Source organism: Halichoerus grypus, chromosome 3 (genome assembly GCF_964656455.1).
Source record: "Halichoerus grypus chromosome 3, mHalGry1.hap1.1, whole genome shotgun sequence".
In the NCBI taxonomy this organism is placed as follows: domain Eukaryota; kingdom Metazoa; phylum Chordata; class Mammalia; order Carnivora; family Phocidae; genus Halichoerus; species Halichoerus grypus.
Genome location: NC_135714.1, coordinates 42803658 through 42947836, shown reverse-complemented (window position 1 = coordinate 42947836; position 144179 = coordinate 42803658). Strand labels below are relative to the sequence as shown.

The 144179-nt window shown below is 43.5% G+C and overlaps 1 protein-coding gene across 5 annotated transcripts; it reads right to left on the bottom strand.

Moving 5' to 3' along the window:
• Positions 1-23683: 23683 nt before the first annotated feature.
• On the bottom strand, positions 23684-106677 carry KIT (KIT proto-oncogene, receptor tyrosine kinase). 5 transcript variants are annotated; one of them, XM_036090664.2, is made up of 21 exons: positions 106526-106677; positions 71701-71970; positions 68851-69132; positions 67391-67527; positions 62768-62939; positions 58250-58439; positions 55493-55608; positions 40789-40903; positions 38965-39158; positions 37658-37764; positions 37435-37561; positions 37042-37146; positions 36845-36955; positions 35479-35629; positions 33499-33590; positions 32902-33029; positions 31704-31826; positions 27888-27999; positions 27682-27781; positions 27212-27317; positions 23684-26072 (listed from the first exon to the last, which is right to left on the bottom strand). In XM_036090664.2, the coding sequence occupies exons 1-21, from the start codon at positions 106590-106592 to the stop codon at positions 25944-25946; spliced, it is 2934 nt and encodes a 977-aa protein (XP_035946557.1). In that variant the 5' UTR covers positions 106593-106677; the 3' UTR covers positions 23684-25943. The 5 variants fall into 5 exon arrangements, with proteins under 5 accessions (XP_035946557.1, XP_077924760.1, XP_035946559.1 ...); XM_078068634.1 differs by having other exon boundaries at positions 23684-25849; XM_036090666.2 differs by having other exon boundaries at positions 38977-39158.
• Between the last annotated feature and the right edge of the window lie 37502 nt (positions 106678-144179).

Genomic DNA, 144179 nt, shown 5'->3' with positions numbered 1-144179 from the left:
GGAGCTCCAGGAAGGGTAGCACCGACTTCCTCATGCTCCCTCCACCCAGGCTGCTGCTTTGGGATCTACTGTGAATGCAAAACACTTCCCTCCTTAAACACCAGGTTGGGCCTCTCCCTGCTACTCTGACTAGCCGTTATAGGAGCTGGAGGGATGCATCAAAGAAACAGCAGAGCTGGGGATCCATTCAGCAAACTTTAATTGCTCCAAAGGAACGGTTATGGTGTGTCTACATAAAAGCCCCTTATCTGTTAACCCAATAAAAAAATTTCAAAGGGCCCACAAAGACCTATTAACCAAATCTGTTAATTACAAATCATCCATCGGGCAATCAATAGATGTTTTAAGCAATTACTTGAAAGTTTATGCACTTCCGTGGGAGATGGTTTTCCTGAAGTCTTTTATGTTCACTTTTAAACTGAAATATACATAAAAATTTGGTCCTCGGTATAAGCCACCTACTGTTAAGGGAACTCCCACATCAAGATGGAATATCTGAACTCTGATGAGTTTACAGATGCAGACTATGATGTTGAGAACCGTTCCTAAATTGTACTGAAGGCAATGAATTTGGGCCTTGAAGAAACTTGAAATGGGGTCTACACGAATAAAATGCTGGTCTTAATTTAAGAACTAGCAGCTTTTCGTGTGTGTCAGCCATGAAACTAGAGCATCCTGGCTCTTGGGCTGAATGAGACCCTTGTGAGGTGGTTTCACCCACGTATATATTCATTCAGCCAGCAAATACTCATACTGCATTCCTACTCTATGCCAGACAATTTGCTACACAAGGAGGATTAGATTGACAAGGTCCTGCTCCCACTGAGCTTGTATTTGGATGTCAGCAAGAAATAAGGAAATGGATAAGATAATTTCAGAGAATGGGTTGCTATTGAGAAACTAAAAAGAGATGAGGGGATAGTGATGATCCAGTGGGAGGCTGGAGAGGGGCTGATCTAGATTGAATAGAAGACCTCTTGGGGAATAGGATTCTTCAGCTGAAGACTGCTGAGAAGGATCCAGGGAAAAAAAGATCAGCAGTGAGCATGCCATGTGTGAGAAACAAAGAGAAGGCCAACACGGCTGGAGCACAGTGAGCAAAGTGGTTACAAAACAGTTATCAAAGAGGTAGGCAAGGGACCAGCTCATCTGGGGGGTTGTCATGGTAAGTATTCTGTGTTTCATTTTAAGTGCAATGGAAAAACTATACGAGTGTTCAAGTAGAGGGATGCCTTTCACTCTATTTCTCAAAGGTGCAGAGCTCCTTCCTTCCCGGGGCCTTATACCCCATCTGCCTTTTGCCTGGACGTTTTTCTAGTTTTCAGTCTGCTTAGCATCCAGCACAAAGTCATTTCTCAGAAAGGCTTTTTCTGACCCCCTGAGATAGATCGTGTATATCTCTGCAATATGCATTCACAGTTCCTTTTATGCATTACATGTCATAATCAAATTTGAATATGTGTGATTGATTATCTGATTAACTTCTGCTCATCTCCTAGAAGAGAAGCTTCATGAATGGTCTCTTACATATCCAGGACCTGGGTGATCAGGAAATCAGGAAATATACACTGAAATTGGCAATTGATATATAGTGGTAATCTATAAATACATGTCAATATCTGTTGAAAGAATGAATAAATTTTTAAAATTTTAAGATTTTCTTATTGAATTTTAAAAATTGATGACTAGATAGGTAGATGGATGGTTTTATTACATGAATGATGTCAGGGAAGTTATTTAGCTTTCCTTCATCTTCTACTAGATGTATACAATTAAAGTGAAAACATCTTCTTTATCCTTCGGGGGATATTAAAAGGCTAAAGATAAAGTGCTTTGTTAGTTTAAAGCTAAGACCTATATAAGTACATAAGGGTATTTCTAAACACAGAGAAAATATCCAAACATCATTTAGTTAATAGTCCACTTTACCAAACCTTTTCTTAGAAGAAAAAAAAATTCATTTGAACAGATTCTCATTTTTCCTCCTTCTCATCCTTTGCTCACTCTTTTAGAAAATGGAAATATTTATAGAAAATGTTTCAGTTGAGAAGGACCAGGAACATCCCTGGTAATCTTCTAATAACTCCAGAATTAATCCCCAGAGGTTAGAAAAGCTGACTGTATTTTTCTCTCCTGTTGCCTTCTTCATTGATGGCCAAAAGACTTGGGACCCAATAAAGCCGTCAGAGGGCATCTGTGGGCCATGGGAAAGAAAGTGCCCTTTGCACTTGAGCCAAATGTTAAGAAGTCCAGCTACCCTGCTGGGAAGACCATGTGCAGAGGGAGAAGTCCTGGGATTACATGGAGCATGAGAGAATAGCCCAGTGATTCCAACATCTCAGTGGAGCCCAATCTCCCTGCCATCCCCACTAAGGTCCCAGAAATGTGAGTGAACCACATTTGGAGATTTTAGTCCATCCACCCCCACCGTGACTATAGGCACAGCTGACACAGTATGTGAAGCAGAAAACTCATTGCCAAGTTAGTCCACAGAATCACGGGAAATAATACATTGTTGTTGCTTTAACTTTCTAAAGCATGTAGTGATTTCTTAAGCATCAACATAAAAGATTATTTGTATTTTTATATACCAGGCACAATTAATAAATAGCATTTTTTCAAATATCATTTATGCATCAAAACAATCAAATATCTAGGACTAAATATGATAAAAGTTGTTAAGATCTACGCACTGAAAATTATAAAATGTTACTGAGAGAAATTAAAGAAATCCTAGATAGGAACTACTTGCTAAAGTGGATGCTGCCTGATTCAGAAACCTCTTAATAGAGCCAATTAGATCAAAGAAGAAGGAAGAGGAGGAGGAGGAGAAGAAGAAGGAGAAGAAAGAAAGAAAGAAAGAAAGAAAGAAAGAAAGAAAGAAAGAAAGAAAAGAGGGAAAGGAAGAAAGAAAAGATGGAAAGAAAGGAAGAAAAGAGGGAAAGGAAGGAGAAAAAGGAAGGAAGAAAGAGAAAAAGAAAAAGGAAATCCTAAATAAATTGAAGGATATGCCAATTTTCATGACCCAGAGAGCAATAGCATAAAGATGGCAATCTCCTCAAATTAATCTACAGATTTAATGCAATGCTAATCAAAATTCCAACAGGTAATTTTGTTAAAAATTGACAAGGAAATTCTAAATTTTATATGGAAGTACAAAGGGCCAAAAATAGCCTCTCCACCTCCCAAATTGTGAAGAAGTTCTAATTTAGAGAATTTAGATTACTAGACATCCAGTCTTTTTTATAAAGCCCTGGTAATAGAGACAGTGTGATGTTTGTGCAAGGATATACAAATAAACCAAAGGAACATAACAGAGAGCGTGGAATAGACCTACGCACAGATGGACACTTTTATTGACAATAAAAGTGGCAAAGGAAAGCCGAGAAGAAGGTATGCTCTTTTCAGTAAATGGAGTCATTTACTTGTGCACTTATCTGTATGTATATTACATTCAGTAAAAATGTTTATTAAATAATTACTTTGCCAACGTGAGACAGATGGTCCTCCTTGGCCTTCAGAGACAGGTGAGTCTTGAGAAGAGCACATTGCTGGTGTAAGGGTCCAGCCTGGAAAGCAAAATCTGAATCTACCTGTGGGGAACATCACTCAAACCCCAGATGAGGAACAATCTATTTTAAAAGTGTCTATGTCATGCAAGACAAAAAAGGGCTGTGGAAACATTCCAGATCAAAGGAAATTAAGGAGACACAGTAGCGAAACACAATGCCTAATTCTGTGCAAAAGGAGTAGGATAGATCAAGACGTCTAACTGGAAGATGGTAGTATTTTTATGAAATCCACTATTTAGGCATAAAGGGCCATGATGAATGAAAATTACTCTGAGATGGTTCAGAAAAAATATTTTACATATATACATAAATATATACACACAACAGGTAAATCTGGGTGAAGGAGAGTCGCTGTGTTTTATGTGCTATTTTGATTCTGGAATAATTTCTCCAAGTTTGCAGTTATTTCAACATAAAAAGATTTCAAAATTGCACTGGCTTATTGGATACTTCCACTGAGCTTACACCAGTTGACATGGTTTCTGAGGTTATTAAGTGTTACAAATAAGTGAATAAATGGTCAAATAGCCTGCCACAGCCCGTTCTGAGTGGTTACTGAAAAGTACTCCAGTCCCAGCCGCCCAGCTAGGTTTAAGGAAAAGGGTGTCCCCAGTAACCCTACAAGTGGAATTAGCAATCAGATTCCTCTAAGTGGAATTTGCAATGACTTACAAGTCATTTTTAATATCCCTCAAATGTGGGAAAATATAAGGTCTGTGACACTTGTGTAACTTTTCTTGTCATTTATCAATTCAGTCATTGAGCACCTACTATGGGCCAGGCCCTGTTTTAGGCACTGAGGGTAGGGCTAAAAAGTAGAGAACATATATACTACCTGAACCCCAAAAGGGAACATAAGAAGGTAGCAATATAAGAACAATATAGTTCAGGGCGCCTGAGTGGCTCAGTCAATTAAGCCACTGCCTTTAGCTCAGGTCATGATCCCAGGGTCCTGGGATCAAGCCCTGCACCAGATTCCCTGCTCAGCGAGGAGAAGTCTGCTTCTCTCTCTCCCTCTGCCGCTCCCCCTGCTTGTGTGTGCGCACACTCTCTCTCAAATAAATAAATAAAATCTTAAAAATACACACACACACACACACACATATAAATCAAGCAATATTTATCTTATAAATGCTTATTGACTGGATTGCAATACAATGCAAACGTTTTCATATGCCAATTAAATACAAAAACAATAGAGCTATAAAAAGCTGTCTACTGAATGCTCAAGGACCCAGAATTACCATGCTAAGGAAACGTGTATTGTCATTGCCTCCCACCAATGTATTCAGAGCCACCCACACAACAACTTCCCATGGGGTCCATACCAAAGAGAAGAAAAAGAATAAAAGCAATCATCTATGGAGAGATTATTGCATACCAGACAATGAAAATGGTATGCTTTGTTGTGAGTTAAGTTATGCCCCCCAAAAGATACGTGGAATTACTAGCCCCTGTACCTGTGATTGTGGCCTTATTTGGAACATAGGATCTTTGCAGATGTAATCATATTAAAATGAAGTCATGCTGAATGAGGGTGGCCTCTGACCCAGTGACTGGTGTCTTTATAAGAGAAAGGAGAGGGAGATCGAACACAGGGACACAGAGACGTGAAGACATACAGAAAGCAGGGAAGACAATACACTTGACGTTAGAGGCAGAGCCTGGAGTGATGCAGCTGCAGGACTGAGAATGCCCAAGGATTGCCTGCAACCACAAGAAACTGGGAAGAGGCAAGGAAGAATTCTTCCCTAGAGCCTTCAGAGGGAGCCTTGCCTACATCTTGATTTTTAGCTTCTAGGCTCCAGGAGTTTCCAGCCACCCAGTTTGTGGTACTTCGTGATAGCAGCCCTTGGAAACTCACGTAGCTCAGTTTGATAATTGAGGACACTGGAGCTCAAAGACATTACACAACTTGCTCGAGTTCACACAGCTAGTTATTAGCAGAACCAAAAGTCAAGGCAAAGCTGAGTGGCTCCAAAGCCTGTCTTGCCAACTTCTCTCTACCTTAGAGTGTGACTGGATGATGCGTAGGCATCTTTTCCATGTCAAAATTAACATGGCAGAAATGAACTCTTGATCCCCCTCTTTTCCTTCCAGACTCCCCATCCCAATAACTTATATCACCATTCACCCAATTTTTTCATTGAAAAACTAGAGTCACCCCAGCTTATTCCCATTTCCCAATCCTATGTCTAATCTGTCAGCAAGTGCTGCTCATTTCATCTCCAAACTGAATCCTCAATCTAGCCATGTCTTGGGGCCTTCACTGCGACCACGCTGATCAGGGCTACGTGAGCCCTGCAGTAGCCCTCCCATTTTCCCTCTTGCCCCTCACGATCCATCTCCACCTGGCAGCCAGGGTGAACTTTGACAAATATAAATCAGATCCCACCACTTTCCCGGTTAAGGACCTCCAAGGACTTCTGACCGCACTCCAATAAAAAGCTAACCCTTGTCATGATAGAGTGGACATCTGTCATTTCTTTGGTTATTTGGGATCCTAACCTGCTTGCTACATTTGGGAAATTCCCTGATTTTTGAGTTTTGATAGGTGGTAGAGTCTACTTCCCACTCCAGAATACTTCAGATACTCATTTTCCAGGCTTTTTATGTCCCCATTCGATCATTGAAGGCCTGAATAGAACAAAAGGCGGAGTGAGGCAGAATTAGCTCTCTCTGCCTGAGTGTCTTTGAGCTGGGATGTAGGGTTTTTTTTTCCCCTGCCTTCAAACTGGGACTCGGGGACTGGAACTTACACCATTGGCTCTCCTGGGTCTCTCGGATGCCAACTGCAGATCTTGGCACTTCTCAATCTCCATAATCATGTAAGCCAATTCCTTATAATAAATCTCTTTATCTATCTATACACACATATGCGTACATGTCCTCCATCCTATCGGTTCTGGTTCTGTGAAAGACCCTAATAGACCCACCATGCGCAAGCTTCGGTGACCTCGAGGAATTGTCCTGATGGTGGGTTGCAGCAGCTTGGTCGCCATCCAGTGAAGGGTCCAGTGACCAGGGCCGGCAGGGGAGGTAGCATTGTCCGTGTCCAGCTGCCACCCCCCTTCTCTTGTCATGCTTCCATATCTGTCCCTGGCAATCCTACCTAAACGCCTTTCAATAAATTCCTTTTCTGATATAATCTTCCAGTCGGTCTCTGTGACTTGCAAAGGGACTTGTAAATGTGCCTCATAAGCCTTACAAGTCCTACCTCCTTGCCCGGTGTCATCATATCCCACCCTTCCCACGGGGTCCCTACGCTCCCTCTCTTTGGACCCTTTTCCTCCAAACTCCTGCCGCCTGGGTCTTTGGCACTCGGCCTTCCCCAGGGCTTTACATGGTGGCTCCTTCTTGTCATTGAGGATTCAGCTCAAAGAGCTCCTCTCAGGGATGACTTTTCTGACTGTGTGACCGAAAGCAATCCCTTCCCCACCAAGATAGCCTCATGAATGATTTTATTTTCTTTATAGCCCTTGCAAATACCTAGAAGTGTCTTGTTCATGGTTTTACATGTTTATGGTCTACCTCTCCCATTAGAAGTGATCCCAGGAGGGGCGCCTCGGTGGCTCTATTGTTAGGCGTCTGCCTTCGGCTCAGGTCATGAACCCAGGGTCCTGGGTCGAGGTCAGCATTGGGCTCCCTGCTCCGCGGGAAGCCTGCTTCTCCCTCTCCCACTCCCCCTGCTTGTGTTCCCTCTCTCGCTGTGTCTCTCTCTGTCAAATAAATAAATAATATCTTAAAAAAAAAAAAAAAAAAGAAGTGATCCCAGGAGAGCAGAGACCTTTTCTGCCTTGTCACTGCTGCATCCCCAGGACCTCGAATGGTGTCTGGCCCAGGCCAGACTTCTCGGGGGTCCCGTGCCCTGCTCCAGGGCTCACTCTTCATGCCTGAGCATTAATTTGTGACTGTAGTAAACTCTCAAATTTGTTCTTTCTGAGGATCTAGGCTTTATTCCCCTCAGGGCGCCAGCAGGGGTGTTGCTGTCCATGTCGATTATTGCCGTTTAAACTCTGAAAACTGCTAGAGTGTGTGACAGGAAAAAGTTAGAAGGCCAAAAGCCCCGACCACCCCAAGCTACAAATGTCATCAAGAGAGGCCTGGCTGGGCTGGCAACAAAGGGCGCCCACTGGGACTTTTCACAGAGAAGCAATAGTAACGAAAAAAAATTTATTTCTTTGTTCTGGTCTGTCCTAATCCTATTAGCATGCTTCTTACTGGAGAAGGGGGGCCCAGGGAGGAAGAGGATTTGGGTTTTCAGGCTTTTGGAGGAATATTTAGAGAGCCAGGCTGTTTGGGGTGGGCATGGGGAGGAGGACCCAGATACAGGGAAATCAGGAGGGTAGTCGGAGGGGAGGAAAAGAGCTGATCTCAGGGAGCAGAAGTGAGCTGGAGGGAAGGGGTGAATGCAGCAGAAAGATGAAGGATGGAGGGAGGGAAAGGAGAAGGAAGGAAGGAGAAGGGCAGAAGGGAAAGGGAAGGAAGGGATAGAGGAAGAAGAGAGCGTGAGACCAAGGGGTGGGACAGGCACAGAAAACTATGGATCCCATGCCACTTTTTTTTTTTTTTTTAATTCCAGTAAGAGTGATTTCCCTCAGTGAGTTACTGGAAGGAACTCCTGTGTGGTTAATTTGGATCCTGTGCACTATCTTTCCCTCCTCTCTCTACCCAACGGACTCCAGTCCGACATCCACAGTGATGAGCAAGCCCAGACAGTGCATTTACAGAGTGCCCAACACAGCTCAAAAGACCTTCCCTGTATTGGCCCTTAATCCTTGCAACGACCCTATGATGGAAGGCCAGTGCTTGTGGCCCCATTATTCAGATGGGAAAACTGAGACCCAGAGAGCTGAGTTAACTTGCCCGAAGTCACACATCTGATGAAGTGGGGAACTGGGGTTCGATTCCAAGCAGTCGAGCTCCAGAGTCCGTCTTTCTCAAACATCCCCTCATTCAGTAGATAGTGAGGAGCTGCTCTATTCCAGGCCCCCTAACGTCTTTTCTACCTCCCCAGGCAAAGCCGATCCCTGCCTTCTCTGTGCTCCCAAGGTGTTGTGTATTCCCGTGGTCCCGGCGTAATAAATTGTGCTTGTATGATCTGCCTCCCCCAGAGCCCTTCCATTGCCTGAGGCCCTAGCTCTGCCTTCACTATCACTGTGTGCCTGGCACCCAGTCCTGCGCCTCATACAGAGCAGGTCCCCAGAAAACATTTGCTGGGTAATAGAGAGCGAATGATTGATTTATTACTATTATCTGCTGTGAATTTGGAGCTAGTGCCTCAGATTCTAGCGCTGTCGGCTTCACTGGGCTAGTATGGGAAATGCCAAAGCTGCAGCTGAGGCAGCCGAAAGGCAGTGTGCAATTGCCTATCTGTGTCCTGTTTCATTCACCTCAAGCTTGTGCCACCCAAGGCAAGACCCGGGCGGGGTCTGGGGAAGCAAGGGAGAGCAATCAGCAGCACTAGGCTAGGAGGCATTGCATCGGCAACTCAAGTCCCCCAAGGAGCTGTGCACACCCCAGGAGGGTCCGGGGCTGACGTGGCATCTCTGGGATGCGAGCCGATGGCGGGGGCCGAAGCTGTCATCGCTCGCGTCTAAGAGAGGGCCTAGGTAGGACAGCATGAGAGGGAAAGGTCATCGGCCGTTCTCAGCAGATTCTGCTGCATTCACAGAATCACAGACCCCAGCGATCGACCAGTTCAGTGGTTTGTAAAACCTCTCTCTTGCTCTGAGTAGCAGGACTCTCTCTTCTAACCAGATATACCCGGCAGATAAATGTCAGGCCGCTCTGGGTAAAGCAGGGGTGAAGACTCAAAGTCCCACCCTCCACCATCTTCACGCTCCCTGAGTATTTTGAAAACCACTGATGTTTCAAAGGTGGTGAATTCAACCCCCACAGAGCTTAGATGACCCATAGGAAGTGACCTAGGTGCTAAGTAGCAGTTAGGTGGGATTTACCAGATCTGAAGAAGTTTCCCCCGTTATGTCCCTCTACTTCTTTTAGAATAAATACAGATCCACTAAACACAGAGATGAAAATGGTGCTCTGTATTTGCTAGGGTGTCGTTTTCAGGGTGCTCCCCGAAGCCTGGCGCACTGCTGCTTGTTAGAACCTGCCTACAGCCAGACTGGACAAACGGGGGAGCCCTGAGTTGTACTCTGTGCGCTTATGCAACACTTGACAGGCAGAAAAAACTCTTTTTCGGATGTGGTGGTGTAATTTGTGGAAAGATTAATTTGCGTGACAGGCAGATGTTGCCAGAAGAGGACATCCTCTCCCTTCTGTCGCCTTCACTTTCTAAGGGCTGTTCACGGAAGGCGTTATGCGGGTTTGCCCAGTGTGGGGAAGACGGCAACTGGCACCTGTAGGGGACGCTAGCGGGGTATCTGGGGAGGCTGCTGAGACTCCCAGGGCCTAGGAGCTGTGTGGGACAGCAAGTAGCTAGGACTCGTGCTCCACACCACCACACATGCCCGCGGGAGGCAAGTCCTCAACCGACATAGAGAGCCAGACCCAAGGCAAAGGTCAGGTCCCCTAGACCGCACCAAAGCCGCGAGCGCGCCTGGCTTCCAGGGGTGCGTGCGTGACTTGTCTTTCCCCAGCTTTATTGAGGTATAATTTACAAATAAAACTGTGATATATTTAAAGTGTACAACGCGATGATTTGATATATGCGTATGTTGTGGAAGGATTCTCACTATTGAGTGAATTCACACATCTATCACTGAACATTGTTCCTTTTCCTTTCCTTTTTTTTTTTCTTTTTGGGCGAACACTTGAGATTAATGTCTTGCCAACTTAGTAGGATGCGGGGTGTGGAGCAGATAAAATCTGATTTGGAAAAAGAAATGTGACTTGCCTTTTCGAGACAAAAATGCTGAGATCCTCGTCATAGACAAGGTTGAGGAAGCCAAATATGCTTCACGCATTATCTTTTTTGATCTCCACACTATCACGTGAGGTAGTTAGGGCAGGCGATATTGTTCCGCTCATTTTCTCAATGGGCAAACTGGGTCCTCAAGTGGTTTAGTGTCCCACAGCTACTAAGAGGTGGAACTTAGAGTCTTCTCCTTTTTCCTTCAACTATCACTTCCAAGATTTGTCTCGGAAAGAGAAGGTATACTGGATATGATGTCATGGGAGAACGTGCTACTCTTAAGAAAGTAAAGGGAGGGGCGCCTGGGTGGTTCAGTCAGCTGGGAGCCTGCCTTCAGCTCAGGTCGTGATCTCGGGGTCCTGGGATCGAGCCCCATGTTGGGCTCCCCACTCAGTGGGGAATCTGCTCCTCCCTCTCCCTCTGCCCCTCCCACTGCTCATGCTCACTCTCAATCTTGCTCTCTCAAATAAATAAACACAATCTTAAAAAAAAAAAAGACAATAAAGGGATGGGAGTATTTTTCTAATTAGATTCCCCCAAGCTTGTACCAGAGGGGTTGCATGATGACTCGCAAAAATACTTAGAGTGTAGTGTAGGGAATTGGCCCTCGGCATTCATTGCGACCTTCTTCTGTGATTTGCAGCCCTGCGGAGTACTTGGCTAAAAGGATTTCCTAAGCCCTCTTGACGTGAGTGTTCTGGCTGTGAATCAGATTCCACCTGTTCAAAGTGCTTATGGGAGGTGGAGCGGGTGACAGTGAGGCAGGGCCATCTTTTCCCTCCAGCCCCAGCTGCTGCCGTTGGCCAACAGGGGCCAACATGGGCACGGGGACATGTTTTCCTGCAGTGGTGTCCTTGCCTGGCCCCCAGCTTCCCAGGTGTGAAAGGCAGTAGCCGCAACTCAGCAACAGCCGGGTCCTCATCCCTGCACTGCAGCTCTGAGGGGGGCTTTGGAAGTCAACAATTCCTGCTCTTCATTTCCTGGCTGTGCTGGAGACAGCAGCTCCTTTGGTGGGTCAGTTCGGCAGTGTTTGCAGGAGGCATACTTGTAGGACTAGTCTAGAGCCCACCTTCTAGCTCCTTAAACCCTGCATAAGCACCGAATCCCCTGTATTAAATCCCTCTCTGCCTGAAATAGAACAGCGATGGGTTTTGTATAAGTACCTTGAATGATACATAAATTCCATAAAAGAACATAAACCTTAGAAAAATATCCTGGAAAATGAAATAAGGGGGAAGCAAGCCATGTGATCAGTACAAAGTGTATATCATCAAACTGTCTCCATTTGCAAGTGGTAGATCACTAATTTGGTTCTAGAGAAAAAAGAAGTATTTGCTTTACAAAATTCATTAAGCCAAAACATTCCATTTCATGGAAAAGCACCATTTGTTCCAGGACCAGAAAGAGATTTCTCTCATGGGTCTTAAAAATGCCGTTAATGGGGCACCTGGGTGGCTCAGTTGGTTAAGCGACTGCCTTCGGCTCAGGTCATGATCCTGGAGTCCCGGGATCGAGTCCCGCATCGGGCTACCTGCTCAGCAGGGAGTCTGCTTCTCCCTCTCCCGCTCCCCCCTCTTGTGCTCTTTCTCTCTCACTCTCTCTCTCAAATAAATAAATAAAATCTTTAAAAATAAATAAATAAATAAATAAAAATAAAAATGCCGTTAATGATAATAATATAGTAGAAGTGATCTGGGCACAGTAATTCACTAAGTGATTTAAAAACAAAACAAAAAAACCCAACACTGTCTAAAGTGGGGGCAATTATTTACAAAAACATCATGGTACAGGCACATCTTACTCCTTTTATTTAAATCAATCCTATGAATACACGTTTGTTTCCCAATCTTTTTGTAGGGCCATGCCCTTTCTTTGATTCTGAATCCTCTGATTTGAGTTATGGTGTCATCTTTCCTCTGTAAGCCAAATCCACAATACATCATGTAGGATTTGAAGTTAAATTGGGAGTGCGACATTAAACAAATTGTGAAGCATTTTGAGTGTGTATTTCTTCTGGGTTTTTTATAGTTTTTTCCCCATTTTTAAGAGTTGTTATACCCGTATCTACTTGGAGAGCGATTTTTCTTGGTCACAGCTTTATGAAGTTTTTCCAAATATTTTCCTTGATTTTTATTGAAATAAATGGCAGTCATACTTTTTGGAGTATTTTAATATAAATATCAAAATATATTATTATGATAAGTTCAACTGACATAAATATGTTTGGAACAAAACAACTTGGCTGGTGTGAGCACAAGTGGGTGGGCAGACTGGGGAATAACCCTATTGGCCCAGAGTGTCCAGTGGGTCTGGACATCAGTCTTTATGATTCACAGAGGGTCCAGAGGGCTCTGGTGAAAATCATGCTCAAGTAAGACCGTGAATTGAGTACTGTATTGCCAGCACTTAACACAGATGATCTCATTTAATTCGACAAACAGCCTATGAGCTAGGAGCTATTCTATTTCGATTTAACAGATGAGGCAGCTGAGACTCAGAAAAATGATAGGACTGGCCTAAAGTCTTATAGTTAACAGATGGCAGGGCTGGGATTAAAACTCAGGTCTTCTCGGGGCACCTGGGTGGTACAGTCGGTTAAGCATTCAACTCTTGGTTTCGGCTCAGGTCGTGATCTCGGGGTGGTGAGATTGAGCCCCGAGATGGGCTCTACACTCAGCGGGGAGTCTGCTTGAGTTTCTCTCTCCCTCTCCTTTTGCTCCTACCCCTGCTCTCTCTCTCTCTCAAATAAATAAATCTTAAAAAAAAACAAAAACAAAAACCCTCAGGTCTTCTCAACTCCAAACATTAACCACAATAATGTTCTTTTTACAATATCCTTAATATAAGGTGAAAGCTGATGGAATACCCCAAAGTCCAATTCAGCAAAAGCATTTCTGGGGGTTACGGTGCAATATAAACCTAGTCTGTGCACATAGCTTTCTTCTGTTCATGGATAGAACTTGACTTTCAAATGAGAGGGGAGATGAACTAATTATTCTTGAGACAATTGTGCATAAGCATCGTTTCTATTAATGAAGTTTTCAATGGATCCCAAATGTCAGGGGGTTGGAGGTTACTCTGCCTGACAAATACCTGGAGTGCAGCTATTTTCACTGTTGGGTAAGAGTGGGCTAATGCTTTACTAATGAGCCCAAAGTGGGGCAAGGATTGACATTCTTGGGGGTAGGGGAGTTGCGATCATTGGACTGCAGGTCAAAGACCAGGTGATAGCCTACTGTAGTCTGACCAGTTCATATCTAACGTAACCCTGGTGTGGTTTGGCTTTATTTTACTCATAGGCAACTGAGCTATAGAAGCATGTGTGTGATTGAGAAATAACTCCTTTCTTTCAACTTCCCTTAGACATCTAAGAAAAGCTAGTCATCTTACTTTTAAAATACACTGAATAAAAATCAATCCAAGCAAGCTAATATTCCTTCTACTTTCTTTGTCCTTTTGTACTTACCTAAAGGATATTATACTTTCAGACTTTGGTAATGAATGCATGCACCTGCCCAGCACTGCTCTGTACCCTCTCATATGGATCATCTTTATTTAATAAACGGACTAAAATCTATTATCACATACTTCCCCTTGATTTAGCTTTTAACCCAAACAAACAAATGCATGGCATCCTCTACATTTTGTTAGAGGTGGACCAAAAATATTAGGTCTTAGACTTCCAGTAGCCAGTGTGACAAGTTCTTATCTGAAAATATCAGGTTTTTGGCATGTCCGTCCTATGGGAAATCATAAGTTTAATTTATATGTGATGATCTGGAGTGATAATCACAATATATTGGAAGTTAAAAATGTAAGTCGTAGTACTAATAAAATTCCCATTTTTTAAAATTTTGTAAAGATTTATTTGAGGGGGGGAGAGGCAGAGGGAGTGAGAGAGAGAATCCCGAGCAGACTCCCCACTGAGCATGGAGCCCCACACGGGGCTCAATCCCCTGACCCTGAGATCATGACCTGAGCTGAAACCAAGAATTGGATGCTCAACCAAGAGAGCAACCCAGGTGCCTCTATTCCCATTTCTTTAAATAACAGGAATATGTGTCTGTGTGTGTGTGTGTGTGTGTGTGTGTGTGTGTGTGTGTAAAGGTATGGAAGGAACCATACCAAAGTTATCATGGATTACCTAAGGGGGAGTAACAGTTAAACAAGTCTTTTCAAAATAATAGTATATGACATACAAATTAAAACAAAATTTGCAAACAAATTGGTGCTGGAGAAGTTTGGGAAAATTGCAGACAAGGAAGATGTATTTCCTTCCCTATCTCCGTGTTAAGTCAAAAGGGGAGCCCGTGGTTAAGTGGCTGGGCCCCGCCCCCAAAGCGCTGCAGGCCTGCAAGTCTTCCAGCAAGAGGAGGCATGAGCTACAGTCAACCACAGCAGGTGGGATGGGATTTTAAGCTGCCGAACTGGGGGGGACTTTCAGTGGTTTCCCAAATGTGGTCTGTGTAAGAGGAGAGGGTCTGGGGGTAGCTGTGGGACGGGGAAGAAGAGCCTGGCAGGCGGACTTCCGGGACCCCATTGCCACTGTTCTGGGATTTTCACGCACCTTGGGCTGTAGCAGAGGCAGCAACAAAAGAAGTTGGAAATTTCTAATTCTGTTGAGAGGGACTTTGGAGTCAAATAAAATTTACTCAGTCTCCCTCTTACACTCCCTCTTAATCTTCCTTATCTGTGTAATGCAGATAAATTCACACTTTCTAGAACTGTTATGAGCATAAGGTGAAGCGATGCCGTTAGCATTTAATATATGGTCACGTAAAAGAGAAAAACAAGGGGTCACCTCCATGGTAGATAGAGCCACAGGCAGGGCAAGTGGTGGGCTTGGAATGCCCTACACTGTACCGCTGTCTTCACCTCTCCCTGTCACCTTTAGACATTGTGCATTTCAGAGACCTGGGTGAAATGGTCACCAACATGTGTTCTGAGCACCTGTTCATCCTGGGGACTTCCTCTTTCCCTGTCTGAAAAAGTCGTCTCATTTTGCAAGGTTCCTACCTAAAATGCTCATCAGCCTGGGAGGAAAGAAGGCCAATAGGACAGGAAGCTCCTATGTGGCGATCATGGTGGTGAGACCCCTTCTTGGATCATAGGCCAGGACAAAATGCAAGTCCCTTACTGACCCAGGTAGTCTGTCTTGATCAAAACAGGACAATAAATACACAGAGAGGCAGTTTGACATAGTGTTCAGAACGCAAACTCTGAAACTAGACGCCCTGGATTCAAATCCTGCCCCAGCCACTTCCCAGCTATGTGGCCTTGGTTAAGTTACCTGATCTCTCTGTGCCTTCGTGTGTTGCGAGGATCCGATTAGTTCGTGCATGGGCACTTAGGGCATAGTAAGAGCCATGTACGTGTGCGCTGAGAGTTAGCACATATGCTACATTTCTCATACCCGTGTCCACACAGACATAAATCAATGACAGCCTTCTTTTTCACTGAATCTCTTTGAGGTCTCTGTATCCTTCTGAACAAAGCCACTCCATGCAGTTGTTAACTGGGTAGATCACCAAATGAAAACTATTTTCACATCATCTTATAAAGCCAACTGGAATAGTTAGAGGTAAGCAGTAGAGAAAGTCAGTTCACCCATTCCAGTTTTCTATACCAAACATTGCACGAAAGTAAAAATGTATTCTTATTAGAGGCAAATGATGCCATACAAGGGAGATTTGGCAGTCAGGCCAGTCAGCCTGTTGTGTGGATACAAATGTGTTCAGCTGCCCTAGAATACTTATTCACATCCTGAGACAAGCAGCCATGAAAACGTCCCTTTTGCCTGTCCTCATTCTTCATTTGCTATAGAATAAGAGCGGCTGCTAAGCCACAGACCACAAAGAAAAAGGTCAGTTTCATGAAATACACCACAGTCCTGCTGATGTGCTTGAAAAAGCACGCACACTTCAAAGCCAACCATGGACGGAGACACATAGGCGAACCACTCGAGAACATTTATTTCAACTAGGAACATTTACCCCCGAGGACCCAGTCCTTGTGAGGTTAAACCCCTCATAGAAGAACCCACATCATAAAAGCTGCATTTAACCAACAAAAGTGGAATCAACAGCGAAGGAGACATAACAGCTTGTTAATTTATAACCCACAATAACAACTGTTTGAAACAAAGGCAAAGTGCTTTTTCACCCCCCACTCTCACTGAACCAAAATTCTTGATTTGCCCTCTCTCTAAGGCTCTTCTCTGCACTATAGACCCCACGCCCTCTGCAAACCCAACATTTTGTTTTTCTCAAGAGGCTCAAATGAACAAGACTGTTCTTTGAAACATAAAGGGGAAAATGTTCCTGGAGGATATGGGGACGTTCGCATGGTACATAAGGGAGTGGACAGATCATGAACCTGTGAGATCAACAGATAATTCTGGAACCTCACATTAATTTTTACTTCAACCACCATTCTCACCAACATTTAGAAGAGTTGGTATGAGTAGCAAAGTGGTTGATTTATCTTTTCTTACATTTTTGAAGGCGAATGAAATGCCTAAAAGATCATCCAAAACCCAGAAAAGGACAAGAAAGGGCTTGCCCATATACCAACTAGATTGGTGACATTACTGTTTAAAATCCTAGGATTCAGGGGTCAAACAGACTAGTGCTTGCCTCTCAGCTCCAGTGCTCTTAAATATGAGGTTTATGGCAAGACAGTGAGCCTTCCAGAGGCTAAGGTTTTTCATCTTTTTTTTTTTAAGATTTATTTATTTATTTATTTATTTGAGAAAGAGAGAGAGAGAGAGAGCATGAGCAGGGGGAGGAGGGACAGAGGGAGAAGGAGACAAGCAGATTCCTCCCTGAGCAGGGAGCCTGACGCGGGACTCCATCACAGGACCCTGGGATCATGACCTGAGCCAAAGGCAGACACTGAACTGAGCCACCCAGGCACCCCAGTTTTTTCATCTTTAAATGGAGATAAGTAGTAGCTACCTCCTGGTGGTAATGTGAGGCTTAAATAAAGAAATATGTGTAAAACAGCCAATATAGATCCAGGTACATGGTAGACATTCAATAGCTATCATCATCATTATCACCATCATCATCATCACTGGTAATGATCCAAACAAGGTAATCTATCAATTATCACTGTTAGTTATATGACCAAAACATCTAGAAAGATCCCAGAGACAATAAGTGAGACTCAATGAGCGTGTGTGTGCTGTAATAGAGAGTCAGGTGTGTGGTGTCATCTTACAAGGCAAGAATAGTTGAAAATTAATTCATTGAAATCAATTTAATATCTATTAACTACAAACAGGTATGAGAGTATTGTGGGGGATGATAGCAATGTTCTAAAACTGCATCATAGGGATGGATGAACAACTCTATAAATTTAATAAAATCACTGAATTACAATGAGTGGGTTTTATGGTATGTTAATTATACCTCAATAAAAATGCTAAAAAAAATTCTCCATGGACAGGAGCTGAAGGGGAATTCAGATGACAGAAAGAACAGAAACCGCCTTGCATGCAGTGCAGCATAAAAAGACAAAAAGAAGGAAAATATGAAAGTTGGATTAAGAGACACTGAGAACAAAGTTAAGAGTCTCTGTGGTGCACTGAACTGGAATTCCAGAAGGAGAAGAGAAACATGACACGACAGGTAGAGGTAACTTAAAAAGGGTAAGGACGTCCCAATATTGATGAAAGATACCAGTCCACAGATTCTAGAAACCAAAGAATCCCTAATAAGATAAATGGAAAGAAATTCGAGTTTAGACACACTATAGTGACACTACGAAGACCAAAGACAAAGAGACAATGTTAGAATCAACAAAGAAAGAAAGATAACTTCTTCAAAAGAATAAAACTGATCTGACTTCTCAACAGTGATGATGGAAATGAGAAAAGAGTGGAAATAACCGTGCTGAGATGAATGCACTGAATATAACTGCTGTTCTTGAATTCTATTTCCAGTGAAAATACTGTTCAAGAATGAGCGACACCTAGGTGGCTCAGTCGCTTGAGCTCCTGAATTGGTTTCGGCTCAGGTCATATCTCAGGGTCCTGAGATGGAGCCCCACACTGGGCTCTGCATTCAGCAGGAAGTCTGCTTCTCTCTCTCTCTCCCTCTGCCCTCCCCCTGCTCTCACACATTCTCTCTAAAATAAATAAATAAGATCTTTTAAAAAAAGAATGAAGGTGAGATAACACCTTTAGACTCCAAAAACTAAGGAGATTTGCCACCTACAGACCTTCATGAAAATTAAATTCCTCCTGTTTTTTTTTCCCCCCTATCACTGAAACTCTACATTCTTTCCATGGGTTGGGCCTTAAATAGTCAACAAGTAATTAGGTGCAGTCCCCAACTTCAAGATGTCCCAAATCTAGACAAGGGTTATTGGATTTAACAAACAAAATACAGGATACCTTGTTTAGTTTGCATTTCAGATAAATGATATTTAGTATCTGTGTGTCCCAAATAGCACACAGGACATTTAACTGGGAGTCGTATGTTTTACCTGGCAACCACAGTCTATCTGAGGGGAGGGATGTCAGAGATAGCACTGGAAATTGTCAGCTTGTAGGTGACACCCACATCCCAGGGTGGGGACTGGATGAGATAGACCAGAGCTTGGTGAGACCATGTCAGGTGAAAAGAAGACAGTGAAGAACCAGCCCCAGCATTCCAACCTTCAAAGGGTGATGACCAAAAACAGAAAAGAGGAGGACCAGGGAGGGCAGGCCAGAAGAAAAGTTCCAGTGAGGAGGGGTTTCCTGTCGCATGAGGCTGCATTCACTCAAGTACTGAGTGTCTGCTACAGACCAGGTAATGTTCTAGACACTATCCTAAAGAATAGAAAAATTGAAAAGGATGCCCTGAAATTTGCACTTTGGAGATCATAAAGTTTTTAGAGAGCCACAACATCGCTTGGCATCAGGGAAATCCAAATCAAAACCTCAATGAGATATCACCTCACACCAGTCAAAATGGCTAAAATTAACAAGTCAGGAAATGACAGATGTTGGTGAGGATGTGGAGAAAGGGGAACCCTCCTACACTGTTGGTGGGAATGCAAGCTGGTGCAGCCACTCTGGAAAACAGTATGGAGGTTCTTCAAAAAGTTGAAAATAGAGCTACCATACGATCCAGCAATTGCACTACTGGGTATTTACCCCAAAGATACAAATGTAGGGATCCGAAGGGGTACGTGCACCCTGATGTTTATAGCAGCAATGTCTGCAATAGCCAAACTGTGGAAAGAGCCAAGATGTCCATCGACAGATGAATGGATAAAGATGTGGTATATATATATACAATGGAATATTATGCAGCCATCAAAAAGAATGAAATCTTGCCATTTGCAATGACGTGGATGGAACTAGAGGGTATTATGCTGAGCGAAATAAGTCAATCAGAGAAAGACATGTATCATGTGATCTCACTGATATGAGGAATTCTTAATCTCAGGAAACAAACTGAGGGTTGCTGGAGTGGTGGGGGGTGGGAGGGATGGAGTGGCTGGGTGATAGACATTGGGAGGGTATGTGCTATGGTGAGCGCTGTGAATTGTGCAAGACTGCTGAATCACAGATCTGTACCTCTGAAACAAATAATACATTATATGTTAAAAGAAAAAAAAAAAAGAAGATGATAGCAGGAGGGGAAGAATGAAGTGGGGGGAAATCAGAGGGGGAGACGAACCATGAGAGACTATGGACTCTGAGAAACAAACTGAGGGTTCTAGAGGGGAGGGGGGTGGGAGGATGGGTTAGCCTGGTGATGGGTATTAAAGAGGGCACGTTCTGCATGGAGCACTGGGTGTTATATGCAAACAATGAATTATGGAACACTACATCAAAAACTAATGATGTAATGTATGGTGATTAACATAACATAATAAAAAAAAAAAGTTTTGAGAGAGCCAATTTTACTACTCTAGTGAGGACCAGGTCACCTGCTACAACATGGAGGGGTTCTGAGGCCCTTCTGTTATGGCTTGAATTATGTCTCACCAAATTCTTATGTTGAAGTCATAATGGTAACTAAGCCCCAGTACCTCAGAATGTGACCCTGCTTGGAAATCAAGTCATTGCAGATGCAATTAGTTAAGATGAGGTCTTACGGAGTAGGGTGGGCCTTTAATCCAACACGGCTGCTATCCTTATAAAAAGAGGAAATTAGGACACAGACATACACATGGAGGGAGAACACCACATGAAGAAGGCAGAGTCTACAAGCCAAGGGATGCCTAAGATGGCCAGCAAATCACCAGAAGCTAGGAGAGAGGCATGGGACAGATTCTCTCGCAGCGCTCAGAAGGAACCATCTCTGCCAACACCTTGTTCTTGGACATTGGCCTCCAGAACTGAAACAAGACATCTCTGTTGTTTACAGCCCCCAGCATGCAGTGCTTTGTTACAGCAGCCCCAGAAGACTAATACTTCCCTTCACAAAAACTCTCTCGAATGCAGACCAGCTGGTACTTCCTGCTACAGCCCCGCTGGCCCCAAGACCCCTCATGCAGACGCTGCCCCCACTGACCCTCTCCCAAGATCAAGCCTGGAATGGGGGAGGTCTCCCGCCTGCAGTCTCTGTCCTTCCAGTCCAGGGACTTGTTGGCAGCTTCAGTGCCTTTCCCCATTCCACCTAAGGAAAGAGAACTTCCGCCACTTTCCCTTCCTCCCCACCTTTCCCCATCCACCCAAGTCCCCCGTCTACTTCTCATCTCCTCGTTCCCACAAACCAGCTGTGCACGCCTCGACAAGCCTGCACAAAAGAACTTTGCTAGTTCCCCTTTCCCCTTCTCCCCAAAGCCTCACCCCTAGCGTGTGTAAAATGAAGCCGCCCTCCCAGGTCCCACTCTGGGTAAAAGTTGTGTTTTCTGCGATTTCCTGTTTTTCCTGGACCTGTCTTCCCAGATGGCTCTCCCTTACCCATGCTGATGTGATGTTTAATTATTCATTCAAAAGTATTAACTAATCACTCATGAAGCACTGTGCTAGAAGCTTCAGGAGTGTCTGAGACAGAGACCACCTGTGTCTCAAAAAAGCCAAAATGTGGTAATCATCTAAGGGGGACAGGTAAGTCTCTCCTTAGGCTAAGTCCAATAGATTTGTATGGGCTTCCTGGAGAAAACTGGGATTTCTAAGGCATCATCTTGGCTCCATGAGAAAGAGTGACAGATGAGTGATGTCTACACGGACATGCAGTGGGGAATGCCAGCATGGGAAGACCCATGATACTTGCCACCACCGAAGTATAGACTCTGATCTGGATCCAAATTCTGGCTCCATGTCTACTAAGTGAACTTAGGCAAGTCTTAACCTCTCACAGCCTCTTGAGCAATTTAACCTCTGAGCGTTTGGATAAATATTTTAACAAGTATATGATAACCAATAAAACTAGCAATCCTAGCACATATAGGTATTTTAGGTTACCTGATTTTAAGATAGGACAGAGTGGGGGTGGGGAGGAGATACAAGAACCAAAATTATTACAGTACAAGGCAGAAGAGATTTTAAGAGCAGTAAGAAGTATGGGTACAGAATGCCATGGGAATTGAAAGGCAACTTCCAGTTGAGATCATTTCCCTGGTCCTGAAAGGAGGGAGCAGAAAGAGTGGGGCATATTCATGGGTCTATGGTAATGTAAGAGAAGCCAGGAAGGAGGGCTTGGTCAACAGGGAGCCCTGAATTCCTGGCTAAAAAGTTGGGATTTTAATAAAACGACAGAAATCTCCATAGCAAAGTCAAGTTTCACAGCAAACTAGTGTGATATTATTTGCATTCAGGAGAGAAACAACTAGAAGCAAATTTTGACCGTACAGTTCCACATGGGATACCAACTGGGTTACGCTGGTACGGGAGCATCTTCTTTGTTCCTAGTAAGCCTAATAGCCACGTAAAAGTTACTGTTTGTGAGCACTATTCAGGTATTAGGCATAAGAATGTGGTCTTGACAGCTTCATATTAGTACACTGAGGCAGATTATGCTATTATGGAAACTAAGATTTCAAGAGCCAGTTGCCCAGTATCACACAGCAGTAAGTGGTCTCGAGACAAGGCTGGAACTAGGATTTGAACCCCGTCTGAGCCAGGACACCAAGCACCTGATGCTACTTTGTGACTAAAAGCTGGGCCAGCAAGGGAACTAACTACAGGCTAATAATACAGGGGCCATTGACTGCTTTTAACTCAAGATTTCACCACATGAAAAAGTCTCAGTGGCATTGAAAACCTTCAGCAAGAAAGGACTTCTTTGTTTTGTGGTCAATTGGCATTCATTCCTGTAATATAATAATGGAAAACGCTTGGCCGAAATATGGCTGTTTTTCACTGACTCTTGAAGTGTTCCTGGCCACAAGATTCCCTCCTGATTGCAAAAGGATTCCTCGTCCTTGTAGGCCACACCTTTCACCCCTCCTCCCCTTTCCTTTCTGGAGATACTACTTCGGCAGGTGTAGATGCCACATCAATAAAGACAATCAAAACTGACGGTGTTTTATGCGCCTAACTCATTTGTAATAGGATTCCGTGGTTCAGGGTTGCTGTTTCAAGCTGGGAGGTCTCTCAGGCCCTGGGCAGGTTCCGCTGGTCTGGACAGCACTTCCAAATCATGAAGGATGCTCCAGCCACAAGAAAGGACCCAACTAATGGGCACAAATCACCTTCCTCCAAGCAAGTGATAGAGCTCAACTGTTCCAGAAGCAAGCGAGAATAACGGCTGAAGGGCAGAGCATGAACATCTCACGATGGACTAATCTGTATCTCTTCGAAATCCGAGCGAACAAGAACACAAACCACTTTCCTGGGAGTCCTCATGTCAACCCCGTGGATTACTTTACAGTTCATGTTCATTTTTAGACAATCTCTTTTAGGAGGAAACATGCCAGTTATATTAGACTAAACCACATGAAATGGCTATTTAGCTATCATTTTGCCCACAAAAACGGTCATTTCACACAAATCAACCTAGTAATAATGATAGCAATGTGTAGTCTTCTCAAAATGTTTCCTATATTTCTTTTTCAGTTTAAATGGAGACCTTGGGTTGTAAAAATAAAATGAGGAAATACAGCACACACTAAATTCTTAATGAATATCTGCTGAATCTTCAAGTATATAAATCCTAGTGATCTGATGGTCTTACTTCTATCTTAGGCATACCAGGAGCAAACTTTCTAACGTCAGAGTGAATGCACTTTAACACTTCGAAGTTGAGTTTCACTAAAGCTTGAAGAAATAATCAAAAAATTCCACTTGATTTATATATGTACATTTTTATTAGAATTCTTCAGAACTGTCAATAATTGGACAACATAACAGGAAAAAACACATGGAACACCAACATCCTTTAAACTTGCACCGCTTACATATTTACACATAAAGTTACTGTATATATAAAAAATATTTTCAAGGACTCATGGGCCTGGGAATATTCAAAAGACATTATTGCTACATTTCAATATTTACAAAAAAAGCCATAAAATAATTTCAAACATTAAGCCACTGAAAAGAAACATCCGATGTAAAAAAAAAAATTATAAAAATATAAACTTTCAAGAATATCCAAGACAAACTCTCAGTGAAGTGCCCCTGAAGTACCTAGACAACTATAATTAACAACCACTTTTCTGACTATAATCAAAGGCAATAGAAACACAAAGGAAATGTTCCGACAAAGGATGGCAAACAGCGACGATCTCTCACGTGACAACAAAACCCCAAAACCTGTTACCTTTGGAAAGGTGCGAGAGTATAGAACTCCAGTGCAAATGGTTACTTCCAGATAAATGACCACAGTTCTCTAAATGTAGTCTAAGGGACCCAGGAGGGGGAACCGTGAAGGCAGCATACTTGAATCTCGCGAGACAACACACGAACCTTGCGGCACACACAGGGACCTCTTGACAGTTAGGCAGTGAGTTGGGGAAAAAAAAAAAGTGAACTCTTAAGAATAATATCCAGGCTACAGCCTAAAGGGTAAAATTTAAATATGCTTTAGCAGAAGAGTAGCCTTAGGTCTAAGGAGTGCGTGTAGTATGTTGAGTATAAACAACAGGGTGCTTGAGGTGTAGGTGGATTGCAAATAAATATTTAAGTACTCTGCTTCCTATGGGGATGCTATGTAAGCTTCTGGCAAGTTCCTCTAGACAGCTAGGTGAAGAGAAACAAGAGCAGTACTGATGATGAAGGCCAAGCTACTTCTTGAGCACTGAAGGGCCCTCTTGGGATCAAGGCAAGAATACCCCCCAAATATTTGTCTATAAGCACACGCACGCACACACGCGCGCGCGCGCGCACACACACACACACACACACACACACACACACACACACTCTCTCTCTCTCTCTCTCTCTCTCTCTCTCTCTCTCTCTCTCTCTCTCTTATATAGGTACTGGCCCGGCGTCCAGGACATGCCTGCAGAGGAGGCTGAATCTAAATTTAATTTCTGGCTACCGAAGAATCCAAACTAAAACAGCACTGTTTTGTCCCTCCCGCGGGAGTCATGCAGTGAATCAGTCACTTTTTCCAATGGCATCGAATCCATTGAGCACAATGCCATTCTGAAGCTGGTAGGCTTGTTCTGGAGAATCTGGGGAGCAAGTTCATAGGCTACAAAAGGAGATTTTTGTTAAGATTGTGCTTGGCAATTACGGTTTTCTTCTTTAAAAACAAAACAAAAAACACTGTTTCCTTCAAACTTGTCTGGCTCTTCATCTATTTCTACACACAGCAGACTTGAGCCAGGGTCATATCCAGAAACGACACCGTGTGGGTTTTCCCCCCTCAAATATATGAACATGTACGATGTATAGATGAGTATATACAAATGCTGGCTGGGGAGGCCTTCTCTCCAATTCAGCGTCCTAACAGCAAACGCTATTTACAAACCCGGTCAGTAGCACAAAGGCTCATGCACAGCAGCGTGTCTTTATTCATGCTCGGGGAGCATTTTTCCATGGCCTATGTCTCATTCCCAGCATGAAATAGTAGATTTCTTAAGCCCAGATATTCACAGACTTCTGCCCTTTGTTCTAATAACATTCCATGTTCCACATCGAGAGATCAGGTTTCAGCTTCTAATCTTGCGGCATCATCGTATCATTACGGATGGTTAGGAGGCCCGAAGGCGACTACTGCCATTTATTCAAATAAACTATCAGCGATGCTTTTCAAACAGAAATCGGAGAAGCCTTGGAAAGGACTCGGGTGTCCAGGCCATCCCACCCTCCCTTGCTCCCAAGTCTGTATTATTATTTTTTTTTTCATTAATGGGGGCTGCCTGGCTCTGGGGAGTAGAAGATGCAGTTTGAACTCTTACAACAGGATGGTGGCTGGTGACAAAAATCACTGGTCACTAAAGTGTGCGCATCAAGACAGGATTACAGCGGCGTGTCCACTACTCTGGAATAGGATGCAAGCTGAAGGAGAACAAAACAACCAGTATAGAAACCAAAAGAACAGGGATCGTTCCTGTTGGGGGAGGACCCCCCCTCCCCCGGCACGCCTCCTGCTTCAGACATCTTCGTGAACCAGCAGAGGCTGGGTAGAAGACGCACTGCTGCCCACAGAGTTGATCCGCACAGAATGGTCCACCACAGGACGCTCCTGGTGGGGGCTGCAGTTCGCTAGGTTGGAATAAATCTGAGGAAAACAAGTCCGCGGTTAATACGCCGGTCCCCGCAACGAACACAGCGACAGAGCACGGGCGCGTGTTTGCAGCTTCGGGATCACAAGTAACTTACAAAGCCTCTTTGAAAGAGAGGAGATTGGCAAGACTTTCACGGCCAAAACCCCAATCATATGGACAAAAGAAAACATAAGCTTTGTTTTATCCCTCATTTCCCCCAAACTCTGATACATAAGAAGTGATGGGGGGGGAGGGAGAAAGAAGTGCTTTTCTGCTGAGATATATCTGGGATCAAGCACTATCTAAATAAACTATTAAAAGCGTTTATCAACTGCTATGGACAACTATAACCCAATGGCCGATGTCATTTGCTGGGAAATCGGTGGCCCTTCCAGGGGTCTTCCACTGAGAATTAAACACATGGGTGGGAAATGCTGTTTAATTTGAAACATGGTCTGACACCCAGAAGAGCAAGCTTTAACTCAAAAATATCAGTGATATGCTCTTAGAAACGATAGTTCCAAGCACACAATCCATCCAAAAAGCAGCTTTAAAAAAAAAAAAAAAATCTGAGTTAAAGGATCACCAATTCTTCCTTAAGAGCAGAAGAAATAATGGATTTGAGTTTTGAATGCCCAGCACCCCCCACCTCCTCGAATCACTGGCAGGGATCTCCCAACCTCAAAAAGCTCTTCATTCTATATGGCTTGTGGGCATGACAGCTAGATGCCATTTTCTGGCTATGCCTGTTTGAGCAGAAGGCTTATTTCCCTGCCGTAACAAGTTGTCTCTTCTATGCTTTTATTCTAGTTCACATTACCCCAGCCATCCAGAGGCTGAATGGGCCAGACACATGAGACAGAGAACACGCTGATCCCATGACCAGCATCTGGGGTGGGGGAGGAAACATAGCAAATCCGTATGGAAGCTTCTGCCTCCACACTTTGTGTGCAAAGCCCTCCACTCTTTTTCCTCCTCATCTGACGTCTTTACGGCAGAACCGGGGTCGGGCAGAAAGAACCTGTTTCCATTGCTTTTCCTGCCTACCCGAAGCCCAGGCTGCCTAAGGCAAGGACAGAAGGGAGGGTCCCAGGGCCCCCAGAGCCTGAGAAGGAAGCACCTGGTCCGAGAGAGGGGGCCGGAATGTACTCACATGATTGGTGCTATCTGAAATCTGCTTCTCAATGAGCTGCACGATCTGCTTGAACGTTGGCCTTTTTAGGGGATCAGCATCCCAGCAAGTCTTCATGATGTCATACCTGCAAAGCAAGGGCCATTTCCAATCACCCCTCAACGCCCTTGTCCTGGCTTCTCAGAGTGTACTTCATGTGACCATCTCAAAAATCATTCCAGGGCCGTGCAACTGGGCATACGGAATGGCACGGGCATGAAATAAAACACTGTACCTATGAAAGGCTGCTGAAACTTTCTGCGTACTTAGTGACAAAAGATTATGAAAATAAGCTACAAAAATGGCATCTGACCAGGATGTCATAAAAAGGAACCAGGAGACGTTGATATTTCAGATGGTACTAGTGAAACCCCCCCACACCTGGGTTTCTGTCTTCGAAAAGGAAAATAAAAGGGGAAGCATGATCTGAAGGAAAACATCTCAGCCCTTACATTTCAGCAGGTGCATGCTCAGGGCTGAGCATTCGGAACCCTTCCTTGATCATCTTGTAGAACTTAGAATCAACCGGCATCCCGGGGTAGGGGCTGCTTCCTGAGGCACAAATGGTTCGCAAATCAGTGTTAATAAGCAGGACACTGATAAAACCTTAAAGAAGATGCTCAGAGTCTAACCAAGGTGCCTTTGCAAGGCGTTTTACCTAAAGAGAACAGCTCCCACAGAAAAATCCCATAGGACCAGACATCACTTTCAAATGTGTACACACAGTTGAAAATGCTTTCAGGGGCCATCCACTTCACGGGCAGCCGAGCCTGTAACACAAGCACAACATATTCGGCGATGTTAATTAAGAAGCTCAAAAAAAAAATTTGAATAGAAAATATTCCTACAGGTATCGCTCCCGCTGTGGGGGTGAGGGTGAGAAGGTGACTGCCATCTCACAAAGGCCTTTTACCCTATGACTCAGATGACTCTCCCCACCTCTGAAATAGGTGGTTCACACGGTACTATCCCCATTTTCAAGATGGGGACACTGAGGGGCGCCTAGGTGGCTCAGGCGGTTAAGCGTCTGCCTTCGGCTTAGGTCATGATCTCGGGGTCCTGGGATCGAGCCCTGCATGGGGCTCCCTGCTTGGTGGGGAGTCTGCTTCTCCCTCTGCTGCCCCCCATGTTCTCTATTTCTCTCTCACATAAATAAATAAAATCTTAAAAAAAAAAAAAAAAAGATGGTGACATTGAGTCAATACAGCGTGGTGGTTAAGAGCACAGATGTCAGGGACAGACACATGGGGTCTAATCTAGCTCCATCACTGGCCTTGAGTAACACAGAGATTTGTTAGTTACCACCGAATACGTTTTCCCCAACAAGAGAAACATGGCCTCCCACAATAAAAACTACATTTCCCAGCTCCTTTGTAGCTTAGCGTCGCCATGTGACTCAGGTTTGGCCACTAAGTAGTAAGTATAATATTGTAGCTGTAGGAAAGCCTTCTTAAAAACATGGCTGGCAGGTGCCCTTTGATCTTTTCCTTCTCGTCCCTCCTCCATCCTGCCTTCTGACTGTGGTGCCTGGCTATCCAGAGGCCATCTCGAGCCAAGAATGAGGGCTACACCAGCAACGGTGAGCAAATGGAAGAGTAGAAGGATCTGATCCTGGTGCTCTGCACCAGCCCTGGCCTACTGTTACTATACTTCCTTTACTTTTCTTTGGGGTTTTCTGTCATAATCACACCCAAACTATCTTTTACAAATACATTGGAAATGTCACTTAAGTATCTGTAATTAAGCCTCAATATGTTCTTCCGTAAAGCAAAAATAATGTTTCAAATTTCATGAGCTGTTTTGTGGGTTAAATGAGATCATGTGGGCAGAAGTGCTTAGCACAGTACTGCTGACTCACTAATCTCTGAACAGCTGCCTTGCCTAAGCAAGCACCCAATGGACAGTAGCGGCTTATGGTGACCATGATGATTCCAAGGTGGCGAGCAGCAGACCGGGCTTTAAATTCAACAGCTGAACTTCACATCCTGAACCCTTTCTGCTAAAATCCAGTTAAACTTGCTGTGACTATTCCTTTTACAGACATTCTGGATTCCTGGATCTTAGTCTACCATAAAAAACTAGATCAATCCTTCTCTTAATCCATTTAGGATTGAAAACTGGGAAGACAATTTTTTTTCTAGTGTTAAAGTTACTTTAGCCAGCAGAAAAAAAGCAAGCAAGCAAGCCAGCCTTCTAGTATCTCCTCCCAGAATTTATGCTAAAGCTCCAACAGGGGCTCCTAACCTGAGCTCTACTGAGCTCTGTGTCCTGGATTCAGGGGCCTGTGAACTTGGAAGGGAAAAACATGACATTCTTGTTTTCACCAACTTCTAAGTAAAGTTTAGCATTTCCTTAAGTTGTGAATAAAGGCAATAAAGCCCAGCAATCTTAGCAGTTCCTGTGACTTTGTAACCACAGACACCTTCATCGTTATTAGTGTTTACATCACCATCACTTCGAAATTACAGCAGTTTTTAGACCCACGGCTAGAATAGGTTACTCTGTGTAACAAAAAAGCACGGGTATCAACGTCAAATATTGACTTTTTAATAATGTGAGAACTATATTCCAACTGAACTGCATTTCTTGGTAATCCTATAGATTTTATTTTATGCATTTAAGACAACATTCTGACAAGGGCTCCAACTGGCCTCACCAGACATTGGAAGGGGCCACGGCAGAAAAATGACTAAGAACCCATGTGGAGTGGAAGAACTTTCTGAGAAGCTGACACAGGGAGATGTCACATGACGAGTAAATTTGGGGTGGTAACATGTTGTGTGAGCCTGGTGAAGAGAGATCTGTCATTGGTTAGCTCAACGGGCCTGAGCTGGAGCCCCCAATCTAGAAGCCTGGTGGGACCTAACCCATCCTTGTTCATTCCAACTAAGGTCCCTAACCAGTAACAAGCTATTAAGAAGCTGCAGCATAACCACTGTCATGATTATTTATATTCCAAATCAAGACATCTATAACAGTAAGAACAAGTGCTGTATTAGCCACAATGTGGCTGGCACTGTCCTAAGCACGTCACATAGATGAACTCATTTAATCCACACAACTTTATGAGGCAGGTGACAGGATCATTCCCAAGAGGAGGAAAGAAAGCAAGGCTGAGAGGCACTGGGTAATTCTTGCTAAATATTGTACCTCCACCAAATGATGGGATCAGGTTCGAACTCGGCAAGACTGGGTCCAGAACCTGCTGTCTTCCTCCTCATGCCCTTCTGTCAATATTCAAAGGCCTCGATAAGGAATCACCCCTCGTTCTTTCTTCCAATAGTGCATGCACCGGGATGGAGAGAACTTGGTTCTATTAACCCTCATAATGATGAAATCTAGTCTTAGAAGAGATTTATTAGAAATACATGCTTTGAGGGGACGCCTGGGTGGCTCAGTCTGTTAAGTGTCTGCCTTCTGCTCAGGTCATGATCCCAGGGTCCCGGGATCAAGCCCCCACATCGGGCTCCCTGCTCAGCGGGGAGTCTGCTTCTCCCTCTCCCTCTGTCCCTCCCCATTGCCCCTGCTCTCTCTCTCAAATAAATAAATGAATAAATAACCTTTAAAAAAAAGAAAAAGAAATACATGGTTTGATCAGGAAGGAAAGCCAGCAACATTTCTACAAAACCAAGTCAAGTACACCCTTCCCATAGAGATGCCATGGTGATAGAGAAAATATTACATTATCATAAGGCACATAAATAGCCACCTCCAGGAATAAATCCAGCCTGGGGAAATGGGCCTGGGCAAGAAGATATACACAGGACTGTATGGCTTCCCATAGTCATGGGATTCTGCTTTGGAGATCACGGGCTCTGATTTCAGCCTTTACTGACCTGCGTCATCTCTGAATGAGTGATGTTTATTACTAAAATACATAAAATATACTAAGCTTTAGTTTCTCCAACTCTGAAAATGTGAAGACATGGCAGGGGGTTGTTCTGATGATACAGTGAGAACTGGCAAGGAAATAAAGCACTGAAATAAAATCACTATGTTCTCTAACCCAATTATTACTTATGAACCTATTTCATATGCTCTCCTTTGATTGTAAGATCCAACATTCTACATACCGAATTCTGAACATCATCTTAGATTTTAATCTTTTTCACATGGCATGTCAATCTCCAAATAAAATTCCCCTGCTGTGACCTTCAGGCCCACATTTGTTTCACTTGAACAAAATAGAGTTCATTGCTATTCTCAGGCTATAATGAAAATTAAGGCTATTTCTGTTTCTTTCACATGCCCCATAATTACACAATTAGAATTAGGAATTCTATTATCGGAATGTTAGTTGTAGTAATGTTCAGCATACCATGCAAATTTTGCTGAAGTACCCTTAATTTGACTGCTAAAATGCATGCTATCTCAAAGGTAGGATTTGCATTAGGAAACTCATAAGAAGCAATTGTTAGGAAAACTTGAAACTAAAATCCTTCACTGGACTGTCAAGCAGAGAGTGGGTACTCACATTTCCTTTGACCACATAATTAGAATCATTCTTGATGTCTCTGGCTAGACCAAAATCACAAATCTTTGTGATTCGACCATGAGTAAGGAGGATATTTCTAGCAGCCAAGTCTCTGTGAATACACTATTAGGAGAGTGGGAGAGAAAAGAAAACCATTTACATTTATTTTAAACTCTTCAAGAATGAAAACTATGTTCAACACTAGAGTGCCGCTGTCACACAAATCCAGTACCTTGGCTTTGCTTTGAAACTATTTGGTGCACCAAAAATAAAGATCTAAATTATGCTTTGAATGATGTTCAAAATTTGTATTTCACATCGTTAGGACCATAATTACGATAATCATTTTCCAAACCAACTCGAATAAATGTTTTTTCCCTCCTTAGGACTGCTTTCATTCATAGGAAAATACATTATAAATAGTCATATCGTATCTTTTAAACCGAACACTCATTTTGCATGCTTCTCTTTGAATGTCCTTTTATAGAGTTTTTAGAATGTCTTTGCAACTCCAATTTGATGTCTCCCAAGGACACAGGGAAGAGGCTCTTTATTTCAGCCATCCTATACCATACTCTCTCGGTTTGGTAATTGTTTGGAAATGTCACCAATGACACTTAAGGGTAGGGTCTGTTATCTCCTGCTAGTCTGCTAGTCCTGTATGCTAGGGAATTCCTCTCACCCTTCCAGAGACTATGTTCCTTGCTTTGGTTCCATCATTCTCTTCCCATCCCTATCTTTTTTCCCAAATGCTTATTATTTTCTCTGATTCCTTATTCCTCCATACTTCATGAACCCGTACAATAACTTGAGGTCTAACTTCCAACAAAACCCAAATACGTGCTTCACCAAGCACTGCAACTGCATGAGGCACCCCCTCCTTTTGCTGATGAAATCATTCTCTATTTTCTAAGAGCAGCTCCTGTACCCTGAAAGCCAAAATTTTTAAATGAATTCACTGCATAAAAAAAAATATTCATAGAAAGCTCATTTAGACAGGCTTGCACTTTAAAGCTTATAAATGAGAACAGGAATTCCAAAGAGACAGCAGTTGGAACATGAAGAAACTCAATTTCCTCTGTTTTGGGTTACCACACTTCCAAATGAGACTGTGTACTCTAACTAGGGCTCTAAAATGCTCCATTGGGGTTGGGGTTGGGGGGTGGGGCATTCTGCTCCGAGAACCACACCCACTCACATTCTTTGAGGCGAGGAATGCCATGCCCTTGGCCACCTGGTAAGAAAAGCTCAGCAAGTCCTCCAGGTCCAGAGCCAACTCGTCATCTTCCATGATGGCGGGAGTCACATCTCTTTCTATGTATGAGCCTGTTAGGAGAAGGACTTTCTTAGCAATTAAACCTCAAAGCGCAGAAAAGAGAAGACAGTGACAAGGATACCAAAGGTTGGTAAGGAAGGAACTGATGTGACTATGCAGGCAAGTCACGTGCCCAGCACTGAGGAAAGGTAAATGCCCCAGCACAAAGCTAATATTCACCATCTGGGGCTTCTGGGGAGAAGGACGGGGGATAAATAAGAAAATCTCCTATTTTTTTAATATGCAAAATACATATCTGACACACATACATTTTTCATCTATGCAGTGAGATGCTCCTATACAATAAGCAAATGCTCTGATACCCACTTGGAACCCTTAACTGCCATTGACCAGTGGGCATTGCCATTGGTCCCTACTGGAAAGAAGAAACAGTCACTCTGGGGAACACTAGTATATTTCACAGCGGTATGAGAAATCCTCTGTAAATGAAGTTGTTTTTATAGTTTCATAGGTACCCACCTATTCTCGCAGATCTCCTTTTGTCTGCCTTGGTTGGCACAACATAAGAAACTCCAGGTTTCATGTCCATGTATTCATTAGTACTATCATTGCTGTGAGAGATGAAATATCCATCCATCAAATCAGGACTGAATAAAATGGGAAACAGGGGAGTACCCATGGGGCAGGCTCTATCTCCCCACTGCCTTTTTTACACAAGAGGCTGATTTTGTTCAAAGAAAGTATTGCCAAGTTTGAATGAAGAAAATCTTGTTCATAAGATAGGCGTTTTTAATATTCAACATTAGGGTCCAATGCCCAGGAATGAGACCATCTTTTTTGTGTTCAATCATTGATGGGACTCAGGTTAGAATTTCCCATTTCTTGACACCAGGGATTTAATGGGAAACAGAGAGCCAAAAACATTATCCCCCATTCCCTCAAACTCTCTAAATTAGCCCCAAGAGACAAGATGAAAGACACAAGAAAGACACAAAGAACAAGAGCTTCTGAGATGTGTGATGGGGGGGGAAGGCAGGGATCGTTAACATATAGCGACTGATGGAAGAAGGTTTGAAAAAACCAAGTTTAGTTCAGATAAACACCAATAATTTGGATGATTTTCTGAACCATCTGGACCTCTTGAATCTGCAACATTTGGCTGGAAAGTCTTCAAGATTTCTAGTACTTCCTGCTTCTGATTAGCATAGAAACACTATGACAACAATCTCCTTCGGAGTATGCTGGTGGTTCCAGTCCCATATGGGATCCCAAAGCACAAAGAACACCACATCGGATTGAACAACTTGGGACATTATTTCAGAAAGTTGAGAAAGAGATATGGGGCCAAGGTTTTAGAAATAAGGCAAAGTGGCTCATTTACTCATACAAAGAGCATATGCTCTGGAGAAACTAACAAAAGGTGGTTTGTTCTGTATTTTACTACCACTTGACACCACCCACATCTACAGGACTAGAAAAAAGTAAAATAAAAAGGCTTCACCTGGGGTTTAAAACTTTAGCCAGGGGTACAAAAAAGGGCTTTAAGAGGTAACTGCCCATCAGTAATAGTTGCAGAGGTCTTCCTGAGGGCCTGGAGCTAAGTTTAAGAAACAAAGTCCTGCCATCTCAAAATGTAGGGGAAAGAATGAATAAGAAGGAGAGGAGAAATCCAGCACACAGCTTCAGAAATATAAAGGATAAGGGACTGGGCATGATGAATATGATTTCTGTTGGGCTGGGTGAACCTAGAAAATCCTCATCAATGGTAGATCTCAACCTTTGGAAAGAACAGGCCAGGCATGGCAGAGAAGAATGCTTCTGGCTATAAGCCACACTAACTGTTCTTAAAGGAATCTGAAGCTCTTTATACACCATTCAAATTCAGAACGGTATTAAAGACGAAAGCGATGAAAATAAGGTACAGAATTTTAAAAAATGTGCTAGAGTCGTTGTGCCTTTTAATAGTGTGATGAGTTTAAAAAAAAAAAAGGGGCAAGGTATACAGGAATAATTCAGAGGTAGATGGTGAGAAACCTACGTGCAGAGATAAAGTTCAGAGCTCTTTTGTCATTCTGTTAAAGGTTTTCAAGAAATTTACAACTTGACAGGCTTTAGCATTTTCTCTATAAGCAGCGTCTTACTGTAGAGATGCATATAGTACCAAGCCCAACAGAATAAATGAAATGACACACAAGAATAGAGCCATGATAAGAGAAACAGGTATAGAATTCATTCCACTGAACAGAACTAACGCTTTGAAAAAAAACTAAAGATGCATTAAAAAAAAAAATCAATAAAAATCTAAGTTTAACACTACTTAAATCTTTACAAACACTATTCAAACTTTCTAAATTGTTGATGACATCTAAATGATTTAATAATTCTGATTTGGCGCCTCAAAGTACCTCTGTTCATTTGTTTAAAGAATCAGCCTTGATTGCAAACCCTTATGACCCCACGAACTGCCTGTCAACAGCTATTTATGTAAATCAGTCTTACCAGGAAGACTCCTTTGAATGCAGAAGGTTCTTATAAAGTGCCACTTCGGCGTGATCTTCCTGCTTTGAGCAAATAAATGAATCACGTTTTCTTCGCAAAAAATTCAAAAGATCACCATAGCAGCAGTATTCAGTAATGACCAGGGTGGGCCCTACAGGCATATAAGAGAAGGTTAAAAAGAGGTGAGCTATATAAACAATCCTGCCATAAATACACCTGTCAGGGGTGATCATGACCATTTTCATTCTGGTTCATTGCTAAGCCAACTAAAAGCCAGCATTTTGTAGAGTACAAGTCCCCAAGTTAGCCCCCTTGCACCTGACGTTCATTCTAAGTGACGTCCGTGCCCGGGGCCCCGCACGACTGCCCGTCTCACACACAAGAGTTACTGCTTTCGACGTTATACTCGTATCAAATTTCCTGCATGAATCCTTTGAGTCACTTCTGTTTGTAGCGGGGCTTCACGCCCTCTCAATGTCATTATGGAAATGATGAAGGGCACAAAGTGCGGCATAATAGGAAAACCAATGGCATGGAACGGCCAGCTGAGACGAGCCCGGAGAGCGGGTGAACACCTGAGTGGCAGGGCATCACCTGCCTCCTGAGTGCGACCGGTCGCCAGGGTTTCTCCGTATGGTGAATACGCCTCACGCTACCGCTCTGAAGTTCACAGGCAACGAACTGACTTGGGCAGAAACTTTCATGAACAAGTCATGATGTGGAAGCCACATGTATGGAGACTGTTTTAAGAAATTCTCTAAGCTGTCAACTTGACCGTGAATCCCTGTACATCTTGAGGAAGAGCTCGTGTTACACATCTTTGTTCCTTTAGACCAAAATGCTTTCTGGAAACATCACAGACATCCTTGATGGAAGGCTCTACTTCAGAACTGCTTTAAACTGGATATTTAGTTTTTTTTACAGAAGTGAAGTGTTTGCCTCATTTGGTGTGTATTTGAGAACTGGTAGGCTTCAAAGTCTATCTTTAATTACGGTATGCAAATGAATAGTAACCCTTTAGTGACTGACTATAATCCGGCAAAACATCAAGCTTGCAAGATAAAAGAAAAGCTTTCTGGATGAGAGGGAACGTTCTCAAGATACTCAAGAGGTCAGTGTCAATTCAACGTCCATGACAGTAACTAGGGTATGTCCTGGGCTGTCCCACCCCATGATGATAAAACTGAAATATACATTCTTAAGAACAACAGCTTTTCGGGGCAGGGGTGTGAAATCTAGCAAGAGGTTAACAACCCGTAAAAATCTGGCAAGAGGATATAATCAAGCACTGTCGAAAATGTATTAAAATCTCCCCTCTTCTGATAAATTTGAAAGATAATAAAAGTTAATTTGGTCATGGCTTTACCTCCAACGGTGCATGCTCCAAGAAGATTCACAATATTCATGTGATTACCGAGGTAACTCAAGACTTTGAGCTCAGACATCAGGGCCTCTCGTTCGGTTAAATGGGCACTTGCTAAAATTAGAAAAATGTTTCATCTTAGCGAAGAGCAAATTTGGCAAGTCAATGTTGAGGGCACGCAGGAGCCTGCAGAAACTTACGTTTGAGCATCTTAACGGCCACAGTCATGGCCGCATCTGACTTAATGAGGCCATATGCAGTAGCCTCAACGACTTTCCCGAAGGCACCAGCACCCAGAGTTTTCCCTGCAGAAAGGAGGAGAAGACAGTAAGTGATGGCGGTGGGACCGACGAACCACCTGGGTAATTTCAAAGTCAACAATTAAGGAATTGTTAAGGAATTAAGGCCAAGTCTGTCTAGAGACGTTTCTCTATAATGTGCTTTATGCGAAATCTATCAAAGGTGGTGAAATGTCACAGAAAATACTTATTGTCTCAGGTGGAACAGAACAAAGGAAGCTAATGGGGTTCCCTAAAGTCACTGTTATATGTGTACACAAAAAGGTTACATGGAAAGCCCGTTTTCATACTGACCAAAACTCAGCCTGTTTCTGGGAAACTCCCATTTATGATCATAAGGAAGTTGTGTTGGGTCTATGTAAACATAATTGTTTCCATTTATCTCCTCAACAACCTTCCACTGTACTTCATACATGGGTTTCTGGTCAGGGGAGAGAGGGAGAGATATACATCATCTTTTAATGATTAATGTTTCAATCATTACCGCCCTTAGGGTTGAGAACGAATGAATGATTACCTGTAAATATTTGTAGGTAAGAATCATCACGATAATGCACATCATACCAGCCGCGATCACAAAACCAATCAGCAAAGGTGTGAACAGGGTGTGGGGATGGATTTGTTCTAAAATGAAAGGAGAATGTGGAATCATAAGCTATCAGCAGGGATGGATCTTCACCACAACCACCTAACCCCAAACTCACCCATCCCCCATCTTACAGCCCAAGCAGGATTCAAAGCCCAGGGCATCTCATCAGCTCCTTGCCTTGCTAATATTACCTTACTCTGGTTATTCAAAGGAATCCTTTGAATTAACAACTTTAAACTAGACTACTGAGGAAGCAGAGACTTCTGCAGCACAAGAATAATCTTATGCTGTTTTGTCCATAAAAAGCAACATATGAATGAACTTCCTACTTCAACCAAATTCCTGCCTTGGACAACTTTAAGAAGTTTCCTAAATTTATGGATGGTTTATAGTTTTTTCTTTATGCTTTCCTGTATTTTCCAAATTTTCTACACTGAGCAAGAATTTCTTCTACAACCAAGAAAACATTTTTAAAGTGTTCTTTTCATTGCCTGTCTGAGAAAAAAAAAAACTGTGACAAAGAACAATGTAGGATTCTTCCCCTCATTACTCAAAAACTGAAAGTATACCGCTTATTGGCACACGTCTTTGCCAACTCGAGAAAACAAAAACTAAGCCCTACGCAGGTAGGTGCCCAGTTTCTTTGTCTTCTAACTTCATACCAATTCATCAATTTATCCACAAGGATCATTTAACTTATGTTAGGAGAGGTAAGTCCCTCATGAATCAAATTTTACAGACATTAAAGAAATAGCTCACTGACATAACTTCGTAAAAAGCAGCGTTAACTTTCTGATACGGTGTCTGGCAATGTGTTAAAATACATGATTTTCAATAACTAAAATTTTAAATTGAATTTAAGTTTTTAAATTGCCCTAATTCTGGTTATATTTGGCTACGAGGCAAATACACTTCCCTATTTTCTCATTCTACTCCCTTTTTAATGAGAACGACTGGAAATACACAATTCACTATATATACATACACACACACGTGCATGCATACATACATATGTGCACACACACGTAAATACATACGTATGTGGTTAAAATCACTGCATACATGTTATTAACGAACTAGTACAGAATGAAACGTAGTGAGTTCGATGACAGCATGGGACAATGAAGAAATTACCAGAAATGACATGGCCATTGATGGAATGGATTTAAAATCATGACTGATATGGCAGGCAGAGCCTAAACATCCCCTTAAAATTGGATTAAAAAGAAATATACCTTTGCTGTTACCTTTAAATGCAAAGTTAAAAAAGGCAGAACTCCTGCCCACATTGTTGTAAGCCCTACACTCGACCGTGCCGTTGTGCTTGAACGCACTGTAATCAATGGAGCTCTGAACCACGAGTTTTCCAGACGGTGAGACAGATGAGTTTTGCATCTGCACATCCATTGGCCCAACAGGAACGGAACATCTAGAGGGAAGAAAACAACAACCCGGATTTACTCTAAGAAAACCAATCACTCAATCAAACACACTGGATTTGGCATACTTTTACAACAAAGCTAGCGGGTCATTATCAGCAATTTCCTTCTACAACCAAGAACGTGAGGAGGGATGGGCACTTCCCTGGTGTGCCGCGAGCAAGAAGGGCATGGCGGCAAAGAAGAAAGAGGGAGTGAGATAGGAGTTTGACTCCTGATTCAAACACCTTTTCTGTGGACCAGATACTTAAAACTCTCCAGGACTCAGTTCCTGCAGCTAGAAAATGGGGATGGTAAGACCCACGTTAGAGAGTAACCGAAAGGGCTGGAAATGAATGAAAGAAAGGATGGCTGGCACACAGTAGCCCTTGATAAAAGTAACTGTGAAAGGGTACATGAGGGCTGAAGAAAAGAGCCTAGAGGAGGAAAGAGATCAGGTCTACAAGGATGAAGACAGGGCGGCCCCCAACACCCCGGTAGCTCCAGGTTTTACCGACGGAGACAGGCTGGACCACTGGCTTGTACTCCTGAAGGCAGAGCCCATCACGGGCTGGACCCAGAGGATCCCATTTTAAATTACGTCCCCCATATACCTAATACTTTCCTATTCCCTTACCTCGCTTTATTTTCCTCATTTGCACTTAACTGTTCATTTGGTCTTTAGTTCACCTCTACCCATGAGATAGAAACTCACAAAGCAGGGACTCAGGTGCATTTTGCTCCCCAGACCAGCATCTGGCATACAGCTGGTGCTCCTAAGGGTTTGCTGTATGAACAACAGCAACTGCGAGGGCTGCTTCCACGGTAGGGGCTTTTCCAGGGGTCTCGAGTCCTTCTTACCGTTCCCCAAAGAAAACATTCCAATAAAACCCCGCTGAAAACAACAATCCTACGTAACCTCTTCCAACTTGTTGTGATAAAAAGGACTATTCTGTGAAAAATAAGATTTCTATTATTATCCTATTCAATTGTGATGTTACACTGGGCTTTTAAAGCCTGAGCACAAAATAGCATTTGATGGATAAAAACAGCCATGGTGACCCCATTTTCATCTTCAGGTAATGTGAAAGGACAATTTAAGGCTTAAGTGCAGATTGGGAGGGAGAAGAAGCACAACGCCAGATGTGTTCTGCTCAGGGGCCGGGCGCCTAATCAAGGAGAAAACCTTTTAAAAACACGGAGCTTACAAATGCCGTATGTATGTTGTAACTGCACGATCATTACTTTTTGGTAACTTGGCAATTAACTTCTGAGGTAATTTTTTTTTTTCATGATAACTACAGCCACATTTCCCACACACATTGCCTCCTGTATATAGGATGGAAATCTAATTACCCTGTCCTGGAAAATTGCTTTATCTACCTGCAGGCTAGAAATTGCATGATAAATCCAAAAGATAACCACCAAAATAGAGAAGTCACTCAATAATCATTTTTCAGCAAACAAAATTAATGTCTACCACGAAAAATACAGCAATTATGCCCCCATAAAAAGCTACACAGAAAAAATATATAATCAAACAAAGCTTTAAAAAAAAAAATCTGACAACCTATCTGACATGCAACTACATTGCAGTCCTTCCCTCATTCGTGTCAGTAGTACCCCAAATAATCCTCTCACCTCTGCTCGGTTCCTGGACAAAAATACCAATCTACTGTGGGCTCTGGGAATCCTGCTACCACACACTGGAGCATGCCATTCACGAGACTTTCATGAGTCAGGATTTCTGGTTTTGCTGCAGGAAAAGAGAAACGGCCATACGTCAGACTGCTGGAAAACCTCAAGACTCCCCGCCTCCACTCTTTTCGAATCCTTAGAACTTTCCTTGAGGTTGAAAAGGACCCTGAAGGAACACGTTCAAAGGGGAGAACTGGAAGCATTGAGTGGCAGGCACAGGGAGACAGAGGCGAGGGTCAGACCAGGAAAGGCTTTCACAGAGCTGCCCGGCCCCAGTGTAGACTGTCCACACTGCAGATGTGGGGGGTCCCTGAGAACTTCCTGTTCAGGGAAGACTGAAGCAGGGTTCACAGGACCACTGGCCAGGTTTCTGTTTCCAGTGAGGGGGAATGTGAAAGACTGCTTCTAACCCAAACTTTACGATTCCAAACTGTTGTGAAGGTGGAAATCCTATTTAAGATTCCTGCCATCAGAATTTCAAATTACTGAATCTGCCATAGGAATTTCAAGTTATGGCGCAGACTTGAGTGGATAAAATTAAGAGCACTTACAGGAAAAGAGAAACTCTCCCTGCCCCCCCCCACAGGAATGTCTTTTTTTGGGGGGGGGCAGAAGGGAGTGGGTGGAAATAAAAGAAGTGAATCACCCTATTTACAGAGAAGCCAAAACATAAGAGTAAAATACAATATGGGCTTTTAACTCCAAATTTGTATTTCAAATGCAAAATATGGACAGAAAAATTATAACAGGAAACCAGCCCAAGAATTTTATTCATACATATATCTAAACCTGCGTACAATCAACTGAAAAAGTAAGTTGTATCAGCAGGAATGCTCTAATTTGACATTTCTGGGTAACGACAATAATCAACTGGTATTCAATCAAGAGTGCCCTAAAGCACTGCAAATTCTTGAGATTATTTTCTAATGTGAAAGGAAAATGAACTTGATATGTTCAGTTGTTCTTTTTTTTAAGATTTTATTTATTTATTTGATAGAGCACAAACAGGGGGAGGGGCAGAGGCAGAGGGAGAAGCAGACTCCCCGCTGAGCAAGGAGCCCGATGAGGGGCTTGATCCCAGGACCCTGGGATCATGACCTGAGCCGAAGGCAGATGCTTAACTGACTGAGACACCCAGGTGTCCCTATTATGTTCAGTTGTTCTATTGGAAATATATTTGAAGGATTCTAACCCTTTGAGAATGAGTAAGCTAAGCCGTAAGGATCTGATGGCATGGGTGGGGGATGCGCTCACCCCGAAACCTCAGTATGGCATCAGGACAGAACTCTGGGAGCCACACACAGGGTGGGTGGACCTGCACACCGGCTCCCACGCTCATCAATCCTCTGCCCTCCATCAAGTCTCCTCGGGTGTCACGTGGGAATAACAACAGTACCCATCCCATAACGATGCTATGACAATTAAATGAGATGGAGTACACAAAGAAGGAAAAAGGATTCACAGATAGGAAACAGATTATTAACTTATTAATGATTCAGCTATTATTTTCAATTCAGAGTACCTACCCTTAGTTAATCAAGTCTGCTACCAATTAAATTAACTGTATTTGCCACTCTGAACAGTCTCTTCAGTGATCGAGAAATTGCTTAAGATAGTGTGATAACTAATGTGCCTGTGTTTTAACCCGATGCATTGGGAATCTGACCTCGATTATGTTGCAACTGATAAGAAAAACGTACGTGGTGAGAAGGCGGCAGGACCAACAGATCAGAAGCTTAGGAGCTTATTTCTTCAAAGCAAGGGAACACTGTAGAACAACTTCTCAGCACCTCACCTCCTTGCAGGCAAAACGGCTTGGCGGGGAGCAGAGCCCACATGCATGGCACACCCACCTGTCACTCAGCCTGGTCCCGCGGATGGGCAGGCCATTTGGCTCATACATACAAAAGAGCGGCACTCCAAAGCAATCTCAAGGTAGGAGCATCCTTGAGAGTTTGGGTCCAATGCCAGCTTTCACAAATAGAGCAAGAAGACGAGCCATCGTCTTGTGAAAGCATCCATCTGGCAAGTCTCATTTAATTATCATGGGCAACTGTGTGATTGGGAGGAAAAGTAGGACAGAACACAAAAAAACAGTAGAACTTTAGGAGAATGCTATTTGCTGAAGACGGCAGGCGCCATAAGGCAGGTCTCTCTGGACTCTTTTCAAGTGTCATCTCCTTTTCCAAGCCATCCTCAACTCTCCAAAGCCAAGTTGGTCGGTCTCTCCTCCCTATTCCCGCAGCATGTTAGAGCACCTGACCCTCTTATACAACATCCTGGTCTGCCTCCTCCATCAGACTCTATGTTCTCAAGGGCAGAATCACATCTTACCAGTGGTACCTCTGACTTGGAGCAGAGTCTGACCTGTGGCAGACACACGGTAAGATCTGTCTGAACGATGAAGTCCCCTCCAAAGAACCAAGTTCCTCAGAGTCAAAGGAATTCGATTAGAATCACAAGAAGGGACCTGCTGGTTGATTTTGCTGGGTAGGGACACGATTTTCACTCTTTTATCATAGTGGGCCAATCAGATAGCCACATGTCTACCTGGTCTTATGACTTTTGCTTTAACACCGAGATTAAAGGGGAGAGGGTCCACACAGAGATGGCAAAGATAATTGGACAGGACTTAGACGGGAATCAAGGTCCTAAGACACATTCTCTCACATCGACATTCCTTCCTAATGCCACAGGACAGATTTTTCAGAGTGGAATTAACTAACTCAATAGAAAAAAAAAAAAAAAAAAGCTGAAAGGGTACCTTAAGATGTTAACAATGGTTATCTCTGGGTAGTCGGGTTATGGATAGTTTCTATTTTATTCTTTTGCCTTATTTTCTAATTTTTTTTTTTTTTTACAATGAATATGTACCTAGCTAATAATGAACCAATAAAACATTTTTTAATTAAAAAAATTGGAATAGCTCAAAATTACATAATCAGTTACATTTCGCTCTGGCTATACAAGTTCTCAAGATCCAAGCCTTCCAGCATGACACCTGGTGGCAGTTACACAACGGCCAGGGCTGGCAAGTGGCGCAGTCCGGCTGGCCTACTTGTTCCTATGTGCTGGTTAATTGGGCAGATTTTTAAGCTACTGTTTCAGGCCGGTTGTAACCCGAGGCTAGCATAGCAGCTTTTGTCCTGTTGGTCCTTAGCCTGGCCAACCAAGCTCAGAAGGTCTCTAAACTTTAATGTGCATTCAAAGCACTAAGAAAAAAAATTAGAACGGACATTCCTGTCCCCCGTATGCTGAGGATCTGCCCCAGCAATGTGCCTTTTTAACGTACCTACAAAAAACCCTGATCAGGGCCGGGACAAGGGTGAGGCAAGAGAAGCACGTAGGGTGTGGAATTTAAGAAGGCAACCACCTTCCTCAAGGTCTCGCAAATACAGGGCTGGCACCATGAGTGAGCACCTCCTTAAATTTTACACTCCAGGCGCCTCACCCTAATCCCAGACGTGTCCCTAACATTGGTGATGACAGACCTCATTTTGAAAAGGCTAAATTACACGAGTACAGTTTCAGCTCTACATGGCAAGTTGCACTATGAAAATGTTTAATGCATAAAGAATGAGCTAGGTATAAATCTGATTCCTAAAAATGAAAATCTGGGCTCATCTGCATTTTGTAAGTGCCTCAATGCACTGTGTAAGGCATTAAATATGCATTTTGCTTTTAAAGATACATAACTCTGCAATTCTCCAGGTTAAATCTGAGCTGTGGTTTCGGAGATATTCTGCAATCAGCACTATACCAAATGACACATTCCCTAATTCCTCCCAAGTTGGAGGTTTAGATAAGCCTAAGAGGTGCATGAGTTACGTATTTCCTGTGGAGATTAAGAAAATAGCCTTTTCTCCTTTCAAAGCATTGTGGACCTGAGTCATTCCAGGGTCTCCAACAACAATGATCAACTCGTAGGCTGATTTCAGAGTGCTTATGACTCTACTGAGAATTTATGGCTCATGCAATTAAAAATCCTAACCATTTGCAGATTTACCCCAAAGATATGTGATCTTGAAAAATATTCCTTTTTGCCACCATCAGGTCCATACGGAAGGCAAGAACAAAACAAATTTTTAAGAACACAGCACAGATAGTAAGAGCTGGTGTGGGGGTGGGAGGAGATGCACAAGTAATGGATGGGGAAGCATTTTTGAGTTGAGCTCCTCTCGTCCCTGACCACCTCGACCAGCTCCTGCTATAAACGCACATTTTCCCACAGCTATAATCAGCAAAGAACACAGACTGAAGTCTCCAAACAAAGGCTAATGAAGAGGGATCATAAGGATACATTTTGTTTTTATGACTGTGGGTCTGCTGGTATTTAATGGCCACAAAGCAATGCTCTGTAGCAATTTGGCACTATTTGGGCCTGGGTCAAATCTACATTCCTGCCACAACACTGCTGTGATAAAGGAACTTAAATCAGCTAAAACAGGAGTATAAAAATATTCAGGTTAACGTTTTATTATTGAGCATAAAAAGTAACATTTTATTGGACTGCATCTCTTAATAAGATGAATAGGGCTTTTTAAAAAGGCAGTTCAAAAGGAGGAAGTCACTTGTTACCGTAATGATGCAGAGTTCAACATTAATTCTGTTCTTCTTTTTTCATTTTTTTAACTATTTATTTATTTATTTATAATTATATTATGGTAGCCACCGTACAGTACGTCATTAGTTTTTGATGTCGTGTTCCATGATTCATTGTTCAGGTTAACTTTTACTTATATAAAAGTATACTTCAAAAAAAAAATCCCTGGAATAGATATTTTGAAAATATATTTTGTTTTTACACATTCTTAGAGATTGCCAGAGGAGTGCCTGGTGGCTCAGTCGGTCAAGCATCCGACTCTTGGTTCCGGCTCAGGTCATGAGCTCAGGGTCGTAAAATTCAGCCCCACGTCAGGCTCCATGCTGGGCGTGGAGCCTACCTAAGATTCTCTCCTCCTCCCTCTCCCCGACCCCCCCCCCAAAAAAATAAATAAATAAATAAATAAAAGTCGACAGAAATTGGCATATGGGCACTTTGATAGAAGTTTGTTTAACAAACGAAACAAAACTTCAACTATAGTCACCTGTATCCAGGTGTCTTGAACGGGAGTGTTTACCATTAAAAACAAAACAAAAAAAAACAAAAAAAACAGCCTCCTAGTGAAGTGATATTCTAAACTAGGGGTAAGCTAACTTTTATTGTAAAGGGTGAGGCAGTAAATAATGTAGGCTTTGTGGGCCTTAGGGTCTGTCTTGCAGATACTTTTTTTTTTTTTTTAAAGATTTTATTTATTTATTTGAGAGAGAGAATGAGAGAGAGCACATGAGAGGGGGGAGGGTCAGAGGGAGAAGCAGACTCCCTGCCGAGCAGGGAGCCCGATGCGGGACTCGATCCCGGGACTCCAGGATCATGACCTGAGCCGAAGGCAGTCGCCCAACCAACTGAGCCACCCAGGCGCCCTGTCTTGCAGATACTTGATTGTGTCACTGTGAACCAGAAATGTAGCCAGACATGCAAACCAATGTGCACAGCTGTGTTCCAATAAACTTTACTTATGGACACTGACATTTGAATTTTATTTTCATGTTTCACAAAATCTTCTGATTTCTTTTTTTTCCAACCATTCAAAAAAAAGGTCTTTGTTTATGCGCCCTTCAAGAATCGGCTGCAGGCACAATCTGGCCCCAGGGCTCCTCTGTCTCTAGAGCCATTAAAGATCTCCCAGTCCTGAGATTAGGGATACAAGTACCTGCAGAAAGCCTTCCTCGGCCAGAATCACCATGCTCAATGTCCAGGGGCGCCACGGAATGCATGCATGTGACCCAGACACGCAGAGGGTGGGTATGGACACACAAGTGGAGTGCAGCCATGGGTCCAATGCTAGTTTTCTACTCAGGAAAAGCAGTGAATTCATTTTGTTACGTAATTCAAAAGTGGAGGGTAAGAGTTATTGACATAATACCCATGGAAAAATTATGCATCTATTCTTGGGTTAATTTAAATTTACACTAAATTATAGGCGAACCTGTGTTCATGTATCCATGAAGGGGGCTAATTTGATGCAAAAACAGATCTGGCTCCACTGGAAAGGAAATTTCCATAGAGTCCAAATTCCACTAATAGAGAGTACTCGTACTGTTTTTAGAAAAAGATGCCCCCCAGTTCAGGGTCAATTTCTGGCAGAAGTTGACATGGTTATAGAACTTAAACCTATTTCTCCTGCTTTGCTACCATAACCATGAAACGTTGGCCAGACCACATCAACAAAGCGCTCACGACCTAGACAGGTTACCTGTTCTCAATAAGGTTCAGCGTTTTACTAGATCCCCCAAATTAGCAACACCAGACCAACTTTTCTCATGAGACGTGCGGGGAAAAGAATACTGACACATTTCCTAAATGTTTTTTCAGAATTAAGAGAATCCAATCCTACTTTAAAAGTAGGTTGCCACGGGGCACCTGGGTGGCTCAGTCGTTAAGCGTCTGCCTTCGGCTCAGGTCATGATCCCCGGGTCCTGGGATCGAGTCCCGCATCGGGCTCCCTGCTCCGCGGGAAGCCTGCTTCTCCCTCTCCCACTCCCCCTGCTTGTGTTCCCTCTCTCGCTGTGTCTCTCTCTATCAAATAAATAAATAAAAATCTTAAAAAATAAATAAATAAATAAAAAATAAAAGTAGGTTGCCATGATATCCCTTTTTTCTTTCAACTCACATGTCTCCGGCAATTCTTGCAGCCACAAAGATCTTTATTAGGAGAAGGAGATATTAAAGTGTCACATCAAAACAACACTCATAACTCCCAAGCAACTGAACAACAAAAACTCATTTCAAATTCAGTAACAGAGAATAAAAACAGAGCTCAGACCCTGTCAGGTATCACAAATGAACACACGCTACCTATAAAAATATTAATGTAAAAAGACAAGTGCCTATTTTTACACAGATTAGCAACCCCAATAAGAAGATCTGAAAATTATTCCTTAATTTAGAACTGTCCCAAAAGCCAGCACAGTGTATCTTCTGTGACATATGTTTAAGACACAGGAGCATGGAAGATAATGACAGATGATAACCTTATTTACTGCCAGGCACTTAGGCAAGGTCGCTCAGTTGAGATTAAACAAGATAATTATAAACCTTAAATAAGCATCTGATGGGTTTCTTTAAAACCCCAGTCACATCATTTGTGACCTAATCCGTACTCCACAGTGTTTCAAAACTGCACCAGACATGGGTTAAAAAAATTATGCACTATTCATGCAATGAGATACCAAAATGAGGTTGCAGAAGAGTCACGGAAAGGTGTGCACAATGCATTCATTGTTCAGCACCAAAACACGAGTTTATGAAGCGATAGGACCTCATTTTTGGGGAAAAAAAAAAAAAAAGTTTAAGGCTCAGGAAGAACATATACAATAAGGGGTATATCAGCAATGGTAATCCATAAAATGTGAATAAACTTTAAAAGGTAAAATTAAAACTTTCTTATTTTTGCTTATTTACATTTTCTAATTTTTCTACCCTTCACGTAACATTTTCATAGTAAGAAAAGATTGTTTTAATTTAAAAACACATGTATACAAATGTTTGCACAAACCAAGCTACATTTCTTTCTTTTTTTTTAAAGATGTATTTATTTATTTATTTGACAGAGACACAGCGAGAGACGGAACACAAGCAGGGGGAGTGGGAGAGGGAGAAGCAGGCTTTCCGCTGAGCAGAGAGCCCGATGCGGGGCTCGATCCCAGGACCCCGGGATCATGACCTAAGCCGAAGGCAGATGCTTAATGACTGAGCCACCCAGGCGCCCCACCAAGCTACATTTCTGGTTACTGTGATAGCCTTACAGCAAATTCTCAAAAGCAAGTAAATAAATCAGAAAGGAGTTCTATTTAGCACTGATTTTATTTAATGTTTAAGAATTCCAGTAATTTGGGGGCGCCTGGGTGGCTCAGTCAGTTGAGCATCCGACTCTTGATTTCAGCTCTGGTCATGATCTTGGGGTCGAGGGATCGAGCACGGAGCCTGTTTCCCTCTGCCCAATGCTTGCGCTCCCCACTGCTTGCGCGCGCTCTCTCTCTAAAAAAAAAAAAAAAAGAAAAGAAATTCTAATAATTTTAGAGTAGATCTAATAGAATCCATCTAGTAGGAAAAAAAACCCCACTAAAAAGCAAAGCCTCTCAAGCAAAACTCAATAGTCAAGTGTGTTAGTCGTAAGCCTTAAAATGTTTAGCCTCTAATGCAAGTACGGCTTGGACACCCAAATATTTGGAAGGTCCTATCAGCTCTGAAAAAAGGGAGACAGAAGGTAGAAAACATTTCTACTTTCCAAAGTTCTAGTAACTCTGCTCTCACGTAATAGGGATCGTGAAAGGCACAGACCTAAAGCCCCCAAACTAAGCAATCCTTGATGACCACCCCACATTACCATTTAAACCTGGGTGAAGGTCCCTGAGAACTCCAGCCAGGTGGGTGACCTACAGGGCTGGCTAATAGGCAGTCTAAGCTATTTACAGACGTGGCCGACTTGAGGTCTGCCCTCACCTTCGGCAAATGTGCTGCTTTCTTTGCAGGATGTTACCCTTCAGAGTGGCTTCTCCCTAGAAGGAGAGTTTAGCCACCCATAACTAGATTTAACTATGACCAAAAATGCATAAAAGGCAGCCCAGATCTTGCAAATGTGGTCAAAGAGAAACTTTCTCATCAGGAGGCCTCATTCTGGATGATTTATTACTTTGACTGATACGGGTACACTGTATGATCTATAAATAATTGCTCATACCAGACAGGATGTTAATTACATGATATGGTGATTTAGAAATAATGCATTATTTAGCATTTCCTCAAATCGTTTCAACCCCCTTTTAACACTGCTGTAAATGAAGTAGAGTCGGTGACTTTGAGAGTTAATTTTGTGCAGTTCAACGGTCATTTTGGATAGCCAATCTAGCTTAACATTACATGCGCTCCACGTAAGCCCAATGGTGAAGGCAAGCCCCCGGATTCTCTCTATCTTGCGTGTGCTCCCTGCCTTCCTGAGCACCACAGTCCTCTGACTCAACTGGCTAGGTTTGCCATTAAAAGGGTAGACCTTTAAGGCTGGAGAGAGGCCTATTTCTAGCCCCTAGAGACCATTTACCACAAATTTTAGATTCATAATGCTGATCAGGAAATGTTATCAGATAACGTTTTAAAAAGGCATTTTAAGGTTCATGGCAAATCAAAACCAAAATGAGCTATCACCCACACTGTTAGTGTGTCTATTACCAAAAAGATAAGAAAGAACAAATGTTGACAAGGGGATGGAGGAGGAGGAACCCTCCTACATTGTTGGTGGGAATGCAAACTGGTACAGCCGCTGTGGAAAAGAGCATGGTGGTTCCCCAAGAAATTAAAAATAGAACTACCCTATGATCCAGCAGTCCCACTTCTTGATATATATCCTAAGGAAACAAAACTACTACCTTGAAGAGAGATCTGCACTCCTATGTTCACTGCGGTATTATTTACAATAATCAAGGTATGGAAACAACCTAAATTTCCTTCGATGGATGAATAGAGAAAGAAAATGTGACACACACACACACACACACACACACACACAACACACACACACACACAGGAATATTATTCAACCTTAAAAAGAAGGAAATCCTGCCATTTGTGACAACATGAATAAACCTCGAAGGCAATATGTGACATGCAATAAGCCAGACAGAAAGACAAATACTGCATGGTATCACCAAATGGAGTATTGGGGAAAAAAAAAAAATCAAGTTCATCAAAAAAGAGCAGAAAAGTGGCTTTCAGGGCCTAAGGGGTGGGGGAAATAGGGAGAGGCATTAAAGGAATACAAACAGGTGTAAGATGGGTAAGGTCTGAGGATCTAATGAATTACATGGTGACTATAGCTGATAACACTGTATGATATAACCAAAATTTGCTAAGAAAGTAGAACTTAAGTGTTCCCACCAAAAAAAAAACCAAACACCCTGTTCACCCCCAAAAACCCAGAAAACCAAAAAGGGTAAACATGTAAGGTGACAAATGTGTTAATTAATTCAATGGGGGGGACAGGGGAGTCCTTTCAAAATGTTTACATATATCAAAGTCATCATGTATACACTTCAAATATCTTACAATTTTGTCAAGTGTACCCCAATAAAGCTGGAAAAAAAAGTTTATTGGATCTTCTTAAAATCATTCCCCATATTTGAAAAACAACTGCTTTTATCATATTAATCATACTTTCTTTCCACAATTATGTATATTACTTCAGGATTTACATGGGATTATTTGAAATTATATGCCAAAATAAACTTGTAAAATATGTACATTACTGATTAACACTTAAATCCGCTCTAACGTTTAAAATGTATTCAAGAAATATAGGGTGGAGAGGGAAAAGAGCAAGTGTATCATTTGGAGTTAAATGTACATTTGGCCTTTTATTTGTCCTGGATCTGGTAAAAAAAAAAAAAAAAAAAAAACCTTTATTGTAGGACAGTTATTGTAAGCAAAGAGTCCATAGATTTCTAACCGAGTATCACAGGCTCCCTATAGAATCTCGGTTGGTGTCACTTTTTCTAATACCTCCAAGAATCTTGAAAAGAGTAGGTCCTATCAGGAAAGCACTTTTATTGTATTATGTCATTGTAGCTAAATATATTTAAGAAAAAGAAAAAGGAAAGCACTTCTGGGTGGTTGTGTAGCTTTTAGAACTCTACTTTCCTCCAAATTTTGATCTGCAAAGGAAACAAATGGACATTTTCACCAAAGATCTCAAACTTCTTTTTAGAACTAAGAATCTGATTTCTGTATACATCTTCAATAAGCCTGGCAAGGCTTGCAGTAATGCAAATTCAGTGCGAAGAATCATTGGCTTTGTTGTTTGTTTTTTAATGGAAACTCTCCCCGGGACGTCCCCTTCCAAAAAAAAAAAGGGCATCTGGGTGGCTCAGTGGGTTAAGCATCCGACTCTCGATTTCAGCTCAGGTCATGATCTCAGGGTCGTGAGATCGAACCCCGCATCAGGCCCCATGCTGGATGTGGAGTCTGCTTTAGATTCTCTTCATCTCCCTCTCACTCTGCCCCTCCCCACTCCCACCCCACTCTCTCTCTCATTCTCTCTAAACAAAACCAAAAAACCCCCAAAAACTTCCACTGGAAGTTCTGCTCAAAAACAGCAAACATGTTATATAGCTGATGGCCTTTATAAATCACATTTAATGCCACGGAGCCAACCGAACAGACCCATGGAAATCATGGTTTGGTTAGAGAAGTTAAAAACAGACTTAAAACATTTTCAAGTTTAATATGCTACATATTTTTCACTAACACAAACTGACAGAATATGGTATTTTTTAAAGCCTCCCACATAAGCAATTAAAACACACACACACACACACACAACAGGCCCACACCCAATGTACTCTAATCTGCATGTGGAGTTTTTTAAACAAATGAATTTTTCAGCCATCAAACATTTAACCATTCAAAATCGTGGATTTTCATTAAGCATTTCTCAGCGCTGAATCTATTAAGCAATTATGCATCAATGTCACTGAGTAAAAGTCACTGAATTTCTGCACTAATATTATGCATTTATTATTCTGATTTTTTTCAATTCTAATTTTTGCACAGCCAAATTCCTTTCATCCTTGGGGCTAAGCTTATTTACAGAATAAATCACACAGCAGATCTACGTACCTATTTGGCTCAGCTAAAACGTTATGTCAAAATGGACAGACACAACTGCTCCAATTTTAAATTTCAAGACTATTTTCAGCTTTTGATTTTAAAATTTAACATTATAAAATCTTCAATTAAAAAAAAAATCAACAAAGTAATTAGCTACCTTTATCTGTAAAGAGTGATTGGACACACTTCACAAGAGGTAGATGTTTTTAAGTTTCGCACAAAAATACCACCTCTGTCAAAGCATTTGGAGCTCGAGAAATCCAACGTGTTAGGTAAGTGAAAGAAATGCCTTTTGTCGGTTAAGTGTTTGTAACAAACTGACATCAACGAAAGACTTCCTGAAAGACTTAAAACCTAAGTGGGGAGAGGGGCGCCTGGGTAGCTCGGTTAAGCTTCTGCCTTGGGCTCAGGTCATGATCTAAGGGTCACGAGATTGAGCCCCACATCGGGCTCCCTGCTCAGTGGGGAACCTGCTTCTCCTTCACCCTCTGCTGCTTCCCCTGCTTATGCTCTCTCGCTCATGCTCTCTCTCTCAAGTAAATAAATAAAATCTTAAAAAAAAAAAACAAAACCTAAGTGGGGAGACACTAGACCACCCTTATCTGTGTGCCTGGTGCCATGAAGCAGGACCTCAGTAAATGCTGGGTGGGTGTCTGAGACCCAAGCCCCAGAATAAACAAAAGGCCTTCTGCCCCGCTCCAACAGGGAATCCGAACGAAAAACAAAAACAAAAACATCATTTGGGAAGCTTAGTGCTGTTTCCTATCTAGTTTCAAATAGGCATGAGTTCACCAGCAGGTGACTAATGCTGATCCTGCTGGATGACAAACTGGCCTGCTAAGGAAAATGGCAGCAAATTCTGTCACCAGAGAAAAGGAACAGTGACTTTAGAGACATCTAAGGTCAGTGACTCACAGCCAACCGGCAGACCACATAGCAAATGGAAGCAGAAGGGGGAAAAGAGACAGATCTTCATGACTCCTTGACCTTGAAGCCAGGGAAAGAGAGATGCAAATGGCACTGAATTTTATAAAATTCCCAACTACTGAGCTTCTTGAAGTGAGGTCTGTGGAGTCGGCAAGGGCCATGATCTGCTCTTACTGGTCCGCAAGAGGTAAGTGCAACCAATTGACAATAAGCATTTACAAGGAGCAATTTGACAGAGTAATTTTTCTAGCTATTGAATCTCATAATAAAAAAAATTTAAACTTAGATTTTTGCATATGTCTGTTTTTACTCATTTCACCTTCCTAGGGATTGGTTCTTACTATATTTTGTAGCAAGTACTGATCTAGAATAAATTGGAAACTTAAAAAAAAAAAAAAAGGTCCTTTACCATAGATAGTTTGAGAAGCACTGCGCTAGAGCACCCAAAAATCCAGTTTTGTGTGGCCAGTATGCATATGATGCTTGTAAGGATATTGATTTACCCTGTAATTGTCTCTTAAGTTACTTGAATATTGAGATTTTTCAGAAGCAGATAATTTTGCCCATGTATAATATGCTAAGCATCTCTGATTAACATCTGAATTAATCTAGAGATATTTGAAATGCAGGCCAATGAGATACCATATAATCAACACTGCTCTGAGGAACTGCGATGTTAATTAACACGATTTCCTCCAAAAAGGTAAGTCCTGTGGTCAAAGCAGTTTGAGCTCTGTACCTCATCCCACACCCCCTTCCTGGGGAGGCATAATACACACCAGCACATTAGGGATCCTGACAAGGCCTGGAGTGAAGAAACTTGTTTAGCCCCATAGATGTGACCCTCTTTATCTCAACACTTAAGAACACCCTGTTCTTGGAAATGAGGGTGTAGTTAAAAGACTCCAGATTAGCGATCAAAAACCTGCCTTGAGTATCACCTTCCTGTCTTCATTTTAGTTGGATCACACTCCCCCACCCCACCCCACCCCACCCCACCGAGCGGCAGCATCAAGTAACCTGTACAACAACTTCACAGCAAATGAGCTCCTTGAGGACAAGAGATTGGCACCCATCCTTTGTTCCCACAGCCCTCCTGCAGCCCAACACACACAAAGCACTCAGCAAGGCTGTCTCCTCATCTCCCACCCCCCAACACACACCCAGGATAGCTAATTCCAATGGTCATCTTGTCGACCACTCCCCTGGAATTCTGTGTCTTTGGAGGCCTCCTGTCCCCTGGCCCCGACTGGTGTGGTGTGGCAGACACCTGTTGTCCTTTCCTGGACATGCAGATAGGCCCTAGAGTAGAGCCAGGAAGGAGCTTTGCACAGGGCAGAAGCCCCAGCTGGTGAAGGTGCTCCCTTGGCCTCAATCTCTGTGCAAAAACATTTCTCTAAGATGTTGTGGGGGCCACCGCAGGGCAGGACTCAGGTGTTCAAGTTCCCAGGCCCCAAGCTCTCCTCCCACCTAAAGCACCTGCCTCCTCTCCCACAGCACCCACATGCCATGCAGCAGGGTCCCGTCGAGCTGGATCGATATTACATTTGTCTTAGTGGGAGAACAATCTAAACACAAATAATATCACAACGCCGAAAGAGAAAGCACTGTGACAAAGAAATCATGTCAGAGCTTGATAGCATCTCTTTCCCAACTAACACCACACTCCAGGTTCTATTCAACCTCTGGCTCCCCATTTCAACAATCAATAATAATACATTTTCCCTCAAACGACTGTTATTTTTCACTTCTATGGCTCCTCTGTTTACTTCAAAGGTAGCACCCAGAATCTGAGTGACCTCTACAAGGTCGTGTGGTCAATGAAATGTAGGCCAAGGAACTGGTTTTCGTACACGTTCTTCCAACCACCAAACCGCGGGGTCTTTGTTAAGGTCAAAATTATCCTGAGACATTATTTACATAGTACACAATGAGCTCAGTTGTGCAGCTGTTACAAACACGAGCCACAACTTAAAATTATTAAGACTAAAAAGATAAGGAACCATTCGCTTTACTCACTGTTCACATAAACATTAAATGTCACGGAAGAATTGACATCGGAATTGGACACCTGAAATGTGTAAGTGCCTCCTTCGTTCCCTTTTAATCTGGTTAGATGAAGCTCACTCACATATCTACAAAAAGAGAAAGAAAAAAAGAAAAGAATCAATCACCTGGGAACGGTGTGCCTCGAGTGAGAGTCTTTTCCACAGTTTCTCTCTGGAAATACATGCCTGTTCGAGGAAGAACAAGACTCACTTTACTCAGTATTATTAACAAGACCCATGTTAACGAATCCAAACATACACACATGTATTTAATTTGGGACAAATGGCTGAGCGGGGAGCGGCTCTCTCAGCATAAAGGCAACCTCGTGGAGACTTCAGCCTCTACCCCCTCCCCAGCTGTCCTCATGCCCATGTCCCTTTCTGCCCAAGGTCGTTCACCAGGGTCCCGAACTCACGTACCCTGCTGCGCTTTAACACCAAGCACCTAGCCACACTGGCAGGCGTCCACATGGAGGTGTAGGACCCTCGCGGCAGGCCAACACTGTGGCCCTCAGCTTCCTTCTTGCAAGGACCAGTCTCCTGGTTCTCCCTTCACCCCCCACTACTTCTTCCTAGGGTCCTTTGCAGTATTTGCTCTTCGGGCTTCTCCTTTCCTGCAGGGACAGCAGATATGGCCGTGCGGACTGAGCACGCAGGCCTGCCAGGGGAGCTCTGACACGGGCGCTGGTGGGGATGGAGCGCCCGGGGCAGCCCTCGACCCGCCCGAGCTGTACAACTGTCTGACATACACAGCGGCCTATTCAGCCTCTCCTCTCACACTGCACCCACCCCTGAGCAATCTACTCTCTCCCACTGGACTACTTGCCGTTTGCTCACAACTTTCAAGTCTTTACCTCTAGTCCAGACTTCTCGGACCTACGCCTCATCTGCAGTTATTTTCATGCCCCCTCCCCCTGCCTGGTGGGGACAGCTGATGACGACTCACACCTGCAACGTCCTCCCCCCAAGTCTTGCCCTGGGACACCTGACCCCATTTGGAAGTTGACTGCCTATCCAGGTCTACAGCCAAAGAGTGACTGCCCATGGGGAGGGACAAAAGCCCAGCTCCAGAGGGCCCCTGCGGTCGGCCTGCTGCTCACCCACCCATCCTTTCTTTTCCCCTTTACCCTCCCTGCCCTGCTCTCCTACTCCCTGGCAGGTCTCTCTCTCCCTTAATGAAGCCCTTGGCCCAGAATCCCTCTGCTCTGCTTCTAGGGAACCTGACCTAGGATACTTCTTACCTGAACGTCTCCACTCGAGAGCCCATGGTCAGCCTCCAATTTAACAAACCCCAGCCGAACCCACTGTCTTTGCCCTCAACGACCTTCCCTCCTCCTTGAATGGCCTCACCGCTCACCATCCAATGTGGCTGACAGACACAGAATCCGAAGGGGCATCTTCAGCTCCTACCTCTTTCTCCCACCCCCCCAATCACTGAGTCTTACTCAAGAGGTAGCCTGGACGCCTCCCAAATCCATCCTCCTCCCTCCAGCCCTTGCACCTTGGCCCAGGACAGTGTCTTCTCTCACCCACATCCCTACAACAGCCCATAGCTCCTGAATGGAAAAAAATACAAAGTCTATCTAGGCATCTACCTCTGTTAGTCTTTTGATCTGGGTCAAGTTACCTAACTCATTTGTGTCTCAAGTTTCCTCTTCTATAGAAATGACAGAAAAAGAGTGCCTATCCATGGGGTTTGTGAGGACCAAAATTATTGACTTAATATATGGAAGGTCCTTAGAACAAGGGCCACACAGGCAACAGCACCCATAGAGAAAGCTACCTTTACGATTTTATTTTTCTATTTTTTTATTATTTTTATTTACTATTTTTATTTTACTTTTTACTATTTTAAGATTATTACTATTTTCATTATAAATGTCCTGAGGATCAAATGAGAGGTGTTGGGGCCCCTGGGAGGCACAGTCAGTGAGGCTTCCGACTCTTGATTTCCGCTCAGGTCATGATCTCGGGGTCTTGAGATCCAGCTCTGCATTGGCTCTGAGCTCATTGGGGAGTCTGCTAAAGGTTCTCTCTGCCCCTCCCTGTGTGCGCACGCGCGCTCTCTCTCTCAAAAATAAATAAATCTTAAAAAAAAAAAAAAGACAGGTGTGATGTGACAGAACTTGGGTCCACTGCCTGGCCCAAAGCTACTGAATGAGACTTAAGTTTTCTTTTAGGTTTTTTTTTTTTTTTTTAATTTAAGATTTATTTATTTATTTGAGAGCGAGAACATGCGAAATTTGGGGGAGGGGAGGAGGGGCAGAGGCAGAGACAGAAGGAGAGAAGCAGCCCCCTGCTGAGTGGGGAGCCCAACACAGGGCTCGATCCCAGGACCCTGAGATCATGACCTGAACTGAAATCAAGAGTCGGATGCTTAACTGAGCCACCCAGGTGCCCCTATTTTTCTTAGTTTTTAAAAAAGGATTCAAAGCACTAACTTTCCTCTTTCTCTGAAAAATTATTTAATGTGTCCCTAGTATATGCCTGTCCCTGCTTTGAACTATCCCCCGTGTCAGAAATGCAAAAACTGATGCACAGACTTCTGTGTGTGCTTTAAACACAAAGCAAAAGGAAATGCTGGTCTGAAGACTCAAGAAAGAGCCCCAAGCTTCCTTCTATCAGGTGTCCTCTCCCACATTTATGGGTCCCAGAAACAGGATCTGGTACGCCCAGGGAAGAGGGGGAAGATGTCTAATCCCCAGGTCAAGGCTCTTTCTTTTCTTACCTGATATTACTTTCATTGTCAGACTTGGGATAATCTTCCCATTTATCAGTGAAGGTTCTGTTCATATAGATCCACTGCTGGTGCTCAGGTTTGGGATATGCCTCATATTCAACAATCAAATCCACATTCTCTCCATCATTTACAAATATTGTAGTATTCATCATGGGGAAGATATTAATGAATCCTCTATCTAATTATAACAGGACAAAACAGGAAGAAACTATTACCTACAACTACGCAACAGAAAACACAACTACATCTTTGGATTACAAAGGTTACTGGTTTCAGGTATTAACTGGCAATAACAAGTAAGAATATTTTCAGTTGCCACTGTACCTATTTTTTTCTTTTTGCTCTTGTAGAATCACGGTCATAAAGTGAGAAAGGGCACACTTGAAATGTTTATTCTCCCATCTCTGTCTGTCAAGCAACTCTCTTAAAGGTCTAGCACCATGTCCTAAATCTTCTAGAATGACTAGTCCTGATGTTTCCTAGGTTAAAAAGCATTTGGACTAAATAGCTAGCCCCTACTCAGACCCAATATAAATGTATATGTGATAGGAAGCTGTCATAAATCAAGAAGGGGAGAGAGCCCTAATGGTCAATAAAGATGCTGAAAGAACACCATTTAGTATTTAAAGAAAAATAAACTTACATCTTCTCATCCCATATCACAGATGAAATCAAGGACAGCACTTTAATAACCACACCGTATTTTTAACTAAACAACAGATTTAACTCCTAGTAAACTTCTATAGAGGGGGCAGCAGTTTTCTAGGCTTTTTAGGAACAACAGAAGAGAAAAAAAAAATCATAAAATCATAAAAATCCTAAGAATCTGAATACATAAGCATTTTTAAATGTCTATACAGTAAAATTTAGTAGGAAAAAGAACATGAAAATATAGACGGAAAAATATTTAAACTAGTAATTAAAATAAGGCTTCACTTTTCACTTATTAAAAATAGCAAAACTTCAATAAAGCTGCTAAAAAATAAAGTATATCCATCCTATGGAAAAACAGCAAAACTAATTTGAAAGAAACTCAATAATTTTGCAAGTGTGGTAAAAGTGGAATGCTGAATTACACACTGTAAATTGGCACAACTCTTTCAGAAAGCATTTAGCAATATAGATTTTCTATAATTATCTATTCTCCCATTTAACCCTGTAATTCCCATTTGAGAACTCTTCTCAGTGGATAGCTACATACAAAAAGAATGGCTATCTACCCTCGACATACTAATTTTTTATTTTTTTTTTTTATTTTTTTTTATTTTTTAAAGATTTTATTTATTTATTTGAGAGAGAGAGAATGAGAGACAGAGAGCATGAGAGGGAGGAGGGTCAGAGGGAGAAGCAGACTCCCTGCCGAGCAGGGAGCCTGATGCGGGACTCGATCCCGGGACTCCAGGATCATGACCTGAGCCGAAGGCAGTCGCTTAACCAACTGAGCCACCCAGGCGTCCCGACATACTAATTTTTTAAATCAGAGAACTGCTTAATAAAGCAGCCCTCAGAAATGGTTATATAATAATAATATAAGAGCCTGAAAAAAAATGTAATAAAATAACTGCCAATATAATTTTTATAGTCACCATTTATGGAATGTTTACTAGGGGCCAAGAACTGCCCTAAGTACTTTAGCATACACTTAAATTAGTAATAATGACAGATATTTAATTTTATTAACAATACTGAAAGAGAAAGCTTGTAACTAATTTATAGATGAAAAATTTCCAGTCCTGGAAAGCTAAATAGCTAGCTACCCAAAGGCAGAGCCCAGATCTGAACACAGGTTTGTGAGAAGCAAGGCTGGCCTCTTCATATACCCTAGATTCTCTATATACTTTCAGTAAGAGAGAAAGAATAAAATCATCTGTATAGGGGCGCCTGGGTGGCTCAGTGGGTTAAGCATCTGTCTTCGGCTCAGGTCATGATCCCAGGGTCCTGGGATCGAGTCCCGCATCGGGTTCCTTGCTCAGAGGGGATCCTGCTTCTGCCCCTCCCCTCTGCTCGTGCTCTGTCTCTCTCTCAAATAAGTTAAGTAGAATCTTAAAAAAAAAAAAAAAAAAAAAAAAAAAAATCCTATGTATAACTGAAAGCCTGCTGAGTACAAAAATATAAGCAATATACCAAATCTTAAAAACAGTTATATCACATTAGTGAGATTATGGAAGAGTTTTCATTTTATTCTTCCATTTCTTTTTCAAAATTAAAGAATTATAAAATTTAAAATTGTTATTCATTATTTTTGGCACCACTTGGTTGAATATATTAAGGTCCCACATGAGTTGTCATTCTAGTATTTAATGCCCTTTAGTTTCCTATAGATTCAGAATAAAAGGAGTCCAACTACACCAATGGAAAAGGATCTGAGACAGGTGAGAATAAAAAATCATCCAGATGAAAGTTAGAGATGGAAACTACCACCCTGTTCTAATACCTGCATCATAAATGAAACTCCTCCTGCCATTTTTAAGCAAATTTAGGTTAATTTTGAGGGAATAAATGTTTCATCTGAATGCTACGTTACACTTTCAGGTTCTTAAGGTCCTAAATTCCAAGATACCACACAATGCAAAATACTCTAATATTACAGACAACAATATTTGCATTGAAATGAATTCTCTCATCATCACCATATATAAAATACTTAGGTTCCTCCTGAGTTTTCTAGAGTCCTTTGGCTCAATATACTTTTATGTCCTATAGTGGAATAGAGCTTCAAATTCATGACGTGTAAGAATTATTAGGATCAAAGAACCCCATCAGAGTTGTCTTAACATAAGGTATGATCTTTTTCAGGTTCTTCTGCATTAAGAAATTGGTGATGCATTAACATTTAATCAAGTACAAACACTATGCCAGGCACTTCTAGAAAATCTATTGCCTTTTCTCCTCTCCGCAGCCTCTGGAGTTAGAGGCTGTGTTTCTCAGAAGAGGAAATGCAGGCAGAGGTAAAGGAGAGTGCCTTCGAAAGTTAGGTGGCACAACCCTGACTGAAAACCAGGTGGGGACCATCCCCAAGCCTCCCACGCCCAGCCCCCAAAGAAATTACTTTTCTCTTTGTCTCCTCCTATTCTTGTCCCATCCCAACCCATCCCGAAACAATACAAAACCAGATTCAGGTTTCCCAGCCACAAGTCCTTCCAGTTACAGTTATATTCTTGGAAATTGATGAATGGGTTTTAAAAATCTGATTACATACAATAATATGCTCAAAACATCCTTACTAATTGCTTTCTGGAGCTGAAGCTGATATATCAACATGCTCCCTAATCAACTTAGCAAATTAGCACTTATGGAGTTTAATATTTTAAAAGCATAGCTTTCTATTCAAATTAATAAATGGTTCACAATCACGTTTACGAAAGAAGTAAGACTCTTTCTGCATGCTGACTCTATAATTGCAAGGAAAGGGTGTTTTCCACGTTTAGCCTGGTGAGATGCTTTCCATTACGACATGGGCAGAAATGCCAAAATTCTATGAGATTATTGCGGGATAAATCACAGACCTCTAACACTGCTTCATAAATTATTGAAGAAACATGGGGGAAAGAGGAGAAATGAAAACAAATATCACACATCATTTTATTATTGCTCATGATGAAGAAATTTGCCACCCTACAAGTACAGAATCAAAGTCAAGCACTAAGACTATAATTGCATTTAAAAGGCAAGAAAACAGATGAAATTCAAATACTCAAAAGACAAAAAATGCGTAATTTAAAAATTATTATTATTTCCAGTAAATCAAAAACATCCAGTACATTCACTAGGTTCTGCTCTCATTAAGTAGACCTTGGAAAGTAAGTATTTAGTGAGATTTCCAGAGTAGGGAAGAAAAGGCTAAATGGATTGTGCATACCAGGTATGATGGGGTTAGGATTCTAGGGAACCATGATCCGGTTTATGCTGTGTAGAACCAATGAGTCAGGTCCCAGTGGATCTCCTTCCTGAAGGTTTACGCTACGGCCTATAAAGTTGGAGGACGGGGTAAAGTGGGGGCTGTACTAGGAAGAAGCAGCTCAATTCAGCCCTTCCGAATGCAACAAATGAACTAGCCCCATAAATGGTAAAAAGATACACCAAAGGCTCAGGGGCCTCCCTAAAAGATTCAGAGAAATACTTTAGGCTCTCAGCATCTGTACTCCTCCATACAGCAAGTCTACAATCCATTTCCAAGCTCAAGTCATTCAGCAAGGCCTAGAATTTTTGAAAAAGTTCCACTTAACATTTTGTTTGGTAGGGAGGGCGGGGTGGACAGCAGAAAATGACCCATTTAAACAACTTCGGTTACAGCCTACCACTTCCCCTTTATTAAAACTGGTAGAATTTGCTGTTGGGCTCTAGTTGGAAAAGGCGACAATGATCATTTTCATTCATTCATTCATTCGTGTGATGACAAATTTCCAGTCATCGCTTCAACATTCTATTAACATAAAAAGGCAACTATCTAGCAATTTCTTCTTTCACTACTGTCAGTAATTTATACATTCCCATAGAGAGATTTACCGACAACTTCCAAGGTGGTTGTGACATTCGCTGATCCGAAAGTATTATTGGCGTAACACATGAACACTCCAGAATCATTAACTCTTGCTGAGCTGATAGTCAATCTTTCCTGACGTTCGAAATTGAAGTCACCCTGATGCCAACTATTACTCTGAGTCTGTGCATTAGTCTGCTGGTTTCAGAAGGAGAGAGGGAAAAAAAAAAAAAAATCAAAGATTACCATAAAATTTAGATTCAGGATCTTTCGTAAATTAAAAATAGCAGCAATTAACTTCTCCATATTAACATTCATTATACGCTCCTTAAGTAAGAATAATAAAGCATCATGACAAGTCTGTCATTGGAACACTTCATAGTACGGGATTATATTGAAAGATAGTCATTATTAATGATTGGAAAAAACATGAAAATTCATTTCATAATAACCGCAGCATGCATAATTCCAAATTCTCTGCGGCACTATTTTTTTTTTTTAGCAGTGCCAAATTTTTAAAAGTTACTATATAAGAAATATTACAGAATACTGATATTTTACATTGAGTCAGCATAGTGAGGTCATGTCGGTATCTCCTATTACACTTTTTTTTTTATTCTATATCCCCACGATCGAAAGAAAACACCTCGCTAATAATAATACTCTATTTTATTAACATTTATATTATTTTCATGAAGAAAAATTGAGTCACAATGTCTAAAACTCACTTGGAAATTCATCCTACAGCTCTTACCCAGCGGAATTTTGGCAACTATTAAGAGGGGTTCCAAAGTATGTGAGCCATGTTAAGATCAAGCCCCAAATTATTTAAGCATGAGTGAAAGAGAAAAAGTTGCAAATTTGCTCTTGTGATACCACCATTCTACATTCTACTCGTATGATTTGTCTGCAGACAAGACATGGAGAGATTTTTTTGTATGGAAAACATCATGGGAATAAAACATAAACTATAGCCACTCTGAAAATATTAAAGGGAGTACCACATAGCTTTCTGCATCTTCCAAATTTTCTGTAATATGAACACATTCCTATTGAAAAAAATAACAACTAAAAAAAGTAAACAGGACCTGATATTGACATGGAATAGATCAAGGGTAATTCGCTGGCCAGGCTTTGGTGAACTATCAGCACTAGGATCACTCTGACATTATTGTAAATCAGAACAATCCTTAGGAAAGCAACTTGGCAGTTTGTTCATACCCCTGATCAATTCCAGCAAATTTATCTCAAGGAAATAACTCCTTTTTTTAAAAAAAGCTCCAAAATATTTATTGCAGAGAAATCTCGGGGATGACCTAAAGGTATATACCAACTATCAAAATTATAAATGTGAAAATAAGAAAAATGTTTATATTACTTAAAAGGCATAAATTGAATGTACCTTAAAACTGCAAACATGTGATAATACATATGCATGGGGGCAGAGAGAAAAGAAATATGAAAAAAAAAAAAAAAAGTGGGCAATATAGCATTTATAAAGACCAGCCACATGAAGACTACTGAGCTCCTGGAATGCTTGAGGTCCAAACTGTGTTGTAAATATAAAATATGTCCCAGATTTTGAAAACATAGTATGAGAAAAGTAATGTAAAATAACCCATTGATACTTTTTATATTATCACATGATAATATTTTAGCTATATTAGGTTAAATAAAATGTATTACAATCAATTTTACTTTTACTCTGTCATGTGCCTACTAGAAAATGTTAAATTACATAGGAGGCTCACATTTTATTTCCATTGCACAGCACTGCTCCATGCAATGGTGGAATTATATCTGTTTCTCTTTTTTTTCCCTCATGCTATTATATTTTTGGAAAAAATTTTTTTTACATTAAAATGAGCATACATAAGAGCAGACTGCCAAAACTGAATGTTTTGAAATAAAAAGAAGAGAAACCTGCTTTGTTAAGTAACTGAGATTTTGAGCAAGTCAAGGACACCACTAATCTCAGCTTTTGTTTCTAAAAGGGAATGAGAGGGGCGCCTGGGTGGCTCGGTTGGTTAAGAGTTTGCCTTTGGCTCAGGTCATGATCCCAGGGTCCTGGGATCGAGTCCCGCATCGGGCTCTCTGCTCCTTGGGAGCCTGCTTCTCCCTCTGCATCTCTCTCTGTCTCTCATGAATAAATAAATAAAATCTTTAAAAAAAAAAAAAAAAAAAAAGAGTTTGCCTTTGGCTCAGGTCATGAACTGGGGGTCCTAGGATCGAACCCCTATGTCAGGCTCCCTGCTCAGCGGGGAGTCTGTTTCTCCCTCTGCCTCTCCCCCTTGCTCTCTCTCTCTCTCAAATAAATAAATAAATAAAATCTTTACATAAATAAATAAAAGGGAATGAGAAAGGTCTTTAAAGGCCTTTCCAGTTTGAAGCACAAGGCAGAGATGAAGATACTCTCTTCCAAGAGATTCTTCTAATAATTGGCAGAAATCTGCCATTTTACTGCACAAGAGCAATGAGGAAGATGCAATAGCAGGGTGAAGTGACACTGTTTTGTCCTCTCCTAGTCCATCAGGTCACAGACGTCTCTGCAAAGGCAGAGTGACAATGGACAGGTAACATAAACACATTCTAGATTTTTGGTATGTCTTCCTTCTAGTTCTTGCAAGAGCCCAAGGGTCTACAATAGGGAGCTAAATAGGAACAATGAACACATCAGTGCGAGAAGGATTAGCTTGGTCCTAAGTGATTCAATACCAACGCCTAACCCTGAAGACCGTAATTCAGGATACTGTCAAATATCATAATAAAAAGTAAAAATACAAGGGTGTAGCAGGCAGTAGAAAAGCTAACCAAGATTCGCAAGTGTTGAATCAACTCTAAGACTCTCTTAACATTTTAAAACAAATGACTGCAAAAACTCTAGAACAGTTATCTTATCCTAAATTTCACCGTGAGTTAAACTTATTCTAAATGGTCAGTATAAAATACCATGGATTTTTAAGATAATTTTGATAGTGCTAAGTATTCCAAATGAAGCCAAAGGATATCAACAAAAGATTTATGGATGAACCTTGGCATAGAGCCATGAGCCCCATCTGCAAGTCACACATTACATATTGTTTGCATGTGATTTGGTTTTCCTTAACCCTTGAGGTGCACACTGGGATTTCCCCAAAGAGCTCCCAACACTGAAGGCTTATCTTCCAGCGCCAGTGGATTAATTGGGAATGGCATGCGGGACTCCTGGGAAAAATGGTTCAGAACAAAACTGCCTGGGGCAATTTAATTTCTTATCGAAAAAAGGCTAATTTTCAAGTTATGCAGAGGCTCAAATACACACATGGTCTAAACTGTTCTCTCATCTGAAATCAAGGATTATAGAAAGCCAATTAATACAGGACTGTGTTCTATAAGGTTAGTCAAAAATTCATACATAAGCTACTGTTTTTATTAAATTATATGATACGGAAACTAAAACTTGTTTCTCTGATCCATTGGTTTGAAAGAACAAGTCTCTAGTACAATCCATTCTCCTAGTCAACGGCAGGTTTCATTAGCAAGGTATCATCCATCACAAGTCTACGTGAATACTATCGCAGTACTTTGCATTACGCTAATCACCATGGTTACTTATCTAGCAAAGAATTCTTTAAACAGGCATGAAATTGCCAATGTTAAATACAGAGCAGGAGGAGGAAGAGGAGGAAGAGGAGGAGGAGGAAAATATATTATTTCTTTTCTCCAATGTAGTGAATATATGTGTACTGAAGAAAAACCACCATGACAGCTAATTAACTAGATGGCCAAGATTATGCAAATAAAGATTATTGAATATTCAGTCGATGGAAATTTTAAAGTGAAATATTTGGGAAATTAGACATTTGAAAGACCTTGCTACTAATGTGTATTTAGAGAAAGAAAAAAAAAGAAACGTCATATAACCGGCTAAAATTTACTTAAGATATGCCTAACAGCAGTTAACATATAGTAGACATTCAATATGCATTTGTTAAATGAATGAGAACTTAAACATGTCCAAATGTTTCAGATTAAAGATAACCATTTTATTAATAGTGACTAAAACAAATAGAAAACCATTAGCAACATTAGCAACTTGATCTCAGGTAACCAGCCTGGGGGGGGGGGGGGGGGAGTCAGATCAATACAAAAAGAAACCCATCTCTCAAATGGATAGGCCACTTTGTGGGAAAGGAAAGAGCTCCCTGGTTGGTTATCTGAGACCATTTACTCTTTTATATATGGAAGAGAAAAAAAAATCGACAACTTTTCCCACTATTTTAAATAATCTGGCCTGGATGGTTTTAATAGTCTTAAAAGTCAAAGGACTTATGCGGTTAATCAGAAGTTTTCTTAAAAATTTCCCTATGAAAGTTAAAGAAACAGCACGTGGTAATAACAGGAGTCTCAAGATCTCTCTTCGATTTTCTCAAAATAAACTGACAAAATGACACGCGTTTGTCACGAATAATGAATGTACACATCCACATATGGTGTTACGAAAGGGTGCATCTCGACACACGCCCAGACACAGCCCCACCTCACACAGACGCTCCCCCTGAGCCTCCCCAGGACAATGAATAGACTGGTTTAAGGGAAAACCTTCCAATTTCCCACGTGGCGAGAACGATGTATCGAGAAAAACAAAGGCAACAAGCCACTCAACTCACCTGGCTGTTTTCCTTGATCCACATGGAGTCCACAGAACTAGACACATCCTTTACCGAGCACATCACAGAGAATTCTTCCCCTTCCCTAAGAAGAGAGCTTGCTTTGGACACCGACACAACCGGGACAGCTCTGATGGCTGGAAGAAACAGAAACGGGGCCCTCAAATCACGTGCTCTACGATCCTGGGCCATTTTCACTTACCACATTTCCGCAAATGCACACACCTTACTGGTGGTCTTTCAAATAAGGTATCAAGTGTGGCACTAACCGGTCTGCATTACTTGCAGATCTGAAGACGTCAGCAATTAAATCTGGCATCCTTCAAACAAATTCGTCAGCATCGAGTGAAAACGACAGGAATGTCTGCATTAGATGATAATGCTGCTGGACAATGCTATTTTGAAATAGGGAGAAACCCTGGCATAGGGAAACAGCTTTAATCTTTACCTCACACAACCTTGATGGTCTCACGAGGACGTGACCTACGACTAATCATATTCTTTTCACCAAACAGACATCTTTCCCATGTGCCATAATAATAACCTCTTGCTCATTTCTGAAAATCTCCATTTTGTTTTATTTTTAAAGATTTATTTATTTATTTATTTGAGAAAGAGAGAGAAAGAGAGAGCGCATGAGAGCGGGGAGGGCCAGAGGGAGAAGCAGACTCCCCGCTGAGCAGGGAGCCCAATGCGGGACTCGATCCTGGGACTCCAGGATCATGACCTGAGCCGAAGGCAGTCGCTTAACCAACTGAGCCACCCAGGCGCCCCTGATAATCTCCATTTTTTAAATAATCAAACTTTCCTTAATCCCAATGAGCATACTTTTTCAAAAGCCTTCATAAAAAACTACTCGGTAGCTGTATGCCAACTGGTGTTGAATCTGATGATCTCGGATATACAAAATCTAGACATCTTCCAGCTACGAAAATAATCTACATAATGCCCCCATAATAACAAGGTCCATACTCAGCTGGTACTTTCCTCTTCAGATTGGGAATAGCTTGGGAATGCATTAAAATCAAATCATGGAGGAGAAAGTCAATCCCTCCATCAATAGTCAATCAAGGAGTGAACCATGTATATGCTAATCTTTTCAAACAGCCGAAGGGAAGCCTCCCAGTGAGGTTCTCTTGGAAGGAACACCTCATGCAGTTATGAGACTCTGCGTGTCCTGAGGTCGGTTTTCACAGCTGTCCCCGGTGTGGTCTGAACGCCAGTCTCCGCTAGACGTGGCCGTGGACTGGTGGTGGGGGTGGACTGGTGGTGGGGACTGGGGGCTACGAAACGAAGAATTCACAAGCAGCTGATGGGAGCTGGGAGCTGGGAGCTGGGGCAAGTGATGAAGGGCCAGCTGCCTGACTGCCGATACTAAAATGCACCCGGGAGAAGAGAGAAGGCGCCTCTCCCTCGACGGAGGTGCCGCCTCCCAGCGGAAAGAGAGAAAGGGCCCCTACCTGCCCTCACTTTCAGGGTGAATTTCTTTGACAGCACGGACTTGCCCTTCTGGTCTGCAGAGCAGTGCAAGCAGAGCCGGTGATACTCGCGCTTCACGTGTCTGATCGTGATGCCAGCCTTGGGATCAGTGACAAACGTCAAGTCCTTGGGAAGAGGTTTCCCCTCACATCCCCTGAGGGAGTAATTGGTCACCTCGGGGTCTGTCAGAGGACAGCGGACCAGCGTATCATTGTCTTCTTTCCCATACAAGCGAAGGTCAATGAGGAAAAGCTGCGCTGGATCTAAAGCACATCAAAAAATCAGTAGTTCGAATGGCTGGTCACAGGTACTGAAAACATTTTTAAAAGATCTCAGAGGACTCTGATTTTTTTTCTTTGCAAGCTAAAGTTGAATTCATCCAAGTAGTACTAATTAAGCAACAGTGAACATTTGTTAACCCCTTTCACGTGTCAGACACTAAGCTCAGACCATTATGCTTTATCTCATTTAATCCTCAAAACACTCCCATGTGATGGGCACTATCGTTACCATTTCAGAGATGAAGAAACCGAAGTCTGAAAAAAGTGACTCTCCTAAAAAGTGACACGGCCCAGAAAAGGCTGAACATACCACAGTCCAATGGATACTGCAACTTGAGCTCTTAAAACTCTGAGGATATTTTATTACAATAGTTACTCTTCTTCTACAACAGGGAATACTCTAAGGAGGATGGGCCAAGACTAAGCCAGTGTGATGATACCTATTAGGGTTCTTCCTCTACCCCTCTCTGTGGGGGCCCCTTTCCAGAGCCCCCAGTCTCCAGGATCTTGCAGCTTCCGCATAAAATCTGCAAAACTATTAGCAGGCCACCCTGTACAAACGTCATGTGGGCCTCACCCTTCAGATTCCTTGAAAGGTATGTATAAATATAAACTTCTGGACATCAAATGAAGCCATATTCCCAAGGGGAGCTTATGAGTTTCAGGAATACTGTAGTAAGTATCATCCAAACCAGGACACTTGTGAGTGAAAAGGAGTGCTATTAAGAATTATGCCAGGACACCAGGTGTGGACTGGAAAGGCCTCAGGCAGACTGGGACCTCCTATAAGCAAAGACAAACCTCATTCTATATACACAATGTACAGCCAACTCTGCTGTGTAAAGATAATACAGATAGATGGCTGGGCCAACAGATCATGTTTAAAATGGTTTTTAATTGTCCTTTCCACCTGGAATTCAGGTGTCTCACAAAAATCAATTTGACATCATTGAAATATACTTACCATTTAATTTTGGAAAAAAAAATTTTTTTTTTCCCAGAGTGAATTATGCACCTCCCAGCTTAATTTGTTCTATGAGTAAAGTCCCTCATGATGGCAGACCTAAGATCCAAGGCCATCGCTGTTTATTTTCCCATCTACTCTTTCAGTTGCTTAACGCTAGCTCCTACAATGCCCCGATTTCCTTCACGGCTGTAACATAACTTACTTAAGTATCCAAACATCTTAAATCAGTAATAATTCAGTGGAGTGCTAAGTTACTGAGCAAGACTTCCCTTCTAAAGAAAATCCATGAACTCTGCGAGACTGACTTGGCTAATTCAGCCGTTTTCCCCATTTAGTCAGTCGTCTACCCAGTGTGTTAATATGCAGAATGATACTTCATGACCACCTGGAAATTCCAGAGTACCTTCTTGAATGTCAAAGAACAGCACCCAGGTTAGCCCAACCATTATGGAACCATACCCCGAGGCTAAGCTGTGCCTTATCCATGTGTATTTTTCAGCTACCCACCTAGGAAAGAATAACAGATAAACTAAGGGGAGGCAGAGTCAATTTCCCAGCAGCCTTCTTTATAGTGAACACTATGGGAGTCAACTTTATTAACCCTTGATAGAGCTCGAATTTGCACAATTCTGTCTCCTGAACAACAATTACATGAGGACGACAGAGCTGATGATCTTATCCGAATGTTTCAGTGAGAAACTGAAACTCTAGAGCTTGCTCAGATCTGCCATCTAGGACAAATTTATTCACTATTCTTCCACAGTATCATGGGTGAGGACTCCTACGCTGGCCTGTTTCAATGATAGCTCCAGTCCAGGCACAAACTCAGGACCAGAACCCGGACACTAGTTCTCCTCCTATAACCTGGGTCTGTCTCTTAAAGCTTTAAGTACTTGTTTTTACATCAACAGAAAGATTCTTCCTGCCTCCCACTGTCAGCAAACCTCCTCTTGACAAGGATGTTAAAAGCACAAACACAGATGAATCACTGAGTTTATCATAGGAAATGGGATACGGAAATCCAACGATCATATTTTTCTTCTGTTTCTAAGAGGTCACAGTTTTGTTTTTTGTTTTTTAATGAAACAACTGACAACTATTAAGAACCTAAGAGGGGACATGGGGTGATTAGCTGACTGCGTTATTTTTCTGGAATTTGCTCCCTAAAAGTGGGTCAGTTCTTTTGAAGTGTTGGTCTGTTTAGGACTTCAGAGGCCTTTAGTTTCCTGAAGTGTTTTTACTAAGTGGGAGTATCTAGGATCTCAAGGCATTAAAATGCAGCTTTCCCAAAGGGCCTAATTTATTCTCAGGGTTTACTCACAGTGCCAGGACAAATGGGCTAACCATATTGTAATCTCATTAGGAAGAGTATTGCAGCCTTGCAGACCTTCAGCTGGAGTCATACCCATGGCCACGATGTATCAAAAGATGGGGGGAAACTAACAAAGAAAAATTTGTTTTAGGCATCTGAGACCCAGCCAGTAATATTTTCTCTCTGGCTCAGCCATCTATATGTCATCCATAATTAAGAACAGGATATTAAGTTCTCTAAAGCATAGCATGAAAGAAAGCCACACATTTACCTCTAACAAACACATAAATGGACCTGCTTAAACCATCTCTGTTGGTACACGTGTAATTGCCTGTGTTGGCGGCCTCGGCTTTCTCTGTGATCCATTCATTGCGTGTGTTCTCACTCAATTGACCCGGGGTCTCAAAAGTCCATTTGACAAATCCTGGATCGGTGCATAACAGCCTAATCTCGTCACCAACACTGACTATTAACTCTGATTTTGCTGGGTGGATGGATGGTAGAGACAGTTCCCCTGGACTCACAGATGGTTGAGAAGAGCCTGCCAAGAAAAATAAGAATCGTGTTGAGTATGATCTTTTTCCTTGGCGAAATAAAGCATTTCTTCCAATATTGATTTCCATCTTCTGTGTGCTCTACAATAAAAATAGGACAAAGCTGCCCTGCTATTTATAGTTAGAAAGAGTTCTGTTTAAAGTTTCTTAAGTTCGGCAGCAGCTCTTTCTGCCCACAGGTCCTGTCCCTGTGCTTTAATAAAACCACCATTTTGCACCCAAAATAAATAAATAAATAAATAAATAAAATAAAGTTTCTTAAGTTCATCTAGAAAATCATCTTCTGCAACTCTCAGTTAATCCCGAGGGTCACACTGGGTATGCGAGCCGTACTTGTGGGATGCCCTGGCCTTCTCTGGGTTAAACACACAGCTGGGTCAAGTTTCTACTCTGAATATGGGCCATCGCAATGGTAGTGACATGCTGACACCCAGCTTAAAACAACAAAAACAAAACCCCATGCTATAAAAAACAAAACAAAACAAAAACACAACAACAACAACAACAACAAAAACCACACACTGGCCAGTTACTCTTCTAGCAAAATGTACATGACCCTGACATAGCTTAGGCTGTGAATTCAGTTATGTGTACGCAATTCTCCTTATATGGTGATGTTCATCAAAAGGAGACCTATTTAAGAGTTTCAAACAATAAGGCAGAACACAAAAATCCCATTTTAAAGATCAGACCATGAGATATTTCATGACATAGGTGGGGTTGCTGCCTAATGAAACTAATGCCTAGACAGGTTTCCTAGTTTAAAGATGCAAACTTTAGACTCTGAACATGAAACTTGAACCTCAGAGAATTCACGGCAGCCAATTCATTCATTCGTTCATCCATCTGTTGCATGAACGCAAATATCTGTTCATTAATTATGATCTGCAAAAGCTTCGAGCTTTTGTGAGTGCATGTAAGTGCAACACCAGGGTTGTTACACACACTCCAGAGTTTAAAGAACACACTGCTCATGTGTCAGAATTAAGTGAAATATAGGTACAAGTTTTAGCTTTAAGCTGAAGAAGAAGTGGGCTGGACCTTGACCATATCAGAAAAGGTGAAAGAGAAGACAGACACGTGCCACGGACATATATACACCATAGGGAACACAAAGACCATGCAGAGACACTATATGTTTTTTGGTAAAAAAGTAACATGTGCAGTAAGATACCAGAGATCTTCTAGATTTGAGGAAATCTGTGAAGAGGTCTGGTCCTCAGGTAAGCAGAAGCAATGAGATCTACAGTAAAGGATCTGAGATGAAAGATGCATTCTAACTACCAGAGGAAAAACACATTAAAGGTTATAGTGTAATTAAAACTACAAAGCCTGACTCCCATATGACCTGGGTGAGCGAGTGGGAAGAAAGGGTCCCTGGGTAAGGTGGGCTAGAGCAACAGGGTCACAGAACTCCCCCTCTGGGGGTGGGGGGTGGGGAGTAGCTTTCTACCACTTCCGCAGGGTCACAGGCGAAATGGGTATCCATCCCCTCCACACTCATACAAGGTCAGAGACAAGAAGTGACCTGAGTTCTGAAGGAGGAGTAAAAGGCAAAAGCAGCAAGTGAGCCACGCCAGGAAGCTCTCCACAAGTCTGGCAGGACTGGGGATGCGGAGACATGAGCAGAAACAGATGGGGACAGGAGGGGCAAGTGCCCTGCTCCCAGGGCATACCTGGCCAGTGGACGCCCTTCTCACCTCATGGCCTGCATTGCAGATGGTGGAGGAAGAGCAAAAATGTGTGAAGTGAAAAGAAAGGATCAGACAGTCAAGGGTGAGGGCTTGTGGAAAAAAGAGGAATGCACAGAGTACCAGTCTTGCAGAGCTCTTCCAGCTCAGAGGGTATAGATTTGAGACTTAAAAATCAAACAAAAATGAACAAGCACCAACAGCAACAAAAAACCACCACCACGAAGGAAGGGAGGGAGGGGGGAGCTCAAGAGGGAAGAAGGTTTCAAAGAAAAGGTGGTGGGTCCGAGGGCAGGTGCTGAGCAAGATCAAGGGAATGAACAACAAAAGTGAAGGGAATGAACCGACTACATTTGGTGAGAAAGAGACGGCAGGAAACCCAAGAGTATAATTTCAGGTGAGTGGAAATTTCTGTATGCTCCGAGGTTAAAGGCTCTACGTGGAGACCTCTCTCTGAGGAGCGATGACACCAGAGGGCAGAGAAAAAGACCTGCAGTCAAACGAGGTTAAAAGTTACAAAAGAGACCTGTTGACATGTGAAGATAGGGGGAGGAGAATCTGTGGAGAGGGACAGACCAAAGATGCTCTAAAGAGGCACGGAAACTCTCCCCTGCAGGTGCAGAGATGACTGGTCTCAATTCCAATTTGTTACCCAGACAGATACTGCATCTGGGCACCTTCTGACCATGGCTTTAATCGCAGCTCCACGAGGTCATGCCAAGTACAACCCAGACTGAAGACCCTCAGCAAACCTCAAGTCGCAGGAGGTAACAACAAGGTTGATGACAATCATCAAATGTTATTAAGCACCAACAACGTAAGAAGTACTATAGACAAGACCATCCGTCCCCACTGAGGCTCAGCATCTAAATGATGGGGCCAGAATATGGAAACAAAGTGCCTGGGATTGTTTTTAAAGTCAAATAATGGAAACGGGCACAGCAATAATTGGAGACACTATTATTTCAATTATTAATCCCCTTTTAAAAAGGGAGTAGTTCCTAGCAAATAGGGATGTTGACAGAAAATTTAATCCAAAAATTCTTCAAGAATTTATATCGCAATATACTTCAATCAATCCGGCTTTCTCAGGAGTGCATATGTAGACAGGACAATCCAGTTGAATAAATATTGCTGACTTCCGGAGACCTACCATGCCAATGGAAGTGTGACGAAGGCAGGCCACTCAACTTCTGTGCCCAAGTTTCCAGATCCGGAAAATGATAAAAATACCCTCATCTCCTGAGTTCTTATGGGAATCAGATGTGACAAATACACACAAGGAGCTTAACACAGGACAGGGCACTTTGAATAGATGTTGGCTATTATAATGAGGCAGTAAAGCATACTCGGGAAGAGCTTGGCTCTTGAGTTAAGACTCTAGATTTGCATCCTGGCTCTGCCAAGGAGTAAGCGTGTGATCCTCAGGCAAGTTACCAATCAACTGTGCCTTGGTCTCCTCATTTGCAAAGTCGGGGCAGTAGCAGAACTTATTTCATAAGGATACTATACAAAGCACTCAGAACTGTCTGGGGGCACATAGAAAATACATAATAAATGTTAGACACAACTATTCTAAAAACAGAACCTCTTATCACCCCTCCAGTCAGTCCTGCCTTACTCACTTCCTATGAATATACACGGTTCCCTCATTTCCCAAACGGGTTCCCGCCTGACTTCTGCCTCCTTGGCAGCAAATCCTAGCAGTCTTTCCTTTGGAGCCTCTGCCTCTCATCCTTGTCTGCCTTTCCACCCCTGCTGCCCCACCCCAGACTAGCCACTTACAGATAACATCCTCTCCTAAAAGATCTCCGTGCTTCCAGGCACCCCACTCCCAACTCATCAGACCTCATAGCCCTGAGATCCACCAGCCTAAAAAACAACCATCTTTCAACAACCCCACTCCCAGCCTCAAAAACCCTACCAGAGGCGGCAGCAGCTAACACTGACATCGTGTACAGCTTACAAAGCACTGGGACGGGACTAATTTCTAGCGGCTTCCTCTGGACCCTTACCTGCCTCGCCAGTAAGACAGATTCTTAGGCTGGCTGGCTAGGGAGCCTGTAAGCAGCTCCATTCCTTCCTAGGCCCATCGTTCCGCCCGTGTCCCCAGAACACACCGACCCCACCAATTCACCTTCTTGCCATGCGGAAAGCCCTGCTTTTCATGGGTGTTGGTCCCTAACCACGATCACCTGTCCTAACTCCGTCCAACACGTCCAGCCCCATCACCCATCCTTCTGTACTGATACGTGTGGTCTAAATCTAGGGCTTACCTCCTCCATCTACTCCAAGGATCTTAAATTGTAATTTTCCCCTGGCAAAGTCATAAAAACATTCCCTTCGATCCCTGAACACAGAGAAGATCGAAGGAGGGACAGGTTAGGTTCCTCAACACCCAGCCCCTGTAACGGGTCTCAACAGTCCACTGGGCTATCCCCGAAAGAGGACAGATGTCATTTCTGCTGCACCACTAAGGGAGTGGTTCCATTCATCCATTAAGCTGCTATGGATACCTCCCAAAAGCAGCCTCCAAATTTGAGATCACTGGTTTCTGCTTTACTTCTAGGGTTTTAAAAAATAAAATTTTAAAATAATTGCCACCAGAAACATTAAGGGTTTTATTTTCAAAATAAATTATGTGTAAGTTCAACCCTCAAACTCACCCTATAAAATGAAAATAGAGCTTATATTAGAGCGGGACTCTGGGTATTATTTATTCTTTTTTCTAAACTATCCTGAATGTTGTTACGATGCTCTCACAATAAAAAAGGCTAGAGATTCATATTAAAAGGTATGTACCTACCTTTATTATATTTAAAATTCAATACCAATAAGGTATTCCAACTGAGCTTTGAAATTGCTCTGAAATTACACATTTTGTTTATTTATATATTTTTGAAATTACCATTTTAAAATGCATCTGGTACATAGCAAATTCTCAACAAATGTTTGCTGAATTGGGTTTTATCTACATCGGGACTCTGCATTAGAAAATGTACTTCCCTAATTATGTTTGGCTAAGGCTAATTTAAAAGTTGTTTTCTATTCTCTGAACATATGTCAATTAATGAGCCAGAAAAAAAAGATGGCAAAACCTACCATTCTGGGGACCAACTACACCATAGTGTATGATGGCTCTGGACTAGGAACTCCAGAAACAAAAAAAATATTTTATACATTTATCCCAGGTACCTGGCTAAGTGCCAAACCTAGAAGGTAGTCCTTGCTCTCAAAGAACATAAATAAGGGAGAAAAGGAGCACTTATGAACAGTCCACAATGTTTCAAGATTTTAACAATATCAAGATAAAAGCCAACATACCCTCTATAACCTCTTCTGCTCGTGTAAAATTGAACCATACCCAGAAGAACTAAAAGCAGGTATTTGCACACCCATGTTCATAGCAGCACTGTCTACAGCAGCCAAAACTGGAAACAACCCAAGTGCCCGTCGACAGGTCGACAGATCAACAGACAAAATGAGGCAGGTGCATGCAATGGAGTATCATTGAGCCATGAAAAGGAAGGAAGTTCTGACCTAGGCTACCACATCCATGAACTTCAAAAACATGATACTACATGAAATAAGCCAGAAACAAAAGGACAAATGTGGTCTGGTTCTACTTACATGGGGCACCTAGAGTAGGCCAATCCATAGAGACAGAAAGTAGAATAAGATTACCAAGAGCTAGGGGGAGGGAGCAATGGGGAGTTAATGAGGTTAATGGGTACAGAATTTCCATGTGGGATGATAAAAAAATAAAAAGTTCTGAAAATGGACAGTGGTGATGGTTGCACAACACTGTGAATGTACCTAATGGCACTGAATTGGACACTGAGAAATGGTACATTTTATATTATGTGTATTCTACCACAATAAAAAAAAAAAAAAACTCTAATACTAAACAAAACAACAATTCTTCAAGGCCCTGGCCAGTGAAGCCTCAACCCTTCTCAGCTACCTTGGCTCTTTCTTAGCTGACCACTCTGACCCCTGGTATTAGCCTTTGTGAGCCCCCTAACTTTGTTTTAAATCGTATCATTTAAAAAAATTAACTGTTGTCATTATTTTTATTTGTTCCACACCGTTGTGCTTGAGGACACGAACGGCATCTTGGTCCCCATCCCTCTGCTCCTGTACACAGAGCAGGCATTCATAAAAGCACTTCTAACTTTCTGGGCTAAATAAGCCCTCAGTTTCAAGCCACACGGACTCCTGCCCAGGGGACTCTGAGTGCTCGTGACTGTTAGGTTCTTCTCTCCGGCGCCTCTGCTCTCCTGCTCGCATCGTCAGAGTCACGTGGTCTTATTCTCAAACCTGTTTCTCGAAGTTAGACTTGTGGCCTATTTTATATACAAATTAAGTGCATGTTATGAAAATTGATGAAATAGGAGTGCGTGTGTGTTGAGAAAGAGCTGCTGACTCTCTGATAACAAAGAAACACTCTAATCGTGGCTCAACTAAAACGAGTGTCCAATTAAATGTGGGTGAAACACGAGAAGACTGGGGGAGGGGGGCTCACGCACCAGGGGCGGGGGGCTCTGCATCCCCAGTGCTGTTTCACAGGCACGACACTGAAGGAAACTGCAGTTAGAAACTGCAAACCTTGCTTGCATTCTGGGTGTGGTGTAGGCTGAGAACGCCCACCAGTCATCCCAAACTCAAGGTCAACCAAAGCTCAAAGACAAGGTTCTGCTTCTCCATCAAAAGGAAAGCAGCTGTCCATCTTTCTTAAGTGAGAATAAACTATTTAAGACACACCTGTAGTCTCTGTGCTCTGTCGATCAAGAGACTCATTGAAGAGTCCAGGCTGGGCTTGTCCTGTAGAAGGTTCTCAATGACCAGTACAAGTGAGAGACACCTGCTTGAGCTTGGAGGTGCTCCCCAGTCCCCTCAGTAGTGACTGGACCACGTCGACCGTTATTGCAAATCTTTTCTCAAAGATCCTCCTAAGGGCTTTGTTCACTTTGCAAACGTCTAAGCTGCCAAGACTGGATTTATAGCTGGGGTTAAAAGTAAGGAAGTCATTTCAAAACCTTTTCTCCTTTGGACATGAATATAAGGAACCAGGTAAAATAACAGCGGGGAGGCAAAGCCACGTGGAGAGGCCTGTTCTGGTTTTGAGGAAGTACCGCAGGAGTGGCAAGTAAGACAAAGCTCAAAGCTCCACTGTAGTGGGGCGACTCTTTAGTTCACGTACTATTTAAACACAATTCGTGATTAAAAAAAAAAGCTAATGATTTGTATATCCTACTGTTTCTGACATACTTTTATATCCCCACAGGAAAAAACTGGATAAAAACCAAGATGGAAGCATCCTAGTAATTGCCCACAACACCCATGAGGCGTTAAAAACAAGTAGATGATACTGGAAAGAGAATAAAGCTAGGGTGGGGGTGGGGGGAGTGAGAGCTCAGTGAAAACCAAACAAATCTGAAGAAATGCTCTTGGTGCAGCGGGGGGGCGGGGGGGAGCCTGTAAATCCACTCTGGATCACCCACACAAAGTGAAGGAAACCATGGGATAGAGGATCCCAGAATGGCGCCCACTCTACTGTACTGAGTTCATGCTACCATAACCACTGAAGTCTCAAAGACAAAGCCAATACAAATGAAATAAAAATATTGAAAGTTGATAAACACGTCCCAGGTCTCAAAGGGAGCAGCTACTATTCTGCCCAGAAGCACCAGGAAAAGGTCCAGAGGGAAGGGCCATGTGAGCTGAGCCAGCAAGACTTTGTCCATTTGCACGCGTCCACATTCAGATGTGCATTCAAGGAGGGGAAAGGCAAAGGCAAAGCTTTGAGTATGAAGGTGTGTGGCGGTCAGGAAAAGCTCATCTTATGAGGAACCCCCCACTCCTACCTCACCCCCAAAACGGTAAGCTCCCAGAATCCAAAGCAAAGTCTGTTTTCTACCTCCATCCTCCAAGCCTCGCAGAGCGCCAGGAATGCAGGAGATGACAATAATCCATGAGGGAATCCCTACATTTATTAGCTGTACAAGTACAGGACAGGGGAAGGTAATTTGGGACATCACCCTACAGAGCAGTATTTCTCTGATCTTGGATGCTTTTTAACCAGTCTTCTTGAAGGCCGATTTCTGTCAGTGACTGATTTTTAAATACTCTTTTTATATTACATATCATCAAATAGAAAGTAAAATAAATTCAGGTGGAAAAACATGAGCTTTCAAAGAAACTAAACTACCTTACAGCTATATACTCCCAAACATACCACCCAAATCCCTACTACCCCCAACCTTTTTTTTTTTTTTTTTTTTAATTTATTTATTTGACAGAGAGATAGCACAAGTAGGCAGAGCGGCAGGCAGAGGGAGAGGGAGAAGCAGGCTCTCCGCTAAGCAGGGAGCCCGATGCGGGGCTCGATCCCAGGAGCCTGGGATCATGACCTGAGCCGAAGGCAGACGCTGAACCGACTGAGCCACCCAGGCGCTCCTACCCCCAACCTTTAAGAGCACCTCCATGGACAAGTTTGAGAGCAGTCCTACTGCATCACGTGATTCCCGATTCACAACTCTGCTATTTCCAAAGGATTTTCTGGGTAAGAGAGAGTTCAGATAGATCTTTAACCTTGTAATACAGAGATTAAAGCATGTACCTGGAAAGAGCTCATTTGTTAAAATCTACTCAGGTTTGACACGAGGTAAATAGTAATTGACATGATGTCCTCACTGTCTTAAGTCTTTCACTGCAATATTCCTATGTCTGCAGACTCAGAAACCACTTCCTTGGCACGGTGCAAATTTGTACCTAGTTCTAAAGAAATTTTCTTTTTGCATGCCAGGGCTTGGTATCACGTTAGGTACAGGATTTGTAGTAATTATACAAAATTACAGTATGAGACAGGGACGGTCTCAAGCTGTAGCAATATACCATTGTAAAATGAGCAGCGTTTGAAAGTCAGTTTAAAATCACAAAACAGCGAAGACTTCACTGAAGCAGTTTTTTAAAAAAGCAGCTTCTTAAGTATATGTCAATGCCAGTCTAATGATTCTGAACTAATTGACAGAAGGGAACCAAAGGACAGGGAAATAAATGCTGGAGCATTAGTCATTACTGGCAGAGACAGATCAGTAACAAAGCAAGCACTTCTGAAACTGTCTTCATTAATGAAATGGTAACTGAGCTCCTACTATTTGTCCTGGGTGGGGCTGGGGACCAGGAATACAGAGCATGGGGGAAGATGGACTCACACAGAGAACTGCCGTAGAATGAAGCCAGCAAAGCAAATGGGGAAATGGGAGTGGGGAGAAGAGGGTCAGGAATGGATTCTCAAAACTCAGAGAGTATGTGTGACCTGTTCAAGCCTAAGGGGAGAGGAGGAGAAAGGTCTATTAGGTGAGGGGAACCACAAGAGCAAATTATCACAGACCTAGTTAAGGTGTGTGCTTAGTATCACAGTATCATTCAGAATCGCTACAGCATCAAGGTGTGAGGCCAGAGGTCCTGGGGGGCAGGATCACTGGAGGGTCCCCTTTGTCACAGTAAGGGGGTGAGCCCACCCTGCTGGGGAGCTACTGATGCGTGCTTGGGGGGACCCCTCAGGGAGCAGTGAAAGATAGTACTGATGGGTAAGGGTCCTGGGGTGGGCTGGATCTGGGCAGTGAAGAAGCAAGGGGAAGAAAGGACACCTGATTTTGGCTTAGGTGATGGGAACTTGGGGTGTCAACAGAATGGAGAAGGAAGAACAGATTAGAAGCATATTTGGACGAGTGGGTGGCACTGGGACATCCTGGAAACTGGGCTGGAGTGGGGGGGCTGTGTTAGGGCCACAAACATACTCACCAGCACACAGCTGGTGATATGGGGGAGGGGATAACCAGTGGTGTTCATAAAATCATCCAGGGAGGGAGTGGGGAGGACAAATAGAGAGCCCAGAAAGGAAATGACAGGTGCAAGGTGGCTGGAGTAGGGCAGAGACGGCAATGCCTCTGGTAAAGGAGAACCAGGAATTCCAGACAAGGTGGTACAGAGGGCCTTCTAGATGAACGCCAGAATCTCCAAGGACACGGCAGCAGGGAGGGGAGCAGAAGTGGACAGAGAACCAGCCTCACAACCCTTAGGACACAGGACTGGTCACTGACAGACATGAAGGGGGATAGAGAGCAAGGCCATACCCTGCATCACTCATTATAATCCTGGCCTGACGTGGGAATCACCAACATCCCAGCCCCACCCCCACGCCCACGGCACCAGGATCTCCCAGTGGTCCTGCAGTCCCGGGATGTGGGAGAACAGGAGCTTTGACTGCACAGGCTCTTGGGGGAGAGCAACCTCGGGGCCAGCCGGGGGCAGGGGGAGGAGGGAGAGGGAAGGCTCTCGGAGCTGGAGAGCATGGGCGGCCATGGCTCCCAGAGGGCTCCGAGTTAGAATGGGGGCATGAGCAGCCACAGAGGCGGGAGAACAACAAAGAGGGATGGGAGGCAGGGACAGCGAGAGGGGTGATGAGCAGGGAAGGCCGGAAAGCAGAACCTGCTGCAGGCTCCTGTGCAGCTGACACCTGACCTTGGGAGCTGATATAGGCGGCCATGAGGTACCTGCATGAGCCCATTTGGAGTTTAAAGGCACCAAAGCCAAGGTGAAAACAGTACGTTCCAGGGTCCTCTTTTCAGAAAAATATCTGTGGCCCAAAGGGGCCATTGGTATAACCTGTGGGTCCCGCATCCCCATGGATGGCCAAGGAATAGCGCTTCACCAGGCTCCCCAGCGCTGGAAAGAGATGGCCCGCCAGAAACAGTGGTGCTCTCCTCTGGGCAGGCAGGGTCAGGCCGCATCGCCCCCATCCTACCTTCTCACCCACTCACCTTTCTGTGGGCTCTGCAGCCTGGGTGGATTCACCTGTGGTTTGGGCCCTTCCTGCCTCTGCTACTGAGAGCGGTTTCCTCCTGGGGGCCGAGTCAGCTCCTCTATTTTCTGCCTTAACCACAGAATCAGTAAGGTGCGTGCTTGGAGAAACCCAGAACTGCTAAGTCACCTGTGTTGCTCACCCCTTCCTGGAGTATTGGCGTTTCCTGCTTTTCCGGCTGTTATTGGGATCCGTGGCTAAAGCATGCACACCTGGTCCTCTGCTGTAAAGCGCTTCCCTATTCAGGGCCCTCAGCACTGGACCACCGGGAGCTTCCCTGTAGTTGGACCCTCCATGCCATCCTTCCACCGGTTCCTGATTCACAAGGATGCCATCTGGTGGCAAGATAAGAACCCCCCCACCCCCGTTTTTGCTGTTTGAAAAGCACACCCCAAGATCAAGGAGACGTTAAATATTCTGCTTGCTTCTAAGGAAACTTACTAAGAGGACCTGGCAGCCAAGATTCAAACTTCCAGTAAATGCCTTTTAAAGATACGACATCTGTCAAAGCTTTTCTCAGGTTGGAGGAGGCTAGCAAAATTATTAATTGTTTGGTTTCTGCTAAGATATGCAATATCTGTATGCTTTAGATAAAATGTGTAACAGCCTCCTTTTGCTCTTCAGCAGTTAGTGAAGGGTGTGAAGGGGGAAAAAAATGTAATGGTGGGGAAATACACAAGTTGTGGGCAAGTTGCCGAGGTTCTCTAGGACTCAGTCTCCTCTTCTGAAAAATTATGAAGAGGCCATCAAAAGCTCCAGGACTCTAGGATCTGTAATCAAATACCTAGGCTACGTGAGGGTCAAGATCCAGTGGCTGGACTCAGCTAGCTGTGGCAAGAATGAGGAGCAGTGATTCTCTTATAAACATAACAAATCACGTACTTTGTTGTAAAACTACTGGGTGAACACAGAATTAGAATACGGGCCTATACGTGGACTCTGATCCCTGGCTCTTCCATCTTATAAAGTGAACAGGAAGTGTGGAGACGTACATATCATTCAACACCGAGAGAAGCGCCCTTCTCAGCTAATTATTTTGCACGGTTCTACTAGCTATGCGTAGCGACCTGGCAGTGGAGGCTTTTAGAGGACTACTTAATACACTTCCTACTCATCCTAAGAAAAATACAAGCCAGTGCTGGAGGAAGCAGCACTTCCTCTTTCGATCTCAGACACACAGGGGGAGGAAACCCTTCTCCGCCATTATGAAGTCGGTCTTTGGGGAATCAGATAAGGTCTGGATTTGACAAGCACAATATATTAGGATCCATCCCTGAACAGAAAAGAGGAACTTTCTCATTTCCAGGGGGTTTTTCCCAATAGCCCAGCACAGCTCCTATTGTAAATAGGCAGATTTCCGTGTTTCTGAGTTCTGGAAAGCACTTACTGAAATCAGAACCAGATAAGAAGCATTAGGGATTTGAATACAATAAACACCACAAGACCCTCGCCACCTGTGTAGTTTGGGGTGGGGGTGGGGGGAAGCTCTTGACTTCTTTCCACTTTAACTTCCTTAACTTAAAAGAAGGACTGGGGCAACAAAGTGAAAAGGAACAGGGCAAAAAGAGCACGGGGAAGGTCGACCATACTAGTCAGAGGTCAGCTTTACAAACCCAAGACCTACCAAGCACCAAGGAAAGCTAGCCCCGGTGTGTGTCTCATCTCAAGCCGACCCTTCAAGGCTGCATGCTTCAGAGAAAGAGGCTGCAGCTGATCCTTGCAAGATTTTGCGGAAGGACCTACTGGGCGTAAACTGCCTTCACATTAGCATTGTCCTGGGCACCTGGGCCAGTGTGGGCCAGTATGTGGGCACAGAGCGCCCCAACACTAACTCACAGCCGTACCATTTCCTCCCACTGGGAAATAAGAATTCCTCAAAATGCTCAGCTCCCCAGTTCAGGCAGGGAAATGAGGTTGTGCTTCAGCAAATGAAAATTTGAAGAAATAATAATACATGCCAACCAGAAGCTCTAGTTCTAATTCCATAGCATCTAATCCTAACGATGTCAAAAAAAAATGCCAATACTAAGTAACGGGCCAACTTGTCCATATTTACACACACAAACACAAATATATGCCAGTGGGGCATTTAAATTTTGTTTTTGTTGTGGCAAAATAGAACACAAAATCTACCATTTTAACCATTTTTAATTATGCAGTTGAGTGGCATTAAATACATTTACAATGTTGTACAACTAACAGCCTCGGCTATCCATATCCAGAACGTTTTTATAATTGAAACTTTGTACCCACGGAATAGAAACTCCCCAATTCACCACCACGTGCCCCCAGCCCCTGGCAACCACCATTCTACTTTCTGTCTCTATGAATTTACTGGTCTAGAAACCTCATATAAGTGGACCCATAAAATATTTGTCCTTTAGTGTCCTGCTTATTTAAATCAGCATAAGGTCTCCAAGGTTCTTTCGTGTCGTAGCAGGTGTCAAAATCTCCTTTTTAAAGCTGAGTAATATTCCACTGTATGTACATCCCACATTCATCTTTATCCATTCATCCAGACATTTGGGTTGTTTTCCCAAGATATCTTGTCTTCAAATGCGATCTACATTTTTAAAAGGCCTCCCTGATTTTCTAGTTCTAAAAAAAAAAAAAAAAAGGCTAGGAATTATGCATGGCTCAAATAGATATTTAAGCTCATTTTCACCATAATGGGTAAATCAACAAATTTTACTGGTGAATAAATTCTAAATCCTGCTTTTAATGGACCTGTCAGATAAGGGAAATTGCACCTTCCCCTTCATCCCACACAGACCAGACAGTACATTTTTTCCTTCTGGTTTCCACTTTCAAAATGTCCTTTTATAGCCACAGAGCTGGTTTATACCAAAGGAAGTAAGAACAAAAGTGTTAATTGTTTAAAAAGGGAATTTCATCTGAGGCAGTGGCCAGAGAAAAGGTTACCGGCATTGGTAACTGTCTTGCAAACAGACTGGACTTCGCGGGGACAACAGTTTAGCTGCAGCTCTGGGTAACGGGGCGGGGGGGGGGAATCCCCTCTGTCCCCCTCTTCACAGAACAGGTAGAAACCTGCAGAAAGCCCCTTTTGATTTGCCTTTGTGTTACCTGGCCAAGAAGAGGTTCCGGTTTTTTTAGGTGCTAGAGAGAGCCAATTTCCAAGAAGGCAGTTGAGTTTTAGGGTCTGCGTTGAATTTGAAAAACTCAGATTAAGGTTGAGGGCGAAAGCAATAAGCTCAGAGGTGTCCCTCCTTGGAGGGAGGTCCCAGGCTAGAGGAAAGGGGGGGCAGAACCACACTTGGATGGGGGGCAGAAGGCGGCATTCATTCCGGGTGGCCTCGATGCTCTCATAAATTACAAGGCAGAGTCTCCTTGGGATGGCTCTTTGGGGAGGCCTATTAGCAATTTACTCTCAGATAGTTCAGAAAAAAATAGTATGTACATACACAAAGGAAATGTGTCAAAATGTTAACAGAGAGTGTAGGTGAAGGGTATCCTGGAGTTCTTTGTACTAATCGTGCAATTTCTAGAACTTATTCAGCAATATTTTAAAATCTAGAAGCCAGCTCAGAGCCTGGAGATCATGGTGCTTCTCTGACCTTCTGGGAGCAAGGGAAGCAACAGGAATGGAATGTAAAGAAGGTGTTGGCTTTGGAGCCAGACAAGCATGGATTCCAGCCCAAGCTATGTGAGACTTTGGGGGAAATTCTTTGACCTTTCCAAGCCTCAGTTTCCACCTAACTGGGGGTCAAATATTCCAGGATTCCTACTTCCTCTCCAAATCTGCCACGTACCTTGCAGCAGTAAACGGCCCTGTTACTACTATTCGCTATGATGACTTGACAGCAACAGAGGAGGACAAGGGAGTAGCGGGGAAAGCATTAGAGCAACACCGGGATCTGGGATCCAGAATGGGCAGGAGAGCAGAAGGCGGGGGGGAGGTAGAATGACCGCCCTTAGGAGGGGAAATGGCATCTGCTAGACAAAGGACACACACACCAAAACACAGAATTATAGCCATGTGCGCTCTCCACACTCCTGGCCAGCTCAGCAAATGATAGCTGTTCTGATCACAGCTACTGGAGTGAGAAATTGTGTTTATGACTTTTGTTCCAAAACCTATTGCATTTATTACATTCACTTAATCTAAAAGGAGTTTACAATAGGTATGAGAGAGTATGTTGTGCCTCGAATGTAAAAAAACACAACTAAACACAACAATCAACAACCTTACAGAGGCAACAGATCAGTTCTATGAAAAGATTCCCATAAGCATGTCAGCATCTTTACCTGCTGGGTCTTGAAAACCCTATCTTTAAAAGAAAAAAAAAAATTGAGCCCTTGTTCTCAATATATGTATTTTTATAAATTACATACATGCAGGCTATTGGCAATCCTATTACATATCAGCACAGCTTACTTAGTGTCTTATCTGAGACAAATGCCCCCACCTTGAAGCTGTTGCCTTGGGGAAGCAAACGCCATGCTTTCTCCTTCTGGAACAGAAATGAAAAACCCGACTCTACCCAGGTCAAGACAAACCGACTAAAATAAGGCAAAGGAGGTCATCCCTGATCTGCTAGTAAATGGACCTGGAAGTGGGTGGGGAGACATACAGCACCCCAGCATCACTCTGTGAGCAAAGGAGGCAGCCCTTCTTGGAAGCTCTGAGGGCAGAGGGGAGGGACAAGGGTCATTTCCCTGAAAATTTCTCAGGTGCCACCTTTACCACTCCAGCTCTGGCTTCTGGCACAGGTATTATGAACGTCTCCAAGATCAGAGGATTTCTCTCCTTTTCCATATCCTGGGGTAGTAATACTCAAGAACTTCTTCTCTTGGGTGTCCCAAAAACCAGACCCCAAATTAGAATCAGGTTTCAGACTCCGCTGCCACTGGGCAAGGGGCTGGCCCTTCCAGTGGTAGGATTCAATGGTGGTGGCAACTGATCCTATAAATAATTAACTTATTAGGTGACACCCTTCTCCAACTGCATACATTAAGCAGCCCTATGACCCAGGGATCAAAAGGGGACTGCCCCCCCAATCCATCCATTCATTCATCTAAAAATATTTATTAAATGCTCACTCCTTGCTGGGCCCTTGGGCAACAAGGGAATAAGCATGGTCTATCCCCCTCATGGAATTTCTGTTTAGCTCCAGGGATGAGCAGTAAACTAGTAACGATACAATTACATAATTACAATGTGATGAGGACGATGAAGTGCACTGTACAGTGAGAACTGACCTGACCCACCCTGGGGGTTCAAAAAGAATCGCAAAGGCAACATGCCAGTTGGGGTCTCAAGTGCACTAGACCAGGGAGCACCATGGTCCCCGGGACAGGACTCGGGCAGAGGGGCGGCTCCTGCAGAAGCCACCGGGCGCAGGAGCAGGACACCTGTAAGGAGTGACAAAAACACTGACAGCCAAGGAAGCTGCAGGTGCTGTGTGCAAAACAGGGATGCGAAGGACCCTGGATGCCTGAAGTGGGATCCACCTCAACTGAATCACAGAAAGACACGATCATACCTGTCCTTTCAAAATACCACCTCAGGGAGCCTGGGTGGCTCAGTGGGTTACACGTCCGACTCTCAGTTTCAGCTCAGGTCATGACCTCAGAGTCCTGGGGTCGAGCCCATGTGGGGGCTCCCTGCTCAGTGGGGCATCTGCTCCAGATTCTTTCTCCCTCTCCCTAGCCCTCCCCCTTTGCCCCTCCCCTGCTTGCATTCTCTCTCTCTCTAAAATAAATAAATAAGGGCGCCTGGGTGGCTCAGTCGTTAAGTGTCTGCCTTCAGCTCAGGGCATGATCCTGGGGTCCTGGGATCAAGCCCCACATCAGGCTCCCTGCTCCGCGGGAAGCCTGCTTCTCCCTCTCCCCCTCCCCCTGCTTGTGTTCCCTCTCTCGCTGTGTCTCTCTGTCAAATAAATAAATAAAATCTTTTTAAAAAAATAAAAAAAATAAAATCTTCAAAAAAGAAAAGAAATACAACACACCTCTATAGAGGGGCCTTCCCGTCCTCCCCCCTCCCCCACAGGCACGTGTTCTGAAGGCCCCTTGCAGCCTACCGAGGCACCGTCCCCACACACTGCGATTGTCTGTCTTCCTGTCTGGACTAACCGAAATTCATATCTATCTTTTTAGTGCAACAGAAAGAGAACTGAGAATTGCACCCTGGTCGGCCAGTCAAGAGGCCACATGAGCTTTGACTTCTCAATGATCCCTGCCCTGACGCGGTGACAACTCCCAGTTACTGCAGACGACTGGTGCACAAACTTCAGCCTGTCCCAGAGTCACCTGGAAAGCTGTTAAAATGGCCCGCTGGGCCCTGCTCCGAGCTTCCCATTTAGAGTCTGCGTTTCTGAGAAGTCCCAGGTGATGCCCCTGCTGCGGTCCAGGACCACACATGGAAAAGCAGTTACTCCCCAACCCCACAACACCATCAGCTACCAAAAGAAAATCATAGCATTAGTGCAACAAAAACAAACCAAAAAAAAAAAAGAGAGAGAGAGAGAGAGAAAAGAGTATCTGTATCTTGGAAGTCAAAGCAAACCTACAAAAAACAGATTTTCTTGAGTGAGCAAATCTGCCTGGCTTTTACACCTAGAAATCGGCCTCGCACTGGGTCCCCCTGACAAGCTTTGGCAGCCACTCGGGCACAGATTTCTCGAATCCCCAAGCTTTAGAAGTGGGAAATGTTGCAGAATTCACCAGTCACAGCTAAAGGACTCCAGAATAGTGACACTGGGTGGCAAATACAACTTCGGCAGCACATCAGACCTCAATCTGGTGTACTCCGTCTGAGGGCCCAGAGCCCAAGCCCACAGCCCATGCTGATCCAGCGCAGGCCTCTGAGCTTCCATTTGCAGTGGGTCCGAATCAGAGCAAACAGCACAGGCTTCTCCCGAGTTGGTCCGTGTTCTTGCACATGGCCCGATCAAATAACAGGCATGTCTTGGTGAGGAGTCAGATACCATCCACCAATTTTCTAAATTACTCATCAGAAAATTGCTGCAATAGTTAATTCTAGTTATTCTACATTTGAATAAACAAAATAAAAAATAATTAGACCAAAACAATCACACTGGTCTAAAAGCACACTAATGGACAAAATTAGTTTATTCAAATTTGTTGCGACATTCATCAGTACACTTGCTGGTCAATTTGCTTAATGAGTGCTCACTTTTCCCTTAATTTTTCTTGGGTGACATTCACTTAGAGCAACACATTAAGCCTGCTACCCTTTTGCAAAGAATTCTTAATGACCAGCTCTGTTTTCAAAATGATTTCTTCTCATTTCTTCATAGAAAATAAGAGGAAATGTCTGAAATGATCTTACTCTGTTTTCCAGAATTCTTTTTAAAGTTTCCAATATGTCCACTGAGAAAGTTTTACTCCTTCCTTATATGACTTCACAATAATGGCTATCCTAAAAAGCAGGGGGTATAAAGAGGCCAATTCTAAAATTGTAACCTTCTAGTAGATAATTTAAATCAACGGCCAATTGAAGGAAACTCAAGTTGGAGGAAAGAAATTTAGTATTTTTGGAAATCTAAATTAATATTATGTCAAGCCCTGGCAGCATTTTTTTCAAATGACGATAATTAAAGATATGCAAATTTTTCATAGAAGAAAAAAAGCTGAAAGTGAAAAATGCACGTAATGATTTTATCTTTATTAGATGGTATTAAAAGTATTAATGTGGTTAATGCTTTTAAAACCATAAAACAGCACTCTCTCCTTCAGAACTAAAGGAATATTACACCAAACAATGGCAAAAGTGTGTCACTTTTTATACATTTTCCTCAGAAACAACAGGTCAGATAGGAGCTTCCTGGTGCTCTGATGATTTCAACCATTACATTTTGTCATAAATAAGCTTAGAAAGTTAATGCGAGGTAGACCATAAAGTGTTCAATTCCAGTTTTCAGATGGTTACAACCACTAACTTTTCTCTCTACAACACATTTTTAATAACTTATCTTGGAAGAAAATTATTTTTTAAGTCAGCTACCAGTGATGTTTCAAGACTCTGCTGCTTTGGTCCCAATTTGGTAGATGGAAAGGTTACCAAATCTTATGCTAAAAAGTCTATGTAGGGGCGCCTGGGTGGCTCAATTGGTTAAGTGTCTGCCTTCAGCTAGCTCAGGTCATGACCCCAGGGTCCTGGGATCCAGCCCCCCATATCAGGCTCCCTGCTCAGCAGGGAGTCTGTTCCTCCCTCCACCCCCCACTCATGCTCTCTCTCAAATAAAGAAATAAAATCTTAAAAAAAAAGTCTATGCAGATTCTGACAGTGGTAGCAGCCTAATTATTGGATCTTCCCTACCTGCACCCACCCCAACCATAAAAACAGACAAATAGAGCAGAAGCAAAAACCCAGGAGCAATACCTACAACAGAACCAGGTGATAAGCTATTCCCATGAACCCTATATATGAGAAGATGAGAACAAACAACAGCTTCAAGAATTGCCAATAGATACTCACTGGAAAGTTCAGAGAGCCATTCTGAGAACACCCATGTAAACTGGCAGATGGCTTTGCAGGTTCCAATTTCACTAGTAAGTGCAGAGGGAATTGTGACCCATGTCTGTCTAAGTGCTGGAATGTTCTGGGTCGGGGGAGGTCTGATTCTTATGAACGAACAAGAAAGGAGAAAGCCCCATAGGGAGGGGAAACTGCTGGAGATGAATCTAAGATGAGCAAAACAGGGGCAAAGGTTGGGGTAGGCAGGTGGGAATGGGGACCAAAAATGGAAGATCTTAGACTGCCGAAAAGTAGAGTCCACACACCACTCCATGAAAACAACTAAGTGGTGCTCTAGAATTGTGAAACTAGAAAAGCTATATGGGCCCTACGAAAAAGTACAGGAAAACTCATAGTGAGCAACAGAGAAGAACCGCAGCTGAATTCCAAATAGTTATTTAAAGAAAAAACAAGCAGAATGACACCCCCAGGACAGACAATAAAATCATGCCAGAAAGAAAGAAAACAGATGTAAACTACAACCCAGCATTTCAAAACAAGCTAAAAGAAATTAAATCAAAGAAGTTATAAAGAACCACATAAACAGAGTTTTTTAAACCCAGAAATCAGCTGATTGGAGAAAATGGAAGATTTCAGGTAAAGAACTAAGAAAAGAATTAGACATAAAAGGAAAAAAATCATTTCAGAAATGAAGGGTAACTTAAAAAAAAGAGCAAATAAAATGAACAGTGCCTTAAAAGAACTGGAAGATGGAGAAGATCGAAATTTTTTTATTCACATAAATTATGAAGATACTGAAAGGACTTGGGAGAAAGGGACCAACACAGAAGACAGGCAAAGACAGGCAAAGAAGATCTAACACACACATAATGGGAGTTCCTGAAGCCGAAGACATAGAACAGGACACAAAGCAAAAGCTATGCCCCAAGAAAACTTTCCTGGGTAATTACATATTTAAGTGGTGTATCATGTCCCTAGAAAAATCAACGCAGGGCAGCCAGCACTGTAAAATACTCCTGGACTTCAAAGGATAAAAGTAAAACACACTCCTTTGGGTAGCTAGGCAAACACACCGAGTTACACATGAGGAAAGGAAAATCAGATTGTCAGCAGTTGACAACACTTTATGGCAAAAGACAGTACCGTGAAATATTAAAGATACTTGAGCAAAGAAAAGATAAGCATGGATTTTATATCAGCCAACCTGACTTTGAAGTATAAAGGCGACAGACGAGCTGTTATGAACAATAATTCAGGGAATACTTCCCCTGAGTGCTTACTGAGGCATCGAGCAGAGGATGAGCTTCAGAAAACCAACCTGCCAGGAAAGACAGGACCTAAGGACCAGGGGCCAGCTTCAAATACGAATTTACTGGTAGGACAAAGAGTGGTAACACAGGAGACAGCAAAATATATGATGACGATATATTCTGATAAAGCAATTTTAGTATAGCTATCAGTAAAATCAGGGGAGGGAGGAGTATCTGAAAAGGAGCTTTTGCTCACTGACTGTATAGACAGTAACTGGGGTGAAAGGATATTGCTTCAAATGCCAAGCTACGGGGGGGAAAAAGGGAGAAGAAAGAATAGGCTCCTAGCTAATTTAAATGTTACTCACAGTAGGAAACCAAAAGAAAATAGCACCTCCTCCCCACCCCCGACAAAGAGCAAAGCAAGGGTATTATAAAAAGGTATCAGCATAAAAGCAAAAATGTGAAAAAATACAAATCTTTGCACCCAAAAGTACACCAGAAAAGTACAATAACAGAAGACTATGCCAATTATTAAGTAGTCTTCTTAGGAAAAAAAAACAAAACAAAACCAAAACCTGAATATGACCAAACCTCTAAATCACAAATTTACAGGAAATACAGGGACCAGAGAGCATGCTGGCTACCACCACAGGAATGCAATCAGCAGACTCCAGACTGTGAAAAACTGCACAGGACAAGGACTCAGTTTCTTCAACAAAAATGGGGGAATAGGACCTGTAATAAATAAGAAATGACTTAAAGACCACATCAACCAACTGCAATATGAGAATCTCGTTTGGATTCTAACAAATGTGTACATATTTGTATACATATATTTAAATATTTTTATTGTATTTCGGTAGGGGAAATGTGAACACTGGAAAATCAACAACATTGTGGAATTATATATTTTTTTTTAAGATTTTATTTATTTGCGAGAGAGAGAATGAGAGACAGAGAGCATGAGAGGGAGGAGGGTCAGAGGGAGAAGCAGACTCCCTGCCGAGCAGGGAGCCCGATGTGGGACTCGATCCCGGGACTCCAGGATCATGACCTGAGCCGAAGGCAGTCGCTTAACCAACTGAGCCACCCAGGCGCCCCCATTGTGGAATTATATTGACCTGGAAGGCTGTGCCACTGGCATTATCACTGTGTTTAGGGGAAAGGAATCTTTGTATTTTAGAGCTACATACTGAAAACATTCATAGATGAAATTCCACGATGCATGAGATACGCTTCAAAATAATGGGAGGATGAAGTGGACAGAGATAAAGCAGAAAGGCTGGTGGTTGATCCAACTGTTGAAACCGGATGATAGGTATAGGAAGATTCATTACACTATTATCCTATGTCTGAAATGTCCCCATTATTTATATATTTAGATAGATAGGTATATAGTTTATTTTTTTTTAAGAGAGAGAGAATGAGCGAGTGCATGGGAGGGGGTTTGAGGGAGAGAGAGAGAGAGACTCTTAAGCAGGCTCTAAAGTGAGGCTTGATCTCACTACCGAGATCACGACCTGAGCCCAAATCAAGGGCTGGGCACTTAACCAACTGAGCCACACAGGCACCTCTATAATTTATTTATTTTAAAGTTAATGTGAGGTTCAATCGCTCCATTTTTTTTTAAGATTTATTTATTTTGGAGAGAGAGGGAGAGAACGTGCATGCGCGAGCAGGGGGCAAGGAGGGGGGTTGTGCAGAGACAGAGAGAATCTCAAGCAGACTCCCTGATTACTGGATGAGCATGGCGCCTGACACAGGGCTGGATCTCAACGCTCTGAGATTGTGACCTGAGCCAAAACCAAGAGTTGGACGCTAAACCAACTGAGCCACCCAGGCGCCCCTCAACTGCTCCATCTTAAAATAAAATGGCTACAACTAGGTTTTCAAACAACCCAAGGCATAGTCTAAAAGTTCTAGGCCCCCTACTTTTTTTTTTTTTAGCCCTTCTCTAGTTAACTGATAGCAAACTGTTTTAAACAGGGTCTATTTAAACTAGGCCCTGAAATTCCCACCCAAAACAGTCAGTACTAACCAGTGATGACCACAATGGACAAGAAGACCTCTCTGACTTATAAACAGTAGTCTTGTGTCAAACCTGGACCAAGTATATTCCAGCAACTGATTCCATAATTACTTCGGTGCCCATACTTGTCTATCTAAAGCTGGTCGTTTCATCGAAATTGTTAGCTGACATCCTACCAAGCACCTGAGGAATCTTTAAGGCCTTCCACCAAAGCTGCGGTCACTGGGGCCCTACCTTCTTGCCCACAACTCAAAGGCTAGGTACCACCCTCCATCGCTAGAGAGTCTGTATCTTGGATTCCTTCCTGAGGATCAACACTAACAATACCAAAGGCAACAACAGTCCTCCTCGATGCCCAAGAACTGACAGACAAGGAACTTTCCAGTCCTCAGGAGTTCAACAGGGTCAATTCTCACTTAGGGGTGACCATGATTTGAAACCAGAGAGCTTATCACTTCATGGACCTCTGAAGGGCCACTCTTAGGCCAAAATGCAGCAAGTGAGATGAAGCCAAGCTGCTGTCCCCTCACCCAGGCCACCTACAGTAACAGGAGAGTGGGACATGACACTCAGAATAACTGTCAGCAGCTGAACGGCCCGGAGTCAGACACAAAGGGCCATCAGTGGAACGTAGTTATTATTAGGCCCAAAGATGGTCTGATTTTAACAAGAAAAGGATGAATTTTAAAAGGAGGTGAAGAGCCTCTAGTCCTTGGAGACATCCTGAAGAGCACTCAGTCTGGACCCCTGAAGCATCTCTCTCAGCTGTGAAAAAGCATTCTGGTATGTTCTGAGAAAAAGGATGCCAAGCCTCCAGAATGACAACGCACTGTGGCATAGGAAAGGCTCCATGAAGTCCAGAAAGCGAGGACACCTGTCTGTGCTCCCCCGTGTTACACACACTTGATTCAACCCCCTTGGTGGGTCCTTCCAGGAACACCTGCTCAAGTGGCCCACCACTCTGGAGTGACAGAGACTGGGAAGGTGAAAGGCAGTGAGGACCTGTGGCAGACAGCACTCAAGCGACCAACATCTTCAAAAGCTCCCACTGAGTCGGCCCCCGGCCCCTCTTCCCCCTTCCCTGCTTCTCTTCTCGCCCTGTTCTGGTTTGCCTTCTCCAGCCCCTCCTTCCCTGTGAACCTAGTCCCCGCTGACCCTCTGAGAAACCTTACCTTTCTCAGCTTCCTTCCTTAATTGACCATAATGCAGAACTGAAATAAATCTAAATTAAGCTGCTTTCTATGAGAGACCCTAGGCTTTCTTCTTTTTCTTTCTGGGCTCTTTGTGGGCCTGGGGTCATGAGACAAAAAAGAATTCACTGGAACAGAAGCCCCAAGATGACGAGGATTTTTGCTTGGTGTGTTCACTGCTATAGCCCCTCCCCCAATGATTTAATAATTATTTATGAACAAATCTGTGAATTCCTGCTATGTAAGGTCAGTTTAAAAGCTACTAGGAGGAACCAAGAGAATGAAGCCATGAGGCTTACACACTCGGGTTTTATGGCCCGATTTCCGGTAGGGAGGGAGAAGCCGGCTACACCCTGTGATGGATGGTCCTCACCTGCCGGCAGGCCACTCTCTGAGCCCGCCAGCATCCACTCCCTTGGCCAGCCTCTCTTCAGAAGGCAGTCATTCTGAAGCTAAGGTGATCATTTTAAATAATATCCCTTGGAAATGCAGAAATGTAAATTAGGCTACACATTCAGATCTACTAAAAAATTCATAAACCCTTCTACATATGCTAGTTTATTTTAAAAAGCAAAAGGGGGGGTTCTTTTTTTACGAAAGTGCTGCATTTTGGTTCAGCTAGAAACGTGTCTACTATTTGCCTGCAGTAAATATCCCAACGATCCTATGATAAGTAGGAAAAAACATTTCCACAACCTAATTAACCATTTTCAAGTGGCTATTCGAATGATGTATTTTGAATGAACGATCTGGGTTTAATTTAACAATGACAAAAAGCCTAATGACCCATCCCTGTGGTTTTACCAGGCCATTTCTTAAAATGAAGATCTTCCCAAGGTACACGGGCTCAACGTCGCCCATTAAAAAAGAAATCTGTGAAAATTAGAATGGAAATGCATTTAAGACATTTTACAAACCCCAAAACCGAGTCACTTTAAAAGTACCCATCATCTTTCCAAGTAGAATAATTCTCCATTTTTTTTAAACACGCTCTTGTTTTCTCTCAAACATGCGCTAGCGAAGTAGAGTAACAGAGAGCCAATGCCCCCACCCCCCCACCACACTTCTAAAATCGCCAGTGTTTTCCCCAGAAGCCAAATCTATATTAGATTCCTGTCTATAAATACCTCCTTCCAATAAAAAGACACACCAAATAATTTCCAAAGTTCTTCGTGATAATACTTCCTTTGTTCTAACTCTGCTAAGCAATCCCACTGCCTACATAGGTCATTCTATGTAAATTACTGGATTGTTTTGAAGAATTTTATAAACACCCTTTGAAATAACCTGAGTCACCTGGGGTAAATCCAAAGGAAGCTAGATATTTTGCCTCACTCAGGAACTTAAAGACACAAGAAAAGGAGTAAGTAAGCGTTTCTCCTCTTTTCATTTTCCCTATTATTTTTTTCCACTTGGTCAGGAACAAGGCACTCCCCTGGCGAGTGCCACCACACACCTTTTCTTTGAGCCACTGAGTTTTCCTCCCACAAACAGCCACCTCCCCACCCAACGCTCACAGCTTTGGGGAGGGCCATAACCAGGGCCCCTAATTCCCTTCTAATTACCCTCTAATGCAGGGCCGGAGAACCCAGGGCAGAATCTCAAAATGTCCTAAGCCATACACAGGACCCTTATTATCAAGGTTGGGAGGTTTGGCTTGTTACTGTTTTTTTCAGAGTGTGTGTATGGTTTTTTTTTTTTTTTGGCGGGGGGGGGGGTTGTTGTTGTTTTTTAACGAATGGATTTATGCAGACTGCTACATGCCTGGATTATCATTTTACTAAATATTTAAAATTTGTAATAACCAAAAACCATCTATTGCCACTATCGGATGTTGAGCCTACGAAATCTGTAATCTTGGCTGGCGGTGAGGTAGGAAGGTGAGGGAGGGTAATTAGGCCTGGACTTAAAAGCAACTCAAAGTACATATCCGTGGACCTACTCTGGATTTGCATTGTACATACATTATGTGTAATACATGCAAAAGTGAGATCTGTACTTTTCCATTTTTTAAAGTTAATTTCTCTGAATAAGTAACTACTTGACCAGATTACACGTAACAAAAATCTCCTCACATATGGCATCGCAGGAAATACTGCAATTACTGACGAATTAAAAAAAAAAAAATCCTAAGAAATTACCCTATCTCATCTTCCAGTAGATTCTTTCCATGGGAGTCTTCTGGCTGACTGAAACCCTTTCCTTTCAGATTCACACCTTACCCAATTCCTGAACCGAGATTTAACTCAGGCCCCAGATCTTCCTCTCAATCAGCCCCTCTCCTCCAGAAATGATGCCTATTCCTCTAATCCAATGGTAATGAATATGCATCTTGGCTTCTGGACCAGGACTGTTATTTAAATCTTATTACAAATCCTATTACGTTAGCACCGACCCCAGCCCTTATCTTTCCGTAGCTCCCAGCCTCCTTAAAGGCAGGGATCACATCATCACACATTTCAACATAAGTCAAGTGGCGTAATCAACTAGAAGCTGTTGAACTGCAATTTCATTTCCACCACCTTCCCCACTGGATGGCTGGCTGATCTGTTATTTGCCACTGAGCCATGACCATGAAGTGACCAAAGGGAAAGGGCAGGTGGGAAGGGAAGTCAGGGTGGTGGGTAAACCACAGAGTGAACAATCCATCCCTGAGCAATCAAGGGAAAAGGACTTCCTTCATCCTTACAGATCTCTCGGCCCACATACAGCACGACTGGCTTTCTCTCAAAATTATCAATCAGTTGGGGGATCACAGAGCACGATCGTTCTTAGGTTAGGGTTAATTATGATCAACGACAGATGTCTCTAGACGTCGAATTTCCTTTTGTTTCTCTTACCTTGGCACTAGGCTTAAGTGATCACACTGCATGATACATTCTGAGCTTGGAAACCCGCAGGCCCCAACGGATCAATAACCCATGTTTAAGCTGTGGGTTCTTTATTGGCTATTTTCAGTATAGCCAAAAACCATGAAGAGTGGTGGATCATGTTAAGAGTTGAACCAGAATTTAGAGAAACACTTTGCCCAAAGCCCAGGGAGGGAAAAAAGGGAAAATGGCTGGTTATTTTATTTAGAAAAGGTTTCAGACAGGCCCTTAAAGGGTCATCAGACCAGCTGAGGTAAGCAGGACCTAACCACTTCAAAATGACAATTATATGTTTTCCTCATACTTGCAGCAAAGACCCTATAACTAGCTCTGGTAAGAATTTTCCCTTAAAAAAAAAAAATCTCAATTTCCTTCTGGGGCAATTTAAACTATTCTCATTTTGCCCCATTCTTCAATCACATATTACAAATATTTGAAGACTGTCATTCCCTAAAACTTCCTCACCTTATCTTCTCTAGCTTAATAAATCCAATTTCTTTCAGTTGCCTTCAAAGGGCCTATTTGCCAAAGCTTTAATCAACTCTATCCTCCCTCACACCCACAATGTCCATTCTGTTCTCTGAGGAAGCCAATAAACATCCTTTAAAAATGGCTTAATGCGGAGAATAAATGCAGAATTATCTTCCTGCTCTTTATTTCTGTTCATGAAAATGTACTTTTCATTGTATGACTGATACACAACACACAACTCTTTAAAATCCCCAAATCCTACCATTAATATTACACAGCCATGTTCTGGTGACTTCTGGGGTGTAGTTTTGCCCTTACATGGACCTGACCCTAAGAAGAATCTCATTTGTATCTACCATCATGTCTGTGAAATTGAGTTTCAAATACACGCAGCCTGGAAACAGTCAATAAGCAAATACAACAGAGACGAACATCATATTCCTCCCCTCAGACAGGCTCCTCCTCTTCTGGCTTTATTTTCCATTTATTCCAGAGTACCATCAGTCCTCCCAGGAACCCATGCCTCCGGGAACTCCTGCTCCACCCTTCCCCTCAATGCCATCCACCCTGACACATCCAAGACGCCTGTGAATTTGCCAAGTGAACTAAGTCGGCCACCTACAGCTTCCTCATGTCTCTCCTGTTTTCCCTTCTTTCCAGAGCACACACCCCTCACATCCAGGCCCTCACCCCTTCACCCAGAGGCCATCTAAAGAGTCTGACTGTCTCTATACCCAGGTGCCCATCAACACACAGCTCAGCCATGAGACTGACCATCCTAAACGAGGCCCCTGAGAAACTCTCCCTTAGATATTGGTGTACAAATGTTCATAGCAGCATTATTCAGAACAGCCAAAAGGGGGAAGCAACCCAGTCACTGTCCACTGATGGATGAACAGATAAACAAAATATGGTATAAACTTAACACATGTGCATATGCATATGCATACACACATACATATATCCATACATTTCCTTCCTTAAAAAGGAAGGAAATTCTAACATATGTTACAACATGGATGAACCACCCTGAAGACATTATGCTAAGTGAAATGAGCCAGTCGCAAAGGCAAATACTGAATGATTCCACTTATATGAGGTCCCTAGAGTAGTCAAATTCATAAATACAGAAAACAGAATGATGGTTGCCAGGGGCTGGGGGAGGGGGTAAAGGGAGTGAGTGTTTAATGGGCGCAGAGCTTGTTTTGCAAGATGGATAATGTTCTGGAGATGGGTTGCCCAACAATGTGAATGTTCTTAACACTACGGAACTGTACACCTCAAAATGATTAAGATAGTAAATGTTATATATATTTTACTAAAATGTAAACACACACATGCATGCATGTGCCCCTCCCTTAGTCTTGGTTACTCACAGCAAGGGGGTGTCTAAGTTTTCGGAGCAGGATGGGGACTGGATGGAATGGTGCAGCGAGCAGCCTTGGCTTAGTCAGCAAATCCCAGAGAGCCACTCCCGGGTCAGGTCCACCTTAGCCCTGACCTCAAAGCTCTTTTCAGAATCTGGAGCAAACTCAACACTAGATATGCCCTCCCTCCAATGTTCCTTGAGGTTAATCAAAGAGCCCACCTTTCCAGCCTCTTCCCCTCCAATTCCCTAGCCACCCCAACCATCACACCACCTGAAAGACTGGACAATCCTCAAATTAGATCTTAAGTCTCGTCCCCGGTTTCCACAGCTTTCTTCCAACTGAAGCCTCAACTACACTCTACCCTCTAACACACAAAAATTAATCTCAAATATTATCTCCCACATGGACACTTCTACTGATCTCTGATCTCTCTCATCTGCCCACCAAGACATAAACTCCTCTCCTTTGAAATCCTGCCTGAGCACTTTGCGCTCCTTTTGACACCAAATTCACTTTAAATCAGCTGTGTTCTTAGTCCATCCGTCCCCCATGTCTAGCCCGCACCTGTAGGCCCTACAAGGACCAAGGCCTAGGGACTGACAGATCTTCCTTAAACTCTTTCTGAAATGTTTACTGAGCATTTACTATGTTCAAAGCGCTGTACATGTGCTAGAGAACAGATGTTAAACTCGTATTTACCGAGCCCCCACTGCGTCTAGCCTGGGGCAATGGCCAAGTTCAGCCTGGTCCCTGACCTAGGGAAGGCAGTCACAGAAAAGCCCCTCACTCTTATGGTGCTTTCAATGTCACCTTACAAGGTAATAGGGTTCCTGGACCCTATGTGAACTACCCTTACTTAGTCACCTTGAGAAAATGGCCATTTTCCCCTCCTAAACTTTCATCCACAAATCTGTATCCACCAAAATGGGCTAAAAATAAGGTGAAACAAAGAACCAGGGAGAGAACTATGCATTGCCACTAACAGGTGAATTAAAAAAAAAAAAAAAAACACAAAAAAACTAGACATTAAATGTGTACATTTCGTCTTACTACTGAAAAAAAAAAACAACCATTCTACATAATCTGGTTTTATTCCATTTCCAATTTTTTTTTCTAAGAGACAAAGCTGAAAGAGGAACATAAAGTCAGCCTGATATGGAGTCCCCGTGCTGTCCCCATGAGGGACACCATGCTAGGCACGTTAACGTGGATGATCTCACTCACTCCTTTTGGGAGCCCAGGCCACCATCCCTGGGTCACACATGAAGAACTGAAGCTTCCAGAGAGGAAGAGTCTTTTCCCAGAGCACACAGCCGGCAAGGGGCCAAACTGGATAAAAACCCAGGTTGTCCATTTCAGAGCCCAAGGTCTTAACTCTGGATAACAATTTAGCTTAAAGTTTGCAAGTGTTGAAAACCTAGCTGTCAGAAAAGGACGCACTGGAAGATACCTAAGAAAGTGTGTCAAAACCAAAATGTAAGCATGAAAGCTAAAGCGTAAGTTGAATGGAAAAATCAGCAGATGTGAATGTTTTCACTGGAGAAATCTTCTGGCTTGTTTGTCTTTGGGGGGGGCGGGGGGGGAGTCCAAGATCTGTTCAGTCTCTCGAGTAGTGATTCCCAACTGTTAGGTCAAAAGCTCTATAAAATGCAAAACAAAAATTCAAGTTTATTTCACATTAAAAGCCATCACGTTAGTACTTGATCCCTGCCTGCGAAGATGACAAAGAGAAGCAGTCAGATTCTACATACTCACAGAGCTCACTCACTGATTCGGTGCCCGGCCCATCCCAGACCCCGTGCCAGACATCTGTACCCGAATCGCTTCCTGATTTTTAGGACAACCATATTAGAGTAGGCATGATTTCCATGTTAGGAAGAACAAGAATTCCTATCTTACAGATAATAATTATGACTGACACGTACCGAGCTTGTACGAGAAAGCACGGCAGGCAGCACCGTCCTAAAAACTCTCTACGGAGAAACACGTTTACTGGCACAGAGTGGTTAAGTAATTTGCCAAAGTCACACAGCTGAAACTAAGAAGAAAAAGTAAATTCAGCAGGGTAAACGACTTGCTCCAAGGCGCCAAAGGTGTCAGCCATAAAACCAGCAGGCCAATACAAGGCTGGCTTCACTCCTTGGGCCTGTGCTCTGTCCGCCAGCTACCTGCATAGTCCCATCCGTGCTCACCGGGCCCTAAGGCTAAATGCCTACATGTGTAAGGCTGGCTTAGACAGCGGTATTTCCTAGAGCCTCCTAAAGAGCACAGGTCCCATCAAAAGGGGCAGAGTTTTCAGTTCTTCAAAAGAACAGACAAATCGAGATCTTGACATAAATTCTCCAGATTTGTAAGTATTGCCTTGATGTTTTCTTAAAAAGCACTGGGGGGGCGGGGGGGGCAACAAACACGTCGATGGGCTATCAGCCAGTAACCTCTCTCTACCTATTTAGAGTCTGAAGTCAAAAGATGGGTTGTCTCAGGTCCCAAACATCCAAAATCAGAGGTACTAGGCCAGGCTTCCTCAAAGTCCCCTCCCTTTCAACAAAGATTCACACTGGCTTTGCCCTAGATTCACACTCGCACCTCTGCTTACTCCCTGGTAGGCACTCCTCGATCTGGATTTTGCAGTCATGCAGCTACCCACTCAAGTTACAGAAACCGCCCATGAAATGTTGCATATTTAAGATCCCTTCCCATGTCTTTCAATCCCTTATTATGAAAGTTATCCACACATGAATGCAGCAAAATAAAGCACTTCCTCCCGTCCCAGCCTGTCCACCGACCCTCAAACTAAATTCATTCTGGAGCAAAGGCTGCTGCAGCCCTGACCACTGCCTTTCAGGGGTTCCCGTCCTGCAAGGCCAGCTAAAGAATTCCACTTGGACACTGCAGCTCATTTCCTGGTGTCCTTCTTTAATCAGCTGGGGGGAAACTTGAGGAAATGAGTCAAAATCCTAAGGGCAACTTCCAGCAGCGTCAAAAGCAGCAAAATCCATCACCACATCTGTCCCTAAACACGCTACCAGGGAAGCCCACAAAGCACCTGGCACGTTTCTAAGAATTGATCTTGGGCTAGGAGTGGGAAACTGCCCTTCTGTATCTCACTGTGCTCATTCAGGGCAAATGATCAGCGGTATTAACTCATTCCTGGGAGTCTGCTCTTTCACAAGTATGCCACAAGTATATAATGCCGAAAGCGTTTTTATTTTCTGGAGAGGGGGATGGAAAAAAACTCTCAGCTGACTTCCACCATCATTTTAGAGACAGCTTATCTTCATTTCTGAGGGCCTTTGGAACGGGACAGCTAACACCTAAAGCCCTCTTGCCCAGGATCAACTGCCTACATACTCCCCAGGGAATCGATACTTAATGACTCCCCTTCCCAGTGAATACTCCCCTTCACACTGAGAACACTAACTCAGACATCCTAAGACAGGCAATTCTAGGTCTTTTTTACCAAAATTTGGAAGGTAATGACCTTGACCATCCTGTATTTCCCAAACCTCCAACAATACCCTGGCATATAATATGGGCTCATGGCATAGTTTCCAATGAATCACACAACTGATTCTGTTAAGGCATGTGAATGGATATACAGTTGGGCATATACGTTGGGCTAATGTCAGGCTTCACCACTGATTATTTTGGTAACTGACTTATCCTCAGCCAGTTTCTCCTGCTATAAATGATAGGGATGGCAAGAGTACTACTACCTCCAGGGCTTGTTGGAAGGACTAGAAATACCATGTAAAGCCCCCACCCCCCACCCCAGCATGGGCCTGGCCCAGTTTTGAATAAAGAACAACTATGTACAACACACAAAGTGAAATTTAAGGCACATCAGAAAATGTGTTGCAATAACACAGCATACATAATTTATCAAGTCATAAGAAAAAATCTGTGGATGAGTGGGAAAGACCAGAATGGGGATAAATGACTTTTCTGGACTTTACAAGACCATCATATTATTCCCAACAGGAAAAGATCCAATATATCCCAGGGCCAGCTGCTGGGAATGACTGTGGCCTCACACCTGCAGGAACAAGGGGCAAGTGTGATTCACTATTCCCTGCAGGCTCATCTTGCTGGGCACAGGAGTCATAAATACTGAGGGGAGTGGTGATGGAGGGTCCTACGGAGTTGGCACCTCCTTGATTGAATTCAAAGAGAAGCTAGGCAAATGTGTGTGGATGGAGGAGGGAACAGGATAAAACACACCTCCCTGCTTTAGCTTGTGGTCCCTGGGACCCGGAGAGGCAGAGGAATTTCAGGGAGACAGAAAGGAATCAGGAAAAGAATTCAAAAAATTGTAGTCTACACTCAGAACACTGGAAGAGGAGAATCTGGGACCCAAAGGATCCTTCATGATGCAGATGCCTCACTGTCCTCTTGAGGAAATCGGGATCTCCAGAATTTAAACGACCTTCCAAGGGCAAACAGCTAATAAATGCTGGAAAAGGAGAACCCGAAGGGCAGCTCAAGGCTCTGTCACTATACGATACTGCCCCCCAGGAGCCAGACCTTAAAATTCCCTCTGCCAAAAATCTATTGGATGGAGCAGGAATAATTATGAGGAAGAAGGAAGCAACTGATTCATTTAATTTTTAAAAAGGGAACTATTCTGTGTGGTCTTTCTAGTGCCCTATTCGGGTCCGTACACATACCTTAACTGAAATTAAAAATGCAAGGCACAAAGACGTAAGAACAAACGTGTCATTTGAAGCTTGAGCGGTCGAATCTGCCACGGAATCCGGGCACTCACTCACGATCCCTCCCCCCCCCCCCCCACCACCACCTCTCAGGGTCCAGATGCAAGGCCTCCCTTCCTCCACAGGAAAGCCCTCACAACAATGCCTTTCAAGCCCCTGGAGTGGGGAGGCTGCACCTTGAGACTTTATGGAAAACGAACCAGTGGTCAACTGAGTACCACGATAGTTCATAGCGATCTTCCTTTTTTAGCCCTCAAATTCCAGTTCAGACTCACTTTCTTTCCTTGCATCACTGGGGTAGCCTTAAAGATTTTTAAAAAATGACCTGGGAGAGAGCAGGGTTTCAAGGATTAGCCGGGCGACCTGCACTCGCTCGCGCACCAGCGACACCCAGAAAAAAAGGGAAGAAGGGGCAGGAATCTGAACTAGGGCTTCCAGGAGCCTGCAAATCCTCCTCCTCCACCTTCAGACTCAAGTTCCCGCGCAGACAGAACCGGATTTTCACTACAGCTTTAAGATCCAAGTAAGATTTGCCGAAACTTCCACTCCATCTCCCACCCCCGCCCCAGGCGGCCCTTAAGTAGTGTGGCTATCACGTGCGAAAGGGTGTTGCAAATCTCAAAATTACCAAAGAAAACGGGGACCCGGAATTACAGGTCGCAGATACCGATTCGAGCGGTTTGCAGAGCCCGGCCAGCCTGTCCGGGCATACTAGCGGGGCCCGGGAGGCGGCCGGGTGGAGGACCTGAGCGTCCCAGCGCCCCGTCCCTGCCTCCTCCGAGAGCAGGCGGCTAACGCAGCCACCAGCCGCTCGGAGGCGCGTGGCAGGAAAGAAACGGCACCGCGGCGGAAAGGGGCGAGCCTCTGGCATGCGATTTACAACAGCAAAAAGTCTGCAACCTAGCGGCTGCTTTCCACACGCCCTGCCAAGTTGTCCCCGTAGCCGCCACCTCTAGGTTCGCGGGGTCCGGCCCCAGGGCCGCACGCCGCGCGCTCCCCGGGCAAAATGCCTAACCAGGGGGCGCGGGAATGCCGCGAGGAGAGGCGGCAGCGGGTCTGTCCCCAGTTCTGGGCCACAAAGGAGCGCCCGCGGTTTGGAAAGCGGCAGCCGCAGAGCAAAGAAAAGGCTCTCCAACTTTGCCCTCGGCGCAGCTAAGAACCTGCGGGCTGCTAGTCCAGTGCGCCGATCACACGCACGCAACTTTTAACAAAAGGCAGCAGCGGCCGCGCCTCGCACCGCAGAGATAACGCGCTGGGTGCGGACCCCGGACCCGCCCGCCTCGGCCCCCGCGTACCCTCCGCACAAAAGCAACCCCGAACTCGCACGCAGCCTGCAGCCCGCAGCCGCACCTCGCCCACTCTTGAGCCCCCTCGCTGCCCTCCCCGCAAGACCCTCAGCTCAGCGCCCTCGCCACCAGCGGCAGGGGCTCCTCGCGCAGGTGAGCGAGGCGGGGCGCAGGAGAGTCCCGGGAACGCCTCGAACCTTCCCGGAGCCTGAAAAGCACGGGCACTGGAGGGCAGTCAGCCACCTCCGCCGACGAACCCCCCAGCGGGTTCGAGCCCTCGGGGGACACAGGCTGCACCGGGGCGGGGGGCGCGGCCCGGGGGCCCGCGGCGCTCTCCCACCTGTCTGGACGCGGAACAGGATGAGCAGGACGCAGAGAAAATCCCAGGCGCCGCGAGCGCCTCTCATCGCGGTAGCTGCGCTGGGATCGGAGCTCCGTTCCACGTTCCGGCTCTCGCCCAAGTGCACCAAGCGCGGCAAAGCCGGGCCCCCAGAGCCGGGAGCGCCGAGCAGCGGCCCCTCCTCCCAGCGCCCTCCCCCTGCGCGCCGGCCACGCCCCTTCTCCGCGCCCCTCCTCGCGTCCCCTCCCTCCCTCGCTCCCGGGTCTCGCTCCCTCCCGGCGGCATCTGGCCTCCGCTCCTTCGACGTGCTAATCCCCGGGGGCTGAGACGGCAGGGAGGAGGAGGGCGTGCTGGCCCTCGCCGCCCGCTCCTGACCCCGGAGCCCCTTCATCTCTCTACCTCTCCTCCTCCCTTGTGATGTGGTCGGGGGGCCGAGGCGGCTGCCAGACGAGGGGGGTGCTGCCCGCGCGCTTTGTGAAGCCCGGCACCCAGCGCACATTAGGGCCCGGGCCCGCCACCTGGCAGGTGTTCCCCAGACAATAAAGGTCCGCCGCCCGGGCCTGGAGCACGCTCCGGTGGGAAGAGAAGAGAAGCCGCTGGTGGCGGAGGTGGTGCGGGAAGCGACAGGAATTGGAGCGCAGGGGATTAGGAATTAGGCCCCCACATTCTGTTCCATGTCGGTTAATGGAGGGGGACGCAGAGAGGCGCCTGACACCGTGGTAAAATGCTGAGCCGGGGCGTAGGTAATTATGCTCAGTTCCTCCACCTGCTCTTAACCGTAAAAACACAATTGGTTTCTATTGGTCGGGGTGGCCTCCGCCCAAGAAGCCCCTGCCAGGACTTTCCTGGAGAACCCAGCTTGGCTTTCCGAGTGGGGAAGAGGGCCTTGCGAAGTTTGCTCTGGGAGCGCGAGTTTTTAAACCCATTTGCGCCAGAGTCGCTGTGCTAAGCTCTTTGGGAGCCTCCTCCTTCACCAACCCCCCTCTACCCTATGGTTTCTCTGCCTCTGTACCAGAGGACGGTTACTGGGGGCAGGGGTCCCGGCGGTCCTCTTAGCTGCCCTAGCCAGTACCAGGAGCAAAATAATAGTAAAATAATTATCTTAAACCAGGTTTCACTGCCTGGGAATTGCTTTATCCAAGGTAACAACAGTATCTGTACAGGGTTTTATAGTTTCTCCTTACTCTAATACTCCACGCTCACAACAGCAGCTTTGTGAGATAGGTAGAGCAGAATGTTTATTATTTGAGTTTTAAAAGTGGCCCAAGACCGCACAGCAAATAGAGGGGAGAGCTAGTCATTTTAAGACTGACTCCGGGTATGATGACCTTTCCCATTGCGTTCGAATAAACCAGGAAAACACCTTACCAGAGAGCTTCAGAGTGGAAAATAAATAGGAGGTGCCTATCAGAAAAAGTGGGGGAATCATATAGATACACCTAGACTCTTCTCTAAAATAGCATCCAAAAGATATAGTTAACCAGCTCCCCCACCCCACTTTAATATTGAAAGCTCTCCTCTTTGATATTGATAGGACCTAAGTTAGTTTTTTTAAGAGAGGATTTTTAAAGCTAATCACTTAAAAATTATCACTTCTAGGGGCGTCTGGGTGGCTCACTTGGTTAAGCGCCTGCCTCCGGCTCAGGTCATGATCTCAGGGTCCTGGGATCAAGCCCCTCCTCACTGGGCTCCAGGCTCAGTCCTCTCTCCCTCTGCCCCTCCCTGCACTCATGCTCCCCTCCTCCTCTCTCAAGTAAATAAATAAAAAATATTTTTAAAAAATTATCATTTCTAGGTCAATCAATATGTATGATTGCCTCTCCCTAAACTCATGTATTCATTCAACAAGCATGTAAGTGTGTACTCTGAACAAGGAAGAGCTAGGTACTGGGAGTACCATTGTTAATAGACAGAGGTGGGCCCTGCCACAATCCTTATAGTCAAGACTGGGAACCCCCACCCCAATGTCTTAGCAAATGTGTCAAGTCATACAGCTGTGGGAAAACTGAAATTCAAAGGTCTCTCTGTTTGTGCTCTGGGCCATCAGACCACATCTTTTTCTTAGGATGACAGAGATAAAAGCTACCACTCAAAGCAATCATAAGTTTCTGGGATCTTGATTTATTTCTAAAATCCATTTTGTAGTAAGAAAAAATCACTGTGAGTTAAAATATCAACATTATGCCTGAGAGAAAATTTACAATTTTCTTCTTCAATCAACTGATATTGGAGAGGATAACAAGTTTTCAAAAGAGCGGGTGAAAAGAGACCATATTGCAATTTAATTCTAGGCAGGAAACTTCTATCAGAAAAAAAAAAAAAAACAGGGAATTATACAATGCTGGATTGTCAGTCATGTTTACCATCCAACAAATATCTACTGAGCACCTTGATAGGCACAAGACCTCCAAAAATCAGTAAGACAAAGTCCTTGCCTAGGGGGATTCACAGTCTGGGAAGGTAAGCAGATACCCAAAAAGAAACTCTAATATCGGCTAACAGGGTTTCTGTTCAGCTAATACACACCAAGTTGGTCACATAGGTTGGTAGAATATTGAAGTCCTTCTGTATTGACTGGGAAAAAAGTCACTGCCCTAAACACTGATATGCCCCTTCACTCCAATTCCTTTCTTAAGATACCCCAAATCTCCTCAGATCCAGCCATTAAAGGTTTAATGCCAGGCATAGCAGAAAGTCCCCAGCCCCTGTGCCTTTAAGGTTACTAGCTATTTTTTTTTTTTAAGATTTTATTTATTTATTTGACAGAGAGAGAATGAGAGAGAGAGCACATGAGAGGGGGGAGGGTCAGAGGGAGAAGCAGACTCCCTGCCGAGCAGGGAGCCCAATGCGGGACTCGATCCAGGGACTCCAGGATCATGACCCGAGCCGAAGGCAGTCGCTTAACCAACTGAGCCACCCAGGTGCCCAACTAGCTATTTTTAGTAACACCTCATGCCAGCAAAGGAAGGCATAAGAAAGTACCCTAAGTGACCTGCTATGGGAATGAACTACATTTTAGAATATGTCCAATAGAAACACAACGATGGAAATGTTTTACGTTGTCAGGTAGGATGTACAGGGCCAATTCTGTACTCTTTTTTTATGACAGCCCTGGAGCCTTTTATAAATTATACTTTACGTAGTTTATTGTTTTCATAACTGTATTATTGCAACTTGTAGAACCCAGCTCAAACGGACTCAAAAACAAAAAACAAAAAAACAAAGAAACCTAAAATGTAATTGGTTCTTAGAACTGGAAAGTCTAGTGAGGCTAGCATTCGACACTTTCCTAGATACAAGAATTCAAAGTCATCAGGACTTGAAGGTGGTGTGTGTGGTGTGGTGTGGAGTGTGTGTGTGTGTACACATGCATCTCTCTCCATGTCCATCCTTCAGCAGCACGCTCCTGTATGACTCCCCTGTCTTCATGTGCACTCACGCAGCTCTAAGCTCACAGCTTATTAGTACCAATGTGAGCAGAGCTTTTCTGCCCCCATGAACATCTCCTATAAAAATACTGACCCAGCTTAAGTCATACGCCCATCTGGGACCAGTCACTGAAGCCAGATGGGGAGGATATGATGATTGACTGGGTCTGGATCCCACGCCCACCCTGGGAGCTGGGGGTTGAGGGTCCATTTCATCCACACTGTGAGGTCTAAGAATGAGGGAGGATGTGTCCCCAAGGAAAAACTGAGGCACTCTTACTGGAGGAAGGAGGAAGGATGCCGCACAAATAGAACAGAAGATGTTCATAATAGCCACACAGTCAAAATCTCTAACGTGAAAATTTTTATGTTTCTGATGGTAAAAGTCAAGGGGCCTATTGTAGAAGATTTAGGAAATACCAAAGATTATAAAAAAACAAAAATCACCCAAGATGTAATTACTAAAGTGTTTATTTTTGTATGTTTCTGTTAAATCCTGTTTCTCTGCTTATTGTAAGGGTTTTTTTTTTTCCTTTGTGTCATTTAAGATTTTATAATATTTGTCAGTTTTCTATCCATCTTTTTTACTATGTGTAACATAAGCATTGTCCCGGATGATTAAAAATTCTTTTGAAGCAGCAGATAATGGCAGTATAATGTTTAGTTGTATTATGTACCATAATTCTGGGTGTTTAATTATTTCTCTATTTTTTCCAGTTTTTTTTTTTTTTTTCTATCACAAATTACTCGGTGATGAGCATCTTGGTGAATAAAGCTTTTCTGCCTCTGATTATTTAGGAGGCATTCCTAGAGGTGGGATTACTACACAAAGGGTATAATAATCCTTTTCCAGTTTGCTCCTTCATAGTCCTTGCTTTCCCAGTAACTCTTTGAAAGTCTTTTGTCCATAAAGTGGAGGAAATGAATGTATGGTCCTGATTGGTAGACTCTATTCTAATAATAACCACCTCATAGTTTATGAAGTTGAAAGAAAATAATGTATGCTCTTGGTTCAAGCTTCCATTCAGTATTTATTGAACAGCCTCCATGCGCCAGAGGTATTATGCTAGGTGTAGGAATGCAAACTTAGGTAAGACACAGGGGCTGCCCTCATGGGACTTGGAGAGAAAGAAGGGACACATAAGGGGTCAAAGATTGAACTGTTATATATCCTCTAATGGAGGTGTGCACAGGGTGATGTTTGAACACAGATGAGCACTTAAATCATGTTGTATAGTGAGGCTCTCTCAAAGAGGTGGCGCTTAGATTCTGAGGGATCAGGATGAGGGGAAGACACAGCAGAGAGGAGAGGATGTTTAGTGGTAGAAATCACAGGTGTGAAGAGCCAGAGGCATGAAACAGCACAGGGGTGGGTGTGGGATGTGGATCAAGAACCCTAAGTCCGTGCGGCACAGCACAGCGAGGGAAATGGGGCCTTCAGGGAGGGGAAGTTGAGAGCACAGGGATAAACAAGACCCATACGTGCCAAGAAACATGAACTTCATCCCCTGAACTAGGAAGAGTCAATAAAGGACTTTAGGCTGGGGCCAGATGTGATAAGATTTGCATTTTGGAAAGCTAGTGGGGACGCTCAGTGGAGGATGAGTTGAAAGGGGACCAATCTTGAGGCCCGAAGAAAATGGCAGGGAGACTGATGCAGTGATTCCCTGGGAGAAATGATGAGCTGAACCGAGTTTGTGCAGGTGAGAATGTGAGAGGTGGAGAAGAAAAGAAAAGGTTAAGTACTCTGAATAGGCCTTGATCACCAACAGTACTGTGGAAAATGAGTGCAAGGAGGAGCTCTAGGATGTGCAGGGCTTCAGGGGTAAGCTACAAGGCGCTTCCCTTGGATGAGCCATGGAAATGGGTTTGAAGTGGCCGGTGAAGGACTTGTAGTTGAGCATGTTGAGTTCAAGGTGCTCGTGGACTTCTCGAAACCTCGAGATGCAGGCCTGGAGCTCAGATAGGGCTAGCCCATAGGACACCACTGCCACCAAGGATTAGGTGAGGTCACCCCAGACAGCGCACACCAGCCGGAAAGCAGAGGGCTGAGGCTGCACCTAGGGAACCACCCACATTGAAGGGACAAGCAGAAAAAGGGGATTCACAAAGGAACCTGAGAAGCTAGGGCCAGAAAGGCAAAAACAGAGAGGGCAGTGGCAAAGGAGATTTTCAAGGAATTAGGAGCATTCAGTTGTATTCTATCTCTTAGGGAAGTCAAATAAGATAAGGACAGAAAAGCTTCCAGTGCAGTTTGTAATCATAATAGGAACTGACAACGCCTAGCCAGTTCCAAATTCTTTATACATGCTAAATCATTTAATCTTCACAATAACTCTGCCAGGTAATTTCTTTCTGTCTTCCCACTTTACAGTTAAACTGAGGCACAGGGAAGTTAAATAACTTGCATCAGGATTTGAACCTGTGGCAGGCTGAGTCCATAGCCCCTGTGTTTAATTACGGTGATAACTCACTTTCCTAGTTAACCTAGAGGTCTTTGGTGATTAAACATGTACTCTCACACTGAGACACACACACACACACACACACACACACTTAAGAGTTTGTGGGGCCAGAATCCAGGCTGCAGTGGATTGAGCAATGCATTTGAAGTGAAGAGGTAGACCCAAGGATTTATTGCTTGGTAAGTTTTCAAGAAATGTAATGGTATAGGGGCACCTGGGTGGCTCAGTCGGTTAAGCAGCCAACTCTTGGTTTTGGCTCAAGTCATGATCTCAGGGTCCTGGGATTGAGCCCCACATCCAGCTCCACACAGAGCAGGGTGTCTGCTTGAGATCCTCTCTCTCCCTCTGCCCCTTCCCCTGCTCGCTCACACACTCTTTCTTTCTCTCTCTAGAAAGAAAGAAAGAAAGAAAGAAAGGAAGGAAGGAAGGAAGGAAGAAAGAAAGAAAGAAAGAAAGAAAGAAAGAAAGAAAGAAAGAAAGAAAGAAAGAAAAAAAGAAAGAAAGGAAGGAAGGAAGGAAGGAAGAAAGAAAGAAAGAAAAAGAGAAAGAAAGAAAGAAAGAAAGAAAGAAAAAGAGAAAGAAAGAAAGAAAGAAAGAGAAAAAGAGAAAGAAAGAAAGAAAGAAAGAAAGAAAGAAAGAAAGAAAGAAAGAAAGAAATGTAATGGTATAAGAAAGGAGGGGATGGGGTGAGAGATTGACGGGAGACTGGAGGGCCTTGAACAGTTTGTGGGCTGAGGTGAAAGCACCAGAAGGGAGAGAATTGGAAGATCCAGTTGCTGGGGGAGAATGGTCAGAAAAGGGAGGCGGAAACAGAATACAAAGCCAAGACAGAGGAATGAACGTGAGAAAACAGAAGGGACAAGCCCAGTGAGAAATGGGAGAAATGTGGGAGTCAATTGGAAAACCCTAGAGTCATATATGACACACTCTCTCTCTCTCTCTCTCTCTATAAGGTATTAGGTATATATACTCTATAAGATATTAAGTACTATATATTTATTATATATGTATAATATACATATTATATATGTGTAAGTATATATGTATATATATGCATAAATGTATAATATATATTATATGTACATGTATTACATGCATGTGTATCATATACATGAATATATATATACATATATATAGTACTTCAAATATGACACCACAAGATTGCTTTATTGTAATTATCAACAACCATTGCTGAGAACTTCATATGTCTGGGCCACTATACAAACATAAAAAAATAAAAAACAACATGATAGGGCTTCTTATCTAAATCCATGCTACTTCCCCCAATTAGGAGTGTTTCTAAACTTCAGAGTCACTTTTGTGTTCTATAAATCCCCACAGCACATGGTTCAGACAGCCCTGAAGTCATATATCTTTCATTGCTTTATAAGAGGATTATTTGTAACCTTGTCATGGCCTCTCCACTAAATAATACATTCTTTGAGGAAACTGTGCTATACTTCCACGGTGGATCTTATTGAAGGGCTTGTCCAGGACAAAGCCATGATGCACACAGTAGGCACTGTCTGTCTACAAGATGGAATTACTGACCAATTATGCATCTGGGTGCTTTTTCTATGATTTTTTATTTTATCAGGGTTTGTTTTGGCTCCAAGAAATCCAACTTAAAAAAAAAAAGCCTTATTATTGTTGTTATAAATTTGTATAATCCAAATCTGTCTTAATCTCATACTAAGCACCATGACCTTTCCACCTTTTTTACATTCTCCTAATTATCTGATAAAGAAGTCATGTTGCAGGAGTAAGAAAAACTTGCTTTAAGATGAAAAGTATTAAATGGTGTAGTACATACAAGGAGTAAGAAATGTATTTGACACACAGTACATATAAATCAGGTCTCTTGATTGGTAAGGGAGGGAGGAAACAGAATTTTTTAATCTATTTGCAATTCCTAAAATTTGCAACTAAATGATCTCAGATTAGGGACCCACCCCTTGTTCTTCATTGATAATTGAAAGGATAGCAATAGGAGCATGGCCCTTGTTACATCATCCAAAACTGTAGCATAAACCATTGCTAGTGACAGAAGTGGCTCTGGTTATAGCTTTCCCATAGGTCCCAGTCAGTAAGGTGACGGTGGAAACCAGGGATACGCAGGGCAGGGTGGGAGTGGCAGGTGCACTGGGGGAGGGGTAAGCAGCAAGGCAAATAGGGGAAGGTTGACTCCAAACCATATGGTTTTTAAAACATGCCTGATGTTCTGATTTAGGTATATAGGTAGGGTGACCATATACTTATCATCCAAAATGGGACGGTTTGGGGAATGAACACGACAACAGGCACAGATCAAGCAATCCACGATGGATGGTTATCCTGAGCATAGGGATTGTAGCAACCTCTTTGCTGCTATCCCATTTCAGTTAGCAATGAGACTTCTTGTATCCCTTAGGCCCTTTGGGGAAGAAATGCCTTGGAGATGTGGCTTCATAAGGATCAAGTCCTTATGACCTCAGCTTGGAGAAGGGTGTGAGCCAAGAGAGAAAAAGAGAGAAAGAGACAGAGTATGAGTGCAAAAACACTCCTACATTACTTGTAATTGACAATTAAAGTCAATTAATTTTAATTGACTTGCACATTAAAAAAATACATCCTGGCCAAAATCATCATCATCATCATCATCATCATCATCCACAGTAATTATTATTATGTATTATTATTTGTGGCATAATAACCAGAGCTATCCATGTTTCACCATCCACTACAAAGTGCCTTTAAGACTTATTAATGGGTCATAACTATGTAGGGATATTATAATAATATCTAGCCCTTAGTGCATAATTATGATGTTTCATGTGCTGATGTAAGGTTTACCTGCATTATTGAATTTACAACGCTTTGAGGTCGGTCTATTATCAGCCCCATCTTAGAGGGAAGGAGTAAAGGGCACTGATAGGCCATGTGTCTTACTTAAGGTCACCTGGGGAGTTGGTGGTGGAGGTTGGCTTAGGCCCAGGGAACCGGTGAGCAAGCATCCACCCCATACTGCTTCCCCCTGCACCACAGTGCACGTTTGATCTACTTTTAATAGCGGAGTTTCAGATTCATTCTTGACCATTCAGAACCAAAGGGTAGGGATTTTCTTAACCACCCTGTGTCCTCCACAGTGTCTTGCATTTGCTCAAAGTTCAGAACTTGCTTGCTGCAAACCAACTATTAAAAAAAGCATGTGGTAAAAAAAAAAAAAAAAAAGCATATGGTAAAGGGGGCAATTTGAACACTACCAAACTATTTGATGATATGAAGCAATATTGTTATTTTTGAGGTGTGGTAATAGTATTGTGCTGATATTAAAAAGAGAGTCCTTATTGTTTAGATTTATACTGAAATGTATGATGCCTGAGATTCCCTTCACAATTCTCCAGTGGGGGTTGGAGGGTGGGGAGTGGGCACGAATATAGATAAAGCTAGATGGGCCAAGTGGGTGATGGCTGTTGAAGCTGGGTGGTGGGACATGGGGTTCCCCTATAATATTGTTGAAGTTTAACTTTCTCTACAATGGACAGTTTTTTTAAAAATTGCCTGCAGTATTTAACCCAATCGGAAAACCACATGAATGACTGAGGGCAGTAGGCAAAATCTATGCCCGCCCCCCACGTTCATCAGCTCGAACTTTGCCCGACTCCCTTAAATACTCTGGGCCTGTGTCTTCCTCTTTTGAAAGGAAAGGTGTGCCCTTGACAATTTCTGAGATCCTATCCAGCTCCAAAATCTTCATGATTTTCTGATTTGGGGGCAATAGTCCAAGGGGAAAAAAAAAATCACCAAATTCTTGCCCTGGTGCCAAGCAGAGATGCCCAAAGCACTCATTCTTCTTTAACCTTTGAACATTGAACCTCTTGCTTCCATTCCTCTTAAACCCTAGCTGTGTGACCTTGGGCAAGTCATTTAACCTCTGCACCTCCGCTTCCTTACCTGTAAAATGGGGTAAGAAGAGGGTCACCTCATAGGGCTGCCGTGACAATGACATGAGTTAACATACGTCAAGTGCTAAAAAGCAGTGCCCGGCGTAGAGAAACCACCCAATAACTGACAAGATATTTTTTACTATTTTAATTGTATAGCCATTAAAATGAATTGTGGTCCACTGAGGAGAAGTGATTCAGTCAAAGTCTATCAGTTTTAATAAATAATAGAGCAGACATTTAAAGGCAAGTTTTCTGACTATAAATCCAATGCAGCTTCCCCTCAAACTGCCCTCCAAGGGCATGATGATGAAAGATAGCAATTATGAAAAATTATACTAAACAACAATCTGGGAGGATACTATCAGGTACTATCCTCTGACTCCGGCAGTCATCAGAAACTAAGTTAACATTTATTGTTAACACAAAAACTTCGTCTGAGTTGCAGACTACGGCCTCTGTGTCTTGGAGCCAGCCAGCCTCTCTCCCAGACAGCCTGGAGCCCGGCCCAGAGCAGGGGAAGCTGGGTGGCTGGGAGGTAAATTACTCGAGGCAGCAGGGGTGCACAGCGAAGGCTCTGGGGGCGGGCTCTGGTTTGCGTCCTGAAAACCCTCTTCACCATCACCATTGGCCAGGGACCCCTTGGAAGGAACTGGGCCTTCTGGGCAGGCTGACCCGAGGTGACCAGTTTATTTTCCACATGGTAGCATGTTATGAGTCCTTTTTCCAGCAGTTCTGCCTTCATCAGCCTCTCCCCCTCTCCTTAGCCCTAATTTATCTTCTCAAGATTATTTTCTTAATAGCCCTTTTAGAAATGTTATGCGCCAAAAAAAAAAAAAAAAGCGATTTCTATTTGTTCACATCGAGTTTAAGGATTTATTGTTAGAGAAAGAGAGGAAGTCGCAGAATAATATGTGGAGTTTGACTCAAAACGCGTTAAATATTAGGTGGAAAGAGATTTGGCCATTTTTGACACACAAAACCAGCCATTTTCCATGGTTCCACCTAATATCTAACCGTATCTCTGCAAGGATATGCTCCAAACCATCGAGTGGCCGTCTTTGGCGAGGAAGGCAGATTTGGGAAAGAGGGAGGGTTAAGTAGGGGAGTTCGCTCCTTCCTCCTTTTCTTTCTGTGCTGTTGGAACTTTTCTTCAAGGTTGTTCATGTATTACTTTTATAATTTAAAAATGAAAGAATAAGTTGGGCTTTCTTTGGCCAAATTTAGCTACGTCAAATATTTTCTGCAGTGAACTTAGGAATTAATAAATATTTATGTCAAATTAAACATTCCTATTTTCAAATATTTTTGCCTTTTGCATAGACCAGGGCCACACACGTCCGATGGCACAAACTTCCAGTGCCCCCGCCTTGACTGAGTTTTGGATTTTTCTCATCGGTGTGACTTTATTGAGGAGGAGAGGGTAGTAGGGATAGTTTTCTTTTCTTTTGTTTCGAAATGGAGGCAACATTTCTAACCCCTGAAGACTGAGTCAGTCCACCATGTGCTTTAATTGGTGGCACATCTGTGTCTCTGCATTTCTAGTTCCTACTCCGTTGTGTTCCCCCCTTTACCTGCCTGTGTCTCCCTCCGTGCCCCTCCCTCCCTTCCCCACCTGCCAGCAACTAGAACCCAAACACCACATCTGCTCCTGAGCCTCCCTAGCACAGTGTCCCACACAACAGGGGCTCATCAGTATTCCTTCAATGAGGGGCGCCTGGGTGGCTCAGTTGGTTAAGCATCTGCTTTTGGCTCAGGTCGTGATCCCAGAGTCCTAGGATCCAACTCCTGTGTCTGCTCAGCAGAGAGTCTGCTTCTCCTTCTCCCTCTGCCCCTCCCATCTGCTTGTGCTCTCTCTCTCTCTCTTTCAAATAAATAAATAAAATCTTAAGAATAAAAACAAACATTTGTTCAATGGATGAAAGCTTGCATGCATCAGGGGGATACACTCTTTTCATTAATTGTGCATTTTCATCTCCAAGAAAATACACGCCACGGTTATAGCGATGACAGAGCAGGGCTGTAAAGAATTGCTCATGTAATGGTGCAAGGGCAAAGAGCTAAAAGCAAGTCAGAAACTTCTTCATGTTTTGTTTGAAGCCCACTAACACTTCAACATGTATTAAATGTTAATAAGCAGCTCTCTGGGTCAGTGGGTTAAGTAATAGCGATGCTGGAAGGCGAGAGGTGAAGAAATACATGGAAATTACATTCGGGGACAGCAGAGCCCAACTCTTGTAATAGCATGCAAGTGACTTACCCGGATTATCTTTTTCCCTTGTCTCATACGGCAGGCCTTGGGAAAGTGACAGCATTCTCTTTATTCAGGCATCCAGTAAAATCTGGAAAATATCAGGGAGGATCCAAGGGTTCGGTCACCTTCTCCTTAGTGGCAGAAAAAAAAGAAAATCACTACATTTAACAAAACTGTCAGGAGCTGATTATATAGTTTGTGGCCCATCCTTTCCTACTCCTTGCATTTGACCATTTTTTTCTGCACATTCTCATGGAGGCCAAGGAAAGAAACAAAGAGATGCTATAAGCCGAAGTGGCTGCTCCTTCAAAGCAATGCAAAATGATGATGATGATGATGATGATGATGATAATAATAATAATAATAATAATAATAATAATAATAGAGAATGTCTTTTGAGCACTTGCTATGTGTCAAGTAATTTACCAAGATCATTGGTTGAGGGGAGAGGAGTGGTTTGGCCCAACAGGGGACATTTGGCGATGACTGGAGACAGTAATTGTCACAACTGAGGGAGCGAGGAGCTCAGAGAGGTGATACTGGCATTTGGTGGATGGAGGTCAGGGATGCTGCTAAAACCTCTTACACTTCACGGGCCTACCCTCCCATGACAAAGAATTACCCAGCTCAAAATACCGAGAGGTCCAAGGTTAATAAACCATTAATAAACTGCTGTAGATGGATTATCTCATTCAACACTCAAAACAGCCCTAGGAGAGTCTTGTCTCCGTTGTACAGATAAGGAAACTGAGGCACGGGCAGAGTAAGTAGGCTCTTTCTAGCCACACAGCTTGGAAGCCTCGGAGCAACTGCTCAGCCCAAGCCTGTCTGACTCTGGGGGGACTTCGCCTTGATACTGTGTATTGGTGGGAAAGAAGATCTTGGGTTAGCTGTGGATTTTATTTTATTTTTTTTTTTTTTTAAGATTTTATTTATTTATTTGACAGAGAGAGAGAGACAGCGAGAGCAGGAACACAAGCAGGGGGAGTGGGAGAGGGAGAAGCAGGCTTCCCTCCAAGCAGGGAGCCCGATGCGGGGCTCGATTCCAGGACCCTGGGATCATGACCCGAGCCGAAGGCAGACGCCCAACCATCTGAGCCACCCAGGCGCCCCAGCTGTGGATTTTATGATTGCACCATGGAGAATTGCTGCCCTAGGGCCCCAGGGTCCATCACTGACACTCTTTAGGAGCTTAGAGGCTCCAACTTTTCTCTTTGCTCAAAATGTGAACACTGTGAGTGTATTTGCTGCTCTTTGCCATCTTTCAACTAAAATGGTCTGAGATTGTATTATTTTTATTAAGATAAAGAGTTATGATTAGCAACAATGCTATTTAATAAAAATATTGAGAAAGCATTTTGCTTTATCTGAAATAGTAGAAATGTTAGCAAAATAGTGAAATATGAAGATCCAGCCTTTCCTCATTCCATGGAATTTCTTGTGAGCCATGCATATCAGTGGGCACAATGTGTCCCAAGTTATGTGACATTCATGAAACAGCCTTGTATTCCTTATCAGCTGTCATTTTCCATGTTTTATAAGAATTGAACATTAAAGTACGTCTCTACCAGAGCACAGCAATAATACCAGACCCAGCAATAAGATATTTCACATGGTTGTAACTGTATTTTATATGTGAGGGCTCCCTTTTCTCTTCAAAAACGCCACAGGCTTGTCATTGGTAGACGCCACGGAAAATCATCCATTTTCCATGAGGCCAAAACGAGTTCCATATATAATTCCAGTATAAAACATTAGAAATATTAGTATGTGTGTTGTGTTTTTCCCCTTCTCAGTGGGCTATGCTTCTTTTTCATTCCTACTTCTGGTCATAATGAGGTTTCTTGTTTATTGGCTTGTTACCACATTTGATTTGATAGTTTCCATCCCATACACCTTATGACACTCTCAGTACTCTGTAGCAAAAGAGAACTGGGATGTTGAGGTCCTTCAGACCCCCCAACTATAGCCATAGCCATCCTTGCTTCAATGCCCAGACTTGGCATTACTGCCCCAGAGACACCACATGACTGCTCGGAACAAGGTGAGGAGGAAAGGAGGGGGAAGGAGGTAAAGAGCCTAGAAAAGTCATGAAGGGGGGGGGATATCTTTAAATAACTATAGTTATTTTTTCACTTATACTACTTTTTAAAAAATATTTTATTTATTTATTTGACAGAGAGAGAGAGAACATGAGCGGGGAGGAGAGGGAGAGGAAGAAGCAGGCTCCCCGCTGAGCAAGAAGCCCGATGCAGGACTGGATCCCAGGACTCAATCCCAGGACCCCAGGATCATGACTGGAGCTGAAGGCAGACGTGTAACTGACTGAGCCACCCAGGCGCCCCTCACTTATACTACTTTTTAATGAAAGAGCATATTGGAACAAAATAATATGTATATCCTTTAACAAAATAATGCAATTTGCTAGGAGTGCTGTTCTTCAAATATAACATTACGTTAACATTAAACCACACCACAGAACCAAGGGTAAATTAATGGGTATTTTATCTCTTAGATTTAAGGCAGAAGACAGAGACAACCCCAACTTAGAATCCTCAAAATAACTTTGACTCTTCCCGCCCCACCCCACCCCCCAACCCATACTGCACCCTCCACAGAAAGTTGTTTTTTACATCAGAAAGCTTAGTGGCTTTCACCATTACCCAAAAATAATGTTCCAAGGCCTTCATATGGCCTTCTCGATTTGACTATCCTGTAGCTTTCCAGCCTCATTTCTGGCCAATTCTCACTCCTTTAATTTCTCTCAACACTCAGGATGCTTCCCCTCCAGTCAAAGCAGACCACTCAGGGTTCCTCAAACATGGGTTCCTATTGGCAGGCCCTTTGTATCTAAATTTTGCTCCTCGTCATCTCACCACCCACCTCAGCCCATCCTTCTAGGCCCAACCTAAATGATACCCTCCTCCCTTTCCCATTGCTTGTTGCTTATCTCTCAACAATAGAATCCCTTAGAACAGTCAATAGGTACTTTTCTCACTTGCATAGATATCTGTAACAGACAATGGCTTCTGGGGTCAAATGTGATTCATCTTCTGTAATCTAGAATCATGCGCATAATTAGGGGGCAAGAAATGTTTGATTTGAATTAAGTGACCATAGGGAGCTTTTAGCACTAATTGACCTTGGCAAGCTGAGAATAATATCTACACTGGCCATTCTTTACATTTGGTGTATTTTGAGAGAATTTAGGTGGAAGTGGTAGGAAAACCCATACCCTGAATCAGTCAATCCCTCCAATAACCGTGAGATCTGAGGAATTCCTAATCAGGTTTAAATCAGTTCACAGGCCTCTCCTGAGACCGCCCCCCCCCCCAAACCCCAACTGCCCACCTTGAGGCTGAAGATGCTTCTGTGAAACTTGGAAGAATTTTTCCCACTTGTGTTTTCCCAGAAAAGCCACTTCTTTAATTCCAGTCATACAGTAATTATTATATTGATACAAGGATTTTGGACTCCGTGCCATATAATTTTCATTATAATTTGCAAAAACCTGGCAATTTAGCAATGTCTTTACTCTTGCTGGAACATTTGGCCTAAATTAAGGCCCACTTGGGTATATTGTACTTAGGAATTTGTAAACATAGAAATTTTAGTTCTTTGGACCCTTTCTGGAGAAACAGTCACCACATCCCTTCAGGGTCCTACACCCTTGCTTCTTTCTTAAAAACTCCCTATGCCCTGAAAATGGACTAGCAGAAATTGCTTTCCTGACTCAAAAATTAAGGAGGAATGAGCAGGCACAGGCCTGGTTAAAGGATCTACCCCCTAGAATGTGATCTAGAGAATCAAAGGATGCTAGTGTTAAAAATGACCCTGGGTAAGCAAGAGCCAACCGTTGGACCATCTCCAGGTGCCAAGCAGAAACATCCACATATGAGCAGGCTGGTGGGTAGAAAGCCTGCTGCTATTGGAATATAAGAGCTTGTGGCCCTTTTAAAAGGAACAAACCTTACTTTTCCCAGGTGACATTTGCTAGGTAAGAATGAGGGTCCCATTAATGCCCAGAATTTCCAATTTCTCAAGAGAAGCTGAAAATCTAGATTTGGAGGGAAAAATCTCCCTGTTGGGAAACTAACTGAAATTTATTTTCAAACATCATGTAGGTCCAAGTAAAATCAATCTGCAGGCTGGATGTGGCCTGAGGCCCCCGGATTGCAATCCTCATTTTAGGGACCTTTTAGCCCACCTCCTTCATCTTACAGTCAGTGATGCTCCAGGAGAGAGAGAAATTTCACACAGCTGGGTGGGAGCAAAAAGATGACTAGAACCCCGGTCCTCTGACTGCCAATCCCCTTAGAATCATTCACCTCTGATCAGTCATTTGAATCTGAGACAACTGGGATGGAAGGATCAAATCAGCCTGGAGGATTCTTGCCTGGTTCAAAACGTGGTTCAGAACTCACTTGAGTTTGAAGGACAACAGGATGACAGATCCATGTCAGGTTCCTCTATTGTCTCTCAAATCCTCTGGAACTAGACCAGCCCTTTCCCTAATGTGGGCGACCGTCAGACCGAAGGAATCTTCAGAATAGATTTCCGGGTTCCTAGAACAGAGCAGTCTGAAGCTCTAGGGATATGTATATTTTTAATAAGCTCCATCAATGATTCTCAGTGAGTCTAAAGCTTGGCCACTCTAGGTGGGGAGTCAATGTGGACCAGACCCAGAATTCCAGATGAATCCCAACCCAAGCCTGCGGTCCTTGAACATGGAGCAGTGTGACTCATCCAGTAAGTGACTACACGTTCATTTCTTCCATGTTTTAGCATTCTTTTCTCCAATTTCCTAGATTCTTGTGTCTCACACTTTTAGGGGAAAAAAAAAGAAAAGCTAATCCTGTTGTGGTAAAACTTTTGGTTTTTAATAGTACTGCTGGGTGCAAGGTATTTTTATTCCAGCGTGAACCTGAACAGCTGTGGTGAACTACGAAATTAAATCATGAATGATAGATTCCTCATAAATTATACTTAAACATTTTACAATCTTAATTGTTCTCTTTTTTTTTTAAACTATAATCTGTAAACATGTAAGTGGAAGCTGTGAATTAGATTTCAAAATAGATGAGTAATTTTAGACTGCAACATCCATTTTCATAGCATTCCAGTTTATTTTAAGGGACAATTAGTAGCACTTGGAAAAATCTATCTAATTGCTAGACTAAATAAAACTGCACAGTACTTGGATGTTTTTGCTCTCGTCAGGCCTATTTTTTTTTCCATAGTGACCAAAGCAATAAGGGAATAGAGGCAAAAAATAAAATCCAAGGGAAAATGCTTGTAATAAACATAATTATCATTTTGAAATCAGCCCAGATTGACTTAGGCCAATAACTCCTTTCTAGGTCTCATAAATCATCTGTTGTTTTGACCCTGATTGCCAACACGGCTAGAGTGTTTCCTGATGAAATGTAACTCGAATCTCTTTATTTCAAGTTCAAACAGTTGCTTATATTGTATGGGGGCTTAACATGTTTTCAAATGCCCCGATGAAAGCTCAGATTTCATCGGTGAGGACATGATGCTGCTGCTAACTCATCATCAATTGATAAAATAACGCACTTCGACTTGTCCAGCCACTAGTTTTTTGCCAATTTTCAATACATGTGGCCCAGTAACAGATTTAAATAATGCCTGTATTTGTTTCCTCCTTTCTCTGGACGTTAGGGGCACGGTGTCCTTGAACAATTTTTATGAGCTGAGTTAGCTTGGTCCTAAGATAAAGAAATCAGTTTAGCTTCTTACTCCATGCCCAGAATTTAACAACATAGAAGATCTCAAGGGTAAATAATTTCTATTCCAGCCACTACCTATTGCACCACTTGCAGAGAGCTTTGAACAAATCTCGGACGGACTAATCAGGCCTAACTCCATCTCAATCTTGCACAAATATTCCCTAAGTTGGTTCTTCATTTCTGGTGGGTTTTCAGCTGAAACTCTCTATTTACCTACTTTAAAAATCACCCACTATTATTTTCAGGATAATTGTAATGGGGCAGGATTCTCGCATCAACACAAACTGTTAGGAAAAGCAAAAGGAGAGGACGTGAGCCTCCAAAAGGAGCAGCTCCTACCTAGCTTCCCCCATCGTGCCGTGTGACCAAGAGGAGGCTGTGTGGCTAGATCTTCCGGCTTTTCAAGAAAAGTTGACATCCGGGAGCGCCTGGGTGGCTCAGTCGGTTAGGGGTCTGCCTTCGGTTCAGGTCATGAGCCCAGGGTCCTGGGATCGAGCCCCACATCAGGCTCCCTGCTCAGCAGGAAGCCTGCTTCTCCCTCTGCCTGCCCTTCCCCCTGCTTGAGCTCTCTCTCTCTCTCTCTGTGTCAAATAAATAAATAAAATCTTAAAAAAGAAAAGCTGACGTCGGGATATTTATATGAAATCCCAATTTTAAAATTTAGGTGACTGATTTAAAACAATGTAAAATACTCTCCAAGTCCAAGAGTACACTTCTGCAAGACTCCTCTAGCCGGTTTGCAAATCCTCTGTTCTAAGAACCATTGCTCGGTGGATTTATAGTCTCAGTGCTGAATCAGTTTAGAAATCTCACCCTGGGTGGCTCTTATGTAACGGCAGTGCACATATAATGCCTACTATGTGCCAACCACTGTTAGACCTACAGCAGGGACAAAACAGACAAAATGAAGCTTATATTCCAGCATACATTCATCATCGTGGAATTCATAAAGGACGAGACAACGAAACGTGAGAAATCGGAGGACGGAGATAGTCTCAACGAAATTTAGAACTAGGTGATTTTACCAGACATTTTGGCATGCCACCTAGAGTTTAATAAAATTAAAACTCTAAAAGCAAAAGACTTCATGGAAAATGCAGCCATGTTTAAACCCCCCTATCAGAATAAAGTGTTTCTTCATTCAGCAGGTATCTGTGGAGTCCCTACTTTGTGCCAAGTGCCTTGTTGGACAGAAAGTATGCAGTGGTGAACAAGAAGAACATGACCTTAGCCGTCTATGTTCAAGGGTCAGAAGCAGAAAATAAATCGGAAAAAAGAAAAATAATAATAAATAATAAGTAAAGACAGTGACAAATCATCATAAATGCTATGTTAAAATAAGAGATTGATGGCCAGAATGAGAAGCCTAGTTTAGAGAAGATAGTCAGGGAAGTTCTGCCTGAGGAAGTGGTGCTTATGGTGAGATCTGAAGAATGAGAAGAGAAAGTCATTTGAAAGAAGCAGATAGGGGGAACATTTCTAAATAGAGGAAAGAGCATGTGCAAAGGTCCTGAGGCTTGAAAGAGGTCACTTAAAGCTGAAGTCTAGTGAGGCTAGAGGACAGTGCGTTGAGCCTGGAGGGACAAGCAGAGCCATGTATCCTCAGTAAGAGCTTGGGGTTTACTCCAAGTGGGAGGGAAATTACTATACAGTTTCAGTCGGGGGAGGGACATGCTTTGATTTACACTTTTTGAAAATCACCACGGCCATTGTGTGTGCAAAAAACACAGAGCGGTCAGGCAAGCACTGACACAGGGAGATCATGCCATTGTAAATAGTCGTCTCAGTTAGAGATAATGGTCGAGTGCCCTAAGGTAGTGGCTTTGAAGACAGAGAGAAGGACACAGATTTCAGATACGTTTTGTTTTCGGGGTTTCCCCTTAAGTCCCATGACTCTATTGGCCTATTATATTTTTTTCTGAGAAATAAAAACACAAGGTGAAAGTCAGCTATGCTTTCTGATATGAAAAGTTAGTGCAGGAAACGGGCAGTCCATTCTGCCCTCGTAATGACATTTCTGTGAACTGAAGTTCAAGGACTTTAAATCTATAAAGATAAAAATCAAGGGCATGATCCTGTCTAAATATTTCCCTTAATGCCAAAAACTTGGGTCATTAGGAGTTCTTTGGATTCTGAAAGATACGAACAACATGACTGCCCCACTTACCAAAATATTTTATGTGTTTGTTTTATTGCTTACTTGTTAAAAAAAAAAAAATCTGACACCGTAATTGCCGAAGAAACTTTACTGTGACTCTTAACCAACCAAATAAAATGAATGGGGAATTAGTCTTGGAGAAAGTTTAAATGAGTCCATCAAACTGACTCGCGCTGTGCCTTGGGATTCCCATGACTTACTTTTTTACTCCATGTGGTAAGAACTCAGTGAAGCCAGCGTGGGCCCAAGGGGTGGGCAGTGCTCCCAGCAAAAGGTGGGCTTGGAGATCAAGCGCATTTGAAAAGGTAAATCAAAGTAAATACCTGATGTTTTTTTCAACTCAAAGCAAGGAAAGGGCAAGGGGAGGAGCCGGGCGGGGGTGGGGGGTGGAGAAATGCAGGAGCTCTCAGCCTGCGGCCCGCGCTCTCTGCAAGGGGAATGTTCTCTGAAACCCCTCTCTCTGCCTCCAACACCCCCCAACTTCATTCTGATCATTCTCATTTCCTGCAGCCCTTTCCAGCATGGGTTTCAACTGGGGAGAAAGAAAATTGGGGAATATCTAATACAAGAGAACGTGGCCGATTTATTAGGGTTGGGGTGTTGGAAGTTCCACAAGGGTTAACCAAGAATTAAGAAAAGGTTATAAACGCATGAAGAGTGCAGCCCACCTTACCGTACCTTCTGTTACCTTGCGGGGGGCGGCGGGAGGCTTCTCAAAGAACACCAATTCCTTTAGCTGATCTCTGGAGCCATTTGTCCTAAACCTCTCTTCTCCAGCCAGTCCCACCTCGGACTAAAGACAACATGGCCAGCCTCTCAGACCATCCCATTACAACTGTAAATGATCCAACACTTAATCCAGAGAATCCAGGGCTGTTACTGGGGCTCACCTAGTAACAGAGGAAACAGAATTTGACAGGAATTCAGTCTGTCTGTTCCCTGGGGTTTTAAACACTGTGGGAAACCTGCAAGGTCTGAATCCAGGGCTTCTTCCCTCAGTGCTGCCCCTGTGGACAGGCCATTGTTTAAGGATGAGGACAGCAAACATAATGGCCCCTACAGTGTCAGGTAGCGTCCTGAGTGCTCTACTCCAACCACCTCCTATAGTCCTTACAATGGCCCTGCAGAGCCAACCAGCTGGTCAGCGGCAGGCAGTTTCCCTTAAGCAGCAAGGCTGCAGGAGTCTGCCCTTAATGCCCCTCCTCCTCCCCTCTAACCCCCAGTCCCTGCCCCCCTGCTGGCTTTCCTGGTAGGTATATTAAGTCGTGATAGGTGTTCTTGTAGGATTCTTCCTTCTCCTTTTCAGCTCACACCTTACACATTTGGGTTTGAGTCAAAGGGATAAAGTAGGAAAGGGATCCTGAGAATAGTGTTAACCACAAAATCTAACATCTAGGGGGCCCACCAGATGTGCTAAGAATCCCACCTTGACTATCTGTCTCGTCCTTGCAACAAATCTCAGAGGTCAATACTATTACCCCCAGTGCAAAGATGAGGAAGCCGAAACACAGAAAGGTTGACTAAAAGTCCAAACCACACACAGGAAGGAGCAGAGCCGAGATGGGGAGTCAGGCTGACCTGCTTGGGAGCGCAAGCTCTCAGCCTCTTAGCCTGTGAGCCGCACACCCTGTGAGGACTCATTATCTTTGTTCTCTCTGGTCTTCACTCCGTAAGACAAGAGGGCTGGTTGCTGTGCTGGATGCCCAATGCACTCCCCGGATCCTCGCTGCAGGACTGGGATCTACCCTCCCAGCTGCGGGACAGGTTGGCTGCTACTGATACCTCTCCAGGATTGCCCTTGGTGGGAGACAGTCACCATGGTCAACGTAGTGCCCCTCCCCGGGCAACCCACATACAATGACTAGATGTGGAGACAGGAAAGCTCGGCTCCTCGTCCTACCCTTGAGTCAACCCTGAGTTCCCCACTGGGTAGGTTGAGGTCTTTGCTGCATCTTCAATTGCAGTCTACCTCTTCCCTATTCAGCTTCCCTCCCTCCACACATCATACCCCCACCGGTGTTGATCCTAAGACCACTTCCAATGCACTTCCAGCACACAAATCTCAAAGTCTGTTTTCCCGGGAATTCAACCCATGATGACTGCCAAGTGTCCGAGTGCCCTCTCCCAACCCCCTCTCTGGACCCCATGAATGCCTGCTCATGGTGTGCTGAGAAGGGGGAGGGAATGAGCATCCCCCTGCCCTCATACTTTGCAGGGCACAGTAGCGGACATCATATGTCTAGCCCTCTCCCCAGCGAGGTGGGTCAGGCATTCAGACACCAGGCCCTACCCAGGGTGGAGGCGAGGACACTAGAAATGTCATGATAGGAGTATCCCCTCCTCAGTCATGTGTCCAGTCATGACATTTCTAGTGGGCCCCTGCTCTTGATCTGGGGGTGCTTGGTTTGCTGCTTTTCACTGCATTCCCATCCCTTCATCTGCAATCAGGGTCCAGCTCTTTGAGAAGCCTAAAGCAACTTGAAAGGAAAAACAGGGCAGATATGATGTCTTCATCCCTCTTTAAGATCAGAGCTTTTCATCACGGCTAAGAGTTAATTGAGTATTGACTTTCTGAGGTTTGGGGTGAAGCTGGGAAGAGAAGCAATCGTGGTCTGCTGGAAGGGAAAGGAGCATTTATCGAGTCTGTGCTCAGGGTTGGTGTGGTCCCTGTTTCATCAAGGAGAAAATTAAGGCACTTACTCAGGATCTGCTAAAAAGTGGCAGAGCTGGATGCAAACTCACATCTGTTTAATTCCAAGCCCTGGCACTGGGGCTCTTTTTTTACGCGCTGCCCTTACTATCAGACTTGTATTTAAAAAATGATCAAATTGTAACTTCTCTTCCTTTTCCAATATCATCTCCAAATTCACAAAACACAATGCCAATTTATAACTATTTTATTTTATTTTATTATTATTTTTTTAAAAGATTTTATTTATTTGAGAGAGAATGAGAGAGAGAAAGAATGAGAGAGAGAGAGCACATGAGAGGGGGAGGATCAGAGGGAGAAGCAGACTCCCCGTCGAGCAGGGAGCCCAATGCGGGACTCGATTCAGGGACTCCAGGATCATGACCTGAGCCGAAGGCAGTCGCTTAACCACCTGAGCCACCCAGGCGCCCCTATAACTATTTTAAAAACCGTATTCCCACCTCCCTCTATGGATGACTCCTCCGGGGCCCTCCACACCACATCTCTACCCCACACCAGCCCCCACTTGCCCTGGAGTTGCAACACCACTCCCTTGCCAGGTGCTTCTGTTTCCTGCGAGGCTCATCAGCACCTCTAGCTCCAAGTGTCCCAGGGCTCCTGAGTAAAACCCAAACTTGTATGGAGACTTCCAGTCTCTTTTCTGATTCCTAAAACCTTAATGTCCACTATCCACTTGTTCCTAAAGCCACAATGATTGTATTCCAGACTCCCGTCGGGAAGTACAGACCTGTTAAAGTCTTACAGACTCTGAAGAACTTAAAGAATTACAGAGTTGACAGGGTCTTCATCCATTTTACAGATGAAGAAACTGAGGCCCAAGATCACACAGTTAGTTTAGTGCTCAAGTCTACTCCTTGGGTCAGTAACAAGATTCTTTTTTTTTTTTTTTAATTTTATTATTATTATGTTATGTTAGTCACCATACATTACAACATTAGTTTTTGATGTAGTGATCCACGATTTATTGTTTGTGTATAACACCCAGTGCTCTATCTACGAGCTGTTCTATACTTTCAATCACTGACTGGGCTACTCACCGATAAAGAGCGCGAGCTCTGAAATCAGCCCAGGGTCCAAAGCCGGCCTCTGCCACTTGCTCACTGCGTGACGGCAGACAAGCTTCTTAACATCTCTGTTTCCTCCAGAAACTGGGAATAACATAAGTACCAGCTTCATAGCGTTGGTTGAGAATTACATGGTTGTGTATGTGTAATTGTTCAAAGTAATTGTTCAACAAGTGTTCATCATTCATTATTATTTCGCCCGATGCGCTGAAGATTTTAATGAAACAGAATTACCAAACTTTCCTGCAGTGGTTGGAGACCTAGGTGGGCGTCACAGTGGAGCAGGCAAGAGGAACCATGAAAATGAATTGTTGGTGTCCACACCTTGGCTCTGGCTTTTTCTGCCTGTAAGACTTGGGAGATTATTTGACTCCCTTGTGCCTCCGTATTTGTGATAAGTCTTAGAAACTCGAGGTCACAGAAGGAGTTGATGGTAGAATTACAAAAGGAATTTGCAGCCATTTCCCTGAAATGTGCTTTTCTATCTCTCCTTGATAATTTATCCCCATCAAAAACAAACATAGTGCTTGTTTAGCTGGGCGTCAATGGATGACCTGACTGCACATGGGCTTTAAGGGACTCAATCCACAAGATTCCCAAACCTGCTCACACCCTGGCTAAGAGGAAGTGTGGCTCAAGTGGAAACTGAGGGCACCAGGTGGGCGGAACACTCTGATCTGGGGCTGATGGGTAAAAAGGGGAGCAGGGTAAAAGCTGGGAAGTGAGGCTAATGAACTCAGGATTCTGAAAATACCTGAAAGAGAGCCAAAGAGAGTGAAGTGACTTCTATGGTTGAGGTCAAGGGGAAAGAATGATTTTGGCAAAAGCCTGTGTGCTATCTGAAGAAATGCAGTATCAATTAAATATTACCAACTGTGTGTCCTAACTGAGCTGTCCCTGTGTTCACAGCCCATACCTTCCCAAGGACAGCGTCACCTGGCAGGAGAACCAGCCAGGATCAAGTTTCTGGAGGCTGGAGCCAACCTCCCCCTCCCTGAGGAAAACAAAAGAAGCCTGGGTCTAACCCAGGAGCTGGACCAGAAATCGGCCCCGCCCCCGCCCCCCACCCGCGGGTGCGGAGGACTCCTGGGGCGGGCTCCCAACAACCTGGCCCCCGGGCAGTAGCCACACCTCATTACAGCTGAATGGATCACTTTACAGGTAAATGCACCCGATAGGAATCAGGTCAAATCAGTTTTATATCCTGAAATCCTTGTTCACTATTCCGGACAGATGAGCCCATTTCCCCTACTAATGTGCCATGTGCAAGTGGGTGGCTAGAGCTTCCTTTTACACAATAGCAAGGAACCAGGTGGCAAAAATAAATAAATAAATAAATAAATAAATAAAATATTAAAAATAAGAGCAAAAACCTGGTTGTAAATCAAATCATATGTGAGTGTGTGTGTGTGTGTGCATACCCATTTGTGCAAACTGAATCATTTTAAATACAATAGGAGAGCTTGCAGCTTCAAAGACTCCTCCCTTGGGATGAAAGAATTAGGGTCAGTGTTTTGTTTGTCTGTTTGTTTAAAGAATGAATTTTGCCTCTTGTTTCTTGAAGAAAAACATACCTTTCCACTGAAAGTGCTCTACTTCTTGGAGATGAAAATAATGCTAACAAAAGACAATGAATAATTGTTGCAAAACAATATTGATGGGTAATTGCCCTTCTTTCTTGACCTCTGACCTAAAAAACAAGGCCTTGCAGTAAAAGGCCCCCAGGAGACTCTTTTATAAAACAGGTTTATTTACATAACACAACAGAGTTTCACGAAACACTCCAAGGCCACCTTTTCATTCCAGCTAAAGCAAGGAGTATGGAAGGATGTACCGCAAGCCCAATGACTTTGAGCCCAGTGACTTCGTAGAGACATTCCAAAGACCCCACTCCAGAACAACCCTCCTGTGTGATGTGGGGGCTTGGCTTCCAACTTGGCCTCATTTCTTTCCCCACGTGTTTTAAATTGCTCCATACTGGCTGAATAGAATTCAAGTTCCATACATAAAATATCACCTACCCCTCTTATCACACGCCCACACAATGTGGGGTCCTCCGGGTGTGATGACTTATGAAAATGTGCCCATTGTCCATGAAATCAATCCACCAAACCAAAACACCAGCCCTCCAGAGGATGGCTGACCTGTGCCGGGCCCTGAAAGTCAACTACCAGGCATTTCTTTCAGGCCGAGAAAGGAGGGGCAGATATTCTAAATGTCAAGGCCCTCTATTTTGAATACCCAGTGTCTCCATTTTAAATCTGAGAGGCATCAGCAAAGAGCATCCTGGCATGTTTTAATAGTTGCCAAGGGATGAAGGGTGATTAGACAGATGCTGGTGCCCAGCTGTTCCCCAGCTCCACTGAGGTCAGAACAAAAAATAACATTTTAGATTAGTTTGGGGGAGGGCAGGTAATTTGGAGACAAGAATAGAAAGTATTTAGGAACTAGAAGCTTTCTCAGAGAAGGTGCTCAATACCTATGAGCTCAAATGCTTGGATGAATAAACGGATAAAGTTGTAGAATCCTCTGTCTTAAATGTATTGGGTTCACTCCTAAATATATTACAGGCATGAGCAACACGTTACCTTGGTGAGCAGCTATCCCCACTAGTTCTTTAAATCCCTAAGATGTTACAGTCCCACAGACATTTTATTCAGGGTCTCCAGGCACTGAGAATTCCCCTGAGGAGCTTCGGTCCAGTGGAAGAGAACAAGACCTAAACAGAGTCATACCAACCAGGAGGCAGTTCTGAGGGGAAGCTCCATAGAATTTTTAATTCAGAATATGACATTCTGCTTCCAATTCAACTTGTAGATTGGATACATGCATCTATTGACAATTTTAAATTAATTCTTTCAGCCATCAAATATTTATTAGGTGCTGACTATATCCCAGGCACATTCTGCACAACGGAGATATAGTAGTACATATAACAGATAATCCTTGCCTTCCAGGCAGAAGACAGCAGATGATACACAAACAAATATATAATGTGTCAGGTGACAATAATACTGTGAGAAAAAAATAAAGCAAGATAAAGGATATAGAGGGATAAGGGGTATAGCAGGATGTCAATTTATACAGGTTAATCAGGAATAGCCCTCCCAATAAGGTGACATTTGAGCAGGAAGGACATTAGAGAAGTAAAGGAGTAAGCCATGCTGCTATATGAGAGCAAAGTGTTCCAGGTGAGGAAACAGCAAGTGCAAAGGCCCTGAGGTTAGAATGAACTTAGAGGGTTCCATGTATGGCAAGAAAGCCAATGGTGATGGAACAGAGTAAGTAGGGAAAGACTGAAAGATGATGAGGTTAAAGACACAGCGGGGCCAGATCTTATAGTACCTGTTATCTGAGTGAGATAGGAAACCATAGGAAAGATTTGAGCAGAGAAATAACGTGATAAAAGGACAATTTCAGCAGCTGTGTGAGCTGTGTGGGGGAAGGATGACAGCAGGAAGGCCAGTCAGGAGGTTACTGTAATAGTGTAGGTGAGACATGGTGACATCTTGTACCTGGGATGATAGGAGTAGAGCTGGTGAGAAGTGGTTGGATTTCGGATATATTGTGATGGTAGGGTTGACCAGATTTTCTGTGGATTGGATATAGGGCATGGAAGGGCAAAAAAAAGAGACAAGGGATAATTCTAAGGTTTGGGGCTTAACCAATTGGAAGGACAGAAGTGCCATTTCCTGAAATGGGGAAGGTTGTGGCTCCATAGGAGGGGAAGGGGGGGGGTTCTGTTTTGGACAAGTTAAGTATATGGTGCCTGCTGGACATCCACATAGAAATGTCAAGTCAGCAGTGGGCGACAGGAGCCTGGAATTCAAGTGAAGACAAGGCTGGCAATCTAAGTTTGGGAGTCATAAACGTTTGGATAATTTTTTTTTTTTTTTAAGATTTTTTTATTTATTTGTGAGAGAGACAATGAGAGAGAGAGAGCATGAGAGGGAGGAGGGTCAGAGGGAGAAGCAGACTCCCTGCCGAGCAGGGAGCCCGATGCGGGACTCGATCCCGGGACTCCAGGATCATGACCTGAGCCGAAGGCAGTCGCTTAACCAACTGAGCCACCCAGGCGCCCCGTTTGGATAATTTTTAAAGCCATAGGGTTGGGCTAGGGAGTGAGTATAACAGAAAAAAGAAGTGGTCTAAGGCCTGGGCCCCAGGGCACTCCCATATGGGAAGATCAGAGCTGATTCTCCTGGTTCAGGAAAGTGAAAGTGATGCTGATAATAATTCTTCACTCAGCTGTGATTGATTTCACCAAAAATTGTCCATGTAATTGCTGTAAGAGAAAGGAAGAAGGAAGAATAGGTACGTGTGGAGTTATCAAAGTAGCACATGATCACCTTCTAAAGTAAGAATATAATAAATATCTCAAAATTATAAATAAATAGCTGTATAAAGATGATACATGAAAACGGAAAGGAACATACCACGAGAAATAACTGAAGAGTAGAAAATGGCTTCTTTGGGTATGAGGGTAGGGAAGGAAAGAATGGAGCAAAAGATTATTCTTCATTTAAACTTTATACAGTTGACCTTTGAATAACATGGGGATTAGGCCACCTGACTTCCCACACGGTGGAAAATCTGCATGCAACTTTTGATTCTCCCAAAGCTTAACTACTCAGAACCTGCTGTTGACCAGAAGCCTTACTGATAACATAAACAGTTGATGAGCACAACTTTGTATATTATGTGTATTATACACTGTATTCATACAATAAAGCAAGCTAGAGAAAGGACTTATCAAGAAAATCATATGTACAGTACTATACCATATTTATTGAAATAAATCTGTGCATAAGTGGACCCGTGCAGTTCAAACCCATGTCATTCAAGGGTCAACTGTACTTCAAAAGATGAATAGATAAACAAAATGTGGCATACCCATATAATGAAATATTAGTCAGCCATAAAAAAGAATAGAGGGCATTCTGCTGTATCAAATACCTGCCTTGATACATGATGCTAAGCGAAATGAGGCCAGACACAAAAGTCCATTTATTGTATGATTCCATTTATACGAAATATCCAGAACAGGCAAATCCACAGAGACAGAAAGATTAGTTGTTTCCCGGCGCTTGGGGGGTGGGGTGTATGTGGAGTGACTGCCGGTAGGGGTGGGTTTCTCTTTAGGGGTGATGAAAATATTCTGGAATTAGACGGTTGATGGTTGTACAACCTTGTGAAACTAAAAACTATTGAATTGTAGGCTTTGAAAATGTGAATATTGCGGCGCCTGGGAGGCTCAGTCGGTTAAGTGTCTGACTCTTGATTTTGGCTCAGGTCTTGATCTCAGGGTCGTGAGATTGAGCCCCGTGTGGGCTCCGCGCCGGGGGTGGAGCCTGCTTAAGTCTCTCTCGGGGCGCCTGGGTGGCTCAGTCTTAGAGCGTCTGCTTTCGGCTCAGGTCATGATCCCAGGGTCCTGGGATCGAGCCCCGCATCGGGCTCCCTGCTCCGCGGGAAGCCTGCTTCTCCCTCTCCCACTCTCCCTGCTTGTGTTCCTGCTCTCGCTGTGTCTCTCTCTGTCAAATAAATAAATAAAATCTTAAAAAAAAAACAAAAAAGACTTTCTCTCTCTCTCCCTCTGCCTCTCCCTCCTCCCTCACAGAAAAAAAAAAAAAAAAAGAGAAAAGGTGAATGTTACGGAATGCAAATTATATATATAATTTAAAAAATCATTTACTATTTGAAATATTATATTATACAAATGTATTGCCTCAGTAAGAATTAAAACTCATTTAAAAGTACTACTACACCCCAAGCCTTGAATTGCCTTGGAAATAGGTAGGGAACCCCACCTAATTTCACCTTTAGGGTTTGCATTATTTTCATCTTGTGATGAAAGCAGCGTGAAACAGCAGCCATGACGGGCCTCAGCAGCACTGAAGTCCGTGAAGGAAGGTGACGTCCGCACCACTGTCCCCTTTCCGATCTCGCACGAGGGATTCGAACTGGTGGAAAAGGCCTGCTACCTACTACGTGGGACCTGGAGCAAAATGAAAATGCAAGGCCCTTTGTTCAAAAAAGAAGGAAAGGTGTGCTGTTGGTGGTACTAAAATATAAAGCTTTTTCCTTTCTTCTGGTGTCTCTTTCAACTTACAGTGTTTTTATTTGCTATTAATGCCTTCCTCAGAGAGGAAAAATTAAAAATGTAAATTATTAGCACGAGTTTTGCCATTTATCTTTACATTGTGCAATGCTAGCTTCAAATACAAATAGAACAGCACTTAATTTGCATGTAGAATCACTGAAATCCTACGATTTGTATTTGTAGCTTGTATATGCATATGTATGTTGTTCTTATCAGAATAATGGAAACACCGCACACAACTAACTCAACTGGTTTTAATTCACTTTTTGGTATGCACATATCCCACCACGATGCTGTGCCTTCAGCTTGCTGCTGAGCAAGGAAGAACAGGAACGGAAAGGGAAAGGAACTTCGGGCTGCCCTGTCTTTCCCTTTCCTACCACGTCTTCATTTTTAGCATCAGGGGTTGGCTAATTACAGGGACGTAAAGAATATGCAAATAAGAAAAGATGTGATAAAGGTACCTTGGGGTTTTATGTTTTTTAAAATGTCTTGACGTCCCTACTGTGTTCTCAGTAAGTTCGGGCTCAAGCGGAACGTGTGGCCTCTCAGGACTGTGCTATGTACTCAGTTGCACGGGTGATACACGCACTGTGTACTCGTTTTGAGGTTTGTTGCGCTGCCACACACTGGAGGCCTACCAGATTCTGCGCTCGTGGGGTGCCCCTAAATCTACGTGGGAGTGGGGTGGCAAGGAACGGCTACAGACACTCCTATGGTGCGTATCTCGTCTGCTCATGCACCTGCCCCATCGTCCCGCTGGACTTCACTTACAAAACACGAAGTCAAAGCTAACATTATTCAGGGTCTCAAGACTGCGAACGGAAGAGCATGAAAGCGAACCTGGAGCCCTTCTGAGCGAGGGGTCTAGGCGAGGGCACAGGGGACAGGCCCAGAAGCTGGCGCTGCTGGGGGAACCACAACCCCGCGTTCTCGATGATGGAAAATGTGCGGGACTGTTGGTCTCGCTGTCAGCTTCTTCACTGCGCATGTCTAGTCGGAGGCAATGAACACGAATTCGCAATGCCAGTCAAGTGTGTAGGCAGCAGACCCTCCTAGGTTTTCTGTCCCTCTCCTAACCTTCTCTCTCTTCTCTTGGCTGCTTCTCTTATAAAAGAAATGTTGATTAGTCAAACCAGTACCCACTATGTTTCAGGAAAGCGTGTTCACTTCTGCCTTCCTAGAGTTGTGCTCATTAATTTTCCTCTTTGACACATCTAACCCTGCCATCCTCCCGCCCCCCACTACAAACAATAACAAACCCTGTCTTGATTTCCGGGACCACGTTCTGCTTTCTTTGCAAAACGCCTCCGACAGGCCCGCTCACACACAAAGTGGACACTCTCTGAACTCCTTGAGCATTCCTCGGACCCGGCGATCCAGTCATTCGCGCTTGGTTTTGTTGATTTTTGCTTTTGCGGTGTTGGTTTTGTCCCTTTAACTAGAGAATACTCTTTGACTCCAAGCCTGGTGTTGTGTTTCTCTGGTGTCCTTCACAGCCCCTGGGACTGCTGTGTCCATTGTATGTGCTGAATGAAGGAAAAAGTAAGCGAATGAATGAGTGAAAGAGAGCCAGAAACTACAGGATGAAAGTCAGAAAATCTGAGGTCTATGTGATGGCTTTCCTATGCATAATATTTGATAAGCTGAGAATATTCATTTTTTGGCTTCAGTTTGTTCGTTTATTAAATTGAGACAGTTTGGGATCAGCTCACTTTGTCCAGGACAAATTGCATTATTAGCACAATTCTTAGAATCCCCTGGGAGGAAAGAACTGTAGTCGTACAGCAACCTTACCATATCCTTTCCTCTCAATGCCCACTGGGATGTCTGAAGATGTGAAAGTAATATTTGAAGTATTTATTTGTATTCCTATTAAATCAGCGCTATATCCTTAGTGCAAAAAAATCATCACTGATTCTACAAGTGTAAAAAAACCCCCATTATCCTGAACTTTGGTATATCTTGGGAAATATGAATATAGCTCTAGTTCATGGTATTTCACCAGTTGCACTAATTTTTCCGTGCATAATCTTGTTCCCCAAATCAACGCCCTGCACTGTACCTTAATTTAAGAACTGCCTCAAACACAAAAGGAGTATAAAGTCAGACAGACTACCAGTGGCTTGGAAGTGGCAAAAAATATATATATTAAATTTATAGAAAAATTGGTCCTTCTACGAACTTTCGAGGACAGACAGATGACTCGCTGAAATGGCCTTATTCAAGTGTCACACTTCGATGGTGTGTTTGAGTTAACCTTCCTCTCCTTCCCCACCCCCACACCAGTCTAGGAACAGAGCGTTGGTCAATCTATATGAAATAATGCCAATTCATCCCTGAAACGAATCCTCCAAGAAGGATCTGAGTATGAATGTGTATGGGAAATGATGGAGGAGACACTTCTACTTTCTGGGACCAGATGTCTTGGTAGAGCTGATGTGAGCATTTTTAATTTACAATTAAGGGAAACTCGGGGTCCAGGAGGTTAACTGACCTGCCCGAGGTCACATGGCTAGTATGTGAAAGAGTTTGAATCCAAACCTTCTCTCTGTTACACCGGTAGGCTTTCTAGTGTCCAGCTAACTTTCATTCATAAAATGGAGGGAAAGGAAGAGGGGCTATTGGAACGTATAAGAATTTGAAAAAGAACTCTACATTTATTATCAGCTTTTACCAGTTTTGATCCTAAATATAAACCAGCCAACCAGAAACATTTGGAAGTGAAAAACAAAACAAAACAAAAAGACACCAATGAAACCAGTTGTCTTCTTTCTCTGTTATTCACACACTTATAGATGGGCAAGCTGATATCATAAATCCCCATGCTTCATAAGTTCATTGGAAGATGGGGGTCAGAGATTCTGCTCACCAAAATGCCTTTCTTCTCTTTCATTTCACAGCTGAACTTCTTTTCCCATCCTGTCCAGTGACCATGTAACTGAGTTCTAGCCAAAGGGAGCATAGCAAAAGTGATTCGTGCTCCTTCCAGTCTAGTTCATAAGTTCCTGCGTGTTCTCCTCCAACCCCCTGAGATGGAGATCCCCTGACCAGCCTTAGAAGGTAGATGCTAAAGGTGGAAGAACTGCCATCAGTCTAGGTTCTGGAATAATTGAAGAGACTCTGGCATCACACCCTACTTCCCAGAACTAGACCACTCTGGACTGTCATGTGAGCAAGAAATAAGCTTCTGTTATGTTGACCCATAACCTGTTTGGGTATTTTTATTACAACAGCCTATCCTAACGAATATAGGTCCAAAGAGTGCCTTCTTCCACACTCAGGCAATGCCCAAATGCTATGGTCTTATTCCTAAGTGCAGTATTTATGCACAACTGTACACCACAAACAGATGGTAGGTGGGAAGGGGGGGCAAGAAGGAAGAGGGCGGTATTTGATGACTTTGGTCTTGGATATCTAGCAGTGATTAATTCCCTGCATTTCATAGGGTAACTGCTGGTGTGCCCCACCATTAGTGGGTTGGGGTTTCACCCCGTGTCACCAACTAGCCCTTAATTTCCACTTCTGTGCAAGAAGGAACTGAAGAATAAGATATCAAAGGCCCTTCCTAGTTTTGTAAAGAGAGGAGTCTCAATTCCAATGCCAGAATTAAATGTAGTCTGAGAAGCAAGCAGGATTTTGTAGGACTGATATTCAGCTTGAATGCTCTGGGTTAACAGTTATCCACTCTCATTTACTGGAAAGCATGCCGGACTTCTTAGGTATTTTGATTATCATCCTTGCTTCTTTCTGTCAGAAGTCAAATTTAGAACTTTCTCAAGCTCCCTGCTTTAGTCAGATTATGTGAAAGGGGAATGAGTAAGACCAGGGTGTTCCCAAATTTGGATCTGAGGAATACAAGTTCTGAGATGTTAATAGGTAGAGTAAGAAAAGAGAATAGGGTCTGGACAAATAAATTTGGGGAATACTGGGTTGAACGGATATAATCCAGCTGGACAGATAGTCCCCCCCCCCCCATCTTCATAAGCTGATACCATGTCAACTCTACTCCTAGTGGCATTCAGGCCCTTCACCATTTTCCACAAGACATTTCAATGACATGCGGCCAACCTGTGATTTTATTCTTTTCAGTCTTTGCTGAGGCTTTCTTGGGGAAAATGAAGAAGGTTTATCCTTCTACTCACAACAAGCTATCTTGAATATGCTTATGAGCTATACCTCTTTTCCAAGATCGCTTTTTCTTGGCACACATGGAAGTCCTCTTTGTCCTTCCCTCGTTCACATCCAGTTTCTTCATTGTCCTGAAAATGTTGGCCCCAAACCTGAGTATTGCCTTCAGTAAAACAAAAGTCCTATAGTTAATTGGCTCCCCTTTTCATAGAAGGCATTCAGAGACCATCTGTTGTTTCTTAAGCAGTCCCTTATAGACTCAATGCCACCTCGATCCTTAGTAGATTATTAAAATACTCCTTTCAACCATCTGTAGGGTTTTCCCAGGGAGCAGTTATATTAAAATGCATTTTAAGAAATTATTGGATGCTATTTCTTTACTGCAGGACTTCTCAGAGCCTTTAATATGCTGATTTGTAATATAAATCCTCTGTGGAGTACATAATGTGCAGTGCTTCTTAGTTTATTTGACCATAGGAAATACATTTTGAGAAATATGGGGTATAAGTCAAGCTTTCTTTGCTTTGGATCAGGACAGGATCCATACCTCTGCCTTCCCATTTTTGCCACAGAATCCTACAAGCGTTTGGTTTTCCACTGTGTCCCCCTTGCCAAGCTTTCCTTTGTTCTGATTCTCTGGACCGTCCTGTGGAGCTAGAGAGAGTCACCCAGATCTACTGATAGAATTTGCTCAATCTAATCTCAGCTCTGCTTTAGGCTGCTCATCACTCCTTTTATTCAGCCCTGATTGATAGGACTACATTTTTGAATCCCAAATTGGGCATAAGGTCTGACCAGTATTGGTGTCCACGTGAGTGTGCTTATGAAGGGGATTATGGGAGAGGATCCGGAAGTTAGGGCTGTGCCAGGAAGTCTGGGGGTGTGGTTGTCCTGGTTAGAGGTCCCCATGGAAGCCATGCCCACGCTTCCCCAATCTCCTCCCTCCCCAGCCTCCTTTCCTTCTCTCCTCCTATCAGCCGCAGCGTTTTCTCCACTTGCACTGGGATGAGGTCAAACTTTAGTCCCCCAGTTTTCTTCCTTCCACATGAAAATATGCTGCTATCTTCCACCCAGTCTCTTCTTTCCCGCGTTTCAGTGGGGAAAGCAGCTTTCCCCCTTTCCAGGCCTGAACTTCTCACCTGGGCTCCTGATGGCCTTCCTCCCCTGCCCCTTTCCCTTTGGACCGTCAGCTTCTCCTCTTCCACTTATGGCTCTTGTCTTAGTCTCAGGCTGTCACAACAAAACATCACAGACTAGGTGGCAGAAACAACAGACATTTGTTTATCATGGTTCTGGAAGCTGGGAAGTCCAAGATCAAGGTGCCGGCACATTCAGTGCATGCTGAAACCCCTCTTCCTGGCTTGTAGACCGCTGTGCTCTTGCTGTGTCCTCAGGTGGTGAGAAGAGATTGGGATCTCTCTCATGGCTCTTTGTAGAAGGGGCTACTCCCATCGTGATGGCTCTACCCCCATGACCTGATTCCCTCCCCAAGGCCCCGCCCCCAAATCCCATCACCCTGGGGGTTAGGGCTTCAGCATATGAATTTGGGGGGGACGCAATATAGTCCACAGAAGTCACGCTTAATTAGCTATCTTAAAAACAAACTTAAACATCAAACTTTCCCAGAGAGTAGTGTACACCTACTGCCTCCCCTCACTCACTCTGTGTCATATCCCAGGCTGCTGCCATCTGTCCCTGTCCTTCCTCCTGTCTATCCCCTTATAGTCACTGAGAACCTTCTGAATGCAGATCCAGTTACTTCTATTAACAACAACAACAACTATTTTTTAAAAATATTTTATTTATTTGTTTGACAGAGAGAGAGAGCACACAAGCAGGGGGAGCAGCAGAGGGAGAGGAAGAAGCAGGGAGCCCGATGCGGGGCTCGATTCCAGGACCCTGGGATCATGACCTGAGCCGAAGGCAGACGCTTAACCGACTGAGCCACCCAGGGGCCCCAACAACAACTATTAATCACGTTTATTGGGCAGGTCAGGGTGTTGAATGCTTACACACATCATCTTATTTAATCTCTACACCCCTCTAAAGACGGACTGGAGCTAATAATGGAAGGTCACAGCGCAGAGGTCATGCAAAGCTCCCTGGGAGTAGGGTGGACGTGTTAACTGCTATTACTAGTATACTGAATTGGCTTAAATTTCAGTTCCTCCACTTACTAACTCTCTGACAGTGGATAAGTCATGTTCCCACTCTGTGCCTCAGTTTCCTCATTTGTAAAACGGAGATGATTAGCATTAACTTATAGAGATGCTGTGAGCAATAACAAAAGCAGGTGTCAGCCATGAGGCATCACAGAGCCGGGCACAGAGGAGGTTCTCGAAACATACTGATTTCCCCAACCTTCCCCCGTGGGTGATGTCCCTTCCCCATTCATGACAACACCACATCATCAGCCCGGCGTTCAAAGGACACAAGTTTTAACTACAGTTAGAGGAGAACTGGGGTCATGAATTGTCTGGGAGCGAGTCGTGGCTAAACAGGTTTGTGTGTTTCCAGCCCCCGGAAAGCATTGCTCGGTTTCTTGCAAGCCTGAAACAGATGGGCTAGCTCTTTATATAACTTAGTATTTTTATTTATTCTCACCTTTTTCTGACCTCATCTCCCTCTCTGGTACAAACTGGAAGCAATTTCTTTTCAGCTTCGTGTATACCTAAAGAGGAGAGGTTTTTCATCTTTCATTTTGTTTTGTTTCTCGAGTGGCTCATGGCGTACCAGTCTTGACCACAGGAATATATATATGTCCTGGGGCCACATGTGTCCCTGGACCCAGACCATACAAATTTTCTGAAGAAGCCAAGCCTTTCCATTATTCCAAGTATTCTGAGTCTCCTTCATGTTGAGGTTTCTTGAGTTTGACGACCTGTTTTCCTTTCACGGATTATCTGAGGCCCTCATGTCCCACCACTGGTGAAATGTCTTCGGTCACTCGGACCTCAGGCTCATATCCAGCTGGAGGCACAAATCGGGCCCAATGAGGTGTTTGGTTTGGAATGTAGGTTACTCTCCATTTGATTTCGGTGCTAATCCTTAAAATGTACTCGTTCCACAGAAAAGAACAGATCTTGCGATGCTGAGTCCCTGTGCATTAACATCTGTCCACGCAGCCCCCTCCGTTCCCTGCCCTCTTCCCAGCACCGAGGAGCCACGTCTCACACAATTCTGCCACTGCCCCAACAGGCCTTTGAATCTATGGCCCCGGTTCGGATCCCTCCAAGCCCAGGGACTGTTAAACCATGCTGCTGGGATTTGCAATCGTGGCACAGGAGGACCCTCTGCTCGGATCCTCATGCTCCTGCCCTAAGGCCAGCTTCCATACCCCTCCCTCTGCCTTCTGCAGGCCCTCTCGCCTCCTGCACCGCCCGGTCCACGGGCATGATGGTCCCCAGCCCCCAGCCAGAGCCATGCAGTTTTCCGTGGCCCTAACGACCCCCGAGGGCCAGAAACATTGCCCCTCCGTGCTTCTGGATCCCTCTAGTCCTCACTGTTAGTCCGTCCAACCAATGGGTTTAGAAGACATACTGCTCCTAGAAACAGTCCTGAAAGGCATTAGCCCAAGTGTCCAGAATAGGGTCTCCATTAATTTTATATTTATTCAGCTCTACGAATGCAGTAGCAGCTGGCCCCGATGGAAATCAAGGCTCGAAGGGCTC

Bases quoted from the DNA above. Each gene is read 5' to 3' on its own strand.
- KIT (XM_036090664.2), bottom strand. From the start codon at position 106,592: ATGAGAGGCGCTCGCGGCGCCTGGGATTTTCTCTGCGTCCTGCTCATC. The intron at 71,971-106,525 runs GTGGGAGAGCGC...TTTTCTTGGCAG, and splicing joins CCTGTTCCGCGTCCAGACAG to GCTCTTCTCAACCATCTGTG. The intron at 67,528-68,850 runs GTAGGGGCCCTT...TGTTTCTTCCAG, and splicing joins CACCCTGAAAGTGAGGGCAG to CCATCAGAGCTGTCCCGGTT.